A 130,217-nucleotide genomic window follows, 5' to 3' on the forward strand; every position below is an offset into this window, starting at 1 on the left:
TGCGGTCATCATCGCAGACTTCTTGACAGTTTCTCCCTCAGAGGAGGAGAGCTCTACTAGAACAGTATGGCGCTACAACAAAGCCGATTGGTCGAGACTGAGGGCACACTTCAGATCCGTAGATTGGCTGCAAGTCACTGCTCCCCATACCGACTGCAACAAGGTCTGGGATGTCATCTCAGAGACAATTCTAGTGGGGATGCACCGATTTATCCCGTGCAAGCAATACACTACAACACCCTCTGACCCGCCATGGTGGAACCCAGAGTGTCTGGACGCAGTAGTCCTCAAGGAACAGGCCTGGCGGCGCTGGAGGAGATTTCCATCTTCTGAGCCTCTGAAGCAGACATTTTTACAATCAGTCAACCATGCCTCAACTGTGATGGGCACGGCCCGCCTAGCTTGGGAACGGCGTGTCCAGGCTAAGCTCTGTGCGGGTAATCTGCGTGACAAACAGTGGTGGTCGGTGATGAAATCAGTCGCTGGTGTTAAGCGCTCCTCTGATATCCCAACCCTGATTGATGCACATGGGCAGGAATGCGCAACCAACCTGGCAAAGGCAAACTGCTTTGGATCATTCTTTTCCAAGAAATGCAGTCTTGCCTCCGACATATCAGTGGACAGCCTGCCTGCTGCCTCTGGCGACAGTAAAACTCCATCAGTCACAAGGATCCATTTCCGGGCTGACACAGTACGACGACATCTGGCAAGACTCAACTCTTCCAAAGCCACTGGACCGGACAATATCCCAGCTAGGGTACTCAAGGAATGCGCAACTGAGCTTGCAGGGCCCCTAGCACGCCTCTTCTCCCTGTCTTTCAGTACTGGCTACCAACCACAGGCATGGAAGGTTGCCCGAGTAGTTCCAGTATACAAAAAGTCCTCCAAATCCGCTGAAAAGAATTACCGACCAGTCTCGCTGCTTTCTATATGTTCCAAAGTAATGGAGTCCATCATCAACCGCCAGTTAATGAACTTTCTGGAGGGACAAAACCTCCTATCACCAAGGCAATTTGGCTTTCGCCGAGGCCTAGGTCCATCCGATCTACTTACGGGACTACACCACAAGTGGTCGGCCACATCTGGCCTTGGTGGATCTGTGGAGGTGCTTGCTGTCGACATCGCCGGGGCTTTTGACAAAGTCTCCCACACAGGTGTACTGCACAAGTTGCGGAACATCGGTGTGAAGGGCCCCCTCCTGGACTGGCTTAGAGACTACTTAACAGGTCGTTCGCTGGAAGTGGTCATCGGCGGCAAGAGCTCCGATCGCTATCCGATCTCTGCAGGAGTACCACAAGGCAGCATCCTTGGACCGTCCCTGTTCCTAGTATATGTAAATGATGCTGATAGCTGTCTGGCTCCAGGGTCTGAAATGGGAACATTTGCAGACGACACCACGCTGTATGCCTGCGCCAATACACGCGATGATGCCATACACCAAGCTGACAGTCTTCAAGCTTCCGTTAATGCGTTACATGCATGGGGAACAAAGTGGCATGTTAAGTTTGAACCATCCAAGTCGCAGCTCCTACGAATCTCCTGCCATCGACAGCAGCCTTGGCCCGTCTCCGCAATAAACTTTGGAGGGGAGGTCATCCCACAACAGCCACACCTCAAGCTCCTCGGAGTTATGGTTGACTCCAAGCTATCCTTTTCCGCCCATCTCCGGTCAGTTGCTGCCAGGGCAAACTCACGTCTTGGCCTCCTACGTAGAGCTGCTCGTGTTCTGGACTGCCGTGGCATGCTGGCCGTGTATCACGGCTTCGTCCGGCCCCTGCTCGAGTACGCTCCCCTTGTCTGGATGGGAGCTGCTCCCACTAACCTTGAACACCTTAACAGAGTGCAGCGGCGTGCCCTCCACATCCTGGGACCCAACATCTTGCTACAGAGCCTAGAGGCCCGACGGACAGTGGCGGCACTGACTTTCGTCTACAAGCTGCTGGGCCAACCAGGTCCTCCTCTGCTGAGATCCATGGTCCCCCCTCTCGTCGCCCACCATGCCGCACCTGTAACCCGGAGACAATGCCAACAGTCTGCTTCACACCCCTTCCAACTGGAAAATGTTCTCCCTCCAGGCGCTCCTAACTACCTAAGACGCGCCTTTCCATACAACATCATCAACACCTGGAACGCGCTGCCATCCTCCCTCTTCACCAAACCACCATCTCCTAAGGGCCTACAATCCTTCAAAGCGAACGTCCACTACCATCTTCGCCGAAGCCAGTGGCTTTGGGCCACAGACTCCCTCTAACAGTTCAGAACTATTTCCATCCTGAAGCTCCCCCCCCCAAGCATTGCATGATGTTCACTGCATCTGAACTGCCTTTGAATCTATTTTTCTCTCTTCTTGTTCTCTCTCCACCCCCACCCCACCACCCCCCCCCCCCCTCTCTCTCTCTCTCTCTCTCTCTCTCTCTCTCTCTCTCTCTCTCTCTCTCTCTCTCTCTCTCTCTTTCTCCACCCCCCCTCTCTCTCTCTCTCTCTCTCTCTCTCTCTTTCTTTCTCCTCATCCATTCTACCTCACCTTCTCTTGTCTTTATCGCACTAAATCACCCCTTCTTTTAGGCTATGGTGCGCAAGCTCACGTTAACGCCGAGACCATAGGTCGGTGTTGTGGGCTTGCCTCACCAGCACAGGCTTGCTTTGCAGCCCCTACTCTCCCTGCTGTTTTGTCATTGTATACTCTGTTGTCTTCTCCCCTTCTGACGAGTAGGTTGTGTACTTAGTAAAAAAAAAAAAAAAAAAAAAAAAAATGCATATACATGTACATGTAGACAAACTTGTAGATCGGCTGGTATGGGAGTGAACACGGCCTACTGCCGTACTGACTACTGGTGTTGTGAAGAGAGTGAAACAAGTATTACTATTAGTTTTGTGTCAGGGAAGCACCTAGTACCTGTAACCTGTGCACACAACTACTAGTTTCTTGACACATTTCGTAAGTACTTTTAAAGTGCACTGCATGCTAGCGACAATACTAACTACTTGTACTTTTGTAGTATGATACGTGTAGACTAATCATTGATCTACAATGTATGATGAGTTCGCCTGAACATGTCGGCTATAAGGGCGTCCGTCAACTTTTCACGCATCGAAGAGTTCCATTTTCTTTTCTGAAGAGGCAGGGTATTTGACTTTTCTGAAAACGACAAATGTTTCCTGACTGATCGACACTTGACAGCATGTTCTAAGCGAAGGAATAGATCAATGCAGGACACTCGAAACTTTGGCTGAAAGCAGTACATGTAGGCAAATGTGTATAATTATTAATGTACTTCGAAGTATTGTGTATCCTAGATCCTCCTTGCAATGTCTTTAAACGCCTCCGTGCAAAAAAGATTTTTGAAATGAAGTACAAGGATGAATGATGTCAACGGGCGCAAAATCCGTCAAGCGCGCTACTTGGCATAGCCCAATTGCCAAGGAAGGCTCACAAGAAACACTAGAACTCAACACCGAGTGAGATGTTGGTTAAGTACGTGAAAGTCTGCAAACAACAGTATTAGTTACTTCTCTTCTTGTGTGCAAAGTTCTGCCATTACAGATGGTGTGCCCCGTGCGCAGAACAGAGAATTACAAAGTTCCATTGAATGTATGATGTAATCCTCGACCACTACTTATAGTATGTGCAGTATCCAAGTTAGTTCTTGGTTGGGGATAGCAGAATACATGTACTGGTAGATCAAGTGAAAAAATAGCTATTCACAAGCTTGATAGAGTTGATGTTTCCGACTTCAGAAGGTATAGGATATTGCACACAGATACCAATGCAGAAAAGTAATCCAGGCATACTCTACAGGTAATACCCTGCTGTCATATTGGACATCTCTGTTCCCACGTTCAGTCATACTCCACATCCACAACACTATCAAGCTGATAAACGACCTTTCCCATAGCATACCGATCCACGAGTGGTCGAATGTCATCCAAACGCAAAGATGCAGCGTCCATGAGAAATTCGCACAACTCCAACAGTCCTCTATCATTGGGGCACCCATACCACTCATCAATGTGGATACCATTTCGTTCGTTGTAAGCTAACTGTGTTGGGCTACTGTCGACGAGAACTGTTTTACGAAGATCACGACCAAGCATCTGCAAGCATTTGATGTAGCCACTTTCCCGCTGTACGCAATGATCCCTATGTAGCAAATACTTCACTAGTCTGAAGTCACGGTTGATCCACGTCACCACCTTCAGAGCATAGGGCTTTTCCATTGTCGTGTAGACAACAATATCGAAATGCTTTGAAGCTCTCAGGAGGACATAGGTCAGGAATGGCCGTTCGTAGATGTGAAATGTCGCGCCAGAAGAGCAGACAGTGGTACTATCAAGACTGGCAGCTCTTGATAAGGGGAAGCGGCTGCTGCACATGAGGGTTTCGTCCAAGTCAAAGACCAATGTATACTTGCGCGTTGAAGGGCTGTATTCATTCTCACGAGGCAAGAACGACATATTCCAAGATGTCTCTTTTAATATAGGTACTCCGGGTACCCGTATGTATTCCACGTTACTCTGAAGCACTTCTCCATGGCCTGAGTCTTGTTCATCTGGGTCGCCGTCGTTGTTATCCTTGGTGTTGCTGCTGCCTCTGCTGCTTCTGGTATTGAGCCAGCTAAAAACCATCGCACGCAGTGTTAGTCGCGTCAGTCTAATACGAGCCATGACACCCTGGATAACACCTAGCCCGCTTACACTGGGCAACACTGTAGCTCTGTTCTCCTCAGCTTGCTTCTGTAAACGAGCTTTCAGCGCCATCAGATTGTAGCAGTCACCCATCACGGTGGAAGTCTAGAAAACAGTGTCCTTATACACTAGGAGATACCTCAACGGCAAACACTTGGAATATCAGCACGGTTCGGTGCTTAATCTACTCCTTGAATCCTACAAGTGTAGGAATTGAACTGGTGTAACTAACTGATTGGCTCCCGAAAGCTAACTTCTCAACTCGCAACACTCAGCAGACGTGAAATCACAGCAGTAGGAGTATAAGTCCGCTGCGAGCACCACACCGCACCTACCAAGCCTTTCCTCCAAGGACAGGTTCGCAAACTAAACACGAACGCCTTCTCTATCATGTTTTATGTACATGAAGTGATGGTGTGAACCGACTAGGATATTATTGATAGCAAAAATTAATAAGAAGTACGTGGCACATTGTACTTTGTACAAGTAGCTCCGCAGCTGAAAAAAGCCGTGGCACACTAGTGCCAGTACTCGCAGTAGTGGCAGTGCACTGCCACTAGCGCCTGACTAGTCCATAGCATAGGGTCTCCTCTACTCTAGTCTATTCACCCCCCACCCATGATCATGATGACAATGTGGAGGCATCAACCATGGTATGATGGTTTCATTGCATGCCAGGACGTAAAGTGACGTATCCGCCTACGTAACCGTTCATGTCCAGGTACAAGTACGTGTGCGGAACCTCCCACATACATGTACTAGTACATGTAATAGCCCTTGACTATGATGCCAAGCCATTGCTAACACCAAGGAGTAAAAGTAAATGGCCATAGGGGTATAGGTAGGCGGGTAGAATAGTTGCAGTAGTAGAATGTATTACGGTAATAGGGGGATAGGTAGGCGGGTAGAATAGTAGTAGAATGGTTAATAATAATAATAGTTACAAACCTCATGCCAGTTTGATACACGTTTCCGTTTTGTTACACGAAAACCCTGACCTGAGTCAGCGCTCTTTGCAGAGCGAAATAAAAGGGGATACTCAGTACATAGTAGACGCCGTATCGCGTGGTGACGCGATGCAGCACTATGGCAACCATGATCGCGCGGAAGCGAGCGCCACCATGTACATGTACATAAACATGTACCAGCGCAACGCGGTACCAACAAGTAAAAATGTTACTTGCGGCAGGGAGAGCGAGTGCGACACTTCGTCATGACCCAGGCGATCTCTCTACCTAGCCAGTCTCACATTCATAATAGAAATTAATAATTTAATTACACACGAGTCACAGAGTACCACGCGTCTGGATTGTTGTAACTAACAGTCTCATGCCAGATGGCAATCTTCAGGCAACTCAAAACAGTGATGCACAGCTAGTATGGTATTTATACAGCAGCATAGGAAGGAATCTGTGAAGGTGTGAGGTCTGGTGGGTGCAAAATGTCCTGGAGGGAAAATGTGCCAAACTCACATAGTCCGTGAGTGAGAAAAGAAGGGGGATTATGATATGGCAGGAAGGCAAGCAAGGCTGTGTAAAAGAATGATAATGATAATGTGGTTTGCCTGCAATCACAATCATGCAGGTGAAAGATGCCGCACACTTTGGTAAGCGCTTGAAATAAGCTGGAGGAGGGGAGATACTTGCCCTTCAATTAGCCCTTTCCCAAAGATGCCAAAATATTTCGCAACTTATGCTTTTCGCAGCCATGCCAAAACAAGCGAAAGTTGCTGAAAAAGCATCCATACTTTCAGAAAAATCTCAAAAGTTGCTGATATCGCACCTCAAAATGATCGAGTTCTTGTCTTGTGCATAGTATCATAGCATCATTGCTCAGTGCTTACTACAACCATCCATGGTTGGCAGAGCCGGTTCAAATGGTCGCAAGACTGGGGGCTCTGCCAACTGTGCCGACGATTGTAGTAAGGTCACTGTTTCCAAACACAGTGGTCCTCCGCCTTGTAACATGTTGTTGTTGTTGTTGACTTTTCTTTTACTTCACCAATGGCACAGGCATGATTGCCATCTCACCGTCACATACGTTCAGTTCTCACAGAAAGATGAAGGATGCTGTCAACGAACAATGTATGTACATGTATATGTACATGTACATGTACATGATGTACATGTACATGTTCTTCGAGAAGACTTGTTATGATGATTTGAAGCAAATTTTCAGCGCTTCTTGTTGAAGGGGAGCATCTCCGACACTTCAATGGTCTCCTCCAAGGCGCTTCTCTGCTCACGGTTGCGGAGAGTTGCGAAGTAGTTCGTGAAAATGGAAGATTGCGATCTCTTCAAAAACAATCAAAAGTTGCGAAAAAAGTGGTGAGCATCTTTGGGAAAGGGCTAGTCTGAAGGCAGGCGAGAAATGAGCGAGCACGAGTATGCATTTGTGCGACATGTAGTCGGTGACTTGACCTTTTGACCCCATGCCATGGGGTAGGGGTGTGCGGATAATGCTCGAAAAGGTGGCAGATTCTGCTCGAAAAGCAGTGAAATTGGCAGAACCATACAAACCTTATGGCGGACAATTCCTCGAATTCTGCTCCATTTATTTATCCACATACCAAACATGCATGAAACTTATCAAAAAAAGTACCGAATTCTGCCAATTTTTCTGCCTGCATTATCCGCATATGCCTACCATGGGGCCAATTGCGCCAAGTTTGCGGAAAAGTTGCGAAATAGTTCCGGAAAATGAAGAAAGTTGCGAAATTGCGATTTCTTCCTAAACAACGAAAAGTTGCGAAAATAAGTGGCGAGCATCTTTGGGAAAGGGCTACCTTCAATGTACCAACGAACAGGTGCAAGGTGGAAGTTTCCACGCGCTGTGATGGCTATGGGTGCTTAGATTAGGCGAGGAAAATGAAAAGAAATTTCCATAATGACGCGACGTCAAGCGAGGCTATAATTATGCAAGATACTACACCCATAATTAGAAGGGCCCTTTCCCAAAGGTGCTCTTTTAATTCGCACTTAGTGCTTTTCGCGTCCCTCAAAATATACTTTTTTTTATTATCTTTATTCTCACGGTGGCCGTAGCCAATAAGAGATAATACTGAAAAAGTGCTCTTTTTTCAGTGAAAGCAGGCAAAAAGTGCTTTTTTTCAGTGAAGCAGGCAAAAAGTGCTTTTTCAACATGACAGTTGCTGGACTACAGTGGTTAAGAAATTGGCTGCAGACTGATCGGCTGCAAATGTACAGCGCCTATAAAGCGGATAATCAAAGGTATTGTAGAATGGAGAGGATGACGACGACTGATGGAAATGAAATTTGCTGGAATACAGAGTGATCCGCGTTTCATCATATTAGGCATGCAGCTATAGCCGACTTTCAAGGTGTTTCTGTTGAAGAGCTTTTGCAGTTTGGCGTTCATGAGGAAATGCATGCTTACTAGTGCGAGAAACTGGCCTCCGATGTTTGTCCTGACATTGGCGCTATATGGAGGATTAAACCAGATGATGTCTCGCCCGCGTTTCCTCTTGCGACTTGACGGGGTGTCCACATCGTCGTACACAAGCACTCTGGGGTGGCCACTGGCAGGTAGCGCGTCGGCTTACTCAGGCACAGCTTCCTCAAAGACTTCCTTTGAGCTGGAAATCATCGCCAGACGCTTGTTGATGCCCACGGGTAAACTCTTCAACACCTTCGGTGGGTGGTTGGACTTTGCGCTTACGTAGAGCGGAGTGTCGTTCGGCTTACGGTATGGCTTGAACGCAATAGAAATTATTAATAATGAACTCGGATGGAGAGCCAAGGATTATTTATAAAAAGTAAAAAGGACCAAGAAACTACAAGTTACACTTTAATGTCCAGTTGTCCACTCACACCACCAGTCACTAAACAATCAGCTCATGCGATACCATTGCACGACACTGACCAACGGTACTAACGTTCTACACCTAACTGGCTAACAGCTCTAGCACATCTTGGATGCGCACTCCAACAGCCTTCCAACTTGGAAGGTTCTAAGTTACAGAAATAACATAAGGAGGGGAAGCTTGACCGTATTGTCCAATGGTCTTGCCAGTATCGTCATCGACATGCATGATCATCCGCTAACGCCCTTCACAGCGAGACTTTCAGCTCGTGCCTATCTTGATTGCGCTCACCTTACCCTCCTTATTTTCTATATTAAACTGAGAACCTTCCAAGTTGGAAGGCTGTTGGAGTGCGCATTCAAAATGTGCTAGAGCTGTTAGCCAGTTAGTTGTAGAACGTCAGTACCGTCGGTCAGTGCCGTGCAATGTTATCGCATGAGCTAATTGTGTAGTAACTGGTGGTGTTAGTGGACATTATAACATGTTAGTGAAACTAACTTGTAGTTTCTTGGTCCTTTTTACTTTTTATAGAAATTAATAAGTTTGCCAAACGGTCTTTTTCGCTTTAATCATTTATTATAGTACCCTATGGACTCGGATGGAGAGCCAAGGTTTGATTTATACAAAAGAGAAAGGACCAAGAAACTACAAGTTACGCTATACATTGCGTCGTGCAATGTTATCGCATGAGCTGATTGTTTAGTAACTGGTGGCGTTAGTGGACAGTATAGCATAACTTTTAGTTCCTTGGTCTTTTCTCTTTTGTATAGTACCCTATATTCTGCCTGTATTTCATTGACAGATGCGTTAAGCCCATGGATCCTTCCATGAGTGACATGCAAACTCTAAACATTATTATAATTTCTAGTACTTGGAAGTATTATTATTGTGCCTGGGTAGTAGTAGCCTTGCACTTTTCACACAACCAATACAAAGATCTAGCAAGAGCACATTTCACATGTAGATCTACTAGCGACGTACCCAGCACACAGTGTGCCATGACTACATCTAGCACATTCTGTCTCTAATTCTAAAGCCTAATGTCGCACTTACATGTACACAATTCTACGCGGGACGTGTGTTTGCGGCAATATTAATTTTCTGAAAATCTGACAAAAAGCAGCATAATACACGGTATATTTCAACGTCTTTTGAAGCGAAATCTGCGATACCTCGAGCATTGCCCGCCACATTCTATGAAGAAAGGAATTTCGTCTAAACCGTTTGGTGAACAGTATCATGTCAGTGCCAACATGCAGTTATGTGGTACTATGGTCAGTATGGACAAGACTAACAGCAGTAAAATACAATGTGGTACTATGGACAAGACTAACAGCAGTAAAATTATCATCATCATTATCATGGTATCAATACCACACTAAAGATCAGTCTGCCATTGCTACATTGCTACATTGTACATCTGTTCTGTAGTTGATCGGCATCGCTGGCAATTCGCACGTGCAAAGAATTTGTAATACGACATGGATGTTTGCTCGTTTGTTTGATTTTTGACAAGAAAGGTAGAGAATCGATCTGGTGTGGGTGTGTTAAAACAAAGACAACTGGGTTACAATACACGGGCGTTTCACATGGACGTGAATATCTAGAATGATGAGAACGAGACAAGATGGTACATTGTATGTTGCAAAAGTCAATCTTGAGAACGATTATGACGACATTCACTTTAAGTCTTTCTGGGCGCAGAAAATTACTGGTTTGGCATTCTACTCACTCAAATAGCCTTCCTCCTGAAATTCATAATCAGGAAAAGGTCGCGCCTCGTTTGTCGCCTGGATCATTGGACAGATATCGTCTAAGGATGATTGTGCCATAGGCTTCAGAACATCTATAAGCTGCAGCAACTCCAGATCAGAGGTTTGCTCAGGTGACCATTCGGTAACTTGCATTGCATTCCGCCAGTTGTACAACACGTGTACATAACAGTCATCGAGAAACACGGTCTTGGAGAGATCACGGCCAAGCCTGGCTAGACACTTGATGTAATATCCACGTCTCTTGAAGCAGTTCTCTCGGTGCAGTAGATGGTTCACCATCTTGTGTTTCTGATTGATCCATTCGACGACCTGCTTTCCATAGTATTCTTGTGCCGTCGTGTACACTATAATTTCAAACAACGGGGACAGCTCTTCTAGAAATTTCATCATACTCGGTCGAGCGTACGTGTATATCTCATAATTGAAGTTCGGTCCAGGGGACACGGTGAAGTCTTCTGTTCGACCTAGCACGCGGGTCCTTTTTCTGCTGTAGACGAGCGTTTTGTCCAGATCCAGTACCAACGTATAGCGTGGCAGGTGGTGAGACTTTGCGGGTAGATACGGTGGTCCATGCTTCCACGTTTCTGGAATCCCTGGGCCACGAACGACATGTACGGTTACCGATCGCACGGTTTCTTTGCTTTCGACGCCGCTTTCATCTTTTGATTTCGTCACCCTGCTGCGGACAATTACAGTCCTGGACAAAAGCAGTGGGTGTTTTGAAGCCATACGAGACGTGGATCTCTCAGAGAAAAAAATGAGAACTCGACTGATAAGAAAGACGAAACTCAGACACACGGTTAACGTTAGTTGCAAATGTAGTCGGGGAACGGATACAGCACGGGAAAGGAAGACGCGGACAGCATTCGTAAAATATACATGTATCTCCCATGCTATAAAGTCCTATTGTTGAGATGAAGTGACGTTTTACCCGTGAAAATACTGTCACCGTATCTATTAAAGTTAACACGAAACAAACTTCACAGAATGAACTAGAGACGTCGTGGTTTTCTCTTCTGGTTCCTAGAAGTATGATGTACCAATCGCCAACAGTCTTCACCTCGGAATGTTGCCGACAGCAGATAGACGCAAAGTTGATGATAATATTAAGTCGATGATAATATTATCATAAGCCTAGACGTACTATAATATTAAATGTTATTCCCGTAGCTATGCAGAAGACTTTACTTCAGTAACGTCTGGCGCTAGCCAGGGTCCACACAGCTTTAATTTGGTATTTGTGTGTTTGTTTGTTTGTTTGTGTCACGCCTGGTGCTATCCGTATCTGACGGCAAAAAAAGCATAGGGATGTTATAAATTTTTCAATTCTCCTATTTTTTCAGGCAAATCCTGGGATTCTAACCCGCACTTTCGCATGTAGGGCTACATGCATTCCCCCATACACTTCGCATTCATACCCATTCTTCCAAGTTGCTTCACGTTATGATCTTACGTTTGAAAGCCCTATTTGAATATTGCGGGCAGCTGCATGTGGCCAGCTGTGTTTGATGGTACGGCACGGGAGACGGTGTCGTATTACCCTCGATCGTACCTGTCCGGCATGCATGGGAGCAGTTGAGAGAGATGGTTGTGTTTTCTTGAGCTCTGGACAGTCTTGTCTTCTATGCAACCAGTGGAGCAGATTTTGCCAGATCGTGACACGCGACTGACATATCAGCCATGCAGGGTGGCCCATGTTGCCGGTGCAACGGCAACGGCACCTGCATGGGATGTGCGTGTGTGAAGGCGAAACGCCAATGTTCCAACTGTGCGCCTGGGAGAACCAGCCGGTGTCAGAACCTCCCCGTCGCAGACCAAGTCCCGACGACCACCACCAGTGAGGCCGCGGCTAGGGTAGTTAGCATAGGTTCCAAAAGCGCAGCTGTATCTGATACCTCCACCAATACGTCTTCTTCTCTTTCTCTTTGTAGTTCACTTGCATTATCTGCCCGCGCTGCTAGCTGTTCACAAACATCTTTTCAAAAAATGTCTAGCCCTGTCTCCGAAATTTCGAATGACAGTACGAGTACATGCACCGTAGCAAACAGTGGAAACATGCAAGAGTCACCCAGCCGCCCTGACCATACAACCATACACACACGTACACCCACACAAGATACGGTTAACCCTCATGCCACACAAGAAAGACGAGCCTGTGGGGTGTCGCAAGCGTTTATTCCAGCATGAATAATCATGAGCCTGTGATCGGTAATCAAGTATGACGTACATGTACTCAGTATGAGGTCATGATTATAAATGATGTACGCATATCACGCATCAGAGAGGCAAGGACAGCAGAAGCGACCCGCGGGGTCGTGCGCCGTCGGAACGGCTACGTGTACTACTAGGTTGCTATGGCAGCGGAACACTAAATCTTAGTACACATGAATAGTTCAATGGTGCCGATGTGCGTGCACTATGCGGCGCCCATCGGCAGCACCCGTGCCTCCTGCCTTTTAAACGGTGCGGGAGGTTGGGAAACAATTTCTGCGGCGGGCAGGCACAACAAACAACTGGTGAATGTCTTTACGTGTTCCTGCCTTGCGAGGGTGGCCTTGGGTGAGCTTGCACCCAAGGCGGATAGGTGGCTTATACGGCATGCCGTACGCGCATCGCGGTTGCGAATGCTTGCGTGGGGCCCCGCGCGGGAGCCCGGCAGTGCGTACGACTTTAGCGGAGCTCGTATGAGACTTAGCCGGTTTTGGCGTGTCTGCGGACGGCATCTCCATGCGGGAGATGCGGCTCTGTGACATGTAGGTTAACTACGGTTTGCGCAACGCAAACCAACATTAACGGCTGCTTCCCATGAAAGCACCGTCACCAACTCCCAACAGCACGTGTGGGACATGCTGGATCAGCACGCCGGCACCTCCGCCGAACCAGTACCGCACACCGTCTCCAGCTCCCAACAGCACGCGTGGGACATGCTGGACCAGCACACGGACACGCACCTTGAGGCTTGACACCCACATCGACACCGACCTTCCAGCCAACCAAAACGCCGACACTACCGACACGCAACTCCTGGCCAATCTGAACACATCCCAAGTTCGTGATCCCCCTTCTCCTACACTGTCAACCGCGAACGGAAATGTAAGCCACTCCGTCATTGCACCTGGGCTTCCTAAGTACGACCCCGCGGACTCAAGAGGCTTCACTCTTGGAACACACTCACATGATGACACCATCGTGATGATAAGCAAAGCGTATGCAGAGGCAGTACACTTTCGACCCAATGCCATCCCCGTCCCGAAAGGCGAAGCCGGTCGGAACTTCATCCAAACTCTTGCTGGCTATTTTCGCTGCTTTGGTACAGCTGGGGGCTACGAAAAGCATGCACTGATGATCGCCATGACGTTCCAAATGCTGTTGCTACAGAAGCCGGTGGATCCCAAAGCCTCGCCTCAATCGCACTCCAAGCGACTGGAGCACCGGTTGGAGCTCTGGCGACAAGGTGACATTGACGACCTGCTGCACGAGGCCCGCACGATCCAAGAACAGCTCAGCGATAGAGCCAGCACCACCAGACAGAAAACTAAACCAAACGAAGATCGCGCACGCCAGTTCGCGTCGATGGTGCATGATGGTAAAGTGAAGTCAGTGCTGCGCCTTCTCAGCGAAGATTCCTCGGGAGGGGTCCTGCACCTCGAGGACCGCATTGGGGACAACTCTGTCCTGGATTTGCTCCGAGACAAGCACCCCGTGGCAGAGCCTTTGCATGACGACGCTGTCATTACTGGCGATCCACCACCACAACCCCACCCAGTGCTTTTTCACTGCTTAAACCGGGACGCAGTACGGAGGGATGCCCTTCACACCCATGGCGCAGCTGGGCCATCTGAGGTGGATGCCGATGGGTGGCGAAGAATGACAACTGCGTTTTCCGGTGCCTCGGATGAACTGTGTGATAGCTTGGCTAACTGTGCCCGCCGCATTGCCACGGCATACGTCGATCCAGAAGCCCTAGAGGCATTTACAGCTGCCAGGCTGATCCCGCTGGACAAGAAGCCTGGCGTTAGGCCGATAGGTATTGGAGAGACGGTCCGCAGAATACTGGGCAAGGCGATCCTTGTAGTGACTGGGGACCTTGTGCAGTCTGCCGCAGGCTCTCTTCAGCTCTGTGCTGGCCAACCGAGTGGGATCGAAGCTGCTATACACGCCATGAACGACACCTTTCACAATCCGGACATGGATGGAGTGCTCCTTGCGGACGCCTCCAACGCCTTCAACCGGTTGAATCGCAAAGCCTGCCTCCTGAACATCCGCCATCTCTGCCCGGCACTGGCCCCAGTGGTCATTAATACGTACCGATCCCCCGCTCGTCTCTATGTCGACGGAGAATGTATTCTATCGTGTGAAGGCACCACCCAGGGTGACCCCATCGCCATGCCTATGTATGCCTTGGGTGTCACCCCGCTTATCGCTGATGTTGCTTCTGCCGACGTGGTACAGGAATGGTACGCGGATGATTCTTCAGCTGGCGGCCGCCTACGCCCTCTACGGCGATGGTGGGATGACCTGAATGCAAAAGGGTCGGATTATGGGTACTTTCTGAATGCAACAAAGTCGATCCTGCTCGTGAAACCCGAGGCGTACGAGGAAGCCACTGTGATTTTTGCTGGTGCTGGTGTGCGTATTGAGAAGGATGGTTGTCGTCATCTAGGAGCAGCCCTTGGCCCGCCGTCCTTTGTGGAAGAGTACGTTGCTAATAAGGTCACCGACTGGGTCCAGCAGATTCGTCGTCTGGCTGAATTTGCATCGACTCAACCTCAGGCAGCCTACAGTGCCTTCATTCAGGGACTACAGCCGCGGTGGTCCTTTCTCTCAAGAACCCTTGAGGATGCCCCTGCACTGTTTGGTCGTCTTGAAGACGTGATTCGGGACATCCTGATCCCAGCTCTGACAGGCCACGCGCCACCGTCTTCTCAGGAGCGTGCACTGCTGGCCTTCCCATGTCGCCATGGTGGTCTTGGCATCACCGACCCGACATCTATGGGCGGCAACTACCGCAATTCACGCAAGATCACGACATCCCTGTGGGAGAAACTAATCGCCCAAGATTCCTCCCTAGATGGCACCGCGGCGCAAGTTCTCCGCATACGTACGTACGACTTTGCGAACCAACCTCCTGGCAGCCGTGAAGTCTTTCAAGGATGGTGCTGGAGCAGAGCTTGAGCTGCAATTGACCCTAGCCTTGGAGAAGGGGGCCTCCAGCTGGCTGACTTGCCGCCCTCTAGCCATCCATGGATTTCGTTTGTCCAAGGCGGAGTTTCGCGATGCCCTCTGTCTCCGGTACGGGTGGACACCAGCACGCCTGCCATCAGGATGCGCCTGTGGCCATGGTAACTTTGACGTCACCCATGCCTTGTCCTGCAGTACTGGGGGATTCCCCAGTACAGTATTCGACACAATGAAATTCGAGACCTCACGGCTGATGTTCTGCGTCAGGTCACGCATGGTGTGTGCATAGAACCGATGCTGCAGCCAGTCACCGGAGAGAAATTCCGGCTTCTGTCCACAACGACCGCTGATCAGGCTCGTCTTGATGTTGCCGCCAACGGAATCTGGGGTGGCCGATTTGAGCGCACCTTTCTTGATATAAGGGTTTTCAACCCCTACGCTGCCTCAAATCGCGCTGCCTCAGTTTCCTCAGTGTATGCACTTCATGAAAAGGAGAAACGCCGGAGATATGAGCAGCGTCTGCTTGAGGTTGACCGCGCCACGTTCGTGCCAGTAGTGCTGTCAGCCACTGGTGGCACTAGCAAGTGTGCATCGGCCCTGTTCAAGCGTCTTGCCAGCATGCTATCTGACAAGCTGAAGGAGCCGTACTCCGTGACGATGGTATGGCTTCGCTGCAAGCTAAGCTTTGCATTAGTCCGAGCTAGCGTGATGTGCCTTCGTGGGGCAAGATCATCATCCGCACACCGTGTCACCAGGGACCCCGCGTCTGTAGTGGTAGCCGAGGCACGTGTTTCCTTGCAGGACTGTTGAACTAAAGTCAGACATGTACATTTTTGTCTAGAGGTCTAGTCATGTACTTGTCATGATTCTTTTCTATTTTATTCTTTTTACCAGGCGTGGGCCATCCCCTGGATTATCAAAATGGGTGGCTTATTATTTTCTTCTTTTTTTTCTTTTTTTTTCCTTTTTCTGTTTCTTCTTTTTACCAGGCGTGGGCCATCCCCTGGACTATCAAAATGGGTGCCTTATTATTATTCTGATTTTCAAAATATATGGCTGTAAAAACTTTGAATTCTTTTATAGCCAGTTAGTTAATTTAGTTGCCAATCAGTTAATTTCGTTGCCAGTACATTTCAATTGCCATCGTACCTGTCCCGTACCTATTCCCTACCGTACCGTGCCATCAAAGACGGCTGGCCACAATGCATATTCAAATAGGGCTTTCAAATGCAAGATCACAATGTGAAGCAACTTGGAAGAATTAGTATGTATGCGAAGTGTATCGGGGGATGCATGCAGGGCGCGCGATAGTGCGGGTTCGAATCCTAGGTTATGTCTTAAAAAAAAGGAATTTTTTAAAGAATTTAAAAATTTAACATCCCTATGCTTTTTTTTGTCTAGGTCATCAAGACAAAAAAGCATAGCGTAGGGCCCTGAGCTTCCAAGCTCTCTCGTTTCATTTAATCCCGAAGACACCTCTGTCACCATTTTCACATTCTCCTTTACATAGTTGTGAACAGTGCTGTTTCACCCTTCCCGGTCTCACACTGTGAAAAATGATGAATGCAATGCCATGTGTTCACATTGGAGGCTGAGAAATGTGGCAGACGTCCATTTGCAAAACAATCGTCGGTTTCAATAGCAGCTTCATGCAATTACACTTGAACAGTGTTTTTTTGTTAAAGGTCTATGAGAAGAAGATCAAGTGAGAGTATTGATTTTAAATAAGCTTCGAGGCGACGGTAGTGTTGGAAATGCGATCAACAGAACGAGCTTGATCAACATGTCACAGAAGGCGATATTGTATTCAAAACGAGTGAATACGAAGGCGGTGAAGAACAGAGAAGGAGAAAAATGTGATATGGAAGAAATGGTGAACAATTATTACTTCGAACTAGTTTTCGCACAACACTCTTCAGGAAGTCACATTGTACTAATGAAAAAAACATTCAAGAGAGGTACTCATGACGAGAAATGAACTGAGAATACACACCTATGAAAATGATTGAACAGGCGGCGAGATGACAACTGTTTAAGGATGGCAATAAACAGAAACAGTTGAAGCGTCATTTCACGAAGGTTTAATTGAGATGTCACGAGCAAATTCTAGAGAATGTAGTGATAAACTTTTCGAATTGTCCGCAAACTCCAACGCAGCCACTTACACATTTAAACATCACTTCTCAACTCCAAAACTTCTCAACTCCAAAACTTCTCAACTCCAAAACTTCTCAACTCCAAAACTTCTCAACTCCAAAACTTCTCAACTCCAAAACTTCTCAACTCCAAAACTTCTCAACTCCAAAACTTCTCAACTCCAAAACTTCTCAACTCCAAAACTTCTCAACTCCAAAACTTCTCAACTCCAAAACTTCTCAACTCCAAAACTTCTCAACTCCAAAACTTCTCAACTCCAAAACTTCTCAACTCCAAACCTTCTCAACTCCAAACCTTCTCAACTCCAAAACTTCTCAACTCCAAAACTTCTCAACTCCAAAACTTCTCAACTCCAAAACTTCTCAACTCCAAAACTTCTCAACTCCAAAACTTCTCAACTCCAAAACTTCTCAACTCCAAAACTTCTCAACTCCAAAACTTCTCAACTCCAAAACTTCTCAACTCCAAAACTTCTCAACTCCAAAACTTCTCAACTCCAAAACTTCTCAACTCCAAAACTTCTCAACTCCAAAACTTCTCAACTCCAAAACTTCTCAACTCCAAAACTTCTCAACTCCAAAACTTCTCAACTCCAAAACTTCTCAACTCCAAAACTTCTCAACTCCAAAACTTCTCAACTCCAAACCTTCTCAACTCCAAACCTTCTCAACTCCAAACCTTCTCAACTCCAAAACTTCTCAACTCCAAAACTTCTCAACTCCAAAACTTCTCAACTCCAAAACTTCTCAACTCCAAAACTTCTCAACTCCAAAACTTCTCAACTCCAAAACTTCTCAACTCCAAAACTTCTCAACTCCAAAACTTCTCAACTCCAAAACTTCTCAACTCCAAAACTTCTCAACTCCAAAACTTCTCAACTCCAAAACTTCTCAACTCCAAAACTTCTCAACTCCAAAACTTCTCAACTCCAAAACTTCTCAACTCCAAACCTTCTCAACTCCAAACCTTCTCAACTCCAAAACTTCTCAACTCCAAAACTTCTCAACTCCAAAACTTCTCAACTCCAAAACTTCTCAACTCCAAAACTTCTCAACTCCAAAACTTCTCAACTCCAAAACTTCTCAACTCCAAAACTTCTCAACTCCAAAACTTCTCAACTCCAAAACTTCTCAACTCCAAAACTTCTCAACTCCAAAACTTCTCAACTCCAAAACTTCTCAACTCCAAAACTTCTCAACTCCAAAACTTCTCAACTCCAAAACTTCTCAACTCCAAAACTTCTCAACTCCAAAACTTCTCAACTCCAAAACTTCTCAACTCCAAAACTTCTCAACTCCAAAACTTCTCAACTCCAAAACTTCTCAACTCCAAAAACGGTCTCTTCAGTGCGAAGAACTATAAGGCCACACGTTTTTATTCCCGTAGCTATGCAGAAGACGTTACTTCAGTAACGTCTGGCGCTAGCCAGGGTCCACTCAGCTTTAATTCCCGTAGCTATGCAGAAGACGTTACTTCAGTAACGTCTGGCGCTAGCCAGGGTCCACACAGCTTTAATTCCCGTAGCTATGCAGAAGACGTTACTTCAGTAACGTCTGGCGCTAGCCAGGGTCCACACAGCTTTAATTTGGTGTTTGTTTGTTTGTTTGTGTCACGCCTGGCGCTATCCCGTATCTGTCCCGTACCGTATCGCACAGCTGGCCATTTGCTGGCTGTCGTATCTGTCCCGTGCCGTACCGTACCATCAAACACAGCTGGCTACAAACAGCTGGCCACAATATTATGTACATGTATACGACTCCCTGTGTGTTGCAACTGTGCTTGAAGGGGACGGTTGCACTTTTTGTAGCTCCGTTTTATCTGAGTTTTCAGTCGTTCCTCTTACTAGTCTTGCCAAGGGGGTGGCTCTGGGTCCACCAGAGTTGCCCCTGGCGTATTTCTGAATTTGCTGGGGCGAGGGTTCCGCGACGCGGTCGCCAAGGCAGTGTCTTTTCAGTCACGACCGTTGTCGTCCTCGTCTCTCCATTCGCGGTGGTGTAGCTGACCCCCGAATGGTTTCAAACTGCGAAGCTCGGAGGAGTACAGTGGTGGCAGAGGCATGAGCTGTGAGTGGAGACGGTTGCTGGAGATGGATGGTGATGCAGGGAGAAGAGTTACGCTGCCTGACGCCGCGTGTGAAATTGTTTGAACCTGCAACTTCAGTTCGAGCGCGGTGGACTTCTAGACGATGTGTCCTCATGGCTGTTTTTCAACGCTTGGCCTATCGCTGATATCCCTGCGTGGGATGCTCTTCCAGTGGAGTCCAGGTGGGACTTCGGGTGCCCACACTCCATCACCTGGTTGATTGTTTCGGAACTGCAAAAATATTTATTGTTTCCTATTTTGTGCGCATCTCTTGTCATCTCTCTTTTCTATACGTCGCACACCAGATGTACTACTATCGCCGTCTTTCTCTTGCTTTCTCTCCCTGCTTGCTGTTTTTTTGTTTCTGTTGCCACTGTCCCTCATCATACCCATGCTTGGGTGGTGGGCGGCGTGACCCGTTAGGGTAGCTGCCAATACAGTACGACTCCCTGATGTATAGAGAGACTTTCCGGAAAGAAATAGGGAGACGAGGAGGAAATGAAATTAGAATGGATGTTAGTTGCCGAATAGGTGATAGGATGCGTCAGCAAAAACATACTTTGGAAGAGAGATCCCTTCGTCTCCAAAATAGGCGTGAACGGGCGAGTCAGCGCCGGTCACAGGAAACTACGGCAGAGTGATCCCGTCGACTCCAGAACGCGCGTGCTCGGCAGAGTCAGCGCCTTCCCAGGAAACATTTCCATCAGTTCCCACAACATGCACGATGAGCTAAGTAACAAAGCATAGCGTAGGGCCCTGAGCTTCCAAGCTCTCTCGTTTGGTGTTTGTTTGTTTGTTTGTTTGTTTGTGTCACGGCTGGAGCTATCCCGTATCTGTCCCGTATCTGTCCCGTATCTGTGACTACAAAGGCTCTACAGGATTGTACATAACAGCTGTCCACAATATTTGCGGGCTCCTGTATCTGTCCCGTACCGTACCAATATTCGTCGTATTATGTATACGACTCCCTGATGTAGAGGGAGATTTGGAAAGAAATAGGGAGACGAAGAGGAAATTAAATTAGAATAGACGCCGATTAGGTGATAAGATGCGTCAGCATAAACATACTTTGGAAGAGAGATCCCGTCGTCTCCAAAATAAGCGTGAACGAGCGATTCAGTGCCGGTCACAGGAAACGTCGGAAGAGAGATCCCGTCGACTCCAGAACGCCCGTGATCGGTAGAGTCCGGCGGTACCAGGCAACGTCAGGACAGACATCCCTTTGAGTCCAGAACGCCCGTGATCGGCAGAGTCTAAGCCGATCCCAGGAAACGTCAGGACAGACATCTCGTCGAGTCCAGAACGCCCGTGATCGGCAGAGTCAGCGCCGGTCCCAGTAAACGTCATGTAATGTCCAAATTTCGACGTGAGCAGCAGGTCACTCGCGTTGATTTTTCGACGTGCGAGCCAAATAACGCGAGCTGAACTTTCGCGTCGCAGACATCCCGTCGACGCGCAGAAAAACTAAATCTGCAGCCTCTTTTGCCGTCGGACAGGATACGTATTTTAGGAGACTGTAAAGTTATGTGATGTGCTCCACAGGCAACCATGCATTCGGCGTCGTCCTTGGCTCAACAGGTCAATGTACATGTATTACTACAAAAAGGCCAGAAAATCCGATCACTGTATTAAAATCAACTAATGTTCGCTGGCGATTTAATTTCGCTGATTTCGCCGCTTGGTACCAACTGGCCAAAGTAAATCGCAGGCCAACGTTTGTCATATAGGCAAATAATGCATGATTGAGCAATGGATGCATGTGAGAGCAAAAATACCGATCGATTTCAAATTTGACGTGAAACTGCGCGTCACGTCGGAAATAACGTGCATCTTTACCTCTCTATTATTATTATTATTATAGACAACACCTCATGGCATGAGAAGAAAATCAGCCAGTACGGGAGATGTGGGTGTTAACCAACCATGGTGAATAAAAGAAGAAAAGTAATGGTCAAGACGGAGAAGCATGGGAGGGACAGGTGATGGTGAATCTAGTGAGCAGATTTAAATGCGTCCAGGGTACTGGCATTGCGCGTAGTAGCGGGCAGCGCAAGCCAAGCAGAGTAAGCAACAAAGAGTGGAGAGCGTACAAGGGAGGACGTTTTAGCCAAGGGGAGGGCAACAGAGCATCTTGTCTGGGAGCCATCTGTGATTCGGAACCAGTTATACACGTTAAGATGAGGAGGATGTAGAGCTAGTTTAAATTTGTGAGCAAAAGTGCAAATTAATTTTTGACGGTGGGTCGACAGTGGGCAAGCATTTGCAAGGACATACAGGGAAGCAGAAGAGTAGAGAGGGGGTAGACTAAACAGGATACGAAGAAGTTTTCTATGGTGGATTTCGAGATGCTCAGCGAGAACCGAGGACAAGCCACACCAGCTAACAGCAGCGTACATGAAAAGAGGCAGGATGTACAGTTTGTAAAACAAAATTTTACATTTGAAAGGAAGATGGAAACAATGGGGACGTATAACACCTAGGGCAGAGCTTGAACGGCTGCAAAGAGCATCAATATGGAAAGACCAAGAGAGACGATCATCAAGCATTATTCCCAGGTGTTTATGGTTGGAAACAACCTTTATGGGTTCTGGGAAATCAGGATGGTGTAAAAGTGACATGGATGAGATTGGGGGAAGGAACATTATTTCGGTTTTAGTCAGGTTGGGTCTAAGTCGCCATATTTGCATCCAGCGTAGGACACTGCATATCTGAGCCGACACTCGAGGTACAAGAGCCGCTGGGGACGAGGATGCTGACAGTAGGGTTGTATCATCAGCAAATAACGAGACACCTGGGTCTATAGAGGGTAAATCATTTACGTATGCTACGAACAAAAGAGGTCCAAGTATGGAGCCTTGGGGAACTCCAGAAGACACTGGTAGAGGATCAGAGTTGATGGAGAGGGCAGAAACAAACTGTGATCGGCTACTCAGATAGGACTCCAGCCAGGACAGAGCAGGGCCAGACACACCAAAGACAATATGTAGCTTGGCAAGGAGGCCACGATGCCAGACAGTATCAAAGGCCTTTGCCAAGTCAAAGAAACAGAGAGCAATATAGTGTCGAGCATCACGAAGGGTGGCAATGTCTTGTACTAGACGAGCTAGTTGGTCAGAGGTTGAGTCGTTGCGCCGAAAGCCAGATTGGGAAGGGCTAAGGCATGGTGAAATGTGGCAATACAACTGGTCGTAAAATACCTTTTCACATACTTTTGAAAGGGAGCAGAGAAGAGATATTGGACGATAGTTTGAGGCTTGTGATCGGGAGCCTTTACCTTGTAGATGGGCGTGACCTTAGCGATCTTCCAACGATCAGGAAATACGCCGGAGGAGTAGGAAAGGTTGAATATAAGGCACAGTGGGTACGCCAGAGATGGAGCCAGAACTTTGAGAACTTCATTTGGTAGGGCATCAGGACCAGGGCTTTTGTTGCTTTTTAGTCTTTTTAGGTAGCTGCGAACAGATGATGTGGTGGTATGTATAGAGCGCAGATCAGAAGACACAGTCGCAGAACGCTGCAGAGGTGGTATTGGAGAGCAATGGTCGTCTGGAATACCAGCTGATGTGAATTGCGTATTGAGAGTATTAGCTATAGACTTGGGGTCAGTCACCATCGAACCATTGGAAGCTAATAACGGTGGTATGTCTTGACGTGTACTAGTTGTCCTTTGAGTGCGAACAAAGGTATACAGGTTAGGCCTGGAAGAGGGGTGAGATAGGGTGGTAGTGAGCGAACGTAAATATGCTCGATACTTAGAACGTGACAATGACTTCACCAGATTGCGCTGTTTTTTGTATAAAGAAATATTAGCATAGGTGGAGTACTTCTTACTTAAGCTATAGTAGTCGTATTTGAGTTTAATTGCACCTTGGAGATCTTTGTCGAGCCAAGGGATCTTGGGGTTACGGCTGGACTGACGAGGGTGGTGGCTGCCATGTTTGGGTGTAGCGGGTCTTGCTCCGTATTGTGGCACATAGAAGGAGAGCACGTCATCAAGAACTGTGGTGAACTTCTCCACAGCTTCATCAACAGTAGTGGAGGTGAATAAAAGATGCCAGTCACAGGCAAAAAGTGCAGAGTTGATGATTGACCAAGTGGAGGGTGTAACCTTGCGGAAGGCATGTCGCGGAGGGGTAGGAGTCTGAGAGCAGTTGTAAGAGGTGTTAGCAGTGGCAATGTTGTAGGCTAGCGTTGTAATGACTTGCAAATGATCCGATGCAGCAAGCGGGGCAGCATCGTCAACAGAGCGTACAGAGAGGGGGCGGTTCGTAGCAAGCAAGTCCAGACAGGACAGTCTTCCATTCGGAGCGACACGGGTGGGGAAATTGACAAGCTGCTGGAGGCCAAAGCTAGAGAACACGTGTGATAGCTCCGTACCAGCACGCGATGTGGTGTCACCACTCCACCAGTCAGAATTGTGGGCATTGTAGTCACCGGTAAGAAAAACATCAAATAAAGAGAGGTCCAAGGAACACAGCGTGTCGGTAAGTATGTCGCAAAAGGAGGTGATATCAAGAAGGGATTGTGAAGGGGGGCGGTAATGACAGCAAATGAGTAGCGGATTGGCCCGGAGACCTGCCGGTGCACCAAGCTCAAGCCATAAGGCCTCGCTTTGGGGAGAATCAAGGTCATGGCGACGGGTGCAATGTGGAAATGTCCCATCACGTATGAGAATGGCCACGCCACCATAGCCACGTAGGTTTGATCTCAGGTTCTTATGTGTAGATCTGTCTTTACGGAAGCATGTGTAGCCTGGAACACTGAATAAAAGTGACGGGCTTAGCCAGGTTTCTGTTAAACATATTATGGTGGGCTTGTTGGCATGACATATTGCGTACAATTCCGGAAGTTTGTTTGTTACAGAGCGACAGTTGATAGTTACAATGTTAATGGAATGTGCGTGGTCCGGGAAAAACGGGAAAGCATGAGCGCTCAACGGGGTGAAGCCCGACGTTAGTTTGTGGTAGGGGGCGTCGTGGAGCTGCTGTTGATTAGGAGTTTTAGTAGTTTGTCGTCCAGAATCAGGAAGGAATGGTGGTGCAAGTGGAATATGACCACTAGATATAGAAGAATATGTAACGCAATGAGGGGAAGGGTGTGATGAACTTGCGTGGGGCACAAAGGGTTGGGCAAGAGGATTTAGCTGTTGGCTAGGTGACGGAGGACCCATCACTTGCTAGCGGAGTCGGCATAGCGCCATTTGCGGACGGTGTGCGCAATGGTGTCGGGCCAGAATTCCTTGTCAAGCAGCGTTTGCTCAAACTCTTCCGCGACAGAAACGCGTGCATAGCAGGTACCAAAGTATTGGGTTTCGGCAATTGTGCATGCGTATACATCAACGCCCCTATCAGCGCACCAGGTGACAATTGACTGTGCCTTACTTCCAGGGCTAACATTCCCGACAAAGAAGGCACATCGCTTGGGAAGATGTGTGCCAGTGAGTGTGTTGGGGTTGGGGTTTTCTGTGGCCATTTTTCTGTAGACAGACACAACTTTGGATTTTGTTGCCCGGGCAATGGGATCGCTGTGGGCCGCTGATTTATTGCTCCTTCGCCGCTGTTCTTGCCAGTTGTTCTGATGGGGATCGCCTTCTGTGCTCCCAGCAGCACCCTGAGTACATGTGGGCTGTACTGGTGCACCACCGGCGCCTGCTGTTGTAAGTGCGCCCCCAGTTGTTGCATTTCTACCAGTGTGTACGGGTATGTTCCTGCGTTCCATGTGGTTGGTGTTAGGTACGGTGGCCCTGCTAGTGCTAGTTGACCTGCTGTGTAGAGTGCGTGCATCCTCTTCTGGCTGTGTGCTATTCGTACTCACTGTACGAGTACAACGGGATTGCATGTCTGGAGTGTCGCAGTGTACGGGCTTGGATGAACCATTGTACTGCTGCTGGTGAAGCTGTTGCACTTCCCCCTTCAGCTCCGAAATTTCCAGCTTCAAGGACAAAATTATGCTATCCCTGTCCTCCCTCATGGAGGCAATCTCCCCCGCCAAGGCCTGGATAGTGTTAGCAAGGCTATCTAGCTTAGAGTCATTAATCCACGACGTACCGGTGTCAGTGACGGGCTTCCCTCCAACGCCGTGCTTCCGCAGTGCCTGCACCAGCTCTGGCCGGGCGAGGCTCGAAGGGGAGTCCAGGGACTTGCGTTCAGCGATGGCGATTAGTTCCTGGTACCCGATCAGGGCAAGATCAAGGTTCTGGTCCAGGGACATACTTAGTTTCAGCAAGGGCAAAGGTAGAAGGGTAAAACTGCTGCGGGGGGCTCCCGGAAAGCTGTTCCGAGGAGCACCAAAAACGTCAACCACCCCCTGAGATTCAAAAAACTAATAGAGAGGTTTCTATTTCTCATCGGCCAAAATTTGTAGATTTACAATATAAGGAGATAAAAAGAAAAGAAGGAGCAAAACAAAAGTAGATGATTATTAGAGAAATAACAATCCGCAATAAATTCTGCAAATACTTTTGCCTAACTCATAAGCAAACCGATTGAAACGTTTTCGCAATATAGTGATGTGGCCAATCAACCAAAAAGACATTCCCATCAGTTCTTATAACATGTACGATGAGCTAGGCAAAAAAGCATAAAAGCATAGCGCAGGGCCCTGAGCTTCCAAGCTCTGTCGTTTGGTGTTTGTGTGTTTGTGTGTTTGTGTCACGCCTGGCGCTATCCGTATCTGACGGCAAAAAAGCATAGGATGTTATAAATATTTCAATTCTCCTATTTTTTTTTCAGGCATATCCTGGGATTCGAACCCGCACTATCGCCCTACATGACTTCCCTCATACACTTCGCATTCATACCCATTCTTCCAAGTTGCTTCACGTTATTATCTTGCGTTTGAAAGCCCTATTTGAATGTTGCGGGCAGCTTTATGTGGCCAGCTGTGTTTGATGGTACGGTAAGGTACGGGAGACGGTGTCGTATTACCCTCGATCGTACCTGTCCCGTACCTATCCCCTACCGTACCGTGCCATCAAAGACGGCTGGCCACAATGCATATTCAAATAGGGCTTTCAAATGCAAGATCACAATGTGAAACAACTTGGAAGAATTAGTATGTTTGCGAAGTGTATCGGGGGATGCATGCAGGGCGCGCGATAGTGCGGGTTCGAATCCCAGGTCCCAGATCAAGGCAAAAAAAGCATAGCGTAGGGCCCTGAGCTTCCAAGCTCTCTCGTTTGGTATTTGTGTGTTTGTTTGTGTGTTTGTGCCACGCCTGGCGCTATCCCGTGTCTGTCCCGTACCGTAACGTACCATCAAACACAGCTGGCCACATACAGCTGGCCGCAATATTCAAATAGGGCTTTCAAACGCAAGATCATAAGTTTTTTTTTCAACTAGCAATAACCACGCCTCGGTTGGACCTCATTGGCTATGGTACTACCACTGCGCATAACCTGAACGTGAAGCAACTTGGAAGAATGGGTATAAATGGGAAGTGTATGGGGGAATACATGTAGGGCGAGAGTGCGGGTTAGAATCCCAGGATATGACTGAAAAAATAGGAGGATTGAAAAATTTATAACATCCCTATGCTTTTTTGCCGTCATCAAGGGGGTAGACGGTGTCGTATTACCCTCGATCGTACATGTCCCGTACCTATCCCGTACCGTACCGTACCATCAAAGACGGCTGGCCACAATGCATATTCAAATAGGGCTTTCAAATGCAAGATCATAACGTGAAGCAACTTGGAAGAATTAGTATGTATGCGAAGTGTATCGGGCGATGCATGCGATGGTGCGGGTTCGAATCCCAGGTTATATCTTTAAAAAAAGGAATTTTTTAAAGAATTTATAACATCCCTATGCGAGGGTTTATCGGGTGTTAGCGGCCGTCGTGAGTTCCCCTCGGGAACGGATACGATAATTTACTTTTTTTATGCTTTTTTTGTCTAGGTCATGAAGGCAAAAAAGCATAGCGTAGGGCACTGAGCTTCCAAGCTCTCTCGTTTCTATGTTTCTCGCCACCCGCAAGCATGCGATTCAGGAGTCTGGAAGAAGAAAAAAAACTGCGCTGCACTGTGGGGACCATGCACATGCACATGTGCACCCTGGCCTGGCCTGCCCGACACAATCATGGTGCGAGGTAGGCAGTTTTTGTTTCGCAATCTAGCTGCACGTGCACAGAAGCTCCTAATACCTGCACGGAGGTCTACTGCCAACTTTGCCTTAGATGCTATTTTTACACAGTGTATTGGTCGGCTTTATGTTGAATGTGAAAAAGGCAAAGATTGTGGTGGTCAATGATGATACGGGAGATCCTTTCACCAGAAATGGGGAAGTGGTTGAGGTAGTGGAAAGCTTCACATACCTGGGAGCACAGTTCTTCATCTCCAGCAGGACAACAGCAGAGCTGAGACGTCGTTTGACCCTGGCAAGACAGACCATTAGAAGGCTGGTATCCATTTGGAAATGCAAATTGTTTTTCGAAAGGCATGAAGGTACGACTGCTGCAGGCAACCGCATTTTCCGTTGCCAGTTACGGCTCGGAGGGATGGGCACTAACAAAGAGAGAGAGGAAGACAGCGTGCAGGCGTTTGAAATGTGGTTTTATCGGCGGTTACTGACAGTGAACTGGATTGAAAAGAGAACAAACAAGGATATCCGTGAGGAATTGGGCATGGAGAGACCAGTGTTAGCGTATAGAATCCACGGCAGAAGACTCCGGTATTATGGAAATACCCTAAGATGATGTAGCCAGGAGAACGATCTAGTGGAGGGCATGGTGTCAGCAGCAAAGAAGAGAGGATTTCCACCAGTCAAATGGACGGACAGCGTAAAGAAGGCAAATGGAGTAGACAAGCTAATGCAGGTCAAGCGCTGGACAGAGAAAAGGACGGAATGACGTGACATTGTTGCCACAGCAACCCGAGTGGGTTAATGATGCTGATGCCCGTTGAGGCCGTTTCCATGCTGATGATGATTGGGCGATTTTAGTGTGACCAAAGGTTGCCTGATGATCGTAGTAATACTTGAAGTACGTGAAACTCAGAGTTGTAACAAAGCTTCCAAACTCTCTCTCTCTTGTGACCAAAGGTCTATAAACTTGTGTTTTTCGGTCATTTTTATTTTCTCCACCTCTCGCATACGATTTTAGATTTTAGAGTGACGAGAAAAATAGAAATGAAAACGTGTGGAACTATGAAAAAGAAAAAAATGCATCGAACTAGCTTTTTCACAACGCTCATTAGGAAGCATCGATGTACTGATTGAAAGCCACGAACCGTGATTGTTTTCAAACACAAAAAATATACACACACACTCATGCATAGGAAACAAGGCGTGCAGGACCATGGCACGGAAGATGCTCGTGACTACGCACCGTTCTTCGCATAGCCCTGGGGCTACCAAGTCGTACACCCTGGACACGACAGAGGCAGCTACCTAACAGCTTCTGAAGGACTTCTGAAGGACATGTGGGTGATGTTACTATCATTGACTTGAGTAAACTACATTCCCTTGGACCAACATGGTAAGGGTAACTTATTAGGACATTCATACTTACAATGTACGTTCAAAATAGTTGAATTTAATGGGAAAGAAAAAGGACAGCCATGCATCGACCAGGCGCCGGGCGCGAACTGATGGTGGTGGTGGTGGTGAGAAGGAGAGCTCTGTGCCAGAACTTTGCAGCCTAGAGAGCGTGTGTGGGCAGGCGTGTGTTTACCGCCATATTGCCAGGTGTGTCTTTACCACCATATTTATCAAGAAAAAGGACCAAGGAACAACAAGTTACGAAGTAGTTGAAGTCGATACATACAAAAAAAACTGTATTTGGCCGACGTTATCGCATGGAATCCGAGTAATGCATTCGGCAGACGTTACAATCATGAAAATAGAGCACGACTTGTTACAGTTCGCAGAAGCAAACATCATGCACAGATAATACACACACACACACACACACACACACACACACACACACACACACACACACACACACACATACACACACACACACACACACACACATACACACACACACACACACACACACACACACATGTTTGGTGATAGAACAACTCGACATCTACTGTGTTCTTAGCTTAGAAGCTATACACATACACACGTTCAATAGCGTTTATCCAGAGGATCGATAATCCACTCCCCTGTCTCCTCCAGTCTGTATTTGGCGAAAGGACGAAAAGCGGCCAAAATCTGCAGCGCTGGTCGGACGTCCTCTAGAGAAAGTTCGGTTAGACGCTTAAATTAAGAATGCGCAATAGCATAAGCAGCCCGTCGTCGTCGTCGTCGTCGTCGTTGGGTCTCAGCGCTGTCCATGCGGAGGCTTGTATTGCATTCTGCCAGTTGTATGATACTTGTAAGCTACTGTGATCTATAAACACCGTCTTGGAGAGATCCCTGCCAAGCCTTGTTAGACACTTGATGTGTCTGCTATATTGTCGAAAACAATGCTTCCCGCAGAGTAAGTGACATTATCTTGCGGCCCCGGTTGATCCTCTCGACGACTTCCGTCGCACGTCTTGCATTTTCGCCAGAAGCCGAAGTAAAGGCAACAGGCGAAGCAGATCATCATCGCCGTAGGATCGCAGCGCTGTCCATGCGGACACCTGTATTGCATTCTTCCAGTTGTACGCTACTTGCACATAATGGTCATCGTCTCATCGATGAACACGGTCCTAGATCCTGGAGAGATCGTATTTTTTTGTATTTTATTATATTTAAGGATTTCCTAAAGGCTTTGCGCCTATCGAGGGGATCTCCTGCGAGAAGAATGAAATGACAACTTTATGTAGAGGAAGTGGTTAAGGAAAATAGATCAAGGCATACAAAATCTGGTAATTAAGGAGTTGGGATACCGTCAGTGTAATGAATATATCGGCGAAAATGCTGATAGAGAGAATGCTTGAATTCGGGGAGGCTGGTTATACAGGTAAGAGAAGGCGGTAGGCAATTCCATAGCATTGCAGCTCTGTTGGAAAAGAAGGAAGAAAAAGATCGCGACCAAGCCTTGCTAGACACTTGATGTATTCGCCGTTCTGCCGAAAACAATGCTTCGTGTAGAGCACGTGACTCACTATCTTGTGTCCCCGCCTCCCCGGTAGATCCACTCCACGACTTGCTTTGCCAATCCTGCTGTAGTAGCTGTTTACACTATTATCTCATAGAATCGGCTCAGTTCCCGCATGAAGTAACATTAGTTGATCAGCTGAGGTCTAGCGTCCATAAGTAGAGTCTCTGTTGCTCCCCTGCTCACGGTGAGGTGTACTAGCCGGTGATTCAGATGGTCACGTGATCCGTGGATGAGAGTCTCATCAAGGTCGAGTACCAATGTCCACTGTGGCTTCGGAGGCAGATAAGGCAGGTATTGCAAAGCCCCCGGAATCCCGGCTGCGCGAAGAAGATGGCGTTCACTAGGCATTGTCTTTGGTAGTGGTATAAACCTCTCAAACTTTGCCTATTCGTCTCGCGAGACTGACGGTTAACTGCACAACGAAAACCTTTTAAAAAACCAGTAGCATCCAAGAGTCAAAGACTACGGACATGTCAGACAAGAAATGATGTGATGTTTCCAGGGCATTATAATCCATTCGGATTGAAAGGAACTCTCGCTTCTCACCCTCATAAACGTTTCGCCATGTGTATAAGTTTAAGTGCAAAAAAAGCGAAAGCAGAGGTGCCAGCATCTCATTCATGTCTATTTGTTAGTAAAAACACGTCTAAGGCTGCATAAATGTATCACTGTCAACAATCAAAGGCTTTGGATCACGCTGTCGCACAGGATTAATGCCGAGGAAACAAGGTGTTGCTGGTATCAACCTCTCCTCAATCCTGACACCCATACAAGTATCGACCGGCTAAGAGATAGGTTTGTCATGTGGTAACGCAATTATCTTCTGTCCAATTTGCATTATTTGGTGTGAAAAGAAGCAGGCAAGTGTCACCTTTCCAGTGATGGAGAAAAGAGCATAATGCCGTGATACAATGCAGAGTTAGGTGCCAGTAATACGAGGCGGCTCAGGCCTGTTGTAGGTCGACGTGCGAAACGACAAACATATCCCCAGTGATATTTTGTAGGGATAAAGATGGTGTTTGCAGAAAGATTGACGAGGATACGTCCCAGTACTAGCAACCTTACCATTCGCAACCATTTCAGGTGTGCATTTGATACCAGAAGCAATGGAAGTGGTCAGAGTGAAACGGAGCGATGCGGCGAGACAGACAACAGGAAAGAAGGTGAGTGGTTAGACAATCTGGGCTGAAACACGCTGTGCAAAGAAGACCGCCTACGGGCAATATATCGATTTGGGGAGCCAGGAGTGTCAGTAAACAACTTGAGAGCATGATACTGACTCACACTGCTATCTGGTGTTCACGAGGTGTTTGTAGCGCTGGAAACAGATCGTCTCTGTACGAGTAAGCAGCGTGAGTCAGTGTCGCTCATGGAGGTGCTGAACAATCGCATCTCCTCTTCACTTTGTAATGAACTCAGTGTGAAACACCCCACGCATTGATTTCTGGTCTTTGGACCCAGTGGAAACTACGACTGGTTGCCAAGGTGGGCTGTGTGACTGCCTTTGGTACATTTGTGACTGTATGTCTGATCATGGGACGTTAGTTACTGCATGATTGATGCAGGGCCTGTGACTGTACACAGCGCCTGTGACTGTACACAGGGCCTGTGACTGTACACAGGGCCTGTGACTGTACACAGGGCCTGTGACTGTACACAGGGCCTGTGACTGTACACAGGGCCTGTGACTGTACACAGGGCCTGTGACTGTACACAGGGCCTGTGACTGTACACAGGGCCTGTGACTGTACACAGGGCCTGTGACTGTACACAGCGCCTGTGACTGTACACAGGGCCTGTGACTGTACACAGGGCCTGTGACTGTACACAGGGCCTGTGACTGTACACAGGGCCTGTGACTGTACACAGGGCCTGTGACTGTACACAGGGCCTGTGACTGTACACAGGGCCTGTGACTGTACACAGGGCCTGTGACTGTACACAGGGCCTGTGACTGTACACAGGGCCTGTGACTGTACACAGGGCCTGTGACTGTACACAGGGCCTGTGACTGTACACAGGGCCTGTGACTGTACACAGGGCCTGTGACTGTACACAGGGCCTGTGACTGTACACAGGGCCTGTGACTGTACACAGGGCCTGTGACTGTACACAGGGCCTGTGACTGTACACAGGGCCTGTGACTGTACACAGGGCCTGTGACTGTACACAGGGCCTGTGACTGTACACAGGGCCTGTGACTGTACACAGGGCCTGTGACTGTAAACAGGGCCTGTGACTGTACACAGGGCCTGTGACTGTACACAGGGCCTGTGACTGTACACAGGGCCTGTGACTGTACACAGGGCCTGTGACTGTACACAGGGCCTGTGACTGTACACAGGGCCTGTGACTGTAAACAGGGCCTGTGACTGTACACAGGGCCTGTGACTGTACACAGGGCCTGTGACTGTACACAGGGCCTGTGACTGTACACAGGGCCTGTGACTGTACACAGGGCCTGTGACTGTACACAGGGCCTGTGACTGTACACAGGGCCTGTGACTGTACACAGGGCCTGTGACTGTACACAGGGCCTGTGACTGTACACAGGGCCTGTGTACAGTCACAGGACTCTGATTGGTTAGAGAGTCCTGCATAGATATTCTGCCTGGAAGAGAGTTGGAAAGCACAACAATTCACCTTAAACCTGCCCAGCTCATTGGCTACATACCCAAATGCGCATTTCCATACACCATCATCAACACCTGGAACGTGCTGCCATCCTCCCTCTTCACCAAACCACCATCTCCTAAGGGCCTACAATCCTTCAAAGCGAGCGTCCACTACCATCTTCGCTGAAGCCAGTGGCTTTGGGCAACAGACTCCCTCTAACAGTTCAGAATGAAGCTCCCCCCCCCCAGCATTGCATCATGTTCAGTGACTTGTTCACAGCCATCTGTACTGCCTTTGAATTTACTTTTCTCTCTTCTTGTTGTCTCTCCCCCCCCCATCTCCCTCTTTCTCTCTCTCTCTCTCTCTCTCTCTCTCTCTCTCTCTCTCTCTCTCTCTCTCTCTCTCTCTCTCTCGCTCTCTCTCTCTCTTTCTCTCTCTCTCCTCAACCATTCTAACTCACCTTCTCTTGTCTTTATCGCACTAAATCACCCCCTTCTTTTAGGCTATGGTTCGCAAGCTCACGTTAACGCCGAGACCATAGGTCGGTGTTGTGGGCTTGCCTCACCAGCACAGGCTTGCTTTGCAGCCGTACTCTCTCTGCTGTTTTGTTATTGTATATTCTGTTGTCCTCTCCCCTTCTGATGACTAGGTTGTGTAGTTAGTAAAAAACAAAAAATCCACTTATATAGTGCTCTCCAGGCAAAACCATCACCAGGGATACGACCGTACAGAGACGCTCGGCTTCAAGTGGTGTAAAGAACTGACCGCATGCGGGCGTTGCATACTGGCAAGCCAATCATGCACATGGGGCTCCACAGCAGGTTCCGGATGAGGAGACCACTCAGAAAGTCTACTCATTGGAGCACTATAGCCAACTGACGTTGCTCTGCTGCTCAGACTCCGTGGCTTCGGTGGTGGTGTTGGCCGTGTGCGTGGTGCTGGGATCGGTGGCACAGGCCGCATGTGCGGTGATGTTAACAATGGCACAGGGGTGACCCGTTCTGCGACTGCTGATTGTCGGCCTGATGCCACTTGGCCAGAAACAGACTTAACAGGCGAATCCAAAATCGCCTCAGCAGCAGCCATCACATCAACACTCTCTTTATCAAGTTTCGCCTTCCACTCGTCCAAATCATTCAGCAGTTGTTCACTCTCTTGGGATTCCAACATACTGCACATTATCTCTAAAACCGAATTCAGCTCTGACCGTACAAATTCCAATTCACGGCCATCTGGCTGCAAATATCGGCGAGACGACGATGAGCAAGCAATCGGTTACTTATCCGCATTTGGCGTCTACGGAGGTTCATTCTGCGACGAAGTAACTCTTGCTAGCGGTCCTCAAGTTCCTCAACAGGAGTTACACCCACGCTCGTATCATAATGGCGTGGCGTGAAACTACGAGTCACAAACTCTGGTGGTCGCGGAAATGCCATTGCCACGGCTGACACTACCAGTCGAAACTTGTCGGATCCGGCTCAAAGGACCAAATGTTTCACCGGTTCCCTCGCAAACCCACACTTACATCAGACACAACCATTGGAGGCATCGATCTATTTAGAAGACTGTATTACCAAACATGTTCTCAAAACACCATTGAAGAATCAAACCAAAAAAAAGAAAAGAATGGAGAGCTGGGGTCGCACGTACCCGGCCCCCTACCGGACACCCAGCCAAGGAGAATGACACCATAGCGTACCTACGCTTGACAGGCAAAGAAAACAGCAAGCAAAGAAAATCGGCCAGCGGGCGCAGTTCAAACATCTTGAACGACATGCGCAAAGCAAACCACGTGACAGAAAATAATGCATGATGTCATCTATACTCACGTGGACATGCAAAAAAGGTCAAATCTACACAAAAGCGAGTGCCGCAAGAAACAGCACAAATAAAATATTAATAATAATTCAAACAGCGAAGAACAAGAATGTATTGTAGAGTCCCAGCACAACTGCCGGAGGATGCTGGCACCCACCAGACGGGTGGTGGCTGCCCCTGCCAGAGAGATAGAACGAAAACTGAAGCAGAGGAGCCACGTTACAAATAGTGAAATGCGCAAGGTAAGAATAATCGAACAGTGTCCAATTATGACATACTGAGTAATATACATGATAAACGAACACAAACACTAACAAATGGAGAATGTTCCAACATGACTTACATGTCGGAAGCAAGGTTGCACGTGGTGTTACTTGGGTGCGGCCTTCGCATGCAAACATAGATTTTAGGCCTCTTCCGATCACTGCGATGGTTCCATTGGTTCGTCATCTGCCTCCTTCAGCCGTCTGGCCTTGGCGGCCCTCAGATTGGCTTTACCTTTATATACTCTACTCCTTCACCAGTTACCCAAAATAACTGCATTAGTGTTTGCCCAGGGCATCGTTTATCCACTCACCTGTCTCTTCCAGTCTGTATTGGGGGAAAGAGCGTAACGTGTTCAATCTCTCCAGGGCTGGTCGCACGTCTTGCATTTTCGCCAGAAGCCTAAGTAAAGGCAACAGGCGAAGCAGATCATCATTGCCGTAGGATCGCAGCGCTGTCCACGCGGACACCTGTATTGCATTCTTCCAGTTGTACGCTACTTGCACATAATGGTCATCGATGAACACGGTCCTGGCGAGATCGCGACCAAGCCTTGCTAGACATTTGATGTATTCGCCGTTCTGCCGAAAACAATGCTTCTCGTAGAGCACGTGACTCACTATCTTGTGTCCCCGGTTGATCCACTCAACGACTTGCTTTGCCAATCCTGCTGTAGTAGCTGTGTATACTATGATTTCGTAGAGTCGGCTCAGTTCTTCCAAGAAATGTATCAGGTAAGGCCTAGCGTAAATGAGTATCTTCTCTTTTGCTCCCATTCTCACGGTGAGGGTTGCCAACCGGTGTTTCAGACAGCCACGCGATCCGTGGATGAGAGTCTGATCAAGGTCCAGTACCAATGTGTACTGTGGCTTAGTGATAGACTTTGGAGGCAGATAGGGTGGTCCCATTTGCAGAATCACCGGAATACGGGGTGCATGAAGAAGAAGGCGTTCAACATACAGTGCACGCTGTATTCTCAAAACAGCATTCTTATCTCTGATCCTAACTGCATGCCAAGTGTGCATAACTGTTATCACTCCGGATTTGACATTCTTGGATGATTTCTCTTTGAATATTCTTTCAATTGACCTTTTACTGTCCATCGTTGAACTCAATCTGAATTGTACATCTGAAAGAGGAAAGAAGGTGTGTTTCTCCGTTTGGCAAGCACTGTTTCCAGCCGATGGGCTTTGGCAATAGACTGACTGGCAAGAACGTACGTTGTGGCGACCTCAGTGGTACAAGTAGGTAGAGTTGGATGCTCCTGAGTGGAACATAAAGATAACAAAAAGGAGAGAGAGAAGGAGAGAGAGAAAAAAAGGAAAGAGAGAGAGAGAAGAGGCGGGAAATAGAAGGGAAGAGAAAGAGTGGGGAAGGAGTAGAATGTCATTTCACAGGCAAATAATACTGTGGATGACCAAAAAGACAAACATGGAAGAGTAATGTCTAACGGTCCATCAATGCAACCAAAAATGTACACCCTCAATGTAACCCTTTAAGTTTATGTAAAGTCAGATAGCGCACCAACTATGGTGCACTGTGGCGTGGTTCGCACTTTATGGCTGGCCAACGCCCCCTCCTTTGTATTGGCTTTGGCCATTGGAGGGTGAAATAAAAAAATAAAAAAAATATTATTTGTATGGATATGCAAAAGAGAAAGACCAAGGAACTACAAGTTACGCTATACTTTCCACTAACACCACCAGCAGGTACTAAACAATCAGCTCATGCGATAACATTGCACGACACTGACTGACGGTACTGACGTTCTACAACTAACTGGCTAACAGCTCTAGCACATCTTGGATGCGCACTCCAACAGCTGAGACTTTCAGCTCGACTTTCAGCTCGTGCTTGTCTTGGTTGCGCTCACCTTCCCCTCCTTATGTTAGAATCTTCCAAGTTGGAAGGCTGTGATCTAAAGAGCACCAGGCCCATCCTCCGGTGACGCGAAAGACAAAACGTGCAGGAAACCCAGGGAAGGTGGACAATCAAAAAATGAACTGCAGATACACCTATTTATACAAGCTTCGGTGCCTCCCAACCAGCTCGCTACTGCGAGCAATGATCCCTGCCGTTGCACCAGAGCTGCAAGGGCATCCTCGCACTTGCCAGCAGAGCCGGATTTGCCATGCACTGCAGTTTGCCATGCCCCACAACCGTCACTCACGCAACAGTGTGCAGCGATCATTTCCCTCCGCCATCCTTGGGGAGAGGAATGGCCTTCCTCCAGAGCTCATCCCAGCACCACCCACTCTACCTCGCCTCCAGCAGTTCAAAGAAGGCGTTCATAATTATCTGCGATCTGCTGACTGGCATTGGGCCTCTACGCACCTGTAATATGTGCGTGCGTGTTTGTGTGTGTGTGTGTGTGTGTGTTTGTCCGTGCATGCGTTTGGATACCTGTGTGTATATACATGTACATGTACTCAATCTGCGGACAGCATGCTGTTTCGTTTTTTTTGAACTCATCAGCGCAGCACAGAGGAAATGAGGCCGAACCTGATAGCAATGGAAATATAAATTTCCAATCAGGCCCGAACGTACCTTGCCAGAGTGCTCAAAACTGACAAGTCAGTGAGCTCTGCATAACGCAAACAGCAAAGGCACTACCCCACGCAAGAGTGCTCAACTGCTACAAGAGCAGGAGCGAAATACTCAATCTGCGGACAGCATGCTGTTTCGTTCTTTTTGAACTCATCAGCGCAGCACAGAGGAAATGAGGCCGAACCTGATAGCAATGGAAATAAAAATTTCCAATCAGGCCCGAACGTACCTTGCCAGAGTGCTCAAAACTGACAAGTCAGTGAGCTCTGCATAACGCAAACAGCAAAGGCACTACCCCACGCAAGAGTGCTCAACTGCTACAAGAGCAGGAGCGAAATACTCAATCTGCGGACAGCATGCTGTTTCGTTCTGGTACATGTATATAATATGCCTCAACCAGCGAAAACAGCCCTTAGTAGGGCCAAAATTTTCAAAATTCCTTTTTCGTTCGAAATTTGTTGAAACACATCTACTGAAGGACCTCAGCCAAGAAAGAGTTCAATATTCCTATTCCAAAACCGGTGTATACACCAATATACAACGTGTACTCCAAATTGGTGCAATGTATGTATACGATGTATGTGTACAATACATATTCAGCATTCTAAGGTGGGAGGGCAGCTTCAATACCTTTGAAACAGTGCAGTAGGCAGCTAGAATGACAAAGAATAGCTCAAGAGTGGAGACATTACGAAGTAGTGGTTGCGACTGTGCAGACATGATCAACAAATTCGCAGTTGCATCCTGCGTGGAGTTGTTCCACAATCTCGTGTTCCATTTAGTCATCCGCAGCTGAAAACACGACGTCGCTGCCGTCACTAGCCCCAGACTCAGAATTTATCTCAGGTGACGACTCCTCATCTTCCATCTCTGACAAGTCATCGGCCACCTTGATCCGCATCGCAGCAGGAGATGACGGCTGCAATTCTTTCTCGCTGTCGACATCGATGTCGGAACCAAAGAACGTCTCATCCTCACTCTGAACTTCAGCGTCTACTTCAGCATCCACTCCCCACCAGGCTCGAGTTAGCTGTACACAATGAGTGCCGCAAGTGCTCTGCGAACAGCTCTGGCGTCCGCAGCCATCGCAACAAGATCAAGGAACACTTGAGTCGCCACTCGACACCACTTCAACTAACTTCAAAATATGTATTATTACTTCACGCAAGGAGTTCAAGTCGTCACGCTGTTCGCAGAACGATAAAAAAACGTTGAACGTCACAAATCGACTTTTATCTCGAAAAAATTACGAAACCTCTAAGGGTCGTTTTCGCTTATTGCAGCTCACGTGTGTGTGTGTGTGTGTGTGTGTGTGTGTGTGTGTGTGTGTGTGTGTGTGTGTGTGTGTGTGTGTGTGGTGTGTGTGCATGCATTTGGATGCATGTGTGTGTGTGTGTGTGTGTTTTGTGTGAGGCAAGTGCGTGGCCCTTATGGCGTTGGTACCCTGAACGAAGCTAGTGGGGAACTGTTGAGCTTTCTATCCAATAATAATAATTCAACTCTTGACTCTGTAATACATATACCAAGAAAAAGGACCTTTATGAAGTTACCTGGCAGCACCCACGCTCACAGCACTGTCACTCTATTGATTATGTGATCAGCCGGCAGCGGGATTTTCAGCGCTCTTCAGATTGTCGCGTGTACCGGTCTGCCGAGTGTGGGACTGATCACAAACTTGTTGGGCTAGCATTGTCACTTGGTTGCCGCCGGCGTTTCTACTCACCAAAGAGCAAGGCCCCTGATCGCCGTCGCTTTGATGTATCACAGCTAGGACCTGCTGACCCAAATGCACCAGAGGATGATGATATAGTAAGGCAGGCAAATGTGGCTGAGTGGTACCATACTTTTTCCGACTGATTGCAAGATGCTACACCAGGGACCTCAGTTCAGGATCAATGGAGTTCACTACGGAACGTCACAGTTAAGGCAGATACCTCTGTTCTAGACAAGAGTCGCCGTTGCCAGCCAGATTGGTTCTCAGCCAGTTCTGCCACTCTCGAGCCTCTCCTTGCGCATCGTAACGTTCTATTTTAAAAATTGTTAGCAGACCCATCACCTCTGGTTCATTGGGAGTTTGTCCGCGCACGCTCAGCTGCGAGAGATGCTGTACGCAGTGCTAATGAGGATTGGTTCCGTAAGACTGCGCCTGAGGCCAAATCTAGGAAGTTCGCGTGTAAGGCTGTGTGGAACAGCATCCGGGACTTACCGACTGCCCGGCGTGGATTGGTTCCCACTAAGTCGTTCATGATCAAACAGACTGATGGCTCACCATGCTCGTCTGCTGAGGCACAGCAGAACCGCTGGTCTGAGCATTTCGAAAAAAACTGCTGAACCTTCCAAGCAGCTTTGTCCATCTCACCCACTCCTGAAGAGGTCCAGCACTGCCTTTGCTTTCTTATGAACGGGAAAGCTGCTGGAAGCCCCGGCATTCTACCGAAAATGGTCAAATTCAACTGCGACCTATTCTATTCCAATCTGTTTAAGCTCGTTACCGCGGTTTGGGAGGAGGGCGTAGTATCGCAAGATTGGGTGAATGCTGAGATAATACCGATTCCCAAGAAGGGTGACCTCACTAGCTGCAACAACTGGCATGGCATCCGACTCCTTGACGTCATTGGCAAGCTGTTCTGACGCCTGCTGCAAAACCGATTGCAAAAAGTCGCCGAAAGTGTGCTGCCTGAATTACAGTGTGGTTTCCGGAAAGGTCGCTCCTGCACGGACATGACGTTCGTTGGTCGCCAGGTTGTGGAGGAGTGTCAGGAGCATCATACCAAGGGATTCCTCGATTCAGCTCCGCATGCTGCACTGTGGATTGTCCTGCTGAAGCCTGGAGTCCCTGAGCAACTGGTCAGCCTTCTGAAGTCTTTTCACGACAACATGACAGCCACGATCATCGTCAATGGCTCCTCCACTGAAAGATTCCCAGTGTAGCAGTGGCACCCATGATTAGTGACCTTCGGCAACATCATTCGGATATTGTGCTGGTATGCGGAGGATGCCGAAGCTGGTGGTCGGCTGTCGGCAGTTCATGCGCTTTCGCGTAACATCACCTCTCTTGGTCCACAGTATGGATACAATCCAAATACTGCCAATACTTAGTTACTAGTCAAGCCTGTATTGGAGGAGGAAGCAAGGATTTTGTTTGCGTACACATCAAGTGATATAAAGAGTGATGGTGTCCGTTACTTGGATGGCGCAATTGGCACGCAGGAGTATATCACTGAAATTCTGTGCTGTCATGTGCCATTTTGGAGTAAGGAGGTATGTGCGTTTGCAAGGTTTGCCAGGACGCAGCTACATGCGGCTTACAGGGCTTTTACCAGAGGCCTGCGTGGGAAGTAGCATTATCATCTGCGATCCCACAAAGACCCAGAATCTGCGTGTGATGATGAACTGGACAGTGTCATTGGCTTAGACTTTATTCCGGCACTCACTGGCCGTCACAACCTGTCAGATACTGAACGCAAACTTTTGGCACTGCATGTCAGGTTCGGTGGCCTCGCCCTCCCAAGTATTGCCCATGATGCCAGCGAACAGCGAATAGTTAGTCTGAGGGTAGCATGGCCCAAATCTGATGCTGCTCCACCGGCCGTCGGTATTGCTCAGGCACGGGCTCTCGGCAAGGGTGAGCTGAGGTTGCGTATGCCTGCTTATCGTCAGTTGCAGGTGGACATGTCCTCAAGGCTGTGCAATCAGCAGAGGCTGCTGGTGGAGTGTGCTGCTGACCCTGGGTTTGGAAGCTAGCTGACTGCTGAGTCCCTGGCAGAGAGTGAAGAATTTGGTTGGCTTAATTATCAACAGGCATTCTGATTTGCATTATTCATGTGGTACGGCAAGATTGAAGACCTGTATCTCTTCCTTAGCGGATTATGCTCGGTAAATTTCTAAATTATGCTTTCCATTATGCCAGTGATTATGCCAGTGATTATGCTACATTATGCTGGAATTATACCAATGATGGTGCTATACTGTACCCTTGCACTCGTGTTGCACTTTGCAATGTTACAACGACTCTGGCACCATGACAGCACGGCTTATACAGGTCCTGCCTCATTATAACGAGTCCGGCTGGTACGTAAATCTCGTTAGTAAATACTTCGTAGAAATCTGAAATCCGCTGGTGAAATGTGGTCTATACAACTGGTTAAAGGCCGGATTACAACATAATTCGTTAGAAACTTACTACATAACATTCATTACGACCATTTGCCCAGGTCCCTGGAGTGACAAACCTTCAGTATAAGATAATATTGATTGACTATGCAAGACCCAGGCCAAAACACAGCAGAAATCAGAAAGACACAACGTATTATATCTATGTATTCGTAGACATGTACGAACGTTTGCATCCACGGAAGAGCTATGTTGGAGATTTTTCAACTATCTTATAAGGAGTTGAAGCGTCATTAATTTCTGTTGTATCGAGGGTAGCTGGAGTAAGTACGAATTAGTGCCTATTTTACCTTAAGCTGCAAGTCCTGCTACAAGATAAGTCTTGTTGCAAGATAACTTTTTTGATGGCCCAGAGATTATCTACTAACGAGGGAGGACGCGTAATGGGTAACATTCACTACCGTATTTCTCCGTAAGTAAGTTCTCCCCAATGACTTAGTACCCCCTATAAAAAATACATGTTCCACTGCCGAGGTTATCACCCCGAAAGACAGTTCTCCCCGAAAGATAGTAAGTTCGTACCCGTCCTACATGTAGACACCGTACAGTACATACATCATATGCACGGACACTAGAGTAGGCTTCTCTCACTGCGTGTCATTTACCCCCGATAAAAAAGTACTCCCGGAAAGATAGTACCACCCCCGAAAGTTAGTACTCATGTGGCTGCTAAGTTCGAAAGTTAGTACGTACTAATTTACGGGGAAATACGGTAGGTTTTTTCCTACAGCATGCCTGAATATGCCTGGAGCATTATTCTTCAGCCAGCATCGTAAGGTTATGCCGACCATCTGGTCTCAGAAGTTATTTTATGCCAGGGCATGATTTTCATGATTTTTAGACAAAGTCCGAAGATTATGCCGGATATTATGCCAGCATAATCAGCCAAGGGCTACAAATAATAGCCACTTGCTTACCGCCTTTCTAATTCACCTGCTGAATTTCGATCATCCATCAAGACTTTCTTAGGGTTCCCTGTAAAAAGGCGATGACGCCTGTTGGGAATTCCCTAGTAAAATAATAATACAAAATAAATATAACTCGGATTGTTAACCAATTTAATTAGGGTTGAAAAGGAGAAGGACAAAATGTTACGAGTTATGACTAACTGTCCACCAACTTGGTTTCAGGTCTCCAAATGTCTCAGTACTCCTTGTCAGTTTTGTGCCATTTTGTCGCACTCGCTGACTGTACAATATCTGGTTATGTTGGTGGACAGTTAGGCTGCGTTTACACGACAACGCACGGCCAGTTTTCCGTTTTCAGTCCCGCATTTCTTTTTTCGTTTTCGTACGTTTACACGATCAAAGCCGATCCGAGGTGGTCTCCGTTTGTACCGTTTTCAAGCGTCTACACGAGAGCAAAGGATCCGCCAAAGTTCGTCATGTGCCAAGTGTTGCCGTGGAAGCACCAATCACACTCAAGTAATGGTTGAAAACAGGCACACGACAACACACGTCACATGACGAAAATTGCAAAAAACAATTTTTTGAATTGTCGGATCCGTGTAAACGGCCGAAAACGAAACAAACGTGACGGAAAACGAGGCCAGCACACCGTTTCGACTGTTTACACACCCTAATTTATCCGGCAGAACATTTCCGTTTTCACCTTGGCCAGCGTTTTGGTTTTCTTCCGTTTTGGTGTACAACTTTTACGTTTTGCTCCGCGTACCGTGTAAATGAACCATGGATCCGAAAGGATTTCGTTGCGTTTTCGCCCCCAGCGTTGTCGTGTAAACGCAGCCTCAGTCATAACTCGTAACATTTTGTCCTCCTTTTTCACCAAAAAATATTTAAAAACTAATAAAATGACTTTTTCTGGTGTTTGATGCACTAACCCTCTCTTATTGTTTCTTTCGGACTTGACTTCTGTACATTCTGCTTCTATTATCAATAGACCAATCCCAAAAAGATTGTCTGGATCCGAAAAAAAGGGGGGGGCATGTCAACTGAGAGTACGCTGAACAACACATACATGTATATGGCACTACCTGATCAGCATGCGGCACAAGATGTGTTTTATAGTTCGCGTGTGAATGCGAGGGTAAGTACACCCTTTTCTCGTTAGTTGCACACAAGAAAGACGATGCGACAGAAAGTAAAGCCCTTCGTAGTTTTCTCTCTCGCACTGGTAATGGTCTGCTATTGGAGTTGAAATGGCAAGACATAATCCTTGTTTCGCTCTTCTGTGTAGTGTGAAGAGGTCAACGAATATGTAGAGCTCACTTTGATGAAGTAGGCAAGTCTGTGAGCGCTGTGGCTCAAAGCGATAGGCCCTAAATCTTACGAGATATTTCGAGTGCTATTGTTTGTTGCGAGCGCTTCGTCTTCGATGAGTCCTGCCTATTTCCTGGCAGGTGCCCTCCTATAGGACCAACCACGAAGTGACTGTACTCATCGGCAGCCGATCAATGTCATAATGCACAAGAAGATAGCGTTTTCGCCAAGCCAGTGCCCCGCCAAAGACCATCGCCGTGTCACACCGTCGGAACGAGTTCATGATGAGAAACATCATTCGCGCGAGCGTGATGAAGAACTATTTCGAAAGACAACATAGTCTTTACCCCAGGACGACAACAATGCGCACATTCTGCAAGGGGAGAATGTCACAAACCACGTCAACAAAGACGACGGCAGTATTAATTTTCGGAAACCTGGAGTCAGCGGAGGTCGTCAAGCTCCTCCGCGACCCGGTACATGCACAGTATAGGTGACATGTCGACACGAGCGTGCGGAAACACAGCATACACTGTAGTAATGTTGCAAGAGTTTGCGGAAGGAGTCCAAATCGGGAGATCCATCAGCTCCAAAAGCTACCTGTAGGTGGGCGATGAGACTACAGCTTCAGACTACAACAGTCAGGACGTGTAAATCGTTGAACTTTGTGAAGCAGCAGATCGAGAAGTTAGTTGAAATCGTATTTGTTGCAGTATGTTGGCTCTATGTAGCTTGTATTTTTTTACGGAGAGTCGATCGCCACGCGAATGTTTCTCTCCTCACCGAGAGCTAGCTGGCCTCCAAACTCCGTCAGGGTCTGCCTAAGGTACCGAAGGTCCTTTGACTAGCTGCTGGCAGGACTCCATCAAATCCTTTAGCTTCAGCTCGGCAAGCAAAAGTCTCTCTCTCCTCCGCCATGAGCTGACACACACAAACTGAATACAAAACGATGCACTTCACACGAGCTGGCTTGCACGTGTGCCGTGCCCCCTTTCACGAACCCTGACAATTTTTTGGGATTGGTCTATCCTACCCCCTTGTGGTGATTAATTCCTGATGAATGCCACAAGAAAACATTTGAATCTTATCTCGACTGTTGCATTGTGACTGGTGGTGAGCGCATTTATAATCTTCATTAAATTTGTTATGTCGCTCACATGTATAAAAGGAGCCATTGCCTGTTTATGTCGCGACTTTAAATAACAATCAACAACAAAAACGACGACGACGACGGCGACCAAGGCGGCGGCGAGGACGACAACAAAAAACTGGAGAGCGGAAGCAGTTTTTTGGAGCTCGTAGTCTTTTAAGTATACTAGTCCTCTCCCAGCCTGTATGGCTGCGGATGCAGATGTAGTAAACTAGATCGTTATAGAGTGCTGATTCACTACATCTGCCAGGCGTCATGGCCTGTAACGGAGCTGATACGGAGACCTGGCGACAGCTCTCGTCTTCGACACTGAAGAAGAACACTGTTGTATTCCCCTCGCAAGCCAAGGTAAGCGTGGGGGCGTACATAAAGCTCCTTGCAGTAGGAGAGCAAGGTATCACCAGCATCATTTCATGCAGACAACAAGCAGGGGTCAATGTAGACTCACCGTTGAGTCCTATGAAAAGGCAAAATTGTCGGGTGCTCAATGGCTTGGTTTGTAAGGGCGAACGGGTTTCACAACGCTTCGTTTCAGCACCAACAATCTAGTCCTTCGCTTTCTGGTTATTGGGCAACCTGCCGGTTAGAATCTGTGAAGTAAAATACACAACAACAACAACACAGCTACACATCCATGATGCCCCGATCTGGATCTCAGACGGTGTGCTCAAAGCACCACTCTCACCGTGTGGAAAGCTAATCGGTGAGATACGACACCGAAAAATCAAACTTTCAAACAACACCCACACAGCCACTTGAGTACGCTTCGCCACTTTCGAACTACTAACAAAAAAGTCCAGGCAGTTCGATCCCGTCCTACCTGCGTAGACGGGGTCTACGACGGCGCATACCTGCCAAAATCGTGGCAGTGCAAACACATCCACGCATGCCAGATCAGAGAAAGCAGCAGCAGCACAGAGCGGAATGGCGGAGCTGGCTCTGTGACTCAGAGAGTCACCGTACCGATTCAGTGCCGAAAGCGGCCCAAAGGTTGAACCACGCAAGCGACGTAGATCTACCGGTCGACGTATCCGAAACGGCCTCCGAAGCTACCGACGCCACGCCGCAAGCATACCCGCACCCCAGCTCGCACCCAAGCGACGCGACCCAGGCAACGATCAATACGAGCACGACCTAACTGTCCTTACATCGCCGATGTCAGCAACCAGCACGACCGCACCCTGTAACCCGCCATGCCAGGCAGCACAGGTACAGGCGCACTACGACGTTACGTTCAACTCACCGCACAGCGACACAACCACATGTGTACAGCTACATGACTTGTACTCCGATCCTTCCACAACAATGTAATCACCAATACAAGATTCGGCGCTAAAGACCTCCTCTCCTCACTGATACTGGTGACTCACACAGCAATGACTTTTTTCTTTCTTTTTTCTACAAAATCCACATATCTCCAGACACTGGGGTGAATTTGGAGTGTGGTGGTGGGGCGCATTAACCGCCGACCAGAGGTCTCGGCTTCATAGCTCCATGGAAGCACCAAAGGGAGATGGGGTAGGGAGGATTAAGTTGAAAAAGAAAACAGAAGAAAGAGAATGGAAAGATTGTATTGCTCAGTGAGCAAAAGAATACGTTGAGTATTGATGTGAACGCTGTTAGACATTTAAATTCAAGAGGAGACTGTCTGTGAGGAGAGATTACATGTATGTCCAAGCAGGGTAGGACACTGTACCCTCTTACTCGCGTATGCTATGAGTGGCCCAGTGCCAGTTCGTTCTGAGGAGATGGTGATAAGCTGCTGTCTTCAACTTTCGGATGTTCTTTGGGTGAAATGGGTGGGGAATGATAGAGGAAGGCAGCTGGTTCCAAATTGGGATGAAAAAAAGAAGTAAATTATCGTGTCCGTTCCCGACGGGAATTCACGACGGCCGCTAACACCCGATAAACCCTAGCGGTAGATGCAGCGCCTAACGGTGGGGGTGAGTGGATAAGTCTCACAACCACTGGCACAAGTGCCGAAAACGACCCCATTAGCTGCATCCATGTACCCCTTGTGCCTGGCCACAAGTTCCCAGTTGACTGTGGGATGACGGAGTGCTGAAAGGCTCGGCTCACATTGTTCCGGGAATTGACAGGAAGAACATTCTGTAACTGATGGGGATGCGCGGTGGATAGTCGTACAGCCTGGCGGGTGAGGCGTGTGGTCTTGGGCTGGTGTGTCGGGGGTGGAGCCATTCTCGAGAGAAGAGAGGGAGAAGTATCGCAAAGGGCTTTATAAAGGAGGCAAAGGGCAGCGATGGTGCGGCGAATTATGAGGCTAGGAAGCCAGCATTGCGGGAGTATTGCCTTGATGGCTCGCTCCTGCACCCAGTCCAGCCGATTCAAGTGGGAAGGAGCTGCCCCCATCCAGACGACTGGGCAGTACTCCATAACAGGCCGGACAAAGGCTTTGTAGGCTCGAAGTCGGGCAGGAATAACCAGCAAGTGAAATGCCTTGTGCAAGGCTACAAGTCTCTGCGTTGCTCGGACTACAACAGTTCGTATATGCTGGCTGAATTTTAGCTGATGGTCAAACGTGACGCCGAGTACTTTGATGGAGGGCTGCTCCTCGACAGGAGTTCCATTGAAGACAATGGGGGAGGGGGGGGGGGGTATTGGCCAGTCCCGACGATGGTGGGAAATTGTAAGGGCCTGAGATTTGGCTGGCTCGAACTGCACTTTCCAATCCGAGCCCCAACTGGATACTAGGTCAACAGCAGCCTGGAGTACTCTAGCGTTGTCAGGAACAGCAGCGAGAGTTGCAATTTCGGCGTATAGGGTTGTGTCGTCGGCGAATGAGGCAGGGTTGGAGCCGATTGGGAGGTGGTCTTCAAGGTCGTTGACGTAGACCAAGAATAAGGTGGGGCCCAGGATACTGCCCTGTGGCACTCCAGCGTTAGCTGGGCGTCTGGCGGATGTCTGGCCGGAGATGAGGACTTGAAGTGTGCAGTTGCAGAGGTAGTCTTGGAACCACCGATGTAGGTCTCCAGAGATGCCATACACTCTAGCCTTGTGCAATACACCAGTGTGAGACACCCGGTCAAATGCTCCAGCAATGTCGATGGCCAGCACTCGAGAAGCTCCTTGATCTCCTGCGGTGTGCACCCACTGGTGGTGGAGAGCAGTCAGCAGGTCTGCTGCACTGTAGCCGGGACGGAAGCCAAATTGCCGTTCTGACAGGACGTGATTCGTCTCCATGAAGTTGCTCATTGCCCTGTCGACTATGGTCTCCATGACCTTGGAGAGGATGCTCAGTAACGACACTGGTCGATAGTTTGATGGCGACGATTTTGACTTGCGCTTGTGGACTGGAACTACGTTTGCAACTTTCCACTGTTGTGGCTGGATGCCGGAGTGAAGACAGCATGTAAATAGCTTTGAAAGCGGCCGTGCCAATTCTGCAGAGCAAGCTTTCAAGACGCGGGCAGGTATCCCATCTGGACCAGTGGCCTTGGTGGGGTTGAGCTGGCGGAGAGTTCGCTCGACTGTGGTCTCGCGAAACCGGACGGTGCAGAGGTTGCGGTCAGTACGTGGTCGGACGTGAGGAAATTGGTCGGACAGGTCATCTGCCCCTAGACTGCATTTGTTGGCGAAATGTTTGGCCATGCACTCTACTTTGCTGCGGTTGGTGTCATGCTCCGTACCATCGGTACTGCGGAGAGTAGGTATGGATGGGCTGTTTCCGTGGCCAGAGGCCTTCTTGATGGTTCGCTACCATTCACCAGACGCCATACACCCAGAGGCTAACTTCTGCGCCAGGCTTGCTGTGTATGTCTGCTTGGCAGTTGCCAGGCAATGGTTAGCTGAGTGCTTGGCGAAATTGTAACGGGCTTGCAGCTGGGCACTTGACCGGTCGGCGCGGAGTCTCCTCCATGCTCTTTGTTTCTGTCCCACAGCCTCAGTGCATACCGGTGTCCACCAAGAGGGGTTAGATGGTTTCATGCACAACTGCTTAGACGGTGTGTATCGGCGCATTCCTTCCAGAATATTCTTGGTTAAGTGCATACACATTGCATCAGGATCATCACTGACAGTGGTCTGCGAGTCTGTTGTTCTAAAGAAGTGGCGGAGTCTGTCCCAGTCTGCGCGTTGGTAACGCCAGACAGTTCTGGTCACTGGCGGCTCCTCTGCCGTGCTTATATGAAAGTCAGCTAGGTCCCTAGGACACCGGCATTGTCAGAGTTTCCAAGAGGTGCTAAGGTATTGACTGTCGCATCTGCCGGTAGGTCAGTCATTATTTTAAAAGTCGAAGGCCCCTGGTGGGCTCATGCACGTGCTGCTCCAAGCAGTGAAACGCACACATGTCTTCAGTGTACACACCTGCATGAGTTGTCTTGGTGCTGCCGAGCCAATCCACGTTGTGTACGTTAAAATCTCCAGCCAATACCACATACTCACAAGATTTACGGGCCAGGTCTATTCCAGCACTGATGGCTTCGATGGTACTGATCTCATTGTCGTGGCAGGAACCAGAGCGATATGCAGCACACACAGCCACTGACTTCTTATCCACAGTTCTGACACTCAGCCATATTAGCTCCTCATTCCCGACCTGGATGTCATTGAGTTCCCGGAGGACCAGACTGGCTTTAACCCAAACCTCAACTCCTCTTCCATGAGCTTTTCTATCCTTCCGCAGTGGGGAGTAGCAGCCAGGCAAGGACAGTTCGGAATTATCAGCTTTCTCAAGGGTTAGCTTGCTCTCTGTGACAATGGCAATGTCAGGTTGGTGAACGTGCACAGTATGGTGAAAGTCACCAAGTTTACTCAGTAGTCCAAATGTGTTCGTCAGCAGGATCCGAAAGGATCTAATTGGAGCTTTGTGCTTGAGTGTCGGAGGACTCGGAGAGAGCGTCACTGTGAGATCCGGACAAGGTGTCCCCTTTCGGACGCTCAAGGTGGCGCCAAAGCCGCGCGTGCAGTGGGTGAGGCCAAAAGTTTGGAGCAGTGGCAATTTCAAGATCAGTCGCATTGATCATCAAGCGGGCAGACACTTTCCCATCTTCTGTGGTGTGTATGCTGCACCCTAACTAGTCTAAACCAGCAAACCCTTAGATTACCTCCAAACGACGACGAAGGAGAGCGAGTCCCAGTGCGGAATCCTCGCCATGATTTCAAAAATTCCAAAAACAAAAAGAGAGCAACAACATCGACCCTGCATGCCTACTCGCGGCCAATCCCATACCACCACGGCCCCAGCACAGGTAGTAGGTACAGGGCTCACGCTTCAGCCCACTGGTCACAGGATACTCAATCCTAGCCTACAGTCACCTGGTAACGTTGTTCTCCATACAATGATATCAGTGAGAACAATAGGGAGTTTTAGCAACTCATAAACGAGAACGAAACGAGTGAGACCCATTCGATATGCATGATGCACGTCACTAATTCCCATAGTCGATATGCGCTAACACTTTTTTTCCACTGCAACTGTGCGCTAAAATGCATACCAACAGGAGTTCGGCTCCTGTCCAGGACTACAGCGTGTTGGAGAGGAAATCGAAACAGTTTGGCGCAATCGTCGTGGCTAAGCTTGCCTAACCCAAGCCGAGGAAATGTCACAAATCATGCCGCTCACCACGATCAATTCTTCCAGTGCAAAGTAAAGCAAGACTATTTCGTCCTCATCAATGATCTTCTCGCCGTATGCCAGAAGATGGACAAGAGCATCGAAATCATCCACCAGCAAAAGAAAGCAACAACAAGGATTTGAACTTCAAGTTGAAGCTTCCTTCTTCTCAAATCATGCTCGGCTTTTTGAATAAAATCTCCACGCCCGCGCGCGCTGCGCTGAGCGCTGGTCGGTGAACTAAATCAAGAGAAAGGACCCGTATGCCATGTCCTCTCCGCTCGTCAACTGTCAACAGTTTTTTTGTCATCACCATGACACTGTCGAGAAGGACGCCATGGGCAGAAGTTGGAAGAAAAAGAAAAAGAAGTCTTTATACAAGTTAAAGAAAAGAGCGAAGAAAACAAGACGACATCAGGAGTAGTCTCCTAACCCCCTAGCATAATGAGGGTCAGAACCGGGTGCAATATCTATATGGTTCAAATGGTCCGCAGGGACCGGGGCTCTGCCAACCGTGGAAGGTTGTAGTAAGGTCACTGTTTCCGAACACAGTGTCCTCCACCTTGTTTCATGCTGTCAATCTAACAATTGTGTATACATGTGCATGTATGTGTGTGCGTGTGTGTGGGTGGTGTGTGTGTGTGTGTGTGTGTGTGTGTATGTGTGTGTGCGTGTGTGTGTGTGTAATTAATCAGCCTTGCAAGCTGTTGAATGGTGTAATCCCAGCACAAGTTGCTATGTCTACGTAGCTGTTCGCTATCATCGCTTCCGCCATGGCATGGGCATGTCTGAGGTCTGAGGTGTGTGGTGTATGTGTGTGTGTGTGCGTGTTTCTTGTATGTATGTACATGTATGTATGTACCGGAGGGTGTAGAGTCTACCCAGTGTGCTGACAGTGCTCAACACCGCGGAGGCAGAGCGTAATACAGAACAGAACAACTAGTACAATCAAGGCTTGTTTGCTGCGACTTGAAGTTTCATGCTCTCGCAATCATCAGGCAACAACTCTTGCCTGATGATTGCGGGAGCATGAAACTTCAAGTCGTTCAAATACTTGAGCTTCGTGAACTAATACCCAGACTCAAGAGGTAAGTACATGTAGTAGACATTGCAGGTATTGGTGTGTCTGCCTTTCGTCGCCACTCGCCAGGAGCTAGTTGACCTACTCACTCCGCCAGGGTCTGCCTTAGCTTCCGACCTTCCTTTGAATACGTATAGCTGATGGCAGGACTCCAGCAAATCCCTTCGCTTAGCTAGGTAGGCGAAGGTCTCTTTCTCCTCCGCCATAGGCAGATGCATACATGCCCTACAGTACAATCATGTAATCACCTTGTCATCTCATCCACCACCACAACCCTGGGTCACGCCTGGCCTCCAAAGTTTATATCAGCGGAAAGCGTACTTACACAGACGGTGGCTCCGGGATCGCGACAGTGACAGTGCTCGCCAATGTTTCCGAGCTGCCCGACGAGAGTGTCAAATTCTACAGCGCAGAATGCAAACTGAGTACTTCACCAACAGATTTTTCTTGAGTCGGTTCAGCCCTCGAGCTCAGTGGCAGGTACTGAACCACCTCTTAGGTCGGAAGCAACAACCGACGACTCTACCTGTAGACGTTCCGGCCCTAAGTGCAGTATTTGCGGCTCAAGTTAGCGATCCTACACTGAACACTGGGTCACAGTTACCCCTAGGCCCCAGCAAAGCAACTGGATTCACTACATTTCGGCCAGTGTCCCCGACTGACGTGGAACGACGGTTATGCAAGCAATGGAAAGCCACCGGCTCTGACGACATTCCTGCTTCACTTCTGCGTGCGTCCTCCAAGTATCTTGCTGCATCCTTGGCGGAAATCTATAACAACTCCCTTGCCACTGGCGTATTCCCCGAACAATACAAGCTTGCCCAAATCTGTCCAGTCTTCAAGAAAGGTGATAAATACGCTCCCACAAACTATAGACCAATCTCCCTTCTTCCCATCGTTTCCAAAGTCCTAGAAAGAATCGTCTACGACCAGTTCCGGCAGTTCATGGTCTCTGCAGGTGATGTTATACCTGACGAACAGTTCGCCTATCGCTCCTGTCATTCATGCGGTGACGCACTGGCGCTATGCATTGACAGTTGGCAACGGTCCCTGGACTCTGGCAACGTGGTTGCTGTAGCATTCCTCGACCTCAGCAAAGCCTTTGACTGTGTCCTGCATGGCGAGCTCCTTCTGGAGCTGCAGCGCTGTGGAGTAGGAGGCACTGTTCTGCAATGGTTCTCCAGCTATCTGTCCAGCCGACCACAGCAAGTGAAATGCCTCCGTCAACCACCTGGAACCCCATACACGGCCAATCGCGGTGTCCCTCAGGGCTCTGTCCTGGGACCGGCACTGTTCACGGTGTACACCAGGCGCCTACCAGCCTGCCTACAGTCATCCCTCTGCCTCCTGTATGCAGATGACACCAACATCTACGCTGCCGACCCGTCCCCTTCCACTGCCACACAGACCTTGGAACATGATCTGACCCGTGTGAGCAGCTTTCTGGAGGCCCATGGACTACAGCTGAACCCATCCAAGACGCAATTCCTGCTGCTACGGAAACCCAATGTACATGCAGACTGTGCCCTACAGTTTTGCAACAGCCGTATACAGCAATCGCAGCAAGCCAAGTACCTGGGCATCATCATAGATGAGCATCTGTCGTTTCAACAGCAAGTAAGTAACATTAGAAGTAAAGTTAATGCCAAGGTCAATGCATTTCGCCGTTGTCGCCACCTTCTCAGTGCTAGAACCAAGCGAACTTTCTATCTTGCATTTGTCCAATCTACCCTGGAGTACGCGAGCAATGCGTACGTGCACTGCCTGCGACAGACCACCTATAACGCTCTTATTAGCATCGCGAATCGGGCGATCCGCACTGTCTTTGGCTTCCCTCCCTCTGCCTCCATCCAACCCATCTTAGCTAGACAGCACCTAACACCACTAAATATTCGCTATGCTGCCAACCTCTATGTGTTTCTACATAGATGCATAAATGCTCGTGCTAGTCCCCTACTTTGCCGACTTTTCACTCCTCGTGCTGTCTCATCATCCCGCACTGCTAGAATTACCCGTTCTCAGGAATTGCTCGGCCTGGTACTGCCCCATGCCAGATTGTATTTTGGCTATCACTCTGTATCTTATCTTGGAGCTGACCGATGGAACGCCCTCCCTGCCGCGATTCGCACCATATCCCTACCTGCTGCATTTCGCTCCGCTATCTTCACGTGGCTAGGGCACCCTGTAAGAAGACCATAGGTCTGTGGGGACTGCCCTAGTAAAATATGAATAAATAATAATAATAATAATGTACATGTACATACAAACTACATACAAAGCGATGCACTTGTCTAGCATGCGCATCACCTTCAATGGCCAAGGCCCTCACTGTGACTCAGACAAACCATTCGGAATTCTTCTACCCGTAAGTGCATCCTGAGACAGCTACACAGGCTAGTCAGTAGAGTAATGGTGCTTTCTTGAACAGTATCATGCCCAGTGCAGCCCCTACTCAATGGCTGTTTTGTTTTTGTCTACATAATTATTAATTTTACGAGTTGGGTTTGTGAATAATAGTAAATAAAATAATAAATCATTTGTTTGCCGCCTTCCCCCAAGCAATCGATATGACTACAAGAACTTCCATGGTACATGTAGCTACAGTGTACTTCCTCTTACCTGTGATGTAGGTCGCTGAACTCTTGCCTCGACTGCCTCGAATAGTAATTTTCCAATTATTGGTTTCAGTCCCAAGTCACTACCATGTAGTTGGTTAGACAGATGAAAACAACGTTAAAGGCTTGGTCGCCAGAGCTTCTCAATCTCGCAGCTGTATAATCACACTGGACTAGAAGCTGATTTTATCCAATGCTGTAGACAGGAAGCTGTTTCGCCAAAAAGCCGAATCTATACAGCTACGGGCATTATACCGAGCTAACAGCAATGATGCGACTGAGCCCCTCTGAAGCACAACCATCAAGTTAACTCGATATGTTAGCGCCGGTGCTCAAACTACGAAAAGTTACGGTTCATGCTAATCATAGTACTTTAGTAGAAAAGCCGAATCGTGAGTGGGCGGGTTTTGGTGCACGTGAGAAAAGTAAGAAAGAAGGAAAAAACCAAAACTAGATTGGATGGAGTAAGTAGTAGGAGAATTCAAGCGGGCGGCATGCACACAAAGCCTGATAAGTCAAAGGCGGAAGAGTGATGGGGGGGGGGGGTAGTAGCGTGGGATCTAATAAATAATTCGACAGTAGATATAAATAGATGGATATGGCATACCCGTGTTAGTGGTGAAACAAAATGGCCGAAACGAGGAACGTGTGATTCACGCGGAACGTTTCAGCGACGACTCTGAGTCTGAGGCGACATGGATACAGTCAGTATCGCCTATAGCGTTGGTGTTTGATTTTTGAGCATTTTATCACTATAAGCGATATAATTATTACTATGACCGATACTGCATGCAATGTATGCGAGTGGGGTGTCAAATGACTCAGCGCGCCGTGCACATACGCACTACATACATGTACAATGTCATGTAGCTGGCTGTAGCTCCTGACACACAAAATCAGGATTTCCTCATGATGGAGGCATATTTTGGCAATTTGTACAAGCAAAACTCACCAAACAACACTCACTGGACAAGTTCTTCACGAAGAAGTAACACCCTGTTCTCCTATGACATCGCTTGATTTTACATCAATCACTATAACCGATGCAAACATAGTGTAATAAGCGTCTTTTGAAGTCAGAATTTGATCACTATAGGCGAGATGCATGTATTACTATAGACGATTATTACTATACGCGATAACTGTGTAAACTTAGTTATGGCAAATGAAAATGAATTTGAGAAATTGATCACTATATCCGGTATATTACTATAGCCGCCAACCTTATAGTCGATACGTACTGTACTTTAGAGCGGGTAATTTTAGCGACTATTAATTTTAGTGTTTTCCCATTGTCAACCGGTTAGCGACGTTTTATTCCCGTAGCTATGCAGAAGCCGTTACTTCAGTAACGTCTGGCGCTAGCCAGGGTCCACACAGCTTTAATTTGGTGTTTGTTTGTTTGTGTCACGCCTGGCGCTATCCCGTATCTGTCCCGTACCGTACCATCAAACACAGCTAGCTGGCCACATGCAGCTGGCCGGAATATTCAAATAGGGCTTTCAAACGCAAGATCATAACGTGAAGCAACTTGGAAGAATGAGTATGAATGCGAAGTGTATGAAGGAATGCATGTAGGGCGATAGTGCGGGTTCGAATCCCAGGTTATGCCTGAAAAAAAGGAGAATTGAAAAATTTATAACATCCCTGTGCTTTTTTTGCCTATGTCATCAATGCGGTAGACGGTGTCGTATTACCTCGACCGTACCTGTCCCGCACCGTACCGGACCATCAAAGACGGCTGGCCACAATGCATATTCAAATAGGGCTTTCAAATGAAAGATCATAACGTGAAGCAACTTGGAAGAATTAGTATGTATGTATGCGAAGTGTATCGGGGGATGCATGCAGGGCGATAGTGCGGGTTCGAATCCCAGGTTATGTCTTAAAAAAAGTAGAAATTTATAAGAATTTATAACATCCCTATGCTTTTTTTGGTCTACATGTAGGTCATCAAGGCAAAAAAGCATGGCGTAGGGCCCTGAGCTTCCAAGCTCTCTCGGTTTAGCGATTTGCAGCGATTTTACTCACGGATCACCAGTGCACTACTAATGTCTCAACCGCGATATATCGAAATTGTAAATTCATACCGAGTGCTACATCAGTTGAAAGAGCATGAATAGCTGCAAAATCTCTGAAGATTTTGTCTCCTGATATTTGTCTCATGATCCAAGATTTGTTTGCTTTGGGTGTATCTTAGACTGGATTGCGTTGGTGTGCGAGCTACTTCACGGATCGTCGACAGAGCTAGAGAGTAGTTCTGGCGAGTGGGCAGTGCTCGGGCCTAACTGCATGCGAGTGTTGAGTCCCCCAGGGTAATGTGCTCGGTACTTTGCTGTTTTCACTATAATTATACCATGGACGTCCATAGCGTCACCAGCCCAGCACACTCCCAGCTGTTTGCGGGTGACATCCTTCTCGACACCGCAAGCAGATCCGTAGCAACCCTAAATCAAGTCTTGTCAGTTGCTGTGTCAAACTTGGCTGACTACCTACACGGGAAAGGCCTGGTTTTAAACCCCGACAAGACGCAGGTCTTAACCATTGAGACATCACGCCGTAGTACCCTGGAACTCAACGTTAACTGCAACGGGACGCCTCTCACCCAGACCACCACTGCTCGCTTTCTGGGCCTACAGACCGATTCCTGTCGTCGGAGGCACGCGCAGGTCTTCAGCATAGTACATAAAACTTCCCAGAAGCTAACCACCCTGAGAACCATCCGCCCGTCGTTATCTGAACGCCAGTCGCTCCTCTTCTATTCTGCCATTACACTTCCTGACATGCTTTACGGATCAAATGCGTTCTTTCCTGCACTCACGGCTCAGCAGCGGCACCAGCTCACTGTCCTCGACAAGCGATGTGTTCGCTGTGCACCCAATCAAGCTGGCAAGAATCTACCTGCTACTTCGCGCGAAAAAGATGCAAGGATGTATTACTTGGAAAGGTATGACCCTCACGCAACCACATCATAACATGACTTGAAGTGGGGAGAGAATGTGCATTATGCACATGTAGTACGATAATATATCATTAGCAGAAGACGCTATCTCTCTCTGCAGCATTGGGCACACGCATACAAGTTGATATACTTTTGAAAAAGAACATTCAAAACCGGAGAGTACACAATCATAATGGTTGAACAGTATCAAATATATTGTTACATGCGGTTGTATTCCACTCAATGTGGTTGTTTACAAAATAATCGAAACTTGTTGTTGGTTGACAGCATGAAACAAGGTGGAGGACACCTTTCCACAACTATCCACGGTTGGTAGAGCCCCGATCGGTTGCGACCACCTGAAACGTATGGGTGTTAGACCGGTTTATGACCCTCTCTATTCTAGGGGAGTTGTCTTAGATTTCTACAAAACTGATGGTACGAGAAGTTTAACCCTTTGAGACCCCACTCAAAGTACGACAATTTACGCACCTTCAAATAACATGCACTTTCGCTCGTATCTCTATGAAACATTCACCGATTTGTACAAACTAACCACCGTTGGAAAGTTATTTCCAAGACGAAGAGACTAGTACTACACTCAAGCCAACTACCTGCACAGCCTCTGCTTTGTGTGGCCTGTAATGCCGCCCAAAACAGCAGCCGTGCGCGAACAGCTTCAACAAAGTTCAAACAGCCGCCATTCCATTCTCCTTCATCACATCGACTTCAAACAAACTACAGCGGAAAGCTCGTTTCAAGCGCAAATTTTGGTGTGCGGTGCTTGAGTATGACGTACCATTCCGGGGAAATCTCCTGCCAAGTGCAGCGTGAAAATTTGAATTTTTCGATCTGAGTGCATTTTCCAGTTTGTCTCCGACTTCGAGTCTCACCGCGGCGGCATCGTAACTCCTAGAGACTTCGGATAACTTTGACGTGATAGCCAAGGGTCTTTTCGAAACGCAGATACTTTGTTTACGAAAATCGGTGAAGGAACACCAGAGATATAAATATTTTAGTGTCACTGTATACCAAACGATCGAATTCGATCGTTGGGGTCTCAAACCAACAACATATTTGAACAAACAAGGCTTATCTAATACCAAATCGAAACTTGCAGCGTGCTGTAGATACAGGTATTCACACCAAGACAGTGGTTTTTAGGGTTCATTGATAGCTGTAACAGTGTGAGGGGCAGTGAGGACACTGGAATACTTCGTATTCGAAATACGTATCACGTGATGTGCACATGGGCTCTCCTATCCGGGGGGGGGGGGGGGGGTAACCGTATGGTATGCTCTGCCACTGGCGCTAGGAATAGGTGTCCTTGGAGACTCTGAAGGATGAACCAGACCAACATGCTCCTTGTAAAGTTGTGGTGGTGATTGCCTTCTCAAACTAATCCGGACATGAAAACACCACGATTCGCAGAGCTCGTCGAGAATGTACTCAGTCGTGATCGTGAGCGATCTGGTTCAGTGGTCCCAGTAGCCATCCTCTTTGAGTCGATACACTGTGCTAATTGGCCCGTAATGCTGAATTACTGGGCGGACATCATTGTGTTGGAAATCCACTATGGCCTCCAAGAATGGTAAGAGTGGCTCGAGTGTATTGTCATCTGGCGCTCCTGACCACTCATTGACGTAGATGACATTTGGCCAGTTGTAGGCAGCGTTCCGCTGATTGTCTTCCAGGAAGATCGTCTTGCTCATGTCTCTTCCCACTTTGGCTAGACATTTGATTTTGTAGCCACCTTTCAGGAGACAATGATCTCTGTGCAGTATCGACTTGAGGTTGAAAACAGGCTCGTCTTGTTGTAGGTTCAGATGAGTTAGGATTCCCTCTGCATAGCTTTGAGCTGCAGCTGTGTACACAATGAGTTCGTACTTGCGCGCCACGCGCTTCAGGAACTCCTTTAGAAACGGTCGGTCATACACATAGAGACATTTGCCAGCTCTGTCCTTTAACCTCCCCACGTCATCGCGATCTTGGCCGCAACGAGACGTGTAGGTCATCGTGCCGTCAATGTCCAAGACTAGCGTGTACTGTGGCGCTCTAGCTGTCCGTGGCGGTAAGACGGCAGGCTGTCGATGCAACCAGCCAGGGAACGGAGGACCTGGGACACTGTAGACATTGCTGTAGGTCTCTCTTTCCCATGCCTCTGCTCCGTAACTAGCTCTTGGATCGGTGATCGTGGACTTCTGCATGGCCATGCAGAACAGACGACAGAGTACCCCAGGAACTGTGCACGTGTTCCAGCAATATGCCGCTAATCCAAGCGTGATACGGCGCTTTGTGACGCATCTGAGCAGTGTGTATACAACCTCCGACAAACGATGATGGCCTAGCCAAAGCACAAAACAAAACAACACCGAGAAACACAATGTCATGCACAGGCGAACTATGTTGAGAAAACCCTTTACGGCCCTGGGGAGTCGCGTAAGCCCCAGGTTAGCCGAGTAAGACCCATGTTAGTCGCGTAAGCCCCATGTTAGTCGCGTAAGCCCCAGGTTAGTTTCATCGAAAATGTAAGAATAGCCTCTCGTTGCGCGAGGAGCCGCCAAGAGCGAACTTGAGCCATCCTACCACACAGCTCGGGGGACAAGTACAGTGCAATGCCTATGTATCAAGAATCTCCGGTCAAAGGCGACACTTTGCGGAAGGAACGCAGCACCTGAACTGACAACGGCCAATACTGCAATAGCAACATGCACAACGGCAGGGATAATTAGACTAATTTATAGTCTTCAATCCAACGTGTATTCCCTCAAATGATGAAATTATTACTTTCAAGTTGACTTGGAAATTGAAGTTCGCTATGCGAAGAGAAGGTCAACCTACCCCCCCCCCCCCCCCCCCTCTCCTCTTCTACCGATGTAGTCAAGGCAAGAGCTACTTAGTTTCGATCTCAATGTAATACTGTGCTAGTAATAGTTTTCGTTGCCGTCTGGTAAAAAAATATGGCAACAATTCTGTAACACGTGAATTCAAGCCCTGGGTGCTGGGGAATGCAGTATCACATCACGTACATCATACATGTACAATGTACGTGCGAGTCACGTACCCCTAGGCCTAGTGTAGGTAGAATGTCTCGACTATTCTAGACATGTTGCCTGATGATTGCGAGAGCATGAAACGTCAAGTCGCAGAAAACGCAAAAAAGCCTTGATTGTCCTTGGTGTTCTGTTCTGACACTTGGTGTTCAATTCTGAGGACTTACCTCAGGCTCAGGTAAGAGTCGTACTCCTCCGCCACTGGAGCAAGTTTGATGTTCTGCACCAAACTATTCCGTACAAGGCAGTAAGTACACTGCAGTGATATTGAAATCAATCTCGATTCTTCTCGGCTGAGGTGCTTGGTGTAAGGAGTTAGTAAGCATCATCTTACAACACTGCGGGGCTAGCATGAAATGGTGGCGTGGCTAACAAGGAACTCGCTAACTCACGTTACTTGCTGTCTTGGCGAAACGAATCTATTTAACTTTAAATGATCTTTTTGGCGCCAGAACTACCCTTGGCCCCAAAACGGTTCATTCAAAACGCGATAAAACTAGTAGAACTGAGAAGAGCCTGGCATCTTAGCATTTTGCTCGGGAATAAACCAAAAGACTGGCAGTGGTACACGGTGTCAGAGAGGCGCCTGATATGCCTAGCAGGACGCATTATTATTGTATGCATGATTCGTGTACATGTAGGTTGCTGCAGTACATGTACATGGCGTCAGGGATAGCGGTGATATCGACCAATCAAGGAAGACAGTCATGTACAATGTACAATCCTCATGACTGTAGTGATGTACATGTACGTGAGATAGGCATACCCAGGACACTTGGCTGGAGAATTGCGTAGGAGACTAGTCATCCGTACAGACACTGACTCCGCGCTAGCGCTCGACTGTTCTCTGCTCCTACAATTACTCGACTACAGTACATGATTGTACTCGTACGAGTAATCTGCATGCGAGTCCCTGTACTTCAGTAATCGTACCGCGGTACCGTGCAAGTTCACGAACAGTCAGTATCGCCTATAAATAGAACGCGTTGGTGTTTGATTTTGGGCATATCTATTATTATCGAGCGATTATTACTACAGTATGACCGATACTGCATGACATTGTAGTGCATCATAGTGCATGCGAGTGGGGTATCAAAATACTCACCGCGCAGTACACATACACACTGCATAGTTGTTTGCAGCGTACGTCCTGTGTACATGTAGATGATTGATTGATTGAATTTATTAATTTTGGATTCGGGAGACCAAACGAGCAGGAGTGCTCAATAACACTTAACAGTACTTCAGGGCAGCGAATGGTTGAGTTGTGCTATGTCAGTATGTGTGACAATGTAGTGTGTGCGTGGGGGATCTACTCGTACTGTGAGAAACGCGCCCTGTCATGCCCGTGCAACCAACGCTCCTGACTCACAATATCAGCAATGTCAGCATACCTTCACAATGGAGGCATTTTGGACAACTACAAGTAGACCTCACGAAACAACACTGGGCAAATGTTTCACAAAGCAGTAACTACCGGTAGGTTACTTCCTGCTCGCCTCTGACACCACTTGATTTCACTTGATGCAATGATGCAGTAGAGGCCTTTTGAAAGTTGAATTTGATCACTGTAGGCGATATATCGCTATACTATGGACGATTATCACTACAGTAAGATCGGGCGCCGAAGAACGCAGGGGCTCGAGCGCAGCCTAGAAAAGTTCTTAAATTTTTGATTCTAGCCAGACCGTTCTTATTCCCACGCGCGCGGCGAGTCGAGTGACGTCATGACGTTTGTCATGTACATGTACATGTACATGTATGTAGTGCAATGTAGTACTTCTAAACTAGTGGGTGTCGTAAATAGGAATGACTGTACATGAAACAGTTACTGTTTACACGTGTACATGACATGTACTCACCTCCCATACATGTACAATGTATACAATTTTAAAAGTGTTCTTAAATCTGATAATTCTAGCCTGGACTGTTCTTAAATTTTGCCGGTTTTCCAGCCTGGGTGTTCTTCGGCGAGGTGTTCTTCGGCGCCCGATCTTACTGTATACGCGGTAACTGTGTATACATACTGAGAAGATGTTTGGAGGCTTCCTACAGTTTCATAGTAGATACAATTGGGTGAACTCACCCATTCCACAATACTCTGCAAATTTCCGAGCCATTCCATCATATACAACGTTTCGGCCAATGGCCTTCTTCAGCCTTGCGCTTGACTCGTACTGTGCTACGGTCTAACGCAACATCATCATTGACATCAATGCAGGCCAGCTTTACACCTGGCTTTTTTGGATTTTTTTCCGCCTTCCCGTCAGCAGAATAGATCGCGCACTTCGGGCGCAACAGGCACATATTTAAACCGCCCGTTTGCAGCCTTAATTAAGGACATCATTGACTACCTGAAGAAGGCCATTGGCCGAAACGTTGTATATAATGGAATGGTTCGGAAATTTGCATCAGAGCTTGGTGGAATGGGTGAGTTCACCCAATTGTCTCTACTGTGTATACCCAAATTGTAGTTATGGCAAATGAAAATGAATTTGAGAAGTAACGTTAGTTGATCACTACAGTCGCTTTATTACGATAGCTGCCAACCTTATACGTGTCTATCCAATAAGGAGATGCGTACTTCACATGCTATATGCAAGGCCACTAGTCGATGCCAGACCCTGTCTAGCACAACATTTTGAATTGAAGGCTTTCCTAGACGGTAGGCTGTCGCTGAGGCGTAGTTCGAACTCCTGTAGTCTAGTCAGTAACTGTTATAGCACTTACACTCGTCTAGACTGAGTCTAGCCTCCTGGCATTAGTGTGACGGCGGCAGCCTACTGTCTAGGGAAAGCCTTCATATCAAAATGTTGTGCTAGACAGGGTGTGGCATCGACCGGTGGCCTTGCGCATAGCATGTGCAGTACGTCATATCGCCCGAAGGCCACGGAGAGCAAAGAGCCACAAGTACAATAACGCTCTGCTGGCAACGGACTTAAGGGGGGCCTAGCGCCTACGTATCGACTATCACGGATGTGCGACGAATGGCGCACGTATCATCATCATTGAGGTAGGTACTTTGATAATAATAATCAGTCTTTAGCTGCACGCGTTCTGGTTTTTGCGTGTGCAGTGTTTGCGTTACAATGATGGCTGCGTCCCACCCGACAGCTGTGTGGACTCACAGAAAGCGTGAGAGTTGTATTCATTTATTATTTCAAGCACTCCCCAAAAGCTGGTTGCCAAGAGAAGGTTACCCCCTCTTACCGAGGTCGCCAAGCCAGTAGAGAGTCACTTACAATTATGTAGTTATTTCCCTCAAACCATTATTAATCGTTATTTCAGGGTTACCCGAAGGCTACCGCTTACCGGGAGAGGAGGGGGGGGGGGGGATCGTTGTGTATGATCGAGTGTGTATACTAGGAATGGATTACTTCAAATAATAATGTGCTACTGCTAGGAATGCATCACGTTGTATTTTCACATGTTCTTGGAAAGGAATGTACAATGTACAATGTACGATGTACGTACACGTATGTCCTATTTCAAGTATTTGACACTGTCTTTATCTGTGTCCTATGTTGTGTTGTTGTATTGTACTTGTACGTACGTGTACTAGGAATGTATAATGTTATGTATCTACTATCTATTGTAATGTATACTCTGTACGTACTACTATTACATGTACTAAGACTAAGTACTAGGTCTTGGACTGTAGTACTAGTAGTAGAAATGTATCGCCGGCGGTTCCGTTACTCTTTGTACTGTGCTTTTCTTTGCTATGTGTTGCACGTAGCGGTAGATCGGCTATTCGAATGATTCATGGCGATGATTCATCTCACCCACTGACGTCGTGACGGGCACTGTGTATGCAGCGTGAGTAACACTAACAGTAACACTAACAGGTGCTAGTACAGCGCTGTGCAAAATAATTACAAGGCCCACAAGTAATAGTTACAATTAAAGTAATACTAATAGTTACTTCGTCGAAGCATCTACATCTACTAGAAAGATGATGTAATGGATGATGTAATGGATGATGTAACCTCTAGAAGTACCTTGACTTGAGTTGTGCTTCAACCTGCAGAGTGCAGAGTGAAACAGTGTAGTAGATACATGTAGTACCCCATGCCCAGATATCGTACCCTGATATACAACGCGCCTAGAATATAGCGTACCCCGGATATAGCACACCAGTCAGGTTTGTCCATTCCCTCAACTTTAGAGTATTCATGATTGGATAGAATTTACTACTGGCAAAAAGAACTGTTGGTCAAGACAGTTAGTGCAGTAATGAAAGAGCAGTTGTGCCATGACCACACTCCATGAACCAGGTACCAGGTGTATCCATTACTAAAATAGAAAAGAAAAAATACATCCAAAATTCAGCATTAATTTTACAATCATCATCGTCATGTACACGTACAGTGTATCTGTGGAGTACTGTACACGTATGTGTGGAGTACTGTACACGTACATTGTATGTGTGGAGTAGTGTACACGTACGTATGTGTGTAGTACTGTACACGTACATTGTATGTGTGGAGTAGTGTACACGTACGTATGTGTGGAGTACTGTACACGTACGTATGTGTGGAGTACTGTACACGTACACGTATGTGTGGAGTACTGTACACGTACGTATGTGTGGAGTACTGTACACGTACGTGTGGAGTACTGTACACGTACATTGTATGTGTGGAGTACTGTACACGTACATGTACACGTACGTACGTATGTGTGGAGTACTGTACACGTACGTGTGGAGTACTGTACACGTACATTGTATGTGTGGAGTACTGTACACGTACACGTACGTACGTATGCGTGGAGTACTGTACACGTACATGTATGTGTGGAGTACTGTACACGTACGTATGTGTGGAGTACTGTATACACGTACGTATGTGTGGAGTACTGTACACGTACGTATGTGTGGAGTACTGTATACACGTACGTATGTGTGGAGTACTGTACACGTACGTATCTGTGGAGTACTGTACACGTACACGTAAAATACTCCTTTGGCATGGTAAACTGTACATTTTTTGTACGAGAACCCACAAGCCTGCATGCACAACACACTACTCCATGATAGAGGGAGGCTGCAGTCGCAGCTCTGGTGCAGTGGTGGTGAAACTGAAGTGTGTGCAATGACCTACAGTCCATTCATTGGAAACTGGCACCCTAACTTCTTGGTGTCTCTCTCACATAGTTGTAGATATTGTGAGAGCAACAGGACACCCTGCATTGTGTGAGCCGTGCAATTACTCCTTGCCACATTTGAGGCCAGAAAAGTCCAAGAACAGGGAAATAGAAATTCAGCCAGGTTTTATAAAAATAGGACAGGTATGCCATGGCAAAATGTATGGTGAAGCAGATCCAAAACCCAGATTTTTGAGATTTAAAGTGGGTTTTTGATCCTCAATTCGGCCCAAATCCGACTTTCAAAAGCCAGCGGGCCAGTTTCCGATGAATGGACTGTAAGGCCAAAGTAAGGGCATCGAAAACACTTCAGGCCCCGGGACACTTCAGAGGATAAAATAGTGGGGAACAGTAGATCAACAGGATGGGGAGGGGCAGAGTATTATAAAGACAGGAAAATGAAACACTGCACCACTCCACACTGTGCTGTCTTGGCCCACATTCAAAAACCCATGCTCTCCATAGCGAGGAAATTCGTTGTTGGATAGATTTTGCATTTCCTCCAGACACTATGTCGCTCAATACGGGCTCCTCAGTGGAGGTAGAAAACTATTAAAAATAATAAAAAGGAATATCAGAAAAAGGAATAATTTTTAGCAACGAAATTGACCAAGGCTACCATGCGCCGGACAGACAGGCTTTGCAGCATTGCGCCGGGGGCATAGTGGTTAGCGAGCATTCACCTGTCCAGTAGCCCTGGATACTCATCCACCTCCGTCCTCGCAATCCGGCTGATTGCTTTTCCATCTGTAAAACCTCAGCTTTCGGTCATTGATGTCGAATAGAGGTGATCCAATTCTTAACTGTGGCCGGACGTCATTGGGGGAGTCCATAACCAGAGTCAGCAACACCTCAGCTAGACTCACTAATTCGGTATCTTCGCTGTCACCTGTCCAGGGGGACACTGCGATAGCATTCTGCCAGTTGTAGGCGACTTGCTTGGGCATGTCGTCAATGAATACTGTCCTTTGCATGTCACGTCCAACTCGAGCAAGACACTTGACAGTGCCGTTAACACAATGATTTCGATCCAGGATATGCAAGATGTTCACTCCTCCTTCGCTGTTGAAGTGAGTCACAATCTGGTCAGCATAACCTCTTGTTGCCGCCGTATACACCACAAGCTCGTAGTGACGGGACATCCGTCTCAGGAATGCTATGCAGAATGGACGGAAATACACGACTTGCTTCTTCTCCGGACCCAGACGTATGCTGACCCCGTAGGGTCTTCCCGGCAACAGGCTTGGCGAGCAGTATACAAGCGTGTTGTCCAAATCCAAGATGAGTGTATAGGGCTTTGAACACCGCTTTGGGGGAAGGAATTTTGGTAGCGTGAACCATTGCTCTGGAATAGGTGCACCTGATACATATTCGATTTCAGGCATTGGACTCTCTTCCTTGGTCTCATATCTACTCCATTTTCGTTTAGGGAGCGATCCAGGCGCACTGTGTTCAGTGGCTTGCATGGGTCTTTCCGGGAGTCGCATTAACATTGAAGAGGGTGTCTTGTGAATCGGTCTCGCTGCCTCACTCGTTGGGGATGGCGTACATTCTGGCAGAACTAGTAAAGATGTGTTCGTACCTTGTGTGGTGGGTGATAATCGCCAGATTTTAGGTTTTCCGGAGCCTTGTAACATGTGATAAGGTGTATGTGTTGGCTTAAGGGAATGAAATGTGGCTTTGCTTCTTGCGATGTAAGATGGGATAGTGTTAGATGATGGCTGGACTACGTAGAACATTTTCTCTCGTTTCATGTCACGGTAGGATGATGGTAGTATTGGTTGGTCATTTAAACTAGACTCTTTCATGTCCGATGCTCGTATGCTGTCAGGGTTTTCCCTATCAGCATACACCAGCCTCTTAGTGCACGGATCAAGCTGAGAGCCGTCCCACCTAGTTGGAAGTGACGAAAGCTGAGACGATAGCTCTTGGTGGTTAGGCGTGGTTGGGCACTGGGTGCTGCTGGGTGCTGGTTCTTCATGTGATGATCGTGAAGCCATTAGTGCTGCCTCTCCTCCCAGTTGTCCCCCATATCTGGGAGAACGTTTTTGTTGAAGTGATGCAGTAGAATGTGTTCCCCTAGTTGAAGATGTCCCTGGTGCGTCTCTCACTGCACTTATTGCTGAACAGGAGTGTAGAGTAAGGCCACACGTCCGTGATGGTGCGTTCGCTCCTCCACTGGGGGATATTCGACGTTGCCATGGTATACGCTGCCGTGTTCGAGTGGTGTCTGATTCTGCAGTGTACTTGGCTCCATCTGCTTCCACAACACCTTGGCCATGGCATGGTGATATGGCGTGTTCTTCAGGAAGACTGTTTGCAATATCTTCTGCTTGTCTTGTGCTTCTCACAGTTCCCTTCCTGAAGCAAAACATGGTAAGTCATTGGGCACATGTTGCTAAAATCTCTGCTCAATTATTGGTTTCATGTATTTGCATGACATGCTGCTGGTTTGTCTCCTCCTTTGCCTTTTATTTGTATTCTGTTACATGTATCTGTTTTACTGCTGTGGTTGGCTTTCACCCTTGTCTCAGTTTTACTGGCCGTCATCATGATGTGCCATGAGATAATGACATAGATACAAATACAAATGCATAAAGCGGGTAGTACTAGTACTGCAGAGTACAGCGCTGGCAACTGAAATCCGACCCCCTTGCCGGCGCGGCGCGCCGGCAAGGGGGTCGGATTTCAGTTGCCAGCACTGGACTGGTAAATACTAGTGGTGGTCGCTCAGCAGAGGGTCTCATTGCACCTGTCCTAGGCGTTGAGACCTGCATACAGGTTAGACAAGGGTTGAGCAGACAAACGAAGCAGGAAAGAAGAACACTGCCATACGTATTATAGAAGATTGGGAGAACTTCAAATTCAAAGGATCAATCGGAGAAATGAACGACCTGAAAAGAGAAAAAAATTGCCAGACCCACAAGGACTAGAACCCGGGACCTTGCTCGTGATCAGCAATTCTCTGCCCAACTGAGCTATGGGACCAGTCGGAAACTAGAGCTGCCTTTGGAGTGAAAAACTGCTACAATTGCTGCGATTTTAAGCGCTTGGTCAATTGAGAGATTCAGAAGAAATGTTGGAAAGATGACTGAAGAGGCTATTGAATCGCCTAATGTCTGACTATCACCAAATCCTCAACCGGCTGGTAGACTTGAAAATACGACTTCACTTATGGGCTCACCACACAGCAGTAAGGGTTTGAGGGCAAAGTGCGGGAAAAGGATTGACAGCATCAGGGTACTAGTATCCCTCCTGGGATCCAACTTTTTTTCTTTATTTTTTACGCGAAACCACAAACCTCGAGAACAGAGTACTGCATGATAGAGGTGGCTGCAGACGCAACTGTGGTGGTGAAACTGGAGCATCCCCGCCAACCTGAGGTCTCAGCTTCAGCGACACTTCAGTTCACCATAATGTGGGGAGTAGGAGGCACAGGGGAGGGGGGGGGGGGAGTACATTTTTAGAGCATGATTGCATTTACCTCTGCCCCAAGGTAATATTTCTTACTAGTGTGGGTGGCTAAATCAGATTACACCTATTATGCTGTATTGCCCGGAGCATAAGGCGAAGTTGAGTACATTTTAATTTCTACCGCGCGCAGCAGCACCAACTCCTTGGCTGCACAAAATCACATATCCCTGAGCATGCCCTATTAGGATTTGAAGTTTGTTTTGGAGAGATTTGGAGAGGTTTTCATTTCGTGTATCCAAGGACATGGTCGGCTGTGGATGATGGAAATGAAAATCATGACAAGGCTTCAGAGGAGTTACGCCATCATTATTTGGAGTATATTTTTGTAGTTTTATTTTTTATAACAGCGCACAAACCTACGGAAGAAGGAGAAACAGTACAGAATACTGAATTGAGAAAAACAATGAAAGTTCAGGCCATTTCACTTCGCCCGCGTCAGTACACAGTGCAGTTCGAACTCCAGTTGAGGCACCTTTTTCGACCTTTTTTCAAATTTTCGATCTCCTGGCACTGCCCCATGTAGGGTAAAATCACCAAAATAATACAGGAGCCCGCCAGAGTCATCTCTTTATGGATGGATTATATTTGCACACATTTACCCCTGCATCTTTTCTGTAATCTTTTGTTTCAGTGGCGCGCTTTTGTGGCAATGAAGCCCAGACCCTATGGTCGGTCAAGCTGCCCTGCTTCTCCCCCGCTCCTGCCTTACCACACATGTCTATCTCATGAAGGGGAGGGCACACCACACTCACACACACACACACACACACACACACACACACACACACACACACACACACACACACACACACACACACACACACACACAGACACACACACACACACACAGACACAGACACACACACACACAGACACACACAGACACAGACACACACAGACACACACACAGACACTTTATGTACCCACCAAAACACGGCTTTGATATTTTGGCGCCCATCGCTGCAGACGATGAAAGCAATGCTACAGCAGAAGAGCTACATCAGAAGTCAAAGCAGCCAGTATCGGGATTGCATCATTCATTGCGAGGCTGAATACAGTATAGCATGTACTAGGAAGGACGTCATTTTTTAAATTTAATATTCATTTAGACTTTATTTGAAGTGTTCTCCAAAAGTAAATGGATACGCATCGGGGGAGTTTCCTAGAAGGGTGGATGAGACGAAAGGGAAGTGACAAGGGGCTAGGGAAAATACTTTTAACAGAAACACTGCTCAAAGAAAACCACAGCCAAAACACGCCCGGGAGAAACAGAATACATGACGAGCACTTGATATGAAAATCAGGAATTCCAGCAGTGGAGAATTTAAATAATGGTCCTTCACGAGAAACCGAAACTTACCAGAAGATCGGTCCCTGCGTAGGCTCACAGCTAGCTTGTTCCAAGCAACTGATCAACGGAAAAGAGGAGATTTAACGAAATGAGTTACAGAACGAGGCAAAACGATAGAGGAAGGGTGACGGAAGCTGCTGGAGATGGTCACGCTGTTAAGGTGGCAGACTACCCAAAAATTCGCTGAAAAATCGAATTTGTAAATTCATTTTGAGTGCTACGTCAGTTGAAAGAGCATGAATAGCTGCAAATTCTCTGAAAAGTGTGTCCCGATCTGACCGGCCGTTCAAGAGTTATGGCCGAAAATGTGCCCTTGCAAGGAAAGATTTTTTTGTTGCACTCTGTCATTTGTTGGCAGCACTGTATTTGAATGTGAGCAGACCGTGCGCAACTTGTCGTATCATGGAAACACGTGAAAGTGTGCAGAATTTTGCTCCAAGTCCAAAAAATCAGGTTTTTGAGCCACGTTTGGGCTGCACGGCGGCCGCCGTGCAGCAGGACTTTTGCCAGCACCCTCGTGACGTTGCAGATATGTGGCTTGATTATTGTAGTTGACGTTGATTTAGTGACTTTGGCAAGTTTGAGTCGTGTCAAGAAGTCAGGTAGGGTTCAGTACTAGGCAGTAGTGAAACGTGAGTGGTAGTCTTTGCCGGGTTCTGAGGGTATCCTGGATTTGGTGTGCAGCGCTGTGGAGGTCCCAGCACTGGATGTTGTATCAAAGGTACGACCTCGTAGCACGTGCTAAACCTAAAAAAAATTCAAAAATTGACTTGGGTCTGTGGGAGTGTGTGAGAGAACGCCCACTCGTTCCGTTGTGACAGATTCCAGGGCCTCGTTGAGGGGCCCTACCCCATCACCCATGGCTGCTTCTGGACTTGTTCTAGGTTTGAGTCCCGCGCACGAACAGAATGAGCACGAAAATGTGAAAAAATTGTAAATGCATTTGTTTGGCTCCTGGGTGGCTCGCACACCGTGGCACTATGCCGGAAATTTGAGTTTTTCCGGCCTGGAAAGCCTGTCAATGAGGCGCAAGAACTTGTAAATCATGTCCTGAGGGCCAGCATAGTGGCAGGAGTGTGTGGTCAAAATTTCACTCAAATCCATTGAGAAACACCAAGGTTACGGTCAATTGAATGCCATATGAAATTTATGGGTAGGCTGCCCCCTTAAGTGTCGCGGCTCCTTCGATGCGCATAGCAATGGAGTGCACTAAGGACAAACAAATATTGCGTCCTCTGGCTGTGGATGGAATCAGTTGAGTAGGTATCTGCTCTGAAACAAGCCGAAATAAGTGGCCATCACCAGTGCAGGGTCGGTTTTCCCTGTTCGTTCTACAGTGTACACTAATCAGCAAACGAAGCACAGAAGCCATAATTATAATGTTTTCGACTAGGCCTTTCATTCCATTACTCTTCAGGTCGAATACAATGGTGATTAACAAGGTAGTAATCAAGTCGCACTGCAGCTAGCCCTCACTACTTCGGACATCAAGCGCCCCCGTGGACGACTCCACAAGAGATGGGTCGACAACATCAAAGAAGACCTCGAACCTCTGAATGTGCCGATTCAGGAATGCCTCAACCTCGCCACCAACAAGCAACGCTGGTTAACGATCATTGACAGATGCATGACCCCGTATGATTTTTTATGCGGGCAATATGCGACCTGTTCATCTTATTATTATTATTAAGTTTAAGCAAGTCCTTATAACCGGCACTTTTGGTTAAGTTTAAGCAAGTCCTTATAACCGGCACTTTTGGCCCGCAGAGCATTGACAAAAATAGCACTTGAAAAATAGCGCTAGTGGCGCCAACAGCGTATTTGGCGGTCAGAGCACTTTAAAAGATAGCGCTAGGCTAGCCTAGTGGCGCCATGGCGTCAACTACACAGTGAAACAATGAATAATATTATTACCAGTATCAGACAACAGTGGGGACCATGGTACTACAATGTCAAAAACAGTGACAACTTTCGCACATACTTCTTTTGCACGCACAGTTCAGGCTTCAGCTTGGCAATGTACACTGCCTCCAGCACAGCAAGGTGAGTCTCCGCAACAACGCTCTGTAACAAGCCGCTGATATGTACAGGATCGGCAAGTGGAACAGTGTGTGACTCATCGCCCTGCAGAGAAGTCGCCAGCGGGCCGCGGCATAAATGCGATACACAACATCTACCACACTGGTCCACAGGAATGGACCAACGGACAATGACGATAATGTCATATATATGATTATGAAGGACTCAGCGATACTCCGTCACCTGACATCGTCACCAGTGCTCAGACACCAGCTTGCTAGTGCAGTCTGCAAACATGTTAAAACATGGCACCCGGCATGCACCGTACTGGTGGCGGTGCACCCACTCTCACTTCACGATTCATGCGCGTGCGCGCAACAAAATTAATGTCACCTTGCACTTGCTGTGCTGGATCATGGAGGCAGTGTACATTGCCAAGCTGAAGCCTGAACTGTGCGTGAAAAAGAAGTACATGTATGTGCGAAAGTTAGTTAGTTGTCACTGATGTCTTTCGCTCCTTGCATTTACATCGTAATTGCTTTGTGTGTTCAATAAATCACGTTTTAGTAGTCCGCTACATGTATACAGTTCAGTATACTAGGTATTACAGTGCTTGCAACTGAAATCCGACCCCCTTGCCGGCGCGGCGCGCAGGCAAGGGGTCGGATTTCAGTTGCCAGCACTGTAGTAAAATGTACTAGCAAGGCAGGGATACTACCTGGTACTAGTACTTAGTAGTTGTTTGTGAGGTGGGCCTTGTTATTATTATTATACGCATTTCCGCGGCAGCGTCAACCAAGCAGTTATGCTTGTATGAACCATAATCCTACACAGTTGCGTCGGGCATGCCGCTCTGATCAGGCCCTCGGTCATGTGAGTGATCTGGCCCGCGGTCGGATCACAAGATCACTCATAGACCTCGGTCTGATCAGAGCGCCTCGCCCAGTGCCCACGCAACTGTGTAGGATTGTGTACGTAAGCGCTGCCGACGCACACGGCGCCACGCCCTTGAAAAAGCTCTAGACTACAGTACAGTATGTATAATTATTATGACGCCAACTATCAAATATCGCAACCACTACTTATTACGCCAACTATCCATTATAATATAGAGTGATTTGCACACTGAAACTAACCTTGATTTTATAGATTGGAGTTGAGCATGAATACCTGATTGCGCTGCCAATTCGATCTCAGGCGCAATCTCTTGCTGTGCTGGCGACATTGGATCATATCCCAAGCTATGTGGGTTCTCCGCCCTGCTGAAATGCTCCATGATATTACTTTCACGTGGATCGAATAGACACCTTTCGTTACCAGCATCGGTAATGTTGTCTTCGGCAATTCCCGTCAGCCAGATAACCAACAAGCCACAAAGCCTAATCAGTGCAACCTTTTCAATCCTAGTTGACAGTAGTGTGCGAAGTACTTGGAATATGCTTCGTAGTATTCCGATCGCATTAAAAGAATGCACAACTTTACTTTGCAATGGCCAATACATTTCACTACACATTGCTCTACTTTCCGACCAACCTCATGAGCTCAAGACAAATGAAAAAGAATACTACCTGCCAAATGCGCCTACAGGCAATGAACAGCTAGCTAGCTTCCGCACGACAGAATAATATCAAAGACTTAGTAAGACAAACGATAATAGCATGCTAGCAACACGCTGACAAGCCCAAAGGCTAAGCTTTGTAAGTTAGTTGAGTGCACGTTCACTGGGGCAAGTACCGGTTAGTTTGGGTTGTATTTGTGAGACTAACTAAGACTTAGAGCCGCCCACAAAGAACCAGTGCGTGGGAATCAATGACATAAGCGACAGGCTAGGCTGTGTAGTTGAGTTGCACATATTTCAGCGACCATCAGACAGCAGCATTCACTGTTGAATCCTCTACGAGCAGGCCTAGATTAGATTCTTGATGCTAGTGAGTAGTGTGGAAGTAAGTTAGTTAGTGCATACATTGTACAGTGTATGCACACATACATGTGCAATGTATGTGTGATGTAAAGACGCGGCATTGGCATTACAATCATGTATATGTACACCCACGGTCAACGGGGTACTCACTACTCGGAGTGAGGGAAACATGGACGCAGCTACGACTACGAGGTCAGCAGCCCCCTTGTCGCCAAGTTGTCGGGCATTGGTTGTGAGACTTACCACCTCACCCTCGGCCTCGCCGTTAGGCGCTGCATCTGCCACCCTGGTATCACAGGTAGCCCTTTCCCAAAGGTGCTCGCCCTTTTTTTCGCCCTTTTCGCCCCTTTTTGGAAAAGCCCGTTTCTTTCGCCCTTTACTGCGCTTTTTGGTGAATATCGCCCTTTTTGAGCTTTTTTAGCTGAAAAAGTGCTAAAATCTGTTTGCTCATGCATACGATCACAGTTTCCGAGTGCTCGATGGGCCTTGGCACGCCGCTTTTGTTTGGGGGGGGGGGGGCAACAAGTAGTAAGTTGGTGAAGATTGCACCGGTGTACACAATGCTGTAAAAAGTGGGTTTTTTGAACTTTATTTCCTGTCTTGCCTTTCGTGGACCCATTAATGGAAGAGTGCGTATTCATTTCTCAGCTAGAGTTCATAATTATCTGAACATGTATCATGGCTATGCTTCACTGAAAAAGGTCACTTTTTGCCTGTTTTCACTGAAAAAAGAGCTATAATGTCCACAAACACCACCATATTCGATGAGTACAGAGTAACGCTTGCCAAAAATGCGTTGGAGTAAGCACAGATAATTTTAACATGATTATTACTCAATCTGCGGACAGAACTGTTTCGTCCTTTGTGGACATGATTATTATTCACTAGTTTGAGGGAAAGAGACAAACGGGAAAATTATTATTATTATTATTATTTATTTAGCTCCACGTAAGCTTTTTAATTATTATTATTATTTTTTTTAGAGCATCGCTGGCTACAAGCGAGGGTCCCTTGTTCGAGTCCCGGTGGTGACAGTCAATTTTTTCTTCAGACTTTTTCCCGTTTGTCTCTTTCCCTCAAAACCAGTTAATATTACTATTATTATTATATCATTTTTGAGCTCATATTTTATTTTCCTGATTTCTTCTCCAGTGTATGTTGTATTGCATTTTAATACATTGTGTTAATTTTTGCCCGTAAAAGAGGCTTGCACTCCATAAAAAAAATAATAATAATTGTTTGTCTCTTTCCCTCAAACCAGTTAAATTATTATTATTATTTATTACGAAGTAGTGGTTGCGACTTCGGCGATGATTTGTAAGAAAGGGTTTTCTCCGGTGTGGGGAGCAAACCCTTTCTTACAAATCATCGCCGAAGTCGCAACCACTACTTCGTACTGTTGTGCCCAGCGCGGGCTTGCGACTAGTTGGTTCGGAAGTGACAGCGTTGCGAATGACCGAGGGTCCTCGACGTCTGTCTCACCGTCCAGGTGCGACACTGACTCACGCTGCTATCTGGTGTTCACGAGGTGTTTGTCGCGCTGGAAGCGGAGCGTCTCTGTAAGTTTGTATCCCTGGTGATGTTTGTGCCTGGAGAGCACTATAAGTGGTGCTCTTCAGGCACAATCTTCCTCAGCCTACTCAAGCTCAACTGATGAGGGGTGAATTCCCCGAAACACTGTGTATTGAGCAGGGAGTGGTGCTTTCTTGGAGGTTTGCGGAGTCTAAGGTTCGATGGACTTCTCGTGGGCTCTGGATGGCAGTCGTGAGTCAGTCATGTGTCAAGTAAAGTCGGCGGAATAGCGCGAGCTCCGGTGTGGGGAGCAAATTCTTTATTATTATTTATTCATATTTTAATAGGGCATTCCCCACGGACTCAAGGTCAAGTTAATTGAGAAGAAGAAGTAGCGACGACCGGCCATTAATTTATGGAATCCAATACACCACACCACCGCATTGCGCTCTTGGCCGATCCAAACTCTGCACTCACATCACCATCACCACAGCGAGGACAATTCCGGTAGATAGATTGAAATTGACAATGACCCTCCAGACAGCTGTTTCGCTCCTCCTGAGCTCATCAGTGGAGGCATAATAATGTTGAATGAAAGAAAAATAAGAATAGACTGATTTTTATAGGGCAAAATTGGCGCAATTGCGCTCATATCTGCATGGAAACGTGGCATACCCTAAGTGACAAAAATGACAAAAGTGATAACAAGGTCAGGTGATAACGACACGCGCTCATGGCTGGGACAGGAACATGTAGCATGTGTGAAAAGGGGGGGGCGCAAAAAACAGCAGTCAGTCTAACACCAGAAAGTTAGTTATTGCATGTGCCACAAAAAGAAAGATACTGCGGAGGGTCATTGTCAATATCAATTATAGCAATAAAAACTGCTTTATGGCAGTTTTCTAAAAAAAGTTATTGTGTTCTCGTCCATGGACCCCGTCTAAAAAGTAAGAAATTAACGAAATGTGATAGCCGAAAATTAAAATTTCACACAAAACCTCACAATAATCACAACACTTGAAATGCTGCTTTCAACACTAAACTTGTACTGCACAACAATTGGCAACATGCATGTCATGCATGCATAGGAAAGAGGATCACGAGGGGAAAAGGTCTTATTATTATTATTATTATTATTATTAAATTTTGAATAGGGCTGTCCCACAGGCCTAGGGCCTTTTTACAGGTCTTCTTTCCTTGGCGCTGATAGGTGGAATTCTCTGCCTGTCTCGTGTCGTCAGGTTGAGCATCTATCCGTTTTTGTTTCGCTCTGTAAAGAGCACTTAGGGTTCCCTGTAACAAGACGGCAACGTCTGTAGGGCCTTCCCTATCAAAATAATAAATTCTACTACTACTATTCTACTTCTGCATGTAGCCTTTCATTCTGTATGTGATTATTGTGAGGTTTTGTGTGAAATTTTAATTTTCGGCTATCACATTTCGTTAATTTCTTACTTTTTAGACGGGGTCCATGGACGAGAACACAATAACTTTTTTTAGAAAACTGCCATAAAGCAGTTTTTATTGCTATAATTTCTTTTGTTTTTTCTGTCACCAATCAATGGAATGCCCTATATCAATATGTAAATGATGGCCTTCACATCATATCAATTACACCGTATCATACGCAATGATGTGCAAGCCTTGTCTTGCAGAAAATGGCACTAGCATGTTCTTCTGCAGGGATACATGTGAGTAGTGGTGGACCGTGGTGATACTTTTTTTATACGGAGGTCAATCTGTGCATGTTGCTGTAGCAGAATTTCATGACTCTGTCATAAAATTGTCTTGCCTTTCAGATATTTCAGATTTCCCCACCCTCGATCAGATTTATTTGAGAAATGTAACCAGGTGCGTGTCGCAGATGTTTTTGTTGATTCTGTGTTTATAATGGTTTATAATCATGGGTTATCGTGATAAGGTCATCCTGCATCATATTGCACTGAAATCGTAATCCTGTTGATGTCGATACAACTTTTGGAAGTACAATGTCGTTCAAAGACTTCAAACTGGTAGTCCACGATTTTCTAAAACAACACAGCAAAGGAGAAACAATAAACATGTATAAAAATGTAAACAAATACATTGCTCAGTCCGACACCTCGTTCCAACAACTACACTGATCCTGAGGATAAAAGGGGCAAGGCTATGGTTGGAGGTACTGAGAGATAAACAAGGCACTCCATAATAATAAAATCTTACACATATTTTGGTGAGTATGAATGATATCCTCTTTAGGACGAACACCAAGCTACCAATGGTATTTATTCTGTGAGTTTGTCTTAACCTATTTTATAACCAGTGAATACAATTATTTCTCCAATAGACATACAAATAGATTTCTTCTACAGCGAAAGATTCTAAGCCACACCAACTCATTGACTTGTCTCGTATGAAACAAATGAGTCACTAGAGAGGTTCTGCAAAACGAAAATGCGTACAAACGTTCGTTCATTGTCATCAAGAGTACATGAAAACCAGAGTGTGCAGCTTGGGGCCTTTTCTGCTATGGGTGTCTGTCACGGCGAAATTCCGTGATTACATCATATTTGGCCCAGATCTGAGGCGGGAAGTGGCGTAGTGCGTACAACTGAGCTGCAGTTGTGCAGAAAGAGACCTGCTTGAATCCTGCTTGTACGCACTACATCACTAAAATGATGTAATCACGGAATTTCGCCGTGACAGCAACCCATCCGAGCTGCACACTCTGGTTTTCATGTACTCTTGTTGTCATGAAGTGCAAAACTTCGCACGAACTTTCGCAACTTTGGACGCGAAACTTGCAGGGAACGCGAAATGAACTGTCGTAGGACATTTCGTGAGATCGGGTCATGGCGTACGTGCACTTGGCCCGCGCAAACTACGAAAATGTGCAGAACACAAAGTTCGTGCAAAAATTCGTACACATTTTCGCAAGGACTGTCGCGAAACTTCGTTCGAATTTTCGTTTTGCAGAACCTCTCTACTGAACGTTTCTTTAGCAACATGACGGCAACGGAAACAGCAACGAAAAAAAGTACGATACATGTACAGCACATTCTTGCAGGTACTACAAACAGATTGCAGATCGTAATTCTTGCTTTGGCGGCACGAAACTTTATTTGGGGCAGTGCAATCCCGGCGGTACTCACAAATAATAAATCAAAAGCCCAGACTTGAGTAAACAAACCCAATCATACAAGTACGAGATCTTCACGAGACGAGACTGCACCCTTTGACTTGTTTCGTATGAAGCAAACAAGTTTACTTAACCTCTCCACAATGGAGATTTTCCCTGATATGCGAATTTATTTTGCAAACTCGGTCAATGGGTCCTTGAACCTTTCCCTCCAGATTGGGAACTGCCAACGATAGTATGTCACTGACCAGTGCCTTACTTGTAACGTACCAATGTACAATGAATATGAGTATTTCGACAAAAGCCTTACCGTCAAGAAGGTGAACTCGCGTTCTTCGTACACTGTAGACAAGGGCAAAGAGATACAAATGGATCTAAATCCGAATAAAATCAGCACACGTTTCCGTAAATGAAAGGGTGAGCATAAGAAAATGAATCGAAGGAAACCGGTCAACTCAGAGATCACCTGTCATCGAGTATTCAGTAAAAGGAGGCCTCGGCAGCGGAAAAGCTAAATTTAGAAAAGAGATCCTGTCAGCTTTTCCAATATTTATTGCATTCCGCCCAAAATCAGCACACTTTTCGTAAATGAAAGAGTGAACACAAGCAAATGAATCAAAGGGAACTGGTCAACTCACCTGTCATTGAGTAATATTCCGTGAAAAGAGGTCTCAGCAGAGCCGAAGCGAAATAAGCCAGGACACGAAATATCCGAAACAGCTCATGCAAGAAGCAGTTCCAAAGAAGGAAGTTCCTCGCGCATGCACATCCGAAAACGGACTGCACAGCATGCAACACAATGTCTGCCGTGCACGTGCACAGCACGCGGCTACCACCCGTTGGTAGATATAATACCGAGCACCTTACGTAGAGACTTACGTAGCCTAAGTGAAATACCGAGCACCTTACGTAGAAACTTACGTAGCATAGCGGTGTCGTTTTTCTTGCCATGTGAACACAATAATAGAAAAGCTGACAGGATCGCTTTTCTAAATCTATACCGGAATTGGCCTTCCTGTGGTGATGGTGAAGTGAGTGCAGAGTTTTGATCAGCCAAGAGCGCAATGTGGTGGTGTGATGTATTGGATTCCATAAATTAATGGCCGGGTCGTCGCTACTTCTTCTTCTCAACTTCAAATGCGCCGTAAAGCGATAGTGAAATTACGAGACAAGCAGGATAGTTCCTTTTAACATCAAATGCTAGAACAAAATTTAGCAGCATCGGACGCAGCATAGCCCTGACTAGAGTGAATGCCCAATGGGCCTCTCCGTGTGTCAAGTGGCTGTTTTGCGCGGAAAATGCTGACTTAGAAGGTAGCAGCCTACCCATAAATTTCATATGGCATTCAATTAACCGTAACTTTGGTGTCTCTCAATGGATTTGAGTGCAATTTTCACCACACACTCCTGCCACTATGCTGGCCCTCTGGTAATGATTTAAAAGTTCTTGCGCCTCACTGACAGGCTTTCTAGGCCGGTAAAACTCAAAATTCCGGCATAGTGCCATGGTGTGCGAGCCTCCAAGGAGCCAAGAATGCATTTACAATTTTTTCACATTTTTGCTCATTCTGTCCGTGCGCGGGATCCAAACCTAAAAAAAGTCCAGAAGCAGCCATGGGTGGTACGTGGTGGGATAGGGTCCCTCAACGTGGCTCTGGAATCTCTCACAACGGCACGAGTGGGCGTTCTCTCGCAGACTCCCACAGACGCAAGTCAATTTTTGAATTTTTTTAGGTTTACGGCGTGCTACAAGGTCGTACCTTTGATACAACATCCAGTGCTGGGACCTCCACAGCAAGCCATTTCCACAGCGCTTCACACTAAATCCAGGATACCCTCAAAAATCGGCAAAGACTACCACTCACGTTCCACTACTGCCTAGTACTGAATCCTACCTGACTTCTTGACACGACACTCGTAAAATAAAACTTCAAACAAACAAACTCAAATTAACTTGCCAAATTCACTAAATCAACGGCAACTAAATCAAGCCACATACATTTATGTGCAACGTCACGACACGAGGGTGCTGGCAAAGGTCCTGCTGCCAGCGGCGGGCTTGGGCTTCGCCCGCCGCCGTGCAGCCCAATACATGGCTATACATTGGACTTGGAGCACAATTCTGCACACTTTCGCGTTTTCCATGATACGACAAGTTGCACACGATCTGCTCAGGTTTTTTTAAATGTTTATTTGAATTCGGATAGCTCAACAGTACAGAAGTACAACTACAAAGAGTACCGAATAGAAGGCCCCGAGAAAGATTCAAATACCGTGCTGCCAAAAAATGACAGCGTGCAACAAAAAAATCTTTCCTTGCAGGGGCATATATTCTCGGCCATAACTCTTGAACGGCAGGTCAGATCGAGAAAACATATTCAGAGATTTTGCAGCTATTCATGCTCTTTCAACTGATGTAGCATTCGATATGAATTTGCAGGCAACATCAGCGTACGTGTTCAACGGGTATGGTGGCGTGGTGTGGCTGTAGCTGTGTGCGACGTGCTGGCAGGACAGTGATTGCCTCAGCTCAGCCCCAGGAGTCTCTCTGGCCCTCACGCCCCTCAGTCTGCGTCTGCCGCGTTGGCCAGTTCGCTTCGTCGTTCGTTCCCCGTCACGTCACTATGGTACAAGTACAGTCAGCCGCAGTATCTTTGTTTTTGTGGCACATGTACACAGGTACATGCAACAACAAACTTTTCTGGTGTTAGACTGACTGCTGTTTTTTGCGCCCCTCTTTTCACACGTGCTCCATGTTGCTGTCCCAGCCTAGCCATGAGCGCGTGGCGTTATCACCTGACCTTGTTAGCACTTTTGTCATTTTTGTCAACTAACACAGCTGAACTATTGACCTGTTTCATCACACGCAGCAGTAGCAGAGTGATAAAGAGGTTTGTAACGCCAAACGTTGCCGCGGCATAGCCGACGTATGCAACACCGAGGCAAGGAGTGATGAAGAACTACACCATCATGCACACACCTTTGACCTTTGACGCCCATCGCCGGAGGCGATGATAGCAATGCTACAGCAGAAGCCATACCAACTTGTGCTGGGATTGCACCATTCAACAGCTTGCTGAAGAATTGACCGTCACTATTCAGCCTGGTCTACACCATACAGCACACACACACACACACACACACACACACACACACACACACGCACACACACACACACACACACACACACACACACACACACACCATTGGACCATTGGACGCCCATCGCCGGAGGCGATGATAGCGATGCTACAGCAGAAGCCATAGCAACACACACACACACACACACACACACACACACACACACACACACACACACACACACACCTCAGACCTGCCCATCGCGGAAGCGATGATAGTGAACAGCTATGTTAGACATAGCAACTTGTGCTGGGATTGCACCACACACACACACACACACACACACACACACACACACACACCATTGGACGCCCATCGCCGGAGGCGATGATAGCGATGCTACAGCAGAAGCCATAGCAGCTTGTGCTGGGATTGCACCATTCAACAGCTTACAAGGCTGAAGAATTGACCACACACACACACACACACACACACACACACACACACACACACACACACACACACACACACACACACACACACACACACACACACACACACACACACACACACACACACACACACACACACACACACACACACACACACACACACACACACACACACACACACACACACACACACACACACACACACACACACACACACACACACACACACACACACACACACACACACACACACACACACACACACACACACACACACACACACACACACACACACACACACACACACACACACACACACACACACACACACACACACACACACACACACACACACACACACACACACACACACACACACACACACACACACACACACACACACACACACACACACACACACACACACACACACACACACACACACACACACACACACACACACACACACACACACACACACACACACACACACACACACACACACACACACACACACACACACACACACACACACACACACACACACACACACACACACACACACACACACACACACACACACACACACACACACACACACACACACACACACACACACACACACACACACACACACACACACACACACACACACACACACACACACACACACACACACACACACACACACACACACACACACACACACACACACACACACACACACACACACACACACACACACACACACACACACACACACACACACACACACACACACACACACACACACACACACACACACACACACACACACACACACACACACACACACACACACACACACACACACACACACACACACACACACACACACACACACACACACACACACACACACACACACACACACACACACACACACACACACACACACACACACACACACACACACACACACACACACACACACACACACACACACACACACACACACACACACACACACACACACACACACACACACACACACACACACACACACACACACACACACACACACACACACACACACACACACACACACACACACACACACACACACACACACACACACACACACACACACACACACACACACACACACACACACACACACACACACACACACACACACACACACACACACACACACACACACACACACACACACACACACACACACACACACACACACACACACACACACACACACACACACACACACACACACACACACACACACACACACACACACACACACACACACACACACACACACACACACACACACACACACACACACACACACACACACACACACACACACACACACACACACACACACACACACACACACACACACACACACACACACACACACACACACACACACACACACACACACACACACACACACACACACACACACACACACACACACACACACACACACACACACACACACACACACACACACACACACACACACACACACACACACACACACACACACACACACACACACACACACACACACACACACACACACACACACACACACACACACACACACACACACACACACACACACACACACACACACACACACACACACACACACACACACACACACACACACACACACACACACACACACACACACACACACACACACACACACACACACACACACACACACACACACACACACACACACACACACACACACACACACACACACACACACACACACACACACACACACACACACACACACACACACACACACACACACACACACACACACACACACACACACACACACACACACACACACACACACACACACACACACACACACACACACACACACACACACACACACACACACACACACACACACACACACACACACACACACACACACACACACACACACACACACACACACACACACACACACACACACACACACACACACACACACACACACACACACACACACACACACACACACACACACACACACACACACACACACACACACACACACACACACACACACACACACACACACACACACACACACACACACACACACACACACACACACACACACACACACACACACACACACACACACACACACACACACACACACACACACACACACACACACACACAGGTAGACACAGGCACTTGCAGAATGAGCGCAATTGCGCCAATTCAGCCCTATACAAATCAGTCTATTCTTACTTTAATATATTATTCTTCCATTCAACATCATAACAAGAGTACCTCCCAGAGTGTGCAACGCCGATCCAGCTCTGTATAGTCTTGGTCGAGCGGAATCGGATCTTCTGATGTCATGCGTACACTCCACACCAGCGCAAGGCCGGTCTCGAGGCAGGGCACCATTGTTTTTGATCTGAGAGTACCCGCGACTCCCCGGATTCCCCTCAGATGTGTACGGTATTATAACGCAAAGATCCGATTACGCTCGACCAAGACCCTAAGCAGAGCTGGTTCAGGCGCTGCACACTCTGGGGGGGGGGGGGGGGGGGGGTGGTATGTACTCTTGATCCTGGAGGGGCATTTAAATGTACAGAATGTTCCTTGAACGTCTTTGAGGCTATCTCGTAAAAATTAAATTCAGTTGTTGAGGCAATAGTGTTATTTTTCGTTGGCTGAGCGTAGCGAATGAAACGAAAAATGTATTTTTGCCAGCATTTTCACCATAGTTACGGCACCAGGATTGCGTCAGCTGGTTTTTTGTCAGTGTGTAATAGGTCACCGAGTGGTATCAGAAGACACACACACAAGAAGACTAATATTATGTTCTTCGGCTCAATCTGCCTGAAGTTATATAATTATACTGAAGTTATATAATTATACAACTGCTCCGGCTCAATCTGCCAGGCGGAACTGAACTGAACAACAACAACTACTGACGAAACTGAATCACAACTGAATAACAACTGAAGAACAACAACTACTGAACAACAACTGAAGAACAACTGAAGAACAACTGAAGAACAACAACTACTGAACAACAACTGAAGAACAACTGAAGAACAACTGAAGAACAACAACTACTGAACAACAACTGAATAACAACTGAAGAACAACTGAAGAACAACAACTACTGAACAACAACTGAATAACAACTGAAGAACAACAACTACTGAACTGACACAATAATAGAGTAAGGAAAAGGTTTTATAGCCAGCGATAAGAAGATAAGAGTTCTGAGAAGTAACAGGTGTTGAGGAAGATACGAGGAAGACACTTAGGACAAGACCAATGGAAGAACTAGCTATTTGGTGTAATGTGAGTAAAACGGGAGAATTGTAATGTACAAAGTACTAGCTAGTGTGCAGTGTATGTAAGTAAGTGCAGTAGGTGTGAACGTGTTAGTGTGTGGGTGATAAGAGCTGTACATGTATGACTCAGAGTGTTAAAAGACTGTCCGTGCATCATAGTTATTTTCGTTTACGTACATGGACATGTTTACGTACATGTACATGTTTACGTACATGTACATGCAGGATAGTGCAAGTGTTCTCAAACTTTTCTCTTCATCGTGGTCACTGCAGCTAAGCGCGAATCCATGGTGGAGTTGAGGGAAGTGACGATGGTGGAAACTCTCTCACTCAATGCATCCATGCCGTTCACTTTCTCTTCCACAGCTGTCACTCGGGTGATGATTGCCTGCTGTTGTGTGGAAATCGTTTGCAGTTGAGTCAGAATGTCTGCAAACTGACTCAAATAGCGATCTGCCGACTAGACAGACACGCAAAAATAACATCATCCACAAACACACACACACACATACACACACACACATGCACACACAAACACACACATGCACATGCACATGCACACGCATACACACACACACACACACTATGGATTATTATGCTCTGTGTACACCCAATTGAAGCATTTCTACCCAGAAAACACAAAAATCCTGTGATGTGTAGTACAACAAGACAATTTCACATATCTGAAAGAGAGCATTCAATTATTTTGCAAGAAAGAATTCAAAATTGATGGAGTGGAGCAGTAATCTCTGTACATTGAGTAGTACTAACTGGTCACTGCTATTATGGATTTAGGAGTCTCGTCCGTAATTATCGAAAAATTAAAAAATCCGCCCTCGTGCAAAATTGTCTCTAAACCACCCACCCAATTTTTCCCATTAATATTTTGATTTTTCCCAATGCCCAGCTAGAAAAAAAGAAATCCTGACCCCAGGGTAGGGTCCAGCGGATAATGCCGGCACTATATTCGGCATTATAAGCCTATCCGACCTTTAGAACATTATGGAGCATTAGGAAGGAACAAGACGAGCATTATGTGAGGTTTGAGTGGCATAAAGAGTTTTATAGTGGATAATGTCGGGAAATCTCATGGTTTTTGGCAACAATCGGCTAAAGCCATGACTGCATGAGGTGCATGCAACGCCATTATATTGTACCGGCACATGACTTTGTGAGTGTAGACACCGTCACACGTAACACCTTTAGCGCTACATTTACCTGACTACATGCAGTATGTCATTGCTACATAAAGTCTTTATGTAGCAATGTCAGGTAAATGTACATGTGATGTAGCATGCCCAACGTTGCAATTGAGGCTGTTTATGCTTCGAAGTGCACAAAATCCATAACGATGATTTACGAGGAATTTTGTTAGAAATCATGGAGAGCCATGGATGATGGAGGAGACTACGTAGATCTACGCGAAGTGAATATCAAACTGAAACAGAGGAAGAGGAGTTTCCTGTTAATAAAAAGTGTTATGCCATAGGCTCTGGCCATAGCATGTCTAGCGATACTGAAGTAAACACTAATCCATTGATAAAAATTTGGACCTGCATGAAGGAGCGGCTATAAGCGGATAGAGCTTACTCCAAAATTAATAGCTGCCTTTGCCGAGTCCAGCTCAGCAGGCTCGAAAAGAACTAGAATTTCTCATGGACGCAGCACCAAGTCGATTTGAGTGTTCAGCAGCGCATGTTTTACTTTCCTGGTGAAGCACGTATAGTTCGTCGTGGACGATTGTAATGCAAGGCCTAGTCAAGTGCTATCAGAAAAGAGGAGTATTGTGGCCAACCATTAATTTTGTCTCCACGCAACCTCAGGAGAAAAAGACAGCGCAAGCAGAGGGTGTAGAGCGGCAAAATATCTTCTCACCACGTGTGTTCAGGATTTCCGCAAATGGGAGGGATCTCGATCTGAGATCGTCTCTCAGGAACTTGCCTCACGTAAGCTGTTTCAGATGAAGACATTTTTCACAGAGTGGAAGCAGTGACAGCTTGTCTGCAGGCGAGAATATCACTTCCCATGATAAGCTTCCAGCATCCAATTGATCACCAGCAATAATGGTCTCACATCCCACTTCATGGATAAGCAAGGGAAATGATTTGATACACCCACTGTTCAGCCACAGCCCTGCATCAAAGTTGCAATGAAGAGCAGCCAATGGAGACGCGATCATGTCTTATAGTGCTAAGAAATGGTGGAGCTCGTGAGAGATATTGCAGCAGCTTCAGAGGCAGATTGACTATATCCAACCTTTCCTGGAAGTTTGACAATGTGCAGCTTTTCTTCCATTTTTGTTCCAAACCAAGAGCATTATAGCCCTTGTTGGAGCATTATAATCAGCATTATCAGGTAGTTTGTGGAGCATTATGATTAGCATTATACAAACATTTTCGGAGCATTAGCCGCTGGACCCTACCCCAGGGTCACTGACTGCACCTGTGTCAGGTATAGCTACTGTACTAGTTTGTTTTGTTTCTGGTTTTTGTTTGTTTTTGTTTTAGTAGGTCTACCAGTGGCCATGCACGTCCTACAACTACATGTTCATCATACTGGTGTTTGCGACACTACGAATTCAGTCAGTACCCTGCAAAGCCAGTGCAACAACTGTATGAAAGTTACGGAAGTAAAAAAGTTTATGAAAATTGGACTCGGAAAAATAAAAAAATTATATTCCGCCAGCACTCCTGATCGCCCAACCCCTTTTGTATGAGGACGGATTTTTTAATTTTTTAATCACGGACGACCTCTTATGGCTCTGATCCACTACTTTATGTTTTCATGTTATCATTCTGGATAAGGGACCTATACAAATCTATAACAACCCCCCCCCCCCCAGTTGATTACATAATTTCACTGGGCTATACTATGCATACTGCAGATGCATACTACTGCTATGTATATGTCACATGGCTGATGTCATGGGAACAGCCAGTCACCAGCCAGCATGTTATTGTGAGGCCTGTGTTTTTCAATACAATCATCTTGCACACGTCAGTGTTTTGCCTTTTTGAAGTGTAACAGTCCAGACAGGGTGCGCCGCCTCCACTGAAATATCAGGACCCTTATCATGTGTAATATAATGTCATGCTGCACAGCTAGATTTAGGGGGCGTTCGAATTGCCTTCATCAATTGTTCGAACAAATTTATAAAAGAGATTAGTTAAAGTGTCCCATTAGAACGGTTTCTGTCATTTTAGAGTTTTTCAGTCGAATTGTCTTGGCGATGGTGACGTCCGATAAGATCGACCATCTCCGCGTACTACGTGACGTAGCCATATCAAACTCTTCGGAACTAATCCACCCCTCCCATCGGATGAGGTTGTGGAGTTTCGAGGAGTTTGTTTTTCTGAAGAGGCCAATAAGGCCACCTCTTCAGAAAAACGAATCTCCTGGAAAAGTCAAAGAGTGACAATTTGGCGAACGTGCCCTTAGAGTATGAGTGTGTACATAGGCAAAGCCAGGTCCTTTCTCTTTCCGTTGTAGTTTCCCACCCGCCCTCCCCTATATTCTCACTTCGGGATAGGTCCTGCAGGCTACGTTTTGTTCATTTATCTTATGGGGTTATTCTAACCGGTTTTTCCTCAGGGTTGTGCCTCCGCCCGGGTCCTGAGGTTTTTTCCGCCAGCTTCGGGGTGGTTAATTATCCGGCGGCCCTATTCGCCACAGTGGTTCACGTTTTGCATCATGTTGGTCTGGTACATACGTGTACATGTATATGCGTGAGGTGGCATGCCCTTCTTCATGCTCATCTCTACACTACGCTAAGCTCTTCCATCTTCCACCGTGAGTGAACAAAGACCACACTACTACTGTGATCTGTATCTCTTTCTGTTGTGTGTGGGTGTGTCTGCGGTGAAGGACAAAAAAAGAAAGAAAGAAAAAACCCAAAGGACCTATAAAATATAAGAGGTAACGTATACGTCCCTTCTCTTTACCTGCTGAAACCGTTTGTAAATTTAGATCAGGATGTCTTTCATGTTAGCACGATTGCGTTCTAGTTGTAAATTTCTCTCTTTTTTTCTCGTCACGCTACCATTTTTCGCGCTGGATAGGTTATACTTTTATTATTTTGCAGCAGCAGTGTGCATAGAATCTGATATTGAGACAGAAGCGGAAAGGTTAGCAATACATTGCTGCCCTGTTTGTGAACTGTTCTATTATTACTAGTATTGATTGATGTGCTAGGAATCATTTTTACGAGATAGCCTCGAAGACGTTCAAGGAACATACATTTTAATGACAAGTATTTTTTGCTCATGGTCTTTGTACTGAATGTGCAACTTAGAATAAAAGTAAAGATAATAAATAATTATTTCTAATGGTGAACGGTACTATTCGGCCAATAAAATGTAAAGAACTCTTCCTCTCCTCTCCTCCATGCGCTCTCACCGCCGACTCACTGCTACCCTCGGTAGCCAATACACACACCAACCAAGGAAGGGTTGCAGGTAGATACTGAAATTCCTCCTGACAGCTGTTTCGCCTTCATAAGGCTCATCAGAGAAGGTGATATTGAATAGGATGATATCCAGTGGAGATGGTCAGATTTATACTACAAAACATGGGCGCAAAATTACGGGCAAAGTGTGAGAATGAGAAGTTACAATTCTCCAGCAACACAGTGCCAGGGGTTCCAAGAAAATGGCAGTTGAGTAATCCAATCACAAGCTGCTAACCTCTCCAGCAACACAGTGACAGGGGTTCCAAGAAAATGGCAGGTGAGAAATCCAATTACAAGCTGCTAACATTAATTTTCTAACGGCTAGGCTAGGTGATAGTTAAAGAATTTTGGCGAGCCACCAAACAAAGTGAAAGAAAGTAGAGTACTAAGCGTGCAGTGCAGCAAAAGTTACAAAGAGTGCACACACGCATGAATGGACTGTAATTACATGTAGATCTACTTTTCACTTGGGCAGTTCTCCAGCCAACCGCGCAGGCATGCAAAGACGCACCACGTCGACTGTCCCCGCAGAGTCCCCCTCCGGCGTTCTCCCGAGCAACAGATCTCCGCTGGCCGTCACACCTTGCTGCGCACCGCACGTGGCCGGACCGACCGCTACCTCGAGCTGTCCCCATTTGCGCCTCAGTTGCTCGCTGCCGTTGAACGTCCGGACAACCCGGCCGAGCGTGGCGAAAGCAGAAATGAGAGTCCTAGGAGGAATTCGCTCGTCTGCCCCCACAGCTGAGTTGTCGACGAAGACCATGCTTCCACGATAATGACACCGCTCCCTTCCTTCCATTATCGACGCACTCACTGAAGTACCGCTACACTGGCACACAGTAGTAATTATTTCAAATGGTGGACGGTACTATTCGGCCAATAAAATGGAGAAATGTCCAAGAACTGGAGAAGAACGGGAGAACTGCCCAAGTGAAAAGTAGATCTACATGTCATTACAGTCCATTCATGCGTGTGTGCACTCTTTGTAACTTTTGCTGCACTGCACGCTTAGTACATGTACTCTACTTTCTTTCACTTTGTTTGGTGGCTCGCCAAAATTCTTAAACTATCACCCAGTCGTTAGAAAATTAATGTTAGCAGCTTGGGATTGGATTTCTCACCTGCCATTTTCTTGGAACCCCTGGCACTGTGTTGCTGGAGAGGTTAGCAGCTTGTGATTGGATTACTCACCTGCCACTTTCTTGGAACCCCTGGCACTGTGTTGCTGGAGAATTGTAACTTCTCATTCTCACACTTTGCACGTAATCTTGCGCCATGTTTTGTAGTATAAGTCTGACCATCTCCACCGGATATCATCCTATTCAATATCACCTTCTCTGATGAGCCTTATGAAGGCGAAACAGCTGTCAGGAGGAATTTCAGTATCTACCTGCAACCCTTCCTTGGTTGATGTGTGTAATGGCTACCGAGGGTAGCAGTGAGTCGGCTGTGAGAGCGCATGGAGGAGAGGAGAGGAAGAGTTCTTGATATAAATAATAAGAGAGTGAAACTCGACTCCGCAGCTGCCTGATAGTGACACATGTCATGGCTGAAACCTAATGACGTAACTGGTACAATAGGAGTCAACAGCTATTACATGAGCAATTGAATCTTCTAAGCACTTCTGAATAAGAATAGAATGAGGAGACGAAAGAATATGGAAAGCAGGAAATTCATGGTATTGCTAAAAGCATTGCATTGAATGATAATTTTTTACCAGAGTCCCAAGCACAATAGGGATTGAAATCAAACAGTCCAGGAAGTGAGCTACCAGAAAATTAAATAATGCCAAGCCGACCAGCACTCACACCTGAGACATTACATATGATGAGCAAAGGTCGGACCATCTGAGACATGGGAATAGGCAGAACCTAGAATTCGCCGACAAATCCGTCACTGAACAGACAGTTCACAACACACGGTGTGGTCACTTGGCCCCCTTTAGGCATGCCAATAAAAAAATAAAAAATAAAAAAGTAAATTATCGGGTCCGTTCCCGAAGGGAACTCACGACGGCCTCTAACACCCGATAAACCCTATGCCAATAGGGCAACTATAAATGTACAGTGACAACAAAACTCTGTGAACGACCTACCAGGATGAGGTTGGTGACGTGGTAAGGCCACAATGACACTGAGGAATACTCAGCCGCAAAACAATGTACTGGATGACTGGTTCTGTATCACTATCACCTTGTCCGTGCTATACACATTCCCACGTGTGCACTCTCTCTTTCTCTCTCACACACACACACCCAGACATGTGCCCACATGTGCGCACACATACACACACAAGCATGACAGCATCCGCACAATTAAATACAATAAAAGCTGTAACTAAAGACCAGCGTGACTAGCGACCAGCCTAGTATTACAGACCACTTTGCCAGGCACGGACGATCTCATATTAATATTACGCATGCGCTGTGCATACCTCTAACTGAGGACCACCTGCCACTAACGACCGTTTTCTCTGGCCCCAGGGGGTGGTCGTTAGTCACAGGTTTTACTGTATGTGCGTCTGCGAGTGCGCATGCATGTGTGCACGCACAACCATGTGTCCGTGTGTGTGTGTATGTGTGTGTGTGCGTGTGTGCGTGCGTGTGTGCGTGTGTGTACGTGAATATCATTGCAGACAATACATTTCAGCATCGGCCACGGTATGTGTGAGGACAAACGTGTACATGTTACGATATTACGCCACTGCAACCACACTCCTAGGTGAGGATCAATGGCTTACTGCGGGTCGCTGCATTGAGCACAGTGCCGCAGCCAAGGCACTGCCAGGAGTAGAAACGACAGAGAATACACGCACCTAATCTCACCAGCATGCCAATACCTGCACGTAATCCCATCAACACGCGATTACATGCACCCATATTTAATTAACAGCATGTGAATGCGTGCACGCATTCTGATCGGCGTGCCACTTCATAGACTGTGCGATATCTACCCTGAAATTCTGAGTTAAGAACTGATCAGACGTGGAAACGATAACTACAAACTCTCTGCATTGGAGACTGAACCGTCAGGAGAGCATAAGGATACAATTCAGAACTTATACAGTTTACGGTCAATACACAACTCCACTTTAATGGCATGATCCGATGTAGATAGACTTGATTCATGATATGTTCGTGAAGGTCAAGAGCTTGATATTTGCTCAAACAATCGAGCCATAGCGATTGTGGACAAAGTGTAACGTGCCAGTATCATGATGATTAATCCAGAGAGAGAGAGAGACAGAGAGGGAGAAAGAGATAACTGATCCATACGCAATTTCTGAGAGCAAACAGTTAGAGAGAGAGAGAGAGACAGAGAGAGAGAGAGAGAGAGAGAGAGAGAGAGAGAGAGAGAGAGAGAGAGAGAGAGAGAGAGAGAGAGAGAGAGAGAGAGAGGGAGAGAGAGACAGACACAGAGGCAGAGAGAGACAGAGACAGTGAGAGAGATAGACACAGATATTGTAGATGTTGGCATGCAACAAGACTAACCGTCATTACTGAGTGTAGCCATTACTAAACAAGGTACAATATCTATGACTTTGGTTCTTCATCTAAAACAACAGTAGTGTTAGTTGTGTTACAATGCTCATGGACTAATTTCTTTTCTTACCTGTGTACCAATCAACGCCTCTCTTCTTAGGCGTCCAATGCTTCCTTTCCTTTCCAGGTCCATTTTCATTTCCAATTCCATCCATCTTGTCTCCTTTCTTCTTTCGTGTCCATCTTTCCCGTTGCTTCTCTAGTGGTGTTTCTTGATCCGCTGCCGACTTCTCCAGCATAAGGCGAACTCTTCTTGCCTCCGTATCTTCCCCCGTTATAGTCGCCGATCTCAGTACCTGTACCCCTACTGGTGTCTCTACCTCAAGGTTTGATAATCTAAAGCGTCTCTGCTTACGAGTGTTGTACGCTGACATCGGCAAGCCAGATGTTAGTTGAGGCCTGATGTCCTTAGGTTTATCTTTGACCAGTGCTCGAAGTTCTTCGCGCAATTGGAACAACGTGTCGTCTTTGTCATCGCCCGTCCACTTTTCCACCCACAGTGCATTCGGCCAGTTGTGCGCTACTTGCAGCGGATCATTGTCGATCAGGACTGTCTTTGTCAGATCCCGGCCGAGTCGCGCAACACACTTGACCAGCTGGCCATCGACTTCCAGGCAATTGTACTGGTGTAGAATGTGCTCAACGATGTTGTTTTGCTGCGAGTGCAGCCAGTCGACAACCTGCTTTGCGTAGCCGGGTTGTGCTGTCGTGTAGACTATGATCTCAAAGTCCTGCTTCATGAGCTTCAGAAAGTGCAACAGATGAGGACGTGCGTACATGTAGCAGACGTTGTCACTGTCCAACTCAATTATCTGCTCATAATACTTGCCCACCAGCTGTGTATCAGATGTGCAGATAAGAGTGTTGTCCAAAGCGAGAACTAATGTATACTCAGAATTGTAGACAAATTTATCAGGCAGCATATCAGCCAAGTGTAGCAGTGACTCAGGAATGGCTGGACTGGAAAGGTACTCTAAAGGCACGGGACCATAGATTTGTGTCTGCTTCCCGCTCTTACTTCCCATGATGTACGTAGTGAGGTATGCCTCTTCAATGATACTCTCCTCGGCCTCGTAACCTATTTCATCACCTCTTCCGCCATCATCTGTCCACTCAGCGGACAACACGTCAAATCTGTTTCCACAGAACTTCCGTTTAGCAAATGCCCTCTTCCAGTCTTCTTTCTCTCTCTTGTCCAGATGCAGAGATAGTGTTGCACGTGGACGGGGTCGGTTCAAAGGAGTTAGAAACATGCCGGGTTCTACATTTTTCGGTGGGTGTTTTTTTTCTCCAGCAAGGAGCAAATCTGCCAGTTCACCAGTGACTCGTCTCATAGTTTTCTCCGAACTGTATCGATCCAGAACGTTTCCCTTTGACGTTATGAAAGGGCTCTGTATGCACGGCTGATCGTGCGTAAACTTGGTACAGACTGTTCGTCTCTTCCGTGGGATAATCTCACTTGAATCGCTGCTGACTGTCAGTGGTCTCTCCACTGCGGGCCGCCTGCTTGCTCGCCACATGCGTTCAAAATCCTTTTCCCGAGACGTGGAGCTTGGCACAGGGTTGATTATAGCCTGGATATCTTTCCATGGACCTAATGTTCGTCTTGGTCGCTGGTACCTGTGTAAACACATTGAGACACAAGTAAAAAAAAAAAAAAGGTCACAAAAACTGCGAGGAAATAGTCAACTGTTTTCCAGGCTGGAATAATCGCTAAAACATTCCGGCCAATGCTGCAAATGGTAGTGTGCAGGCAACATTAACCTTCTTTTCGGCGAATAGAGTAGAAACCCGTTCATAAATTGTGGGCTGTAGCCTGCTTGAAAGCAAAGGCAGACAGATGTATCAATGGGCGCGTTCGATTACACCCAAATCGGTCAACTTTAGAATTAGTTATTGTTGATGCGCAGTTCGATTACACAAATTCCGTCGTTAGAATTAATGCTATCCAATTCCGTCAGTTCCATTAATTCTGAAGAGAGGGCGGAATTTCTCTAATTCTGGCACCACAATTGCACATTCGGTGTGTTACCGGTCTGGTCATGCATGACTCAAGTCAAGGAAGAGCCTCCCTGGCCAGTGTGACGCGAAAGCAGGGCTACAGGTGTGTGTGGTTGCTACTTTTGTCTTCCCGAAAAGCTAATTACAGCAGTTGAGTTTCGACTGGCAGCTGATTAATAAACCAAATCATTTTGGGTGGTCCTTTCGCACACGCGTTCAGCTTTATCGAAGCCCAATATTGTTGCCGACATGGAGCCTTCACCGGGAAGGACCGGTACGCGAAGCTGTGTCCACCTCCGCGTGAGGGTGTATGTGATATCTTTGTACGACCAGTTTTGTTTGTGATTTGCCATGAATAAAATGCGTTGTGAATTCCAATTGTACATTTAAATGGCCGGAGTTCGTACATTCTGGTCATTCGAGAATTACAAAATCCAGATCCAGAACTGTGTAAACTTGTAATCGAAAGTGCATAGACGTCCAAACAGTAATCTACATCCCTGCATACACATAGTGTGCATGAAAGTATAATTGGGCCACAACACTAAGCCCATGGACTGACGTGGAAGCTCAATGGTACACTGACTCGCGACGGGTTTGTAAAGGTTGTGAATTGGACGTAGAGCAAAATGCCTGAGACCAGGCGTCTTTTTGTAGGAATGCTGCTGAAAACAAAGAACAAAGTAGATGGTTGGCTGCTGGTCTCGTCTTTTGACCCTCGTGACAGCAAGTGCAGTTCTTGTATATCTAGAGTGCTTCTGTCGCAAGAAACATTCCGAGGTGCCTAAGATTATAGAAATCGTCTAAAAGGAGACCAGAGTGATGCTATATTTGACGACGTACAAGCACAAGGAGTTAGGCAAGATTTCTCGCACAACATCTTTTCGGTTGCAAACATGGCATCAGGTGAAATCTTTAGCGTAATTTATTCCACTGGCTTCCGCCGTCAGTTTTGAGTCTCAGCAGTGTCCCTGCCCTTCCTACCTTTATTTCTCTGCATCTTGAACTCGCTCTTTTCAAACAATCTGCTATGATGTGCTTTGCCATGCTTCCATTATGCCATACCATCTTTGGGGATACACACCCGGTTGTTCCCGCGCTACTGCATTCTACTGCATCTGCATCGCTTTAAGAGTTGCATCTGCGTCTTGATCCATAGAGTGTGGTGGCATCCCTATGGATGTGGACAACTCGGCCTCCATCCGAGTCTCACGCTAACCGCGACGTATTTCTTTAAAATTATTTTACTGCATCCGTCGGCGCGATGGGTTTTCCCAGCTCACGCGACGCAGGTAAACTAATCTGACGGTCCTTAATCGTGCTACACTGTAGCGTATTCCTGTAATCTGCTCGCATGTACATATTCAAATTTATAGACATCCTGTTCTCAGTATTTGGCTCTAGACTTCTCTCTATATCAAAGCTGGTTTGGGAGCTTGCACATCGTTGTGAACCTGATGAATGCAATTTGCCGAAACGTTGAAATAATTATTGTGAAATGAGTTGAACTATTGCAGTGTTAATGGAAGAGAGGGTGTTGCCTCTACTACTTTTTAAACTGTTCATGAAACTGCGGGAAGCCTTCCCACTTTTACTTAGACTGCTCTCGTTATCCAATTCATATCTAGCTCCAACCAGCTATCCTTCAGCTGTGTTCTGTTGCAATTTTTGTCAGTGTCTCTCCGTATCACAGTGTTACGTGACACGAGAAAACTCGGAGAATGGTGTGATTTAAAGGGGCACTCCGGCTTCATTGTCGACGCCGAGTTTTCGATGGCAAGACGAAGGTAGGTGAAAGAGAAGACCCCTCGAACAAGAACGAGTCTCCAGAAGCGATCGAGTCGAGCGGCTATCAGCCTCTCTCTCCATCATCAACAATTATCACAGATTCAACATTCTACATTTATCAGCACTGGGTGAATATGTCTCGAGACGAATTTAGCGGATCAACAACGCTTTGCTGGAGATAAATTCTCCTCTGGAGGGCCCTCAGGATATCTGGAAGGGTATAGAAGACGGGATCGCTCACAACGTTGGGAGAACATAGAAAACAACCTCCTCTTAGATTGAAAATTGGCCAGAAAGTATGTGAAATGTATGTGCGTAGGTGCATTTCCACCGGCAAGCTAATCCCTCATTACGTCATCAGCGCTCGCTCGGCGAAATTCAAAAGTCGTCTTCCCGCTCGACTCAATCGCTTCTGGAGACTCGTTTTTGTTCGAGTTCGAATTTTGGACATGGCCTATCTTCAATATTAAAGAATTTATTCACTGCAAGACAAAGTGAGATAATGATTATCATCATGTGACAACAACGAACAATGTGGCGTGATATTTGTGCGAGATAACATGACAACATTGTAGTACGTCATTTTGTGCACGTGGTGTTGGTGCATGCGCATGTCGCTGTGCTGTGAAAAGCAGTCTTCGTCTCGAGTTCGTCAAGTACAATTGTGTTTCCGTAATCGTCTAGTAATACACAGTCTTTGTTACGTAGTTATCGTCCTCCAATTATCTGAGTGTAGAGATGGCACGGGGTTGAGAGCAGGTGTAGAAAGGCATCTACAACATTAGTGGCAGGGGTGATAACAATTTGTTGTACACTTCAACCACTGGATTGGTCCTGCATGGCATTCGCTCCCAGTTTCCGTTGTCATCTCTAGTCGTCCTTTCGTCAGTCGTCAAGAAGTTCGTCCGTCGTTCTTCATCAATCGTCTCTCCTGTCTCACATCGGTTGCCGTCAATGCATAGTTAAATGTAAGGAGCATCACAGGGCACTGATTAGCGGTACCACCGGGGTCTGGGTCGGGATGTTCCCCGCGAAAAAAAATACGGATGTATGGGCCCACAGGGCACGTTTTACCATTCTTTTATTGCTTTTTCGCATGGATTGGGCGGATCATCCTGGAGGAAAAGTGGTGCGACCAAGGTCGTACTGGTCATACCATGTGTGATGCCCCTGAGTGTGGTGGTGAAATTCCACCTGAATCAAACTAGAAGCACACAACCTATGCGGAGAAAACACGCCGTTTTTTAGTAGCCAATATCCGCACTGTGAGGGAGGGGCGGCGTTCCGTTTAGTGAGTCTCACGTTATTTTTATTCAGTCTGGTCGGGCGGTATAAGTAGCCTGTAGCGGAATCACAGCCATTCCGTTCCCGGGACGCAGGACACAAAGGACAAGTACATGTTTGTTACATTGTTAAATATTCTTGACATGACGGAAACGCAGACTACACTCAAAGAGACAAACGAGAAGACTGACAAAAAGACTCTTGACTACAAAATCGCGCATGCTCATATCCCACATGCACGCGTCAGGCGAAATAGCACATAATAGTACATTCGAGATTAGCGGGAAGAAGATGACGACGTCCACTAATTTAGTATCTGTGCACACGAATCTGCTGTGTGTGATACTCTGTGTGTCAGCTATGGCATCATCGCCTGTGGTTCCATGCCTAGCATGTACGTCTGAACCATCCTGCAAAGTTCGAATGACGTAGGTTGCGCGATCGCTCCGCGAAACATACTTTTTGAAATTCTCTTCATAGTATATCTTCCACCATTGAAATTTCGAATTTCTTCGAATTTTTTGCTGAGAGGGGTGGCTTGCAACCTCGATATGGCTTGTTCCAGGCATGCTTTGGAGCCATCGCCTGTTGAAACAGTGGCGGGAAAGCTGCCCTGCAACTGTTCCAACAGGAAATTAATCGATCCGAGAAAGCGCGAGTCCGCGAATCTCGGTTGAATATTGAGTATTTCAAGCCTTTTCACGATGAAGATGGAGTTCTTTTTGGAGATGGACGTCGCGGCAAAGGACGTGGTGTCCGACTTCTGGCGTCTGGTGAAGCCAGGGATCATTTGTCCAGTCAGGTCGGCAGCCTAACCGTCGGTAAGCTTGTGTTTGGGTCCCGTTCTGCTCGATGTGGTAGATCACAAACAATTTGATATCGCACAAATTGATCTCAGCATCGTGCGTACGGTATTTTATATTCAGAAAAGCCCAAAGTGTCTCTGTGTGGCCGTCCTATGCCACGAGAAACTCCAATCAGGCTCCTATGTCCTCTGCCTTCATGATTGAATGTCCACTTCGTTTGAACAACGAACACAACAATCGAGGACGGCTTTGCAATGAAAAATACAGCTATACTGGAGCTGAAAAAAAGAAGAAAAAAACGTGTTCAGGATGAGACTCGAGTACACGCATACTCTCCCAGCAGGTGAAACGCAATTTTTGGTGAAAATGCGTGTCGCCGACTGACCAGTAATTCCGCCTGACGGCGACTAGACGAGACAGTTTGGGGAATGTCATCACAAAGGAAATCAACACAATCATCATTATACCACAAATATTGTCCACAGTCATGTACAACACATTCTACACCCGGCGCCCAGAGGAACGGTTAACCCTTTGAAGCCCAGCTGAGTTTTCTAATTTCTCAGGCACTCGCGCAGCGCTGTACGCAACCACGGATGGTCAGTTTCAAAATTTCATAATTCACTCACCAGCTATGTAATTTCATGATCTGGAGCTCCATGAAAAGCTTGCCATCTTCTCCATCCAAAGATAAACACTAGATACTACGCAAAAGCAACAGAAGCGCTTCCAAGTCCCTTGAGTGCAGCTCTATTGCGCCTGAACGAGATACACCACCCACAGCAACAATTTCCTTCGGTTCATGACTTTTACTCAACGCAAAACAACGATTCAAAGTTCTTCGTGCTGCTGAAGCTCAAACGGTCATCTTGGTACCCATCGCGCATAGGCTGCACTGGTATGAGTCATGGGGAAACCCCATGCGACACGTACTCGAACATTTCAAAATTCTAAAGCTCAGAAGTATGCAACCGCGTTCCAGTCTTCGGCGCTCGGGTATTTCGCATCGTGAACACCGCCGGGTCGCTGTTTTGAAGGTAACAACTGGTTTGTGCTGAGTCCCTTGAACACGTCCATGTGCAATAGTTCCTTCTTTGTTATCATGGGATGCGCACCCTGTGCGATTCTGGACCCCAAGAGGCCTCGACCCACGTGCTCATGTTCAGACCGATTGCATCTACAAAGTACTGTAATTTCACAAATTTCCGGTGTACTTTTATTTCGGTACCTTCGGTACATCTGTTTCATACTTAAAAAATTTCAATAAACCAAACACCAACACACATAATCCAATAGGAAATTGCTTCTCTGTGTCTAAAATTTCTGTTCACCTAACTTGGCTTTTGTGCTCATACGGAAAATATTGAGCACCTAAAATTTCTGAAATCAGAGTATACTCTCAGAAATGAAGGGCATTGCTTACCACGCAGGACATTCTACTGAATGCATTATGCCATGCGTAGAGTACAGCAAGTGCACAGCATAACCTGCTTACGTCACAATCACCGTCGAGAAGAAAATACTTGACGGACAGGCGTACTCAGTGACTCACCCTGATCTGACAGGCTTTTGACGCAAACTACATGGATTTCGAAACTGCGACTTGAACTTGAAGCCAGGCTTGTCTTGGTTTGGCTGAGCGATACCTCGGTAGACACGATGAGGATCCAACATATCCATGTGAACTAGTGTTGTGCGTCTGTCTTGAGCCATACTGGGTGACCTGCTAGTTGCAGCGCTGCGCATCACACACAACTAGCCTGAACTTCGCATCATTATACGCCAAATCTCAAACAAGCAAGCCGAACTTTCAGATACTTCGACTTGATGGAGAACCTTCCTCATCTACAAATACATTACGCAGTTACCACTTCCACAGGTTTTGCTAAATAGTCGACGCAACTCCTGCTTCCTTCCGTCGACAACAGCTAGCTGTGTTAGCAAGGAGTTTGTAGGTCGACAACAGGATTTTTTTCTTCTCCAAGTCCAGATCTCAAACAAAATGCAGCCAACGAAGTACATGATGTACTACTGACAGTACTGTGGCGGAGTCGGACATGGAAATCCAGTCGATTGACCGGCACCGGCGCCCTCAGCGCGTACGGTACAGACCGATGCGTGCATGCAGTGCACAAAGTCATGTTGATCTGGTGCGACCAGCGCGCGCCCTGCGGCACATAAATGCATGTGTGTACCGCTTATCCACGACTGCATGGCCAGCGCCGGCGCCCTGGGGCCGCTAGAAGTGCGACCAGATTTCCATGTCCATGACAGTAAAATGTACTCAGTACTACTACTACTAGTAGCTACTAGCATTTCTTTATTAAGACGGTCGAGAACGGCCGAGGAAGGCTGAGGACCAGCCTGCCGACCAGCCGGCAGGACCAGCCTGCCGGGTACACTATCTGCTGACTTGGAGGCAGCAGATGCCGGAAAGCTGAGTAGTCTGGTGGACTTGCACAGAATCAGGAAGATTGCAGCGGATAGGGCCGAGTGGCGAGCTCTGTGTCAACGGGTGACAGAAAAGGATCTGTAAGGGATGGATGACACTACAATATCTGACTTCTTCTCAACGACGTACAAGTACATGTAACCTTGTATGTTTGGATGGTGCCTTTGTTGCTGATCCACCACACCATCACTCAATGCTCTCTACTGCATTGTTCACCCACCACTGAATTTATACTTCTGCGGCTCCTTCCCCCCCCCCTTTTCTTCTGATTCGTGCTGTTTTGGTTCTGATACAGTGATCGTTTGATTTTTTCCCACAGCGTATCATTTGTTATCCTCCTGCCTTCGTTGTCCAGCACAAGCGAAGAAGTGGACCTATCGGTCGACTTCAACGCGAAAATGCACATAATAATAATATTAAAACAATAGGAGGACAGAGAAAGTGTTTTTACTCAGAGTTTCACGCACTAAGCGATCATCAGAAAACAGTAATGAGAAATCTGGATCAGTATTGGTTTATATACTCACAAAGCAAAGTGTAAATAGCTGCAGCATGGCGCAAATCTAAAAGTTGTGAATGGCGGCAGTGCAAAGCGTGAATGACAGCAGTGGTGAATGGTGACAACCACTGGAGCTGGTTGTCTCTTACTTAATTAGGTGATGGCTGTAGATGGTTTGAAGTTCCGAAGGTAGTACCTATTCTCATGGCGACACTTCGACTTCTTCTTTGTCTCGTCCGTTTTACGCTCGACAGCTGCGACTCCGATCTACAGTGACGCGCTGAGGAAGAGTGGACACCGGGAGAACGTACAGTATTTTGACGAGCGTAAAACGGACGAGACAAAGAAGAAGAAGAAAAGGAATCGCCCTCGGAACATCATATGGTTCAACCCACCATTTAGCAAGAACGTCGCCACCGACGTTGGACATCGCTTCCTCCAGCTAGTGGCCAAACACTTCCCCAAAGGCTCAAGCCTCAACAAAATCTTCAACCGGAACTCTGTAAAGGTTAGCTACAGTTGCATGCAGAATATGGCCACTATCATCAAACAACACAATACCACGATTCTACGACCCAAGAATCAAGCTATTATAAACGGAGGTGACAACGATACCAGGACTTGTAACTGTCGGGCGAAAGACTCATGCCCACTGGACGGAGCGTGTCTAACGGAGAGCATCGTATATAAGGCAAGAGTCACCGCAGGTATGGAGAAGAAGGAATATACTGGATTAACAGCAACAACATTCAAACAACGCTACTATAACTACCAATCCTCATTCCACCACAGACAACACGAGACGGACACCCGCCTATCGCAGTACGTCTGGCCCAAAAAGGATGAAGGAAAGGCATGCAGCATTCAATGGGCGGTACACCGCAGAGCAGCGGCCTAAAGCAACAAAAGCAAAAGGTGCAACCTGTGCCTGGCAGAAAAATTGGCAATCGCGCAAGCACCCATGCAAGCACCTCTCTCTCAACAAAAGGAGTGAGCTTGTGTCGAAGTGTCGCCATGAGAATAGGTACTACTTTCGGAACTTTAAACCATCTACAGCCATCACCTAATTAAGTAAGAGACAACCAGCTCCAGTGGTTGTCACCTTTCACCACTGCTGTCATTCACGCTTTGCACTGCCGCCATTCACAACTTTTAGATTTGCGCCATGCTGCAGCTATTTACACTTTGCTTTGTGAGTACATGTATATAAACCAATACTGATCCAGATTTCTCATTACTGTTTTCTGATGATCGCTTAGTGCGTGAAACTCTGAGTAAAAACACTTTCTCTGTCCTCCTATTGTTTGAACCGGCTCTACCACTCGGTATTGAGCACTCTCTTTGAAAGCCTGGAACCTCTCTGTTTTAATAATAATTTTATTATTATTCGTTGAGGCTGAAATGCTTTATATACAGATAATTATTATGCTCTGTGATGCATCAGCTAGTTCGTGAATTTCTTCTTTTAGACATTCATCATTTTTTGTTCTCACATTGGTCGTGGACCTGACCCTGACGTTTCTTGCGGATGCGCACAACAAAACGTTTTGTTGTGACATGGTTATCTAAAGTACATGGACTTTGTTACTGTCTCTTGATATTCAATAACTCAGATGGTTAGCCAAGGAAAAAAGATTGTAACATAGAAATTGAGGGAACAAGTTATGCGTTTGAGTCTAGCATTTAAATTAGATTTTGGACTGTCAGATCCGCACAATTTAGCACAAAACTGACAAGGAATACTGAGATATTCCATTGCATGAAAGTCAGCTTGGACACTGCTCGATAGCGCTAACCAACGGCCTTCCAACCTTGGAAGGTTCATGGATATAGTGCTGATTCCAAAGAGGGGAAGGCGAGCGCCATCCAGCCGAGCACAGGATACATTCAAGGGCTTCATGAAATTCTTGCCTGGTATGATGACGGGACGGCAAGACCAGACAGAACGGTCAAACCACAATGCGACAACGGAAAGCAACAACCACCTAACTTGGGAGGCTCAATATTATCAGAATGATATGAAACTATGAAGGGGAAGGTTCGCGAGGACGAATTGTAACAAACCGAACGCCATTATCCAACGGTACTGTACTTAGTTGATGACAGTGATGAACTCAGAACTAATTGTTATAACATGTAGAGTATCACACGACGATCGTTTTGCCGTATTGTTCATGACGGCTTTTCAGGTGTGCATTTACCCTTTAACTGTTCCTTGAAACTCAGATGTTGAGCCAAGGAAAAAAGCTATCGAGCAGTGCTCAAGCTGACTGTCATGCCGTGGAATGTCTCAGTTCTCCTTGTCAGTTTTGTGCTAGATTGTGCACGTCTGACTGTTCAACATCTAGTTTAGTTGGTGGAATCGATCGCATAACTTGTGCCCACAATTTCCATGTTACAATTTTTTCCTTGGCTCAGCATCTGAGATCTTAATGCAGTAACTGTTGCGGTACAATTCCCAGTGCAAATAACAAAGCAAACTATTTCCACAGGAGCATGCACCACCGCTAAAGCACAAGATCGAGACGAGCGGAAACGAGGATTGTTTGACATTGTGTGCGGAGAGAAGTGAACAAAGGACAGGGCCGAGCAAAATATCGCGAACATCGGTTCTAACCGCCGTATCCTCCGCATCATATTTAGAACTGGCTGCTATATTTCTCACTCGGACTTGCACAAAATGGTATAATGTGCTGTCTTGTGCACGCAATTTCAGCCCTCACCAACGCTGTACAAAGCGTCACTGGCCCGTTTGTCAACGGTCGCGCTAATCGACCAATCAGCGTACAGCTAATGGACCAAAATCCTCAAACTTACCGTACTTCCTTGGTTCATACGGTGTAGTTTTAAAAGGTGTTTCCAAAGATTTTTTATGGACCAGCGTCTTCTTTCGATAGATACCAACAGATCGTCCGCTTCGAATTTTTCGATTTGAATGCCGTTTGGCCGAAAATTACCTCCGAAATCGACCTCCACTTGTTTCACTTCAAGGCTTTCCAGGTGGACGGCATCGCAATTCGGAAGCAGAGAAAGGATAGCCAGTGAAAAAAGAAAAAACAACGACGTATTGGTTGTCAAAATCGACCAAGAAATGAATTCAATAGACCCGTTTCCGTGCTGCGCCCTCTCAGCCCGCGCGAGTGCGAAAGGGATTTTTTCTCGACAAAACAAACAACAACTACGCGCAGTGCATGCAGGTACTTTTTGCAGTTCAGTACACTGACACCACTGCACTGGCTGTACATGCAGTGTACCTTAGGAATATCCTGTTCTTTTCCAAGGCATGATTGCCGCTAATGGGAGAACTCAGCCCCCTGAGGCTTTCATAAAGGAAGAAGTAGTAGGTGAATGAGTTCGCCAGAAAATGGAACGCCAAGAAAATAGATACTGTTGCTTTCGGGCGCTCATGAGACGACAGCAAGATAGGACTGAAACGATCGACAGTCTGTCTCGACGCAAAAGAAACTGTTCGAGGAGAAGCTCGACGCGCTGTAGAGTTTGCAGTATTCTGCTGGAAGAAGACAAGAGAACTAAACTCAGACTACAGCGTGGAGCTGAAGCACAACCGAAGCAAAAGCTGAGCGAGTTCGAAGAAATGGGGAAACACAGGGAAATGAGTGGGCGACATGATCTTTACTACTTTAGCTCGAAGCTCGCGCTAAGACACGCGGGGGGCACGTGCGCCTACGGGTAGCGCGGCCAGCCACCATGTTTTCAAAATGGAGGTCGACGCTTTTGAAATCCGTGAAGACAATGGTGAGGGCTGAATTTACCTTGGCATATCCCCCCCCCCACCTACAGCAACTTAATTGGTTTGTTTCGAACACGTAGTAAAGTCCGTTTCCCTCGAGCTACCACATCTCGTTTATTATCCTCCCCCTTTTTCAGCTCTCAATAGTCTTATACGAAATGACTGGCGCTGCCCCTCCATGTCCCTCAGGCTAAGTCGCTTCCCTCGTTTCGCAATCTTGCAAAGCAGCATTTCAACATTCCAATTGCGATTCACTCGTCAGTATATCTGTTTAGTCTCGGTCGTCTCATGTCGGCTGTACTGCTCCCTTTCCTCTGTTACTTACCATGGTATTGGTGCACCACCACACTTCATATACTTTCTTCCTACGCCATGGCTGGCAAACGCCCCCTCCTCATCTATACTGACACTGATTCATCTTTAGCCACTGGAAGGTCTGATAATAATACTAATATTAAAACTATGAGAACAGCCTACAACTCAAGCCAAGGACGTCCCGTGACTTAGGCTCTTTATCTTCTAGTTCCCTGTTGTGTGGGATGCGTGGAATGTCAGGGCTCACAGTAGACATGCGGAATCGACAAAAGCGTCGTGCGAGGGCGGGTTTTGCGCACGTGAGTCGCGTGACCCCGGGAGAGTACAGATCGTGTACATCCCACGCATCCAAACAGAACAGACAAGAGAAAGAACCTGACGCCCTGAGTTGTACTTGTACTTGAAGCCTTTTCTCGTAGTTTTAGAGCCGATGGTTTGGTAGGACCTGTCCTTTCCTCGCTTCTCTCGGCATGCAGTGTCAAACCATTCTCGTTTCCGTTCGTGTCGATCTTGTTTCTTTTACGATCGTACATACTCCAGTGGAAATAGTTTGCTTTATTATTTGCACTGGGAATTGCACCGCAACATTGAACAGTTACAGTAGTTGTGCTTGTCCTCGGCAAAGAATTGCCTTTCACTGTGCCTTGTAGAATTGGTCCACCGAAGGAGAAGGCGAAACGCAACCTGTGCCAGTCCCAGTAAATACAACATGCCATGTCCGACCAAAAGCTGATTCTACAATGAGCGATCGCGATGTTCCACAGGTAAGAAGACACACAAACGAGTCAGAGCTCGCCAGGAAGGTAACGCCGAGAACATGATGATACCACACGGAGCTGCTGATCGGATGGAGGTGAACGGGACCAGCAAATCCACCGGGCGTTAGTCGAGGGTCACTGAAGGCTAGGTTTCCCAGGGTACCAGTTCCTCCATGATGGCGAAATCCGCTGCCACAAGAACTCCAGCGAGAATGAAAGCACAGCAACCTACGCCGCGGTCGAACTGAGGAGAGAACACTGAACAATCTGTGCACAATGATTTTCTCTTCGACGGCACGCGTTGCTGTTCTGCTGCATGCATGCGTTTTTCTTGTTGTTTGATCTTCACACATTTTCGCTCAAGCGGTTGCGCGCCGCTGGGACTCGGGGCTACTAAAATCAGTACAGAGCATCTCCCCCTTGGTCGATTTGGACAATCTATGGCTTAACATTTTCAGGAGACCCTGGCAAAGAAAACCGAGACGTTTTTGGATACTCCTTTCCAATACTGTTCTATATCTCACGAAGTTTACGCATATGCTCTGGCATACCCGTGTGCGTAATGAAAATTTGTTTCGATAATTCTTTTGGAACACCTGTCTTCTGTGCCTGGGTCAAGTCCCAGCCTCGTAAAACCTAGCTGAAGTGCTGCTAACTCCTTCAAACACCCCCTACTTCGAGCAAAAATGCGACGAAATGCTGACTGCTGATTGGTCAAGCTGGCATTTTGGAGCACGTGCGCCGCCCCCATCTAATCGACGCTTTTCTACGCAACTCAGTCCGTTACTAGACTGTGAACCCTGAATGATTATGTACACGATCGGTGCTCTCTCGGGGGTCACGCGACTCACGTGCACCAAAGCCGCCCTCGCGCGACGCTTTTGTCGATCCTGCGTGAACATGTATGTAATGCGCACGAGACTGTGATCCCTGATGGCCTGAGGGCCTAGGGCCTGAGTTGGCGGGCTCCTGCAGCAGTCGATGACAACCGTTGCTAGGGCTGGGCATGACCGGCGCCTAGGCAGGATGATGTTGTAAATACATGAAGCAGGGTTGAGGCTGTTTAGTGTTGAACTAGTAAACTAATAATAGTTACTTGAAGGCGTTACTGGCGTCAGCCATCAGCACACACGTGACACAGTCGACATCACTCCATGGCCCATAGCCCAGAAGTTGCGAAATCGAAACATGTACCTCCTCCGCTGTAGCTGTGGATTCAGGATGGGATTGCGTGTGGTCTTTCCTAAGTGTTCAGTCAGCCGCGTTCCCCAGGCTACCTGTTGCTAGAGAAACAGCGACAGGGCTGAGTGCATTAATTATTTTGGTAGATGAAAAGCTGACGACGGTTGTGAAACGCAGACTGATGTTGTTGTACAGACGCGTTGAATGGTCGAGTCGCCGACGACGTTGGGATATGCCGATGATGTGCAGCTCGCGATGCTCTTCCATCTGCCTTTTTGCGAACGGACATAATTCTGACATAAGTGTGCAACCCGTTCTAGTACAGGCGCAACCAACGCAATTTCCATTGACAATGGCGGTGCACCGGCAACACTGGCATACGCCTACTCCTAGTCCTACATGTTTTGTCACAAGACTCACTAGACACTACTACTAGTTCATGACATTGTAGCGTCAAAGATCACGTCCCTACGTTCCTATTAATTTTCTTAGACCAGTGGCAGTGGCACAATTGTTGGCGTCGCCACTATTGCGCAGCAGCGGCGCCGTTGACCAGTGGCGTATTGCGTTTTAGCCTTTAGGCTCGTCGGCTTTAGTGGCACGCTACATCTAATAATAACCTTTATCCACGTAGAAGACATGAACGCCATAGTATATGTGGGAGTTTTACAACCTCCTTATCCCGCAAGCATATGCTATCAAGAGCAGGCCTTGCAGGCCCGAGGCGAAGAAGCTTTGCACAACTTGAAGTCTAGGCTTTGATGCCTTGCATCGTCAGTGTTGAAAATGTTCTCCTTGAACACACTTCAACTTTTACTTCTCTCTGCCTCTTCCCTTCGCCTTTGGCATTAGTTTCATTTTATTCCGCTGTCGACAGAGGTTGCCTGACTTGGTTCAATCCATTGTTTGGTCCATCTGAATCAAACGTTATCAAAATCCTCAGTGGTAGTATTCAGACGTTTTCGGGTTCTGCGGTTCTTCTCTAGAACTGTGAGCGATCTTACTGGTGAGCTCAACTGAGCCGTGCACAACTCCTCTCTCAGCTGAAGATTCAAACATGGCGGCAAAGGAGCCTCGTGTTTCTGGCAAACAGATGGAGCAGTGGTCAAGGTACGTTAATGCATAAGTATTATCACTTTTTCTACAGAGAACCAAACCTCTGCCACAGTCATGTAGTTATAGGAGTCAGGCTTTGAATGCAAGGTGAAGTTAGATTGGCAATGATCTTACCTGATTTGAATTTCCTACTTCGAAGTATTTTCTATCCATTTACTATTCATCCGATCTATTTTACAAGTAATTTTACATCCCAAATCAAATAGGCAAGTATGCACATAGCCAGCAATCGCAGGTTATCACCTAGATATAATAATAATCTGCATAACGGTAAAAGTAACTTAGTTTAGAATGGAACTTTTGCTCAGCGTCACCCTTTTAACCAGGCCGTAACGAGGTCGGCCGAAAGAATCCTAGAGAAAGAGAATCCTCCTCTCCACTGCTCAACCAGGATGCCGACATAGGTCCAAAAACAGACAACTAAAAGGTACGCAAGAAAACTTTACGGCCACGGCTGCGCAGACTTTGGCCCACTAATATTTTAACATACATTCAAAATTTACGAGGAGCACACAAAAATCTCCATTGAAACCTAGGCAATCTGCTGAGGCCCAAACTATAAAGAAGAAACACTGGTGGTAGGAATTCACATCGGTGCAGTGAACCAGTTTTAGTCTTCTATATCGAAGTTTACCGCGCCTAGTGTAATCCAGCGAAAACAACACAGCGTCAACCGAATGTTGCCTTTGTTTCATGAGCGCCAAAGACAGAAGTAATCTGTGCCAGAAGATTGTGCTCTTATGGAGGTACCTATGTATACATACATACATACATAAATACAAACATACATACAAACATACTTGCATACATATATACATACAAACATACATACATACACACCTACTTGCGTACATACATCGTGATCTTGGTCCTGCTGCCAAGTCTCGCTACATACACACACACATACAAGAAACAGACCCACATACATGTACACCCAATCTAATGTTGCAACCCATCCACCCAGTGATACATTTGCTGCTTTTCCTTCGTTATTTCTTCCATTTGTTTTCTATATGTCTGGTTCACACAGGATTCAGCGGAATATCCGATGTAGTATCATCGAAGAGGATCGATTCGGTCGCCCAGGAGCAACCCTGAGGTCGTCAATTAACATCATTGGTGGACTTGATATTTCGTACAGCAGCAACGGCAACCAGACGGCCGTGGCTGCGCTATCGCTATATAACTACCGTACCATGCAACATATGCATACATTTAAGATTCCCGTCAAAATAACCGTACCATACAAATCCGGCTTCTTGGCGTATCGAGAAGTCGAGCATTATGTCACGTTGCTGGAGACGCTTAAGAAGGAACACCCCCAGTGGAAGCCACAGGTGCTTTTGGTGGATGGCAATGGAATTTTGCACCACAGAGACTGTGGCTCAGCCAGCCATCTAGGAGTTGTGGCTGACGTGCCCACCATTGGTGTAGCCAAAACACTTCTTATTCCAGCGGTTCAAGCCCGAAGTGAGCGAGAATTCCGAGAAGTAAGTGAAGACTTCTCGATATTCTTGCCCTGGAACATTCGTTAGGAATACTCGCATCTACTTCTTTATCTTTGCACAATATTGGCTGTAATTCATTATTATTCCTGTCGTGCAACTGAGCGAAATTTTCGGAGATGGAGGGGATAGCAAGTGAAAAGTACTTAGCTTAGGATATGGTCCCAGTGATAATCATCTGTCCCTGTTGAAAGTTTAACACTTGCGTCTTTTTGACCCTTTTGGCATCCGCAGGACAATATCAAACACCTTTGCCAAAACAGAGGCACGGCTCCAGTGATTGGAAAGGGCAGGACCGGCATCATTGGAGTAGCCAGCGTCAACAAAGGTGGATCAACACCCGTCTATATTTCAGTGGGCCACAGAGTGTCTCTGAATACTGCAATCAGAATAGTCCAGCAGTGCTATCGAGGCAATTGTAGAATTCCAGCTCCTATAGACAGTGCTGATCAAGAATCCCGGCAACAGATTGGTGCAAGAACAAGAGGCACTCGTCCGCGTGTGAATGCCAAGCCTAGAGATCGCAACAGTTACGACGGAGCAGTGCAGCAGGTCGACATGGACACGTCAGGCAGCAAGGATTCCACGACTTCCACCACACATGACGTTCCGCAGGATACTCAGAATACAGCTCCACTGAAGGCCCAGCCATCAGCTAACGCCCAAGGGACTCCTGGTTTCCCTGCTCGTCAACATGGCAAGGCAGCTCACACCTCCCCAGACGACGAGGGCTTCACCTCGGCTACTGGAAAACATACATTCAAGCCCAAGCCATCAGCTAACGCCCAAGGCACGCCTGGTTTCCCTGCTCGTCTACGTGGCAAAGCAGCTAACACCTCCCCAGACGACGACGGCTTCACCTCGGCTACTGGAAAACATACATTCAAGCCCAAGGCATCCCCGTCAGTGCAACACTTCACCCGATCCACAGGTAACATGGGCTAACGAAGCATCAGCCACCGAGAGGGAAAGGCATTTCGAACCCGTTGCAGCATCGCATCAGAGTCTGTCACACGATAAACTGCTGGAACTGTAAAGATAGGCTTCATTGATTCATGCAGCCTTCAACATAAGATACACCACATCACTAATCCTCTCCAGGAACGCACTGGGATATCCTGCGCAGATACGTGGATACATTCTACGTAGATCGAAGTCATAGCACGAGAGAGAACCTTGATGACTATGCTCTTCTACACTTTGTTATGTGAGATTGTCAACTCGCTTGCTAGCCTTCCTACTTTGTTGAATCCCATTTATTTTAGCATTCCTGATGTGGGTCCATACCCCTGCTTGATGATTTAACTCCAGTTACTTTCATTGGCTACCTTTAATCCCGTAAATTCCACTGATGATCGGGCCAGAAGATATATTTCTCGCCGGCCGAGCGGAGCGAGTGAGGTTAGAAATGATTTCTCGCGCAACAAAATTATTTTTCTTGCGAATATGGAATCTGGTGTTTTCTCTTTTTGTTGCAGTTCTTTTTGCCTGACTTCTTCGGTCAGTGCTTTGTGTCTCACCAGTGTCCCCACCCTCCCACGTTTCATGTCTGCCCGTCGTCTTCCCTTTCTTTCTTGGCTGTAGATATGTTGTGCAAGTTTTATGCTGCCATATTACCACTTGGGGTTATACACCCGGTCTTTTCCCTCATTCGTGCGTCCGTCGGCGCGAGGGTTTTTTCCCGGCTGGCTCGGTCCAGAGAAATTAATCTGACGGTCCCAAGTGGTGCTTGTCCTGACTTATTTATGTTAGGTGAATGCAATCACTTTTCCTCCTGGGGTCTGTCTCCCTGTTGTTGCTCCTAGTTTCGTCTGCATTCTGGTTCACATCTGGCTACGGCCTACTACACTCACTCTGTGTGCTCCTGCCTCTGTTGTCTGGGTCCATGTCCTTATGTCAGTGTATGTGGAGCGAGAACATCGGTTCTGGATTATAATATTAATGTTACACTACTACTATGATACACATACATATCGAACAGGAAACTTACATGTAGTTGCGTGATGTATGCAGCCTTCATTTTATTTACAGCTCTATTAAAGTTATTAACTCCTCGAGGGTTGTTAAAACCGAAAATGAATAGAAAATATGAAGTTCAAATCAGGTTCCAGATCCGTGACTGTCTCACGTCGCCTTGTCTGCTTTCGTACATGTCTAGTCTTACCCTTACAATTGGTAGAGGTTTGGTTTTCTGTAGAAAAAGAGGTCAAACCGACATGTATGCATAGCCGTAACTTGACCAGCGCTTCATCTGTTTGCCACAAATATGGCGCTGGTTTGACGCCTTGCTTGAAACTTCGGCTTTTGGAGGAATTTTGCACACCTTAGTTGATCTCACCAGTACAGACTGTTTATTGCCGAAATCCATAGTCTATGGCCAGTGAAAAGCACTAATTATTCCAGAGAATAATGTCTTAGAACTCAGCACATCTGAATTCTCCACCGAGCAATAAAACGCGTTACATGTATACATTGTTTGTTTGTTTGAAGTTTTATTTTACATCGCAAACCAAACGGGCATTGATGCCCAATATTATGATGGCGATAGAATAAAAAGTGTGGCTCGATAAAGCTGCACTTGAGAAAATGAGAAAATAGTCAATAGGAAGTATTTGTACCGGTAATTACAAGTCAAGTTCGAACGAAGTAACAATCAGAGAGAAATAGCAAGATGAGGTCCTATGCCAGAGGGAGGTGCTATTTGGCCATATTAACCGTAGAAAAACACTTTCAGCAATCCTTTAAACGAGGTTGGACTACGAGTGGACGTGAGTTCCTGTGGCAGGGTGTTCCAAAGCTTCACGGCAGAAACCAATGGTCGGCTGTCGCCTGATGTTCGCCGAGTTAGTGGAACAACGTATTTGCAATTGGCAATGCCACGGGTGTTACTGGGCGGTTGGAGGGCTACTCTATCTTTCAGAAGACGGCTGATGCTGCTGGTGTGGACTAAGTGCATAAGCAAACGCAGTTTGCATTTGGCACGTTCAATTGCAGTGGTCAGTGCAAGGCGAGTGTATATGAGTGGTATGGGACGGGAAGGGCAGATTGGCTACGCAGCGAACACATCACTTGTCGAGGACAGTGAGCTGGTGCCGCTGCTGAGTCTTAAGTGCTGAGAAGAACGCGTTTGATCCATAAAGCATATCAGGAAGTAAAAGGGCAGAATAGAAGAGGAGTGACTGGTGTTCAGATAGCGACGGGCGGATGGTTCTCAGGGTGGTTAGCTTCTGCGAAGTTTCACGTACTATGCTGGAGACCTGCGCGTCCCACCGAAGACAGGAATCGAACTGTACTAGTCTGTAGGCCCATAAAGCAAACAGTGGTGTTCTGGGTGAGAGGCGTCCCGTTGCAGTTAACGTTGACTTCCAGGGTACCACGGCATGAACCCTCCAATGGCTAAGACCTGCGTCTTGTCAGGGTTTAAAACCAGGCCTTTCCCGTGTAGGTAGTCAGCCAAGTTGGACACAGCAACTGATAAGACTTGATTTAGGGTTGCTACGGATCCGCTTGCGGTGTCGAGAAGGATGTCATCCGCAAACAGCTGGGAGTGTGCTGGGCTGGTGACGCTATGGACGTCCATGGTATATAGTGAAAACAGCAAAGGCAGTATGTAGCTGGTGGTCTGCTGATGACAGACAGCGGTCCATGGCCAAGGTCAAGGTATCTTCCATGGAGTGTTGTGGCCGGTACGCAAACTGATTGGCGGGCAAAAGTGAATGGGTTTGTAAGAAGTCACACAGGCGTTTGTGGACTATCTTCTCCAAGATCTTCGATGCTATTGGCAGCAAAGATATGGGACGGTAATTGCGAGATGCGTTCTTGTCACTAGACTTAAATAGGGGTCGAACATTTGCAATCTTCGGGGAGAAGGGCACAATGCCAGACGAAGAGAATGCATTAATTAATATGGATAGCGACGGGGCGAGGGCTGCTGCACAATGCTTCAGGATGAATGCCGGAATACTGTCGCCGCCCTCAGCTTTACGAGCATCGAGTATCACGAGGAAGGTAAATACCTCCTCAACACTAGTGGCCTGGAATTCCCGCAAAGGATCCTCAATTGATGTAAAGTTCAATTCAAGGTGACAAAACAAATTGAAACCAAGTAGTTTGGCAATTCCTGTCAATGAAATGCCACCAAAGGCAAGCGGCACAAAAGTTGAAGCGTCTTCCTCTAGATTGTTTTGCAAAATGACAGTGACAGTGAATGACTAGCTTTTTGCATAGCCTACTATACAAGTAGGTATTGAATCTAATAACACGTCAGAAGCTGGGTGTTTGTGCCCTAGGCACCGGCGGATAATGTCGGCATAATTATTAGCATAATTTGGTGGTTGAAAATTTGGAGCAGAATTTTGCATCCTTTCGGAGGTAGGAGCATAACTACACGATTTTACAACTGTTCTAGTATGTAGGCTATACAATTGTGTACAATGCACCTGATCAGTGCTGGTGGTCTGCATGGCAAAGCGTTTGGAGGTCATGCAGATAGTGTTTTGAATGAAAAGCAGGGTGGAAATCATGGCAATACATTATTGTATGCTCGAACTCGTCTTCTTCAAAGTTCTTTCTCACACTGGCACAGCACATGTAGGAGAAGATGCGAGTTAATCAGCCTTCATCAGGTATCCCGGGGCGGAAGGGATAGTGACGGGTAGTCCACAAAACTACGTGAACATTTACCGGTACTCGTACATTACATTTGTACATTATGCATGTTACGAAGTCATGACCAGTCTGGATTTAAGCAGCCATGATATGACGGCAGGCTACGGATATTGCTCTTGTTCGGTCATGATGGAAGGAGAAGTGGAGCTACGGGCGAGATGAGCTGATTATTCGCAGGGTGAGGCCCAGGGTGACATCGGTTGGACGAGTATGATGATTACGAAGACAGTTGAACATGATAATTTTCAAAGGTAACTCAAACTAATTTGGCAATGAAATAATATTTTTACTGAAGTACAAAAGAAATCAAGTAATGAATAGAGGAAGTATTGTTTTCTCTTTTCCTTGTTGACCTCTTAGGCTCTTACATGCATGGATACCTTGGTATGAGGATACTCATGTACATGTTATTTGTTGTACTTGTGGCCACTTGCAACTTGCAAGTACGAAAAAAGGCACAATTTCCTGAACTTTGAGGCTCCTTTTAAAAGTACAACAAAGTGAATGCACTTGTATATCCCCGGGTGCTAAAGCATAATATGAGGATTTTACGACCATAATGCGAGAATCCATGAAAGCAAAATTCCTTGATTTCGCGAGAATAATTCGCCGGAGCCTATTGTGCACAGGTGTAGTTCTAGTAGTAGCAGAAGTGGGTTGCCCATTAGGTGTTGGCGGATAATGCTCGGTAATATGGGGTATAATGCTCTCAGTAATGCTCCACAAAAGGCCATATAATGCTCCAAATAATGCTGATAATGCTCCTCCGGATGGAATGTAAACTGCTGAACCTTGCGGTATCGGGCTAAGAAAAACGCTATAATATTGCACCCATGCTATGCAACATATAACGAACAATCTGGATCCGCCGCAGAGACTCAGCTGAACTAACGGCCTTAGTAAGACCGGTGCCGGCTAGAGCCTTCCCAAGTCGTTTCTGATACGCCAAGAAGGACTCCTTGACCAGCTTCTGCCTCTGAGTTTCCCTCTCCAAACGGGACTTTCCTTGTTTGTGTCTCGCGGTAGCAATATGGGACATGATTATACTCTTCTTCCCTGACAATGTTGTATGGCATGCCAGGCACACTAACTTGCCACAGTCGCTTTTGAGCGGCTCCCGCACCCGTGTTTCGGCACTGATGGCCACTTCAGTGCTCTGTCCATGAGCTACTCGCGTCCTTTTGGAAACATTTCCAGACTTGGTAATAGCTGTTTTCTGAAAAGGCCGCTTCCTCGCTATCGCGGCAGGATCTGAAGTTTCCAGCTCGACGACGTCACTATCATCAGAGGACTCCACCAAAAGGTCATCTGGAGAAAGCCCAGCTTCCTCCCAATCCCAACAACGGCATCGCGGCGAGTCAGCCATCAGGGTTGGCTGCTAGTTAGCTGGTCTTACACAATGGTCAATGTCCAGTGAACGTCCAGCGTTACTCTTCGACAAAGACATGGACTCTTGCTTCGATGAAAAATGTTTTTTGTAACATTGTGGACGGTAACCGGTTAAGGTCTGGAATGTGTGCGTGTGCGCACCTCCACCGTTCCATGCTGGCTCACATTTGTTTCGTTGGTTCGGCGTTGTTACCTAATGTACCTGGATCTTCAAAAAGTGTTAGTTGCTGGCCGAAGATAGACTTCCGGGACCGGAAGTTTCTGCGAGAGTTTCCACACTGTGCTGGATGGACCACAGCTAGCTAGCACTATTGCATGCAGTATACTGGGCCTGGCACTGCGTGCCACGATCTGTTTGGTACCATGCATGGTGTGTGCGGTGGTCTATCGCTTGTAGTAATACTTCGCATAGTAATAATGTTGCCAATCAAAGACCAACGCTATAGCCGATACGAATCTGTACATGAGCATGGGTGTAGATCTACTATGCAGTCATGTAGAACGTCGTATAATGCCATTTTTAGCCTCGTAATGCTTTATAATGCTCGTAATGCTCCGGGTGGTGTATAATGCTCGATATAATGCCGGCATTATCCGCCAGCACCTATTGCCCATATACATCAATAAACAACGGGGTGTTGACGTCAGATCAAGGGGGCCTAGTAGAACGCACAATGTCCTTCTGCGAACCCATCGAAATCCGAGATTGATTTTACGCAATATTTCGCGTTTGGAAACATTTGTCCGCGGGTACCAGGCGCGGGCTGAGAAAAAGTCGTCTTCAAAAGGTTCTTTTGCGAGAATCCGCGATATGCGCATTGAAACAAAATGGCGTCACGATTTATTGAAAGTGGTATAGTTGGTACGAGGGTTCAAAACCATTAATAATTTTGAACTCCAAAGTGTTCGTCTTCTTTTTGACATGCTCACAACAGCTCGCAACAAACAAAAGCTAGGGACGATGGAAAGAGAGCATGCCAAAAAGAAGATGTTGTTGTAGAAGTTTATTTAACGTCGCACCACAAACAGGCGATTTCGCCTCCTTTGATACATATGGACGACAGAAGGAATGAGAGAGAGGGGGGGACAGAAGTATGGAGAGAGGAAGGGTAGAAATAAATAAGCAATCAACCTCAGGGCTACACCAAAGCAAAAATGGAATGGGAACATACTATATACAAAATAGCTTCATCAGTGACATATATTGCAAAACACGTTTACTATTCTTCAGTCCGCTATACCACAGAAACACACTAGCCGAAAAGCATTTAAACGGAGCCATGATGCGCTTTTAGCAGGGCACAGAACTGAAGGTGGCTGGGCTCGGAACGGAGATCAGGCGGGAGCTGGTTCCACAGGACTGCGCCGATGAACTGCATGGTCGCTCGGCCCGCAGGACCGGGCCAAAATGGTACTCGAACGAGGTGATGTGCTGCTCCCCGAGTGCGGTCACCAGTAACTCTCACGAAGAAGCTGGTGAAGAGGGAGCTAGCTCGGGAGAACAGACAACGACGGACAAAGATGAGGAGCTTAATGTTAAACATGTCCTCCAGGGTGGTGAGGCGGAGCTGTTCAAAGATTGGGCTCGTGCGCGACCACGGTGGCAGACCGAAGAAGCCGCGGATAGCGCACTTCGTTAGACGTGTGAGGGGCTCAATGTTGCCAATTTGAAGTGACGGATAAAAGGCGTTGGAAGCGTACGACAACCTACCCTGGATCATCGACCTGTAAAACAGGATCTTTGACGCCAGGGTGAGGCTTCGGCGGCTCCGCCACAGCGCACCTACTGACTTCCGCACCTGCTGGATTGTGTGATTGACGTGAGGCTCCCAGGAGAGCTGCCCATCTACCATTACGCCCAGGTACCGCGCTTGTTCCACAACTGCAAGGGCTGCATTCCCACAGCGAATTCGAATGTTATCTGTGTCAAGGGCTGGGCCTCTTGGGGTAATCAACAGAGCTTGCGTTTTCTTTTGGTTCAGCATTAGCCCGCGGTCCTCCAACCACTGCGACAGGCCAGTGATGGCTGTGCTTAGAGAAGAGCACACTTGTTCGCAACTGCCCGAGGCTTCAATTGCAATGTCGTCTGCAAATTCCTGGTTTGTGACCTGCTGGGGCAAGCAGCATCGAAGGTTACGGATGTATAGTGTGAACAGGAGGGGGCCGAGGACGGATCCTTGCGGCACCCCTCGACTGCATGCGACGTATTCCGAGCAATTTCCGCCCACGACTACGCGTTGAAGCCGCTCACTCAGGTAACTAGTAAACCATATCTGGACAGTACCGCCGACCCCAATGTCGGATAGCTCCTGTGCCAAGATGGTGTGTTTGACACAGTCGAAAGCCTTCGACATATCCACGAATATCACACCTGTGAGTTTGCGCTCATACTTCGCTTTCAGCCAGCGATTGACAGCTAGCACAAGAGCGTCCTCCGTACTGTGGTTCTTCCTGTACGCGAACTGCGAGTCAGGGAGAATACTGTGATCGGTCAGAAAGGATGTAAGCTGAGCTTTGACGATCTTCTCGAGGAGGCGAGAAACGACTGGTAGTAGAGAAATAGGTCGATACGCAGTAGGCTGACAAGGGTCAAGGCCGCCACCTTTGAATAGCGGCGACACATTAGCAATTTTAAACTGACGGGGAACACACCCCTGACATAACGAAGTATTGAAAATGATGCTGAGCGAGGGAGCCAGTACTGATGCCGAGTTTCTAAGGACAATACCCGGCAAGTCATCATGTCCAGTTGCTTTTGACGCGTCAACGGACTGGAGAAGGGCCGTAATGTCCTCCGTCGAAACAGGCGCAAATTCCGTGAATGCTGGTGCTTCACGTTCGGCTGGTGCGTTGGCGCACAGCGCGTCTGGTCGTCCAGGGTCATGTACAACTTCGCCAAAAGTTCGGGAGAGGATTCCAACAGGTACTTGTGGTGGGCTTGAACTTTTCGCTCGTCCAGTCACCACGTTTATCGTATTCCAGAGCTTCCGTCCATCCTTTCCGGCCGACTGTAGGCGAGCTTGAAAATACTGATCCCTTATCCTCTGATCTAGCTTGCGCGCGGCTGCGCGGAGAGTGCGGTGTTGCTCTCGCAGGCGGACATCGTTTGGAGAGCGTGAAAGAAGTCGGTGGGCCTTGTTTCGTTGACGCACAGCAGATACAAGTTCAGGACACAACCATGGGCAAGGTCGGCGCCTCGGCTTACGAGGAGGTTGTAAGGGGGCGTGACGATCTAGAGCAGTAAAAACCTTTGCGTACCATTCGCTTATCATTGCATCAACATCATTCGACTTGCTGAAAATCTCAAGATTGCAGTCCTGCAAGTCAGCGTTAAAATGCTCCCAATTTATCCTCCACACTCGCCTCTTTCGAGATGCGACTCGTTCGGACTGCCGGGTGGCGACGATAATGTTGGCCACAAATGCGTAGTGGTCGCTGATGTCACACTTGATGACCGTGCATGTTCCAACTAGAGAGTTAGGGGCGAGGAGCAGATCTATTAGGGTGGAAGTTGATGCCGTTACTCTTGTCGGTGTCCGGATGTGGTTTTCCAGATCAAACCGCTGGAGCATGGTGTGCATCCGGCTGTGTCCCGAGCACATGTCCACATTGAAGTCACCAATGGCGACCACGCGGTTGTTTCGTCGCAAGGTTAGATTGTTCAGACTGATTTCTAGGTCTTGCCATACTGCAGCAGTAGTGGAAGGCGGAAGGTAGAACGTAGCGAGGGTGATGGGTTCACCGGATTCTGTCTTCAAGGTGAGTATCAGATTTTCGATTGTGTCACTCTCGAGTTCAGCGTGTCTGGAAACAGCCAGGGTATCTCGACTGTATACAGCTATACCGCCACCAGGTCTGTGCCCGCGATCGCGCCTAAAGAGTCTATAATGAGGTATATGAATGGATGAGTCAGAAATCGAACAATCAAGCCAAGTTTCAGCAATGCCGAAGATATCTACATTGTGGTAGTTTATGAAGTTTTGGATTTCGCCTAACTTCTTTCTAAGGCTGCATACATTCAGAAAAGCAAGTTTACAAGACTTCTGTCGACCGACAGTAGCTCTATGTAATTGTGGATTCATTTAATAGATCTATAAGGAAGAACTACATCTAGAAACTAATCCAAAACCTAAAACAAAAAATACACAGGCAGTTCAAGCATACTATTTCAAGGTGCAGTTCACTGCACCACTTCATGACGGCTCCTACCGCAGCCGTCGTCACCCTCACACTCTTCCTCCCAGTCCGACCCGGTACCATAGAAGTCGTCTGTCTTGGTGGTCGGGCAGACAGCCTTCGCGGACAAGTCGGCACTGGATGATGCGTCACTCCTGGCTCCTGGCTTACGCTTCCTCTCCATGGAGTGCTCCAGCGCACTAAAGCGGTTCGCGACAGAGGGAAAAGCGGAGGCGGTTTGTTGCAAGATTATTGGAGAAAAAGTAGAACACTTTCCACCTGCGACGTGCCAATCTTGCACCGGGGTAGGGACAGAAGATCCAGGAGCTGGAGTGGAAGTTACAGCTGCTTCAGTACCGGTTACATGTACTGCATTTGTATTGGACGCAAGGCTATTGTTGTGTTGCACGTGGTCGTTAGAAGATGCAGCCACAAAAGGTTTCTGGGGAGTTGTGTTGTCTCCTTTACCACCGGGTTCAGTTACGTTTCCCGCGGCAGGTGGGACTGGTACGGCTGTGTCATGGTGTTCTGAAGCTCGTACTGTCACTGCCTCAGGTACCTGGATGACGTCCTCCGTGCTTGGGCCCGCAGTAGCACTGGCCATACTCAGCGTGGATGTAGGTTGCTGTGCTTGATGAAGGCTATACATGTAGTTCAAATGGTTTTGAACACCCGTACTGTACAACCAACTATGCCACTTTCAATAAATCGTGACGCCATTGGGTTTTAACACGCATGTGGCAGATTCGCGCAAAATAAACTTTTGAAGACGTCTTTTTTCTCGCAAAAAAACCTTCTCCAGGTCACGCACGACCGGCCCGCGGCCCGCGCCCGGTACACGCGGGATTTAATGTTTTTCAATCGTGAAATTTTGCCCGAAATACCCAGATTTCGATGAGGGCGCAGAAGTCCAATCATGTACAGTGAGTATCTTTACTTATAAAAGAGAGGCACCTGTGACGTGTGTCTGTGTGTGTGTCACGCTCCTTATAAAGAAGAGGCACCTGTGACGTGTGTTTTTGTGTCACGCTGAAGCGCTGCGGAGCAGCGCTGCCCTGAGCACGCGAAGCGTGCGAACAGTGTAGCACAGTGTAGCTAGCGGCCGCAGAAGCACTGAGCACGCGAAGCGTGCGAATCGTGTAGCTAGCGGAAGCAGCCACAGCACTGAGCACGCGAAGCGTTCGAATCGTGTAGCCACCACCACGTGCTGAGCACGCGAAGCGTGCGAACAGTGTACTAGTGTAGGTACGTAGACCCGGGTGCTCGAATCAGAAACGATTTGACAGGTGTGCAATTTCTCATCTGTAAATCTCAACAATGTCAGAATATACTTTTGGAGAGGCGATGGAACAGGGAAGAGAGTCTGGCTTGACCCACCCAGCAGGAATTCAGAACATGGGTGCGCTACAACACAAGCTACAGACGCAGTAAAATTGTCGTATTTCCTTCGGATTTTTTATTTCTACGGTGGTAGCGCTTATACTTATACTATAGCAGACACGATCAGTACGAGTAGCAGTAGCAGCCGCGCGCAGAAGCACTGAGCACGCGAAGCGTGCGAATCATGTAGCCACCTAGCCTAGGCCATAGGTAGCACTAGCAGCCGCACAAGCGCTGCGGACCACGTGAACCGTTCTCTGCAAATAGAAACATCTCCAACAAAAGGATACAAAAGATCTGCACTGACTGCACTCTGCATCTGATCTGCAGTGAAGAGCGCATCGCACTTTTGTTCGTAAGTTTTTGAACTTTTTGAGCCGCTTCATCCGCCACCAGGTGATGGACAACCCTGACCAGCCTCCCGAAGGCGTAACAGACGTCCCTCCTTCTCCTTCCAACGATGAAGAACCTCCCTCACCAGGACTTCAGCGGTCTAGGTCTGGCCACCACCACGTGCTGAGCACGTGTGCTGTTCATGTACTTGCTTCACCCGCGCATGCCACATTCGGCCAGGCAACGCTGGCGGGGGTGCTGCTAGTCGTTTATAAAGTGACCGGGTGTAACGATATACCGGCTATAATGATCGAACTCGCCAAAATCAAAATCAAATCACAAAAAAAATACAGCTACAATATCACTATACACACTATTATCGCCTTCTTAGTATTTGACCCCACTAATTTCCCTGATACCTAAGCGGTCAAATATATCGCGTATTTGACTGCTTAGTCAAATACACGATATATTATAGCAATAAAAACTGCTTTATGGCAGTTTTCTAAAAAAAGTTATTGTGTTCTAGTCCATGGACCCCGTCTAAAAAGTAAGAAATTAACGAAATGTGATAGCTGAAAATTAAAATTTCACACAAAACCTCACAATAATCACAACACTTGAAATGCTGCTTTCAACACTAAACTTGTACTGCACCAACAATTGGCAACATGCATGCATAGGAAAGAGGATCACGAGGGGAAAAGGTCTTCTACATGTAGCTTTTCATTCTGGGTGTGATTATTGTGAGGTTTTGTGTGAAATTTTAATTTTCAGCTATCACATTTCGTTAATTTCTTACTTTTTAGACGGGGTCCATGGACTAGAACACAATAACTTTTTTTAGAAAACTGCCATAAAGCAGTTTTTATTGCTATAATTTCTTTTGTTTTTTCTGTCACCAATCAATGGAATGCCCTATATCAATATGTAAAATGATGGCCTTCACATCATATCAATACCGTATTATACGCATTGATGTGCAAGTCTCCCCCAAGCCTTTTCTTGCAGAAAATGGCACTGGCATAATGCCTGTTCTTCTGCGGGAAACATGTGAGCAGTGGTGGTGATACTTTTTTTATACGGAGGTCAGTCTGTGCATGTTGCTGTTGCAGAATTTCATGCCTTTCAGATATTTCAGATTTCCCCACCCTCGATCAGATTTATTTGAGAAATGTAGCCATGCGCCAGGTGCGCGTCGCAGATGTTTTTGTTGATTCTGTGTTTATAATGGTTTATAATCATGGGTTATCGTGATAAGGTCATCCGGCATCATATTGCACTGAAATCGTAATCCTGTTGATGTCGATACAACTTTTGGAAGTAGTTCAATGACTTCAAACTGTTAGTCCACGATTTTCTAAAACAACACAGCAAAGGAGGAACAATAAACATGTATTAAAATGTAATTTGAATTCGGATGTTGAGCCATAAATAAATGTAGAAAGTTACAGTGATGGAGAGTTACTCTCAACTCGTATCCATATGTCCTTTTCCTTTCTACATTAAAATGTAAACAAATACATTGCTGAGTCCGACACCTCGTTCCAACAACTACACTGATCCTGAGGATAAAATGGGCAAGGCAATGGTTGGAGGTACTGAGAGATAAACAAGGCACTCCATGATAATAAAATCTTACACATCTTTTGGTGAGTATGAATGATATCCAGTTGAACCTCTTTAGGACAAACACCAAGGGACCGATGGTATTTATTCTGTGAGTTTGTCATAACCTATTTTATAACCAGTGAATACAATTACCGTATATTCTCTATTATAAGCGCCGTGCTTATATTTTTTCAACACCCCTCTACCCCGTGCTTATATTGGAGACCGTGCTTATATTGTTTCAACCAATACATCCATACGGAGCAAGAAGAAATACATGCTGGATATCATGCATGCAGCATTGATTTCCACCAAGACCGTGCTAATAATAGAGACTGTGCTTATAATGTTTCGAAAGATGCTACCAGTGTGCTAGTATTAGAGACTGTGCTAGTAATGGAGACTGTGCTAGTAATGGAGACCTGTGCTTATAATAGAGAATATACGGTATTTCTCCAAAAGACATACGAATAGATTTCTTCTACAGCGAAAGATTCTAAGCCACACCGACTCATTGACTCGTCTCGTATGAAACAAATGAGTCACTAGAGAGGTTCTGCAAAACGAAAGTGTACAAACTTTTGCTCTACATCATGAAGTGCGAAACTTCGCACGAACTTTCGCAACTTTGAACGCGAAACTTGCAGGGAACGCGAAATGAACTGTTGTAGGAAATTTCGTGAGATCGGGTCATGGCGTACGTGCACTTGGCCCGCGCAAATTACGAAAATGTGCAGAACGCAAAGTTCGTGCAAAAATTCGTGCACACTTTCGCAAGGACTGTCGCGAAACTTCGTTCGAATTTTCGTTTTGCAGAACCTCTCTACTGAACCTTTCTTTAGCAACATGACGGCAACTGAAACAGCAACAGAGAAAGTACGATACATGTACTGCATATTCTTGCAGGTACTACAGGTACTACAAACAGATTGCAGATCGTAATTCTTGCTTTGGCGGCACGAAACTTTATTTGGGGCAGTGCAATCTCGGCGGTACTCACAAATCAAACAGCCCAGACTCGAGTAAACAAATCCAATCATACAAGTACGAGATTTTCACGAGACGAGACTGCACCCATTGGCTTGTTTCTTATGAAGCACACAAGTTACTGAACCTCTCCACAATGGAGATTTTCCCTGATATGCGAATTTATTTTGCATACTTGGTCAATGGGTCCTTGAACCTTTCGCTCCAGATTGGGAACTGCCAACGATAGTATGCCACTGACCAGTGCCTTACTTGTAACGTACCAATGTGCAATGAATATGAGTATTTCGACAACACATCTAACATAAGCCTTACCGTCAAGAAGGTGAACTCGCGTTCTTCGCACACTAGTGCACTGTAGACAAGGACAAAGAGATAAAAATGGATCTAAATCCGAATAAAATCAGCACACGTTTCCGTAAATGAAAGGGTGAGCATAAGCAAATGAATCGAAGGAAACCGGTCAACTCAGAGATCACCTGTCATCGAGTATTCCGTAAAAGGAGGCCTCGGCAGCGGAAAAGCTAAATTTAGAAAAGAGATCCTGTCAGCTTTCCCATTATTTATTGCATTCCGCTCAAAATCAGCACACTTTTCGTAAATGAAAGAGTCAACACAAGCAAATGAATCAAAGGAAACTGGTCGACTCACCTGTCATTGAGTGATATTCCGCGAAAGGAGGTCTCAGCAGCGCCGAAACGGAATAAGCCAGGCCAGGAGACGAAATATCCGAAACAGCTCATGCAAGAAGCAGTTCCAAACTAGGACCAAAGAAGGAAGTTCCTCGCGCATGCACATATCCGAACACGGAGGGGGGCCGGGGGGATCCGCGGACTGCACTGCATGCATGCAACACTATGTCTGCCGTGCACGTGCACAGCACGCGGCTACCACGCGTTGGTATAGTAGATCTAATATAATTATACCGAGCACCTTACGTAGAAACTTACGTAGCCTAAGTGAAATACCGAGCACCTTACGTAGAAACTTACGTAGCATAGCGGTGTCGTTTTTCTTGCCATGTGAACACAATAATAGAAAAGCTGACAGGATCGCTTTTCTAAATTTGACTACTTATATTTGCCTCCTTAGAACTTCTTGGACTTAGAAATTTTCTCTCCAACTTAGAAAAAGAAATTTTTCAAGAAAGCAGAAATACACAAGATGGGATTTGAACCCACAACCTTGTGAATCTCAGTCACTCTTCCTTACCACCCAGCCACTGTGCTACCGATGCTTAACCTAGTTTAAACAATGATCTTGACTTTAAATGCAGTAAAATGCGGTATAGGCTATAGTATAATACTAGAATTACAAGGATATGTCGTATATGAAGAGAAACTATTGCGTGGAGAACACGATAAATAGATTATAGACCTCATAGTTGGTCTATACAGGATATATAGACCTCGTAAAAGACCTCGGGGGACCTCGGTCTTTTACTCGGTCTATATATCCTGTATAGACCTCCTAACCGGTCTATAATCTATACTTATCGGTTATACCGATATATCGCTTATTGTTATGGGTTTCAGGAAGCAAACCATATCAAATGCACAGGAAAATATCGTATATACTGATCAAGAGTGATGATCACAAAACAATTATTCTTCAAATTTAGTTCATTTCTTCCAAAACTGATCCAGTGTTGCCTGGATGCATCCGGCAGCAGACGTGATTGAGAGAAAATTCTTCCTTGTATGCTGTGCGCAGCCACATGTACACGTGGCTGCTTTTCATGCTTTTTCCAGCGTGTACGCATCATTTCATGCACAGTCATGTGCCATGTGTCAGTCATACATGCAAATCGGCTATAGTGATGCACCGGATATAGTGATAAATTATCGAAAATCAAAGGGGCACGTTATATCCACTATATACTGTGCTTACATGACTGTAGTCGTTGTTGATTTGACAGCATGCATGAAACAAGTTCTAAGGCGGAGAACACCGTGCAAGATCGCGATTTCAAATGGTGACAAACAAAACGAGCCCCGAGTTGGTTGGTCTCAGAACTAAAAGAAATCAGCGATCGTTGCGATGGAAATAACGGAGACCGTGACCCATCATTGTTTCTTGGCCGGCTACTACATGTACATGTAAGTGTACATGTAAAGCCGAACGACAGTACAGGCACAGCAGTGGCCAAGCAAAAAAATCATCTACGCTTCTCCTTCTCTATAAAGCGAAAACTACAAGCTCGGCTACAAGTAGCAGTTTAATTTATTGTTTGAAATAAAATAATAATCTTGCTCGCGCGCTCCTCAGCGGTCAAAATGATGCTGTAGCTGTGTTCACTGCATGATGCTGTAGCTGTGTTCACTGCATGCTGCTGTAGCTGTGTTCACTGCATGATGCTGTAGCTGTGTTCACTGCATGCTGCTGTAGCTGTGTTCACTGCATGATGCTGTAGCTGTGTTCACTGCATGCTGCTGTAGCTGTGTTCACTGCATGCTGCTGGCACTAGAAGTACACTAGAAACACGTCAAGCGCAGGTACTAGGTGACTCGACTTTCGTTTGTCACCACTTGGCACTTGGCGGGCCAAGTAACTACGCATTGTCAAGAAGCTGTGACGTCAAACTTCAAAGGCCTATGGGGAACCCACTTATAGTTATACTTGTTATACAGCACGCGGCTACCACGCGTTGGTACATCTAATACCGAGCACCTTACGAAAAAACAAGAGTAGCTGTGACGTCACTCTCTTTATTCTCGTGAGATGTGTACTTGTTTTGCAGTTGGTTTGGTTTATTTGAATTCGCACAGTAACCGTGTACTTCAGCTATTCTCTCCTCCCTCTTCTGAATTTGACTCCCCGCTGGCCTCCTCTCCTCCCATCCCCTTACATTGTATTGGGCCTCCGCAGCTTAACCCCCCCCCCCCCCCACGACCACCACCCCACGCACACACAACATTGTCACATATCCCAACTCAACCATTCGCTACCCTGTTATTGAGCACTCCTGCTCGTTTGGTCTCGCGAATCCAAATAAAATTAATCACGTCAAACTTGAACGGCCTGTGGGGAACCCACTTATACTAGCAGCTATTTAATCCTCGTACTCACTCAAGTACTACTGTAGCGGACATGGAAATCCAGTCGATTGACCGGGCCGGGCCAGCGGCGCGGGCTCAGCGCATAGAGAACACTGCGTGCAGTGCACAAGTAACTCCGATGCTAGTCATGCACCCTGCATGCAGCGCGCTAGCGCCCTTGCGTGTACCGCGTAATCCAGGGCTGCATAGCCAGCGCTCTGGGACCGCTAGACGTGCGACCATATGTCCATGTCCACGACAGTAGTAGTAGGGTATAAAAAGCTAGTCATTTCACTGTCACTGTCGTTTTGCAAGACATTCTAGACGAAGACGCTTCGAGTTTTGTGTCTCGTGGCTCTGGTGGCATGTCATTGAGGTTGCCTGACCTGGTTCAATTTTTGTTTCGTCCATCTGAAGCAAACGTTATCAAAATCCTCAGTGGTAGTATTCAGACGTTTTCGGGTTCTGCGGTTCTTCTCTAGAACTGTGAGAACTCCTGCTCGTCAGTTCTCTAGAACTGTGAGCGATCTTACTGGTGGGCTCAACTGAACCGTGCACAACTCCTCTCTCAGCTGAAGTTTCAAACATGGCGGGAAAGGAGCCTCGTGTTTCTGGCAAACAGATGGAGCAGTGGTCAAGGTACGTTTATGCATAAGTATGATCACTTGTTCTACAGAAAACCAAATCTCTGCTACAGTCATGTAGTTATAGGAGTCAGGCTTTGTATGAAAGGAAGCTTGTAAGGTGAAATTAGATTGGCAATGATCTTACCTGATTTGAATTTCCTAATTTCCTATTTTCTATCCATTTACTATTCATCCAATCTATTTTACAAGTAATTTTACATCCCAAATCAAATAGGCAAGTATGCACATAGCCAGCAATCGCAGGTTATCACCTAGACATAATAATAATCTGCATAACGGTAAATGTAACTTAGTTTAGAATGGAACTTTTGCT

At 46.9% G+C, this 130,217-nt stretch overlaps 5 protein-coding genes, 1 long non-coding RNA gene and 1 pseudogene across 7 annotated transcripts; 1 reads left to right on the forward strand and 6 right to left on the reverse strand.

Moving 5' to 3' along the window:
• Window positions 1–3,157: 3,157 nt before the first annotated feature.
• LOC135812476 (CTD small phosphatase-like protein 2-A) lies at window positions 3,158–5,084 on the reverse strand. Its single transcript, XM_065325832.1, has one exon. The coding sequence runs from the start codon at window positions 4,777–4,779 to the stop codon at window positions 3,841–3,843; it is 939 nt and encodes a 312-aa protein (XP_065181904.1). The 5' UTR covers window positions 4,780–5,084; the 3' UTR covers window positions 3,158–3,840.
• Window positions 5,085–26,972: 21,888 nt separating this feature from the next.
• On the reverse strand, window positions 26,973–27,101 carry LOC135813199 (U4 spliceosomal RNA; annotated as a pseudogene).
• A 7,807-nt stretch (window positions 27,102–34,908) lies between these two features.
• Window positions 34,909–55,017, reverse strand: LOC135812477 (CTD small phosphatase-like protein 2-A). Its single transcript, XM_065325834.1, has 3 exons — window positions 54,800–55,017; window positions 45,976–46,117; window positions 34,909–36,702 (listed from the first exon to the last, which is right to left on the reverse strand). Exon 3 carries the CDS (start codon window positions 36,539–36,541, stop codon window positions 35,717–35,719), a length of 825 nt encoding a protein of 274 aa, XP_065181906.1. The 5' UTR covers window positions 36,542–36,702; window positions 45,976–46,117; window positions 54,800–55,017; the 3' UTR covers window positions 34,909–35,716.
• Window positions 55,018–58,743: 3,726 nt separating this feature from the next.
• Window positions 58,744–61,373, reverse strand: LOC135812478 (uncharacterized). The gene is made up of 2 exons (XR_010552814.1): window positions 60,957–61,373; window positions 58,744–60,080 (listed from the first exon to the last, which is right to left on the reverse strand). It is a non-coding gene; the product is annotated as an uncharacterized LOC135812478 (long non-coding RNA).
• Window positions 61,374–66,227: 4,854 nt separating this feature from the next.
• LOC135811480 (uncharacterized) lies at window positions 66,228–74,478 on the reverse strand. Of its 2 annotated transcripts, XM_065324720.1 has the most exons (3): window positions 73,918–74,478; window positions 70,772–70,819; window positions 66,228–68,298 (listed from the first exon to the last, which is right to left on the reverse strand). In XM_065324720.1, the coding sequence occupies exons 1-3, from the start codon at window positions 74,292–74,294 to the stop codon at window positions 66,642–66,644; spliced, it is 2,082 nt and encodes a 693-aa protein (XP_065180792.1). In that variant the 5' UTR covers window positions 74,295–74,478; the 3' UTR covers window positions 66,228–66,641. The 2 variants fall into 2 exon arrangements, with proteins under 2 accessions (XP_065180792.1, XP_065180793.1); XM_065324721.1 differs by lacking the exon at window positions 70,772–70,819 and having other exon boundaries at window positions 73,918–74,475.
• A 19,490-nt stretch (window positions 74,479–93,968) lies between these two features.
• LOC135812479 (uncharacterized) lies at window positions 93,969–102,108 on the reverse strand. Its single transcript, XM_065325835.1, has 2 exons — window positions 101,650–102,108; window positions 93,969–95,838 (listed from the first exon to the last, which is right to left on the reverse strand). The coding sequence occupies exons 1-2, from the start codon at window positions 101,841–101,843 to the stop codon at window positions 94,272–94,274; spliced, it is 1,761 nt and encodes a 586-aa protein (XP_065181907.1). The 5' UTR covers window positions 101,844–102,108; the 3' UTR covers window positions 93,969–94,271.
• Window positions 102,109–111,337: 9,229 nt separating this feature from the next.
• LOC135812480 (endonuclease V-like) lies at window positions 111,338–113,548 on the forward strand. Its single transcript, XM_065325836.1, has 2 exons — window positions 111,338–111,660; window positions 111,910–113,548. The coding sequence occupies exons 1-2, from the start codon at window positions 111,367–111,369 to the stop codon at window positions 112,618–112,620; spliced, it is 1,005 nt and encodes a 334-aa protein (XP_065181908.1). The 5' UTR covers window positions 111,338–111,366; the 3' UTR covers window positions 112,621–113,548.
• The last annotated feature ends 16,669 nt before the right edge of the window (window positions 113,549–130,217 follow it).

Source organism: Sycon ciliatum, chromosome 3 (genome assembly GCF_964019385.1).
Source record: "Sycon ciliatum chromosome 3, ocSycCili1.1, whole genome shotgun sequence".
In the NCBI taxonomy this organism is placed as follows: domain Eukaryota; kingdom Metazoa; phylum Porifera; class Calcarea; order Leucosolenida; family Sycettidae; genus Sycon; species Sycon ciliatum.

Bases quoted from the DNA above. Each gene is read 5' to 3' on its own strand.
- LOC135811480 (XM_065324720.1), bottom strand. From the start codon at position 74,294: ATGTGTAGTGAAATGTATTGGCCATTGCAAAGTAAAGTTGTGCATTCT. The intron at 70,820-73,917 runs GTTAGTTTCAGT...TCCGTTGATCAG, and splicing joins CTCCAATCTATAAAATCAAG to TTGCTTGGAACAAGCTAGCT. The intron at 68,299-70,771 runs GTAAGTTTCGGT...GTTTTGCTTCAG, and splicing joins ACGCAGGGACCGATCTTCTG to GAAGGGAACTGTGAGAAGCA.
- LOC135812477 (XM_065325834.1), bottom strand. From the start codon at position 36,541: ATGGACAGTAAAAGGTCAATTGAAAGAATATTCAAAGAGAAATCATCC.
- LOC135812480 (XM_065325836.1), top strand. From the start codon at position 111,367: ATGCAACATATGCATACATTTAAGATTCCCGTCAAAATAACCGTACCA. The intron at 111,661-111,909 runs GTAAGTGAAGAC...TGGCATCCGCAG, and splicing joins GTGAGCGAGAATTCCGAGAA to GACAATATCAAACACCTTTG.
- LOC135812476 (XM_065325832.1), bottom strand. From the start codon at position 4,779: ATGGGTGACTGCTACAATCTGATGGCGCTGAAAGCTCGTTTACAGAAG.
- LOC135812479 (XM_065325835.1), bottom strand. From the start codon at position 101,843: ATGCGCAGCGCTGCAACTAGCAGGTCACCCAGTATGGCTCAAGACAGA. The intron at 95,839-101,649 runs GTGAGTCACTGA...GTGTTTACACAG, and splicing joins CAAAAGCCTGTCAGATCAGG to GTACCAGCGACCAAGACGAA.